Consider the following 144,012-nt stretch of genomic DNA (forward strand, 5'->3'; position numbering starts at 1 on the left):
TGTCGTTGATACTTGTTGTATGTAGTATAGGAGTGTCGTTGATACTTGTTGTATGTAGTATAGGAGTGTCGTTGATACTTGTTGTATGTAGTATAGGAGTGTCGTTGATACTTGTTGTATGTAGTATAGGAGTGTCATTGATACTTGTTGTATGTAGTATAGGAGTGTCATTGATACTTGTTGTATGTAGTATAGGAGTGTCGTTGATACTTGTTGTATGTAGTATAGGAGTGTCATTGATACTTGTTGTATGTAGTATAGGAGTGTCGTTGATACTTGTTGTATGTAGTATAGGAGTGTCATTGATACTTGTTGTATGTAGTATAGGAGTGTCATTGATACTTGTTGTATGTAGTATAGGAGTGTCATTGATACTTGTTGTATGTAGTATAGGAGTGTCATTGATACTTGTTGTATGTAGTATAGGAGTGTCATTGATACTTGTTGTATGTAGTATAGGAGTGTCGTTGATACTTGTTGTATGTAGTTAGGAGTGTCTTGATACTTGTTGTATGTAGTATAGGTCTTGATACTTGTTGTATGTAGTATAGGAGTGTCGTTGATACTTGTTGTATGTAGTATAGGAGTGTCGTTGATACTTGTTGTATGTAGTATAGGAGTGTCATTGATACTTGTTGTATGTAGTATAGGAGTGTCATTGATACTTGTTGTATGTAGTATAGGAGTGTCTTGATACTTGTTGTATGTAGTATAGGAGTGTCATTGATACTTGTTGTATGTAGTATAGGAGTGTCTTGATACTTGTTGTATGTAGTATAGGAGTGTCGTTGATACTTGTTGTATGTAGTATAGGAGTGTCATTGATACTTGTTGTATGTAGTATAGGAGTTGATACTTGTTGTATGTAGTATAGGAGTGTCTTGATACTTGTTGTATGTAGTATAGAGTGTCTTGATACTTGTTGTATGTAGTATAGGAGTGTCATTGATACTTGTTGTATTAGTATGGAGTGTCTTGATACTGTTGTATGTAGTATAGGAGTGTCATTGATACTTGTTTTATGTAGTATAGGAGTGTCGTTGATACTTGTTGTATGTAGTATAGGAGTGTCATTGATACTTGTTGTATGTAGTATAGGAGTGTCATTGATACTTGTTGTATGTAGTATAGGAGTGTCATTGATACTTGTTGTATGTGTATAGGAGTTCGTTGATACTTGTTGTATGTAGTATAGGAGTGTCTTGATACTTGTTGTATGTAGTATAGGAGTGTCATTGATACTTGTTGTATGTAGTATAGGAGTGTCTTGATACTTGTTGTATGTAGTATAGGAGTGTCGTTGATACTTGTTGTATGTAGTATAGGAGTGTCGTTGATACTTGTTGTATGTAGTATAGGAGTGTCATTGATACTTGTTGTATGTAGTATAGGAGTGTCATTGATACTTGTTGTATGTAGTATAGGAGTGTCATTGATACTTGTTGTATGTAGTATAGGAGTGTCATTGATACTTGTTGTATGTAGTATAGGAGTGTCATTGATACTTGTTGTATGTATGTATAGGGTGTCATGTAGTAGGAGTGATACTTGTTGATACTTGACTTGTGTATGTAGTATAGGAGTGTCATTGATACTTGTTGTATGTAGTATAGGAGTGTCTTGATACTTGTTGTATAGTGAGTGTTGATATTTGTTGTAGTTAGGAGTGTCATTGATACTTGTTGTATGTAGTATAGGAGTGTCGTTGATACTTGTTGTATGTAGTATAGGAGTGTCATTGATACTTGTTGTATGTAGTATAGGAGTGTCATTGATACTTGTTGTATGTAGTATAGGAGTGTCATTGATACTTGTTGTATGTAGTATAGGAGTGTCATTGATACTTGTTGTATGTAGTATAGGAGTGTCGTTGATACTTGTTGTATTGTATAGGAGTGTATTGTACTTGTTGTATGTAGTATAGGAGTGCTTGTCTGTTGTTGATACTTGATACTTGTGTATGTAGTATAGGAGTGTCGTTGATACTTGTTGTATGTAGTATAGGAGTGTCTTGATACTTGTTGTATGTAGATAGGAGTGTCTTGATACTTGTTGTATGTAGTATAGGAGTGTCGTTGATACTTGTTGTATGTAGTATAGGAGTGTCATTGATACTTGTTGTATGTAGTATAGGAGTGTCTTGATACTTGTTGTATGTAGTATAGGAGTGAGTGTCTTGTTGATATGTCGTTGTACTTGTTATGTAGTATAGGAGTGTCGTTGATACTTGTTGTATGTAGTATAGGAGTGTCATTGATACTTGTTGTATGTAGTATAGGAGTGTCTTGATACTTGTTGTATGTAGTATAGGAGTGTCTTGATACTTGTTGTATGTAGTATAGGAGTGTCGTTGATACTTGTTGTATGTAGTATAGGAGTGTCGTTGATACTTGTTGTATGTAGTATAGGAGTGTCATTGATACTTGTTGTATGTAGTATAGGAGTGTCGTTGATACTTGTTGTATGTAGTATAGGAGTGTCATTGATACTTGTTGTATGTAGTATAGGAGTGTCGTTGATACTTGTTGTATGTAGTATAGGAGTGTCATTGATACTTGTTGTATGTAGTATAGGAGTGTCGTTGATACTTGTTGTATGTAGTATAGGAGTGTCGTTGATACTTGTTGTATGTAGTATAGGAGTGTCATTGATACTTGTTGTATGTAGTATAGGAGTGTCATTGATACTTGTTGTATGTAGTATAGGAGTGTCGTTGATACTTGTTGTATGTGTATAGGAGTGTCGTTGATACTTGTTGTATGTAGTATAGGAGTGTCATTGATACTTTTTTGTATACTTGTTGTATGTAGTATAGGAGTGTCATTGATACTTGTTGTATGTAGTATAGGAGTGTCATTGATACTTGTTGTATGTAGTATAGGAGTGTCGTTGATACTTGTTGTATGTATGTAGTATAGGAGTGTCGTTGATACTTGTTGTATGTAGTATAGGAGTGTCATTGATACTTGTTGTATGTAGTATAGGAGTGTCGTTGATACTTGTTGTATGTAGTATAGGAGTGTCTTGATACTTGTTGTATTGAGAGTGCTTGATAGTTGTATGTAGTTATAGAGTGTCAGTTGATACTTGTTGTATGTAGTATAGGAGTGTCGTTGATACTTGTTGTATGTAGTATAGGAGTGTCATTGATACTTGTTGTATGTAGTATAGGAGTGTCGTTGATACTTGTTGTATGTAGTATAGGAGTGTCGTTGATACTTGTTGTATGTAGTATAGGAGTGTCATTGATACTTGTTGTATGTAGTATAGGAGTGTCATTGATACTTGTTGTATGTAGTATAGGAGTGTCGTTGATACTTGTTGTATGTAGTATAGGAGTGTCATTGATACTTGTTGTATGTAGTATAGGAGTGTCGTTGATACTTGTTGTATGTAGTATAGGAGTGTCTGATACTTGTTGTATGTAGTATAGGAGTGTCTTGATACTTGTTGTATGTAGTATAGGAGTGTCATTGATACTTGTTGTATGTAGTATAGGAGTGTCTGATACTGTTGTATGTAGTATAGGAGTGTTGATACTTGTTGTATGTAGTATAGGAGTGTCGTTAATACTTGTTGTATGTAGTATAGGAGTGTCGTTGATACTTGTTGTATGTAGTATAGGAGTATCGTTGATACTTGTTGTATGTAGTATAGGAGTGTCTTGATACTTGTTGTATGTAGTATAGGAGTGTCGTTGATACTTGTTGTATGTAGTATAGGAGTGTCGTTGATACTTGTTGTATGTAGTATAGGAGTGTCATTGATACTTGTGTTGTATGTAGTATAGGAGTGTCATTGATACTTGTTGTATGTAGTATAGGAGTGTCTTGATACTTGTTGTATGTAGTATAGGAGTGCTTGATACTTGTTGTATGTAGTATAGGAGTGTCTTGATACTTGTTGTATGTAGTATAGGAGTGTCATTGATACTTGTTGTATGTAGTATAGGGTGTCGTTGATACTTGTATTTGTAGTAGTAGTATAGGAGTGTCTTGATACTTGTTGTATGTAGTATAGGAGTGTCTGAACTTGTTGTATGATATAAGTGCTTGTATTTTGTAGTATAGGAGTGTCTTGATACTTGTTGTATGTAGTATAGGAGTGTCATTGATACTTGTTGTATGTAGTATAGGAGTATGTTACTTATATTTTATGTAGTATAGGAGTGTCATTGATACTTGAGCTTTTTAGCGTTATCAAAATCGTAATGTTTATTAACTTTAAAGTACATTTTACAACGATGTCGGTTATTATAAAAAGAAATGTGAATGTTATTGAACTACGGTGGCTGATTCGAGGCAAAAGACGAGAATTAAGGATTGGGACGAAAAAGCGAGATTTTAATTTCTTATTATCGTCGTCTTTTTGTGACGAAGACTTAAAAACGACAAAACGAAATTGCACAAATCAGCCACCGTATCGAACAGTTTAGAAGCACTCTAAGGCTATAACAACACATTGCAATATTTTGATTAAAATGCCATCACGAACTGATTTTAATGTGAAAAAGAATCCTGGACTTCCCGTGTGTTTTAGAAATGACATTTTTACAGATCCACTTGAATACTGATGAAAACGAATGGATTACTTGGACCAGTGGTATTATTCGATGTAGCCTCTTCTAGCGAGATGGATCGGACTGCAAGAATACCTGGGTCTTTGTAATGCTGGTGGCTACCCTATCAACACTGACGAATAGCTGCGGAATAATTAGCCGTAACAGATGATGGCACTCCGATACACTCATTTGTCAAATGAATAATTAAAATCACGTAATTGGAAATGTGATGAATCTTGTCCGTATTTCCGAAGTGCTCCAGATTTTAAAAAATCAAGGAATTTCTTCATAACTAAGACGCATGTTTTCATTGTACTTCAAATCGTTAGAGGGCGTAACAATCAAAGTGATGGGTTTTTAAAAATGCTTCATTTTTAGGTCTTGAACTTGAATATTAATCCCGATCTTGGCACATTTTGCAGTTAATGATCCTATCTTGTCTTCTGTCAATGCTATCACACTGTATGTGTTCAGCAATAGTCATACATTTACCTGTGAACTGCATACCTGACGTCAGTCCTGTGCACGTGCTCATGTATACCAACTACGGTATTCAGAAATGTTCAATTATAAATTATATACCCCATAGATCAATTCTATATTGTTTAATAATTAACTTGAATAGATACACTCAGATTTTTGTGTTATATCTCCATAACATAAAAATCTAGTCAAATTAAACCTTATAATTCAATTTACTAAAGAAAATCTCTTCAATATTCAAAATTCATTTTTGGACTCTTTTGTCTATGAAATCATTACGCCGTCATGTCAGCCAATCAGAAGCAACGTTACAAATGGCGACGCCATTTTTTCATTTATTGGCTGATAAAGTAAATTATCAAACAAATTAAAATGCTCGTTACAAGCAAAATTGAATTATATTTTTATAATGTAAATGAAAAGATACAAACTGTATTTGAGTGATACACTGTATTCTTTTTAGTAATAATACTTTGACAAGTTCGTATATCGTATTTTATCGAAAATATTGTAAAAAATGTGTAAAAGGACTTTATGTATCATTTATAGCCGTCTAAATCTATTTTTCCTAAGCAAGTACTAATTATGCCTTGTTTTAAGTAGGAATTCACTAATAAGTAAAATAATGACGTTTACAGTATGCAAATACTCTTTCAAAAAATAAAATAAAGTGAAATAATGCATAAAACTTACATATATCCCAGAATACTTTGAGTGCGAGTTAGTATTTCCCAAACACAGATGGTTACGTCCAACGGTGCCGCGTTTAGTTTTTCTATATCGAAGCAATATAAACAACTTGTATAGAGTTAGGCTGTTCAGATTAGCAAACCGACTTTTACGTAATTCAATACAAAGCGTTTGTTAGAGACAGGGCATGGATAATCCGAACGCTAAGAATTTAAATGGCATCAAAGGTGTATGTACCTAAATCTCAAACATAATGTCATAAAGGGGATTTACGTTGTTTTTAATGTTTATCAATGTTTATTTGTCGGGTTTCTACCATAGATTGGAAACTCACACCCATGTTACATTCCAATGAATAGAATTTTAGAACTCCTTTGTGTAGTGTATGGAAGTCGTGATTAAGTATAGATACCCATTATTGTCTAGTTTAACCTCCTGGCTTAAAAATGAATAAATCCACCATTATCATATGTTTATATCAAACAAATAAATTGCGACAGTGTGAATTTCTTAAGTACATTTTGTTCCTGTTTCCTGTCAGCACTATGGCACTTAGCTTCACTATTCCGTCATTTAGAATATATAACACATAGTTATAATCCGTAGTATAATGATAATATCTATTTTGTTGTTGTTATTATTATTCTATTTTGAAACTACATGTTATTTCATTCTAATAAAGCTGGATAACAGCATATTACTTATTCGTCATGGCTTTGGGTACGTTAGCTTTAAATTCAAAACATTTGCAAATTAATTGAAAACAATTTTCAATATTGTTTACCAGGATATTTTGAATTCATTCATGTACTCTTATTTGATGGTAAGTACAATAAAGAATACTTCTTAATCTAATAAAAATTGGTAATTTTGTGCACATCATGGGTTTATATATACAAATTAAGGCTTTATTATATTTATGGATGCAACCCAAAGCAGGTCTGTATTTAAAAAAGAAAGCATTCGAACATATTGGCCTGCCGCAAGAATTTAATTGGTTACTAATAATCGAGAGTTTCAATTAATAATATCCCAATATGAATACTTTGAGTAGGTTATTTCATGAGCTTTGTTAGTTTAGTGGACATATTGTCTCAGGAATCGGTTATAACTGGACTACTATTTTCATAAAGTGACTAACGGCTACCTTACCTAAAATACATGGTATATCTGTCGAATACCAACTTCTGAATTGTAAAAAAGCTGACTTGGAAAATATGATATCATTTTGTTGTCACAGACCAGATCGCTTACGGTTTTTAAGAGTTTAATGACAGGATTCGGCAGCAGGTAACGATTACTCTTCTGCAACACATGGGTTAGAGCATTAGTTCTTTGGGTGTTATGAGCGCGAGTGTCAGCGATCATATTTTACCTCATATATATTAGTATTTTTATTGACATAAAGATCTGTGTTTGTATTGCTATAATGGCCATCATGTTAATTTGTAGCCTAATTTCTGTAGGTTTTTTCTCGGATTTTCAAGCTATTGGTATTTTGTAAACGTTTTAATAGAAATTCTTTATTATTTGACTACATCTAACAATTTGTGAGTGTGATTTATATAACTTAGGAATGTATATTTTAATATCGATAACTTTGACATTACGGTAAAAAAACTTAACGTTTTTACTTTATTTTTAAGTAATCATAAGAAAAAGATATATTTTTCATATGTTGCAATTTAGTTTTTGAGCAAAAACCTCGGTAAAAAGTAAACAGTTTAATGATAACAAACACAAAACAACATATCCTTTTGTATACAAACGTTTATTACTGCGCTATATTTTACTATATTGTTCAAATAACAAATTTGGCAAATGTCAAATTTACGTATTGCTTTTTCTCCGCAGTATCATTCTACATTAGAAGCATTCACTGGGGTTCATACCTGTACCGACTCACGGTGCTTCATAATACATTCACACCTTCATATTGGTATAGATACTGTATAGTTGTTTGTATTCGTGGAGGATTTTATTTCGTTATATTTGCGGTCAATTGAAATTTCGACAACTTACAAAACCACGAATAAAATGGAAAGAATCAGAATATTAAGCAATATAACCTATATGGCTTATTCTGTAATTGAATATTACAGAGTTATCTACCCTTGCCCTAAATATTGATTATGACGTCATGTGTTCGCGAGCGTAACGTACCGTCATACTTTTTAGAGCAAACGATGCGATTTGTGCTAGCAATATAATGACGTAATAATCGATACCTACCCGCAAGGGAGCTAACTCTGAAATATGCACGGAAACGGGCGAACCCTTCTTTTCGCCAATTTCTATAAACTAGGAGATCACGAAATTTTCTCCCCTCAAAATTGAACAACTATACAGTAAATGTTTTGAATTATTACTTGACGTTTATGTAAAGGGAAAAGAAGGGTGAACTAGTACAACGTTAAAGCTCACATACAGTGACATATGTACTGTACAAAATATTTACAACATGCTTACGTCAGCGGTTATTTCAGGAACAACATCATAATATAACGTAGATTTATTTATAACATTAGCAAAAACCAAGGGCATTCAATGCACATAACATAAGTTATATAATATTAATAGCTTTTACATATACTCAGTATATGGATTTGAGTTAGATGTATACTCAATATAAGATTTTGAGTTTGTAGATCAGGATGCATAATTATAATTGAAACAGTGTGCAGTGTGAGGAATATGTGTACCATAACTGAACAGGAACGATAACTCTATGATAACTGTTTTAATCTTGCTAAATTATGTATATCTCAAATACTTGATTAATTGACATATGGGAGGCATGAAGAGTTTTCATATTATACAAAATGTACATACATGTTATAGTTCGGTAACAAATATAAAATAAGTATGCTTGTGCTTTAAATGTGTCGATAAATACAAAGTAATGGTCATATACAACTATGTAAACATTGAAACAAGTTAGACAGAACTGTTTTCAAGCGAAAAATGATGTGCACACATATTATCACATACAGTCTTGTAGATTTGTATACAGATATACACATACATACATACATACATACATACATACATACATACAATGCAGTCATTAAAATAGTAATTAATTAACAAGTGCATGCTAACAAGATTACCCCAGCTTTTATATATGGGAGTAACAAAACAAATGTAGCCTTGTTTTAGTTGTTTACAAGAATATGTGTGTGTACGTCCATTCGAACACACATGCAGTTATATATACAAGTATGCATATGTACAATCAGATATAGCTGTATTTTCTCAAATCGACACTCATACACATTAATGAAGAGTTGTAAGTGTATATAGATACATATACAACCCAGATACAAATTTTTACATACACAGGTACCGACACACATACCAAATCATAAACATACGTACGTCACCCAAATACACATGTAAATATCAACAAACAGAACTATTCACATATATAAACACGGTACACATACTGCGTCCTTATTTATATACAAGTTCACGTGCATGTGTACGTGCGCGTGTTTTTGACACTCTGATATCTATACTTTGAACAGACGTTTTGACATGGTATGAGTAAGGCACAATATGGGGATGTATGGAGAGGTTTCATATTGTCAGAATACTGGATAATAGCACATTTTCCTTCATTCAAAGTGATCTGTTGGTAGTTAATATGATACCTCCCCATAATCGCCCCCTACTAAAGGTCAGTACATACATCGATTTGATTGGTCGTCATAAACAGAATTGTTGTTAAGACTGATTTATAAATAAAACAAATTTTTCGAGTGAATTGCAATGCAATAATGCACAGACTAAATGCTAATATGGAATATTCTTTTAAAAAAGAAACGACAGAAAACCTTTGTGATAAGTATAAACCTTTCTTTAAGTACAAATATCAGTTATCTTAAAAATACACTGCATTTGTTTTTACTAGTTTTGCTTTGTTCTAATTTAAAAGAATAGAAAATTTAATTTATCTTACTGTAAACCAACTGATTTTTGTGGCGACATATTTTACGTGTTCATGCCTGACCACTTTTTCGCGATGGTTTGATTTCGCGATTCAGAGTCGTATCGTTCTACTGTATCTGTGTTTGGAACGCTTTCACGGAGATTTATTTTCGCAATTTCATTTTGCGCGCGAAATTTGAAATCGCACGCAAAAAAAATTTGAAGTTAGTGTACAGTGTTATTTTACACGAGAACAAAACAGATATTAACATAATATCACATTTGATCCAAAGTTGAATTTGAAGAGATGGTTCTAATGAAGTACAATCATTTCACAATATTTACATTGCTACTGCATAGCTAACGCGCACCAGTGGATTTGCTAGAACACCCAATGTATGTTACACACCAATGCATGTAAAAATATGACGACCAATGTTTAATTATACGTTATTTCATTCATGGTTCTTGAAACTCAAATATGTTCATTAACAGGACACAAAATTTAAAACTTAAAGCTACAAAGATACTAACAATAGAGATCAGTGGAACTGTGTTAAGAGTCGTGTATATACCGTTAACACCAATGGAACAGCGTTTAAATCATCAATATAACATTTTCTGCAATGGAACAACGTTATTTTAAGTCATGAATATAATGATTACGTCATGCACAACATCTCAAAGTAACTCTGTCATAATAACAGGATTTTAAATGAGTTTTTTTTTTAAATCTCATATAAAATGATCACAATTTTTAGATACTTTTTATCGCATAACTACAACAACCTACATGTCCGATATCTTCAACGCCATAATGTACTGCAAAAACCCAGTGGAAGATTCTGTAATGACCTCACGGTGGATTTAATTTCCAGCAAATGAAGATACCTCAAAATACTACATGGGCGAAATCACTGGCTACCAATCATATCATGTGATAAATGCGTATTTTGAGCGCTTCGATTCGAATCCCCAATTATTACATGCTATTATATCACTGTTGATGTCATTTGGTGAGAATAACGCCAAAGGCTAGGGTAATCATGAACTTTATGAATATCAAAGCATTGGTAACTATACATACAGTTATCATATCCAAATTAGTAGATCATTTGTTATAATATTTGTTTATCATGCATAGTCCAGGTCCATCGTTACTGAACAATTTACTATATGAGCAAACATTACATTATTTTCATAATGAAGTTATATTTTAGTATACACATCATTTTATCACTCTCTTTACTCTTTTAATTTATGTTTTATATAACAAATATATCTTGCAACTATTGCTTTAAGAAGTAATTATGTAAAATGAATCTGATAATTGTAAATAGTAGGAGTAAGATTACTATTCTGTTGCACAAATCATGTATTATCTTCATTCCACAAACTTTGGCTAATCATCCTAATTATAAAACGCTCCACCAATAATGCAATAACCATGTAAGCACCGGTATTTTGATTTTGACTATTAATAAACATAATGACAATAACCTATGATATCAAAAAATCGGTGACACAAAACACTAAAAGAACATTTACCCATAAGAAATTAAAATGGGATATTGTACGATCTACATTAAACTTCATTTGTATCAATGAAAATATTCGTTATTAGACATATTTTTTTTTTAATTTGATTAATAAATCAACTGATGCACAATAAAACTTGTCAACAAAATACATTTACATGCGTTCTCACATCCGTGTTATTTAATCGATTAAAATTCACTTATTGAATGTGGGTTATGTAATTAAGTTGTGTATGTAATACTGATTGTTATGGAAGGCTTGAAATAAACACTCTGAATATACATGTATCATCAATGTATCAGTAGACACATTCCGAAATCATATACAGAAAACATTATTCTCCATGAGTATGAATAATAAATCACGTTAAACATATTATTTATCAATAGAGCTATGGCATCAGATCACATGTTTAAACATGATACATTAAATATGTTACCGTGTCGACCTTATTTCTGTACATTCATTCCTCAAACGCGGGCTTGCAGGTGATCATCTTCACAGAAACTGGCGTTAACATTTTACGCATGACTCTCAAAACCTAACATATGCACACAGAACAAACAATTCTTGTTTTTCTGTTAAACGTTCTCACAGAAACCGTTATAAAAATATCACTATATAAAGTTTTGTGGAAGATGATGTAATTTCTGATATCCGCCTCCATCATACTTCCTCATTGTTCACTTTAGAGTAGTATTTACCATCACTAAGCTTGCGTTGTTTCAGACTACTTTGGTTTGGGTCCCGGACCACCGCCTCACTCTCAGCGTCTGTCGCTACAGCCTGATTATAACTAGGAGATCGACGCATGCTCCTATCGGGAGATCGTATATTATCATTCTCGTGGTCAGGTGACACGTTGTTTTGATCTTCACTATCATAAGGCACGTCAGTATCTTCGCCAGCTACGTCATCAAGTCGTGAAGGGTAGGAATCTTCCTTCAAAGATTCCTTCTCTCGTATAGCATCTTCTTCAGCTTCCCGCCTTTTTCGACCAATAGGATCACTACTCTCCTCATTCTTCGCCTTTATAGGGTCACCATTTTCTCCACTAGCTGTGATTGCTAAAGGCGTAGTGGTCTTTCCATTTCTGTATGCAAATGTAACGGAACACGCAATTAAATTCTTGGCCATGACTCATAGCGTTTTCCCTGTACATTTGAATTATAACATTCAGCTTACCGATAAAGAAATATAACATATAAACCGATCAAACTATTGTTCCTTCATTTACTTGCTCAAATTAAAGGATAATGAAACAAAATTAAAATTTTTTGTTTGATTTGTATTGAAACAAGTTGGATATTATGAATATTTTGGAATGCAGTAATCGTTCCTGTTTTAAGTCTTTTATAAAGACCACAGTAACTGACTTACTTTGCCTTCATATCTTTGTTGAGTTTGTCAATTTTCAGTAGAGCTATATCTAATTGATGTTTAACCTTCCAGATCTGAGTCTCACAGATCGGATCTTTACACCTATGTTTCTTCGTATAATCCAATGCCTCCATTACTGACTGTTCAAACGTCAACGACTTCCCCATACTCTGTGATAGAAATATACATGTATACCAAAATATGACCAACAGAAATACGTAAAATACATATTTATTAATATGGAATGTAAACATGTAAATCAAACTGAATACCGATAGAATGTAACAAAGTAAAATTATTTCCAATTACATGAATAAAGGCAAGAATTTAAGTGAAAATATGAAAAAAAATAAAAAAATAAAATAAAAAAAGGACCAATTTTGTTTGTTTGGTTAATTTTCGTCCTATTAACAGCTAAAAATGAGGTTCTCGGTGAAACATTCATCATTATATGACTTATCTGTCTGACATATCCTACTTCGCACTTCCAAAAATAAAAAAAAAACAAAAACAAAAACAAACAATTTGCCATATAAAAGGCAAAATAGTGTAGTTGTAAGCAAAATCAAATAAAAGCACTTTTCGTAAAACAATATTTTGATAAAATAGTATCATATATATATTGGATGTACTTACTAGACTAACTAAAGCACAACATCCACATTTATCATATTGTTTCAGAAACTTCCGGCCAAACCGGAAGTAGAGATGTTCCAGTATAAGTAGAATGCCCCCGACAACTATTCCGGATGCGAGGAGGATGAAAGCACTAGTAAAGTTGAGAATGCCTAACTCGTGGCTGTTCTGTTTTCTCTTCTGTTTGGAATGACAAGCGCCTGCCAACCAAAATTTCCGTAACCGATCCAGCTCTCCTGTTTAATGTAATGTCAACAATTTTAGAATTAAGTCAAGTTCCGTCATATATCCTCCCAGATACACCACATAGAATTACGTACATATATGTAGGACTTTCTTAATAGTGATAATCTGCATTGCACGCCAAAATACATTATTGTAGTTACTATCATTTTTAAAAAAGTTCTTAGATAACATTTAAGCATACCACACATTAATTACTCAATGACTCAATCACAAAACTTCTACAAAATATACCAGGTCACAAAAAAAATTGATATATAGACAATAACAATGAAAACTTTCATAACATAAATAAATGTGGTGCGCAAAATGACTATGCCAATCTTACTGTTCTTAGGTTTTGGCATGTTTTAATTCCTATTTTAATTTATAATGATCTTATTCTATAACTTCAAATTACTATCGCTGTGATATAAGGTGAGCATATATTACCGTATTCCTGTAGATCTAGTAGATAGGAGTTAACCTCCTCCACCAGCACCTCGGACCCCTGTGGGAAGCCAACACCGTATCCCGTCATGGCGTACCATTTACCCACGGAGATAAGATGGCAGTCCACATCTATACCGATCTGATACTCCAGTGGGGTGGCATCGTAAATAAACGCCTGGATCTCTCTGTAACACCAACAAAGGGTTCATCAGGGACATATGGGGGAAAACATTACAGATAGAAGCCAATATACAAAATCAAACAGGCATAAAATTGTTCTTTCGTTTTACCATGCTTATATAAAAGAGGAAGACGAATAGAGGATAAACGTATCAAACAGGCGGTGTCATAATATATATATATAGATATATCACAATGTTTATGAATCCATATACAAGTGGAAATGATTACATACGCATTACGTAAGATACTAGAAGCTTTGTCACATTTTATCACTTTAAAACATTATTATATATTGGGCGCTACAACGGTGAATCCTCGCCTGTACAAGACATTAAAGGTTTCTCTGGTAACCTGTCATAAGCTAATCGACACCACCTGCATCATGTGCTAGAGATGCATGTCTGAGGTAACCATTAACTAAGTCACTGACCCTTTCTTCAACGCTTTCACGGCTTCTCGTACTGACGGCTGGTTATATTTTTTCATGTAGCGGAACATTTCTGGATGGTTTTGTCTCAGATTTTCTTCTGTGCTTCCATTAGGGACGGTGGCAAACTTGAAGGGAGGTTTGTGACTGTGCGGGTTTGTTAACTGGAAGGAAAGCACCAGAAAGACTTCTTTTAACAGCCTTACGTTATATTTTAAGCTGACAAATTTTAAGAGTGCAAAACATTGGTAAATTTCTTTAATGCTGATTGCTTGATCGGTGTTTTTTGCCAGACATATAATTCATCTGATAACAAGTATGAAACATATTTTCTGTTTGAATTATTTATTATTTTAATTTATCAATATAACTCACCCTCCAGTCTTTGATTCCTGAAAGGTCGTAATAGACTTCTTTTGTAATCATAAAAGCAGCCAAGTTAGCAGTGTAACTTGCCAGGAAAACCAGAGCAAACAAAGCCCATACGTTGGCTAGGAAACGGCTAGCGCCCCCTCGTGGGTTGTCAGCTGAGACTGAGGCTCCAAACAGCATGGCCCATATCAACCAGAAGGACCGGAATAGAGAGAACGCATGCTCTGCGTAAAATAAAAAGAGTTCGTTACGTTCTTAGACATGAAATAAATATCGGTAGTCATATCGATCTGCTACTGTTTACGTGTTTAATCTCACTCAGAATGACAATGGGATGAAAGGACTTAATGGTTCCATTATTTCATCTTTTCAGCGTAATAAAGCTTCGTTACTGGAACCACAGCCAATACTAACGTTGGCGCTGGTTTGATTAGGTACTGACATGTACAGGCCCTGTCCGTTAGTGTGTTTAATCTGGCACCAACAAGGTCTTCCATTTGCCTTCCGTGACAGGGCTACTTCATATACGGACAGGCCTAAAAAGGTATGAGTTGGAACGCAGGATGGATGAGGCCAGATAATAGACACTAGACTATGTCGGGACCTTGGGGATAGCCCTGAACGGCAACCCTCCTGCAGTACTTTAATAGCCTGTATGTGGACTACTTGAGCAGTTTGGTATCACGGGGATAATAAACTGGGGCGGAATTACTTACAACATATTATCATCCCATATATTTGTCTAGGACTATTTTCTTCATCAGCTTTGCCATTTTTTCAGAGTTCTACGTAGCGTGTACTTAAGTAGCAGCGTTAACAGCAATTGAATGAACACAAAAGCAAGGGAACATGTTATAGTTCGAAACAGCGACACATGTCCAAATAAATGGATATGATAATACACAGAATCCATGAAAATGTCGGAATAATGATATATTTTTACATTATATTAGGTGATAATGAGGGTCAATTTAAAAGAATTTTATCGACAAATGTTACAGAGATTAGACAGCAACCATTGCCTTTATGAGTCTTCGAAATGATGGTATAATCAGTGGACACTTGTTCAACGGTACGGTTGTCATCACAGACTATCAAGACAAATTAAACTGAGCTTACTTTTGTTAATAAGAGATTCACAGAGATCCCAGTAACACAAAAGGATTAAACCAAGACTTTAGAGAACATATATTTAAAGCTGAAGAGCTAATGATTTAGGTTATGTCATATGCCTGTAGTTACCTCGTATAGGTGTGTTGCCCTGGTCCAGACCCCACGGACTCAACCACTCAAATATAAATATGGACGCTCCTATCGAGTGTACGCTGAATACCAGGATAAGACACCAAGACGGGTAGTCGTATGGCTCTGAAAACAATAGAAGGTCAAGGTCAAATTCCTTCATTAATTGCATTAGACACGTATCTTTAATTGAATCGATTGATAATTAGTTTGATTAACGAAGTTTAAGGACTAAAGTACACCAAACCTAGGTTAGCGGTGGAGCACTTTCGTTTTTTTACTGAGACTATCTGATGTCATGTTCCCAGAGGTAAAAAAACCTTCTAGACAGAAAAACAGGTAATTAAAAAAAGACAAAAAATGCCATTTGAATGTTGTTGTTTTTTCACAAGAGCAACCGAGTAGCCGAGACGGAGACAGCAGTATAGATTAACAGAACAAAGTCTAGAAATAAGGTTATATACACGTAAGGACAGAGAATGTAAGCGAACGACAGGTTTTATTAGTATAGGTGACCCAGTCTGTCACAAAGTCTTTCTTTACGGATATGATTGATAAGTTGATTGATTGATTAAGATTAAATACATTTTTAATTGAATTTTAATTACGGGTATCCACGTAATTCTCCGCACACATTTTTTTCTTTTTTATTAATAATATTTTCCCGGTGGTATAAGATTTGTGTTAAAAATATATCAAATATCTTTAAATATCATTGAAGTATATTGAAGTTATCTGAAGTATATTGAAGTTATCAAAACATTTATCTCATTTCTTTCAAATATTATTTAATATATTTATTACATGTATTAATATTATTTCAAATATAAATAGTTATAAAGTAAGTAATTGATAGTTAATTATTAATTTTGCAACTTTCTTAACGAATTTTGGTAATAAAACAAAAAAAATGTATGTACAACCAAGAACCAATTGAGAAAATGAAATAAGAACAAAAATTGTGCTTGAACCCATTATTTCTTGGTTGTACATTCAGGAGATGCATGGCATACTTACCGAGAACGGCTGTAGGGGAGATAACTCCCTTCCGGAGCGACACCACAATTGTTGTACCTGTCTCCAGATACGGCATGGAGAACTCGATCAGCTTGTTACGTTTAGGTGTGATCTGAAGAGCTGTCAGCACCATATCTGCCTGTCGGTCCTGGAGGGCCCTGATCAGTCCATTCCACTCCCCCGTTATCTATTGTCATATAAAGTAACACCTGTTAATACATTATTGTCTTAGTATGAAATGTTTCGCGTCGTCATTATATTCCCGATCAACGTTTTGTACAGGAAATATTTGAACTTGAGTTTTGACTTTCACGCAAAATTTTGTGTCTCACGAAAATATAGTGGTTCACAGTATAACTAATACATTGTCATTTACTATCCACGTTTTGTACAGGAAATATTTGAACTTGAGTTTTGACTTTCACGCAAAATTTTGTGTCTCACGAAAATATAGTGGTTCACAGTATAACTAATACATTGTCATTTACGATCCACGTTTTGTACAGGAAATATTTGAACTTGAGTTTTGACTGTCACGCAAAATTTTGTGTCTCACGAAAATATAGTGGTTCACAGTATAACTAATACATTGTCATTTACGATCCACGTTTTGTACAGGAAATATTTGAATTTGCGTTTTGACTTTCACGCAAAATTTTGTGTCTCACGAAAATATAGTGGTTTACAGTATAACTGATACAATGTCATTTAATACTTCTGATATTTATGATTATCGAAGGAAACCGGGGTGAAATGATTCGACTCCAAGCATTTCAAATTCGCCTAAAGGATGGAAAATGTATAATAAATACAATACGATAAGATAAGCATTTGATTCTATGAATTGCGGTCTATACACTAGTTAATTCGAATAATATTTCAATTTGGGACATCAAAATAATAGTGAATGAATTAGGATGAAACCTTCACAAGTTTCAACAGCGAGTGTTAATATATGTTATGCTTTTCAAGGTAAGTGAACAACTAGACTAGGTCATACAAGTCAGCATTTTATAGAACGAAGTCAACGAAGACAATGATAACGAAAGCCATTGGTTGTATTGTTTGTGTATAAAGAACTAAAGTTGTGGTAAGAAGTGTAATGTTATTCATCTACATGCTATCAAATACTTGGCAAGGACATTACGATGAGATAAACATAACTTTTACTGTTTTAATAATACTTTCTTAGATAGTGTTATTGTGTCGTATCTGTCTACAAAAACAACCACCAATAAATTTCATTCCGCCCAGGATATGTTTACAAACCGTCTGTAAACGGAAGAGTTCCGTTTGCCCAGTCTCTGACAGTTACGTTGCACATCCGGATCAAAGCACAGCAAAGATGGGACATTAACGGTAAATAAATGTTAACAAAGATAGATATATATAACCACCAGGATACAGTCGTTATGCCCTTTTTGCCTTTCGGTTTTAAAGCGAATAGTTTTGGAATATATTTTAAGAATCCGTTTCATTGTATTTGTTGTACACTTCGTGGATTTTCAAAATATGTTTCAACGTATCGTATACCCTGCTATTTTCACAGGGATGGTAATTTCGCGATTTCGCGGATCATTAAGAAATGGTTGAATCATATAAAACCCCGAACACCAAATTGTGAAAATGAAAATCGCTTAAATTTAAATTTGCTCATTTTCGTAAAATCGCAAAAAAAATGATTTGCAGAAATAGCCGGCTATATGGCACTGGAATGTAGACTGATTGTTTAGTCTAACAACACTGGGGCATTTGGCAGGTGTTTCCATTGCATTATTAAGATTGTAATGCTGAATGAGATATCGTTATTTTTATTGGTCGTTATACTCGTCAACCTGTCTCTATGTCAATGTACCTGATATTGCGTACCTAAACGTGTAGTCCAGAACCTTAACGTCGAGTATCAGTAAAACGTGCTGGAGTATTGATACAATGGATGTTGTTTATCATCAACAGATGTTATAGTGATTGTATTAGTGTGTGTGTATTGCTATCCAGCCAAGTCTCTCGGGTATATCAACTGGCAGAAAGACTATCCTTACGTATGGAGCAGAGATCCCCGTCAGTGGTCGACGCTGAAACAATAGGTCTTTATCGGGGGCTGGTGTTCGACCAAAGTCCATCGGCACGTACTGAATCGATGGTGTCATACCAGAATAAATCTTATCCGCAATTTGCATTGACTGCGCTTCAAAGGATGCAGTGCACTAGTCCACTCTGAGCGGTTACGCTACGCCAATCAGAAGATGGGAAGATTAGATACAGTGGTGGATATCGATAATCTTGACTGCTATAGGAAACAGTTGGAAGTGTTGAATAATAATGAGATAATTTCTGAGTGTCCAGTTCCGTTACATTGATTCTATCGACCAATTCGTCACGGAACGTCTATCGTACCGGACGGCGTTGCGGATCATTCAGTGAACTGATTTGTAAATAACTTGTTATGCTAACAATATCAAACGCTTTAACAATAGGCCGTTCGTCTGCCCCTAATAGCCTCATTGCAGCTCTGAAGGAGCTTCAGTCAGTCTGAATTCAATACATAAATAGGCTTTCATTATGACTTTTTATAATTAAGACAGAGTTATGACAATCATGATACAAACAGCTTCAAGTAAACCATTCCGTCGGCAAACAGCACAACAAAGCGTTTCTATCCACTAATAGAATTAAAACGCTAATCTACGAACAGACTATAATCGTCGAGAAGCGTTAGAAGTCGATCGTGAGCGTTGTTCGACGTTAATGTCCCTATTCACCACACTTGTCTTTTATAAAACGATTAGTGAATGTGAAGGGATGTTATTATTAGAGTAAAGTCGTTTTGACGGAGAACTAGTCCGTCCTAATCAATTTAGCGTTTGATGGATCATCAGTTATGATGATATCAGACTGCCAGGGCAGACCTATTAGATGTCTGAGCCAGTTGTTGAGCGATAAATGTACGAGAAATCTACAACTCAATAACATTCCCATCCAATTGAAATTTTACTTGTTATTTTCGATTCTCTAAGACACCTCTTCCATACAAGTGGCAAGTGTATTACAGGGGGATGGAAGAAAGTAATTATTACTCCTGCTCACTTACAAATGTATCAGAGACAATACATGTTCTGTTCAATTTGGTGGGAAGGATATTCGTCTTCCATAGAAAAGCATTAAAAAGGGAAAATAAGAGTCTTCTTTAAAATACTTTCCTGTGGATAATTTTTATGTTATGGAATTCCTTAAAGTTCAGGAATGTTCATGAAACTGAGCCATGGTTTGTCTGATGAGACCGACAGGAAAATCAAGGCAACGCATACTGTGTTCAGCTTACAGTAAATGTGACCTCTATAACCTTATAACTTTTTGCTATGGTACTGTAAATGTGGGTATTTTCGCGAGAGCTTAATTTCGCGATGTTTGCATGCATAAAGACTTTCATACTAACAACAAAGTGTATAAATTGTATCATTTCGCGATCAAGAGACTATCGCGTATTGAGCGAACATTTCTCGCGTAAATTACTCTTTCTCTTCACTTGCCCTTGTCTTGACAAAATCGACATCAAAATCATGATATATAAATCAAACGATTAATGAAGTGAAAAAGTGCCATTTCTGTATCAGGTATCTGAAGCCAATTTGTAGTAAAGAAATGGTTCTACATTACTAATATTATCACTTCCGATATATAAACTGCTACTAGTACAGGAATTGTAATTGAAACGGTTGGTTAATAAAAAGTACTCGTCACCATTGCTAATCTGTATACAATATGACTTCAGCAGACTGTGTGTGCACACTGCCACACTGCTAGGGGCAGCACGAGACAAAGACTTCCGGTGAATAATGGCGGTCTCAAATGGACATAGCTTTTTAAATGCGATTTCATCTCTATTAAGGGTCTGGATGTTTTACGGGGACGAAAAATGAAACGTTGACACGAAAAACGGTACTATTATGTATTCAATTTTAAAATGCAATATGTTTGACATTTTCAATGTTTTATTTAGCTATCTAAGATACATATAACCGCAGATGTGTTCAGATTATGTTACATTTGTTTAATAAATGTCGTTTTATTCATCGGTGACTTGTTGTATGATACAAATTAAGTTCACATTGCATAATCAGTTATGCTAAGGTTTGCTAAAGGTTTCAGACAACATGCTTTATTTTGATTCCCTATTCTAAATCCTAAATACCCAACTTTTTTATAATTTTATATTTCATATGGAAAGAACCTTACAATAAGTATACACGGGTTTTTGTTGACAATTTGTTACTCACTTCATTCTCCACACCAAAGCTGCGGTCCGCCACCTCAAACAGGTCAAAATCAAACGCCATCTTTTCACTGAGAATGTTTAGGAGGTCAATACTAAGTCCGGCACAACAACGGACCACAGTTCCGTTAAACAACGTGATGTCGTTCTTACCACTGTAACAACCAAATGGTTAATAGATCAACAAAGAATTCTTTAATTTCCGAATCACATGAAACATTCAGTGACGAAAACGAACCTTTCAGGCAACACATCAATTAAGGGTTTTCAAATGAAAACACTAATATGATATCTAATACCATTAAATAAAACTGTAAGAACTTTCGGATTCCTACAATACTAAGTCATGAACAAAAAATAAAAATGTATGCACATGAAATAAAATAGATGAAGTATACGACATTCTAAGACAAATATTGCACAGGTAAAAGAAAGGATATCAGACAAGGGCTACAAACTGAAATTGGATGAGTAAACGATTGAAGTAAATAAATGGGGTCAAATAAAGGCATGCTTTATTGATTTCTAAACCATTTTGAGACTGTCAATATTTCAAAATAGTCCTATCAATTCCTGGCTTTTGTCAGAAAATAAAGACCTACTGTATTGTTTCGTTGTAAACAAGGCGACAGGGGATGGAGGGCGGTCCACAATCCCCTGTAGAGTTTTCAGGATCTTTGTACATAACATAGGGCTGTTCCTCTAGTGTGGCGATCCTGAAGAAGCGTCTGTCCGGTCGTCCTTTGGGCGGAGAAGGCATCTTCCCTGGCCAGGTGATTCCTTGCATCTCCAGCTTCATCTCAATCTTCTTTGAATACCGGACCCTGGTGACCACTGGAGACCATCTACCGACCTGTTGATACATACACTTATCAGTTATAGGTAGATTAAAAGAATTATTCAGGCGGAGACAAAAACAGCAGCCATATCCTGAAACACATCAATTACTATAAAAAAACAAGTTTGGTACTTTCAAATTGGATAATGTCTGTATCAATGCAAAATTAGTACACATATAATATTAGATGTAAAATTTATTTGAAATTCAACACTTTTATAAGGTATACAATTAATTATGAATTTCAATAAATCAACAAAACACGTTTTCGGTCGTATCTAATGTTTTTAATGCGAAATATGTTACGTTTTAATCTCTTACAAAAAGTTGTTTTTTGTTATTTTGACAAGAAGAAGACTTTTGAATAAGTTAATAATGTTATCCCATAGGTGAAATCATCTCTATCATCAACGCCGTTTGACCTTGTGGTTTTGCTAATTTTGTTTCCGTTAACACTATTTGTCCCAGCCGTCTGTTTATGTGAATGCCTATGTGCAGACGCTCTGTTTAGCTTTCTCTGCAATAAGTAGATTTCTAGGAATGACACGCGAAACCCTCCTCACTTAACTCTGCTGCTATTCATGTACGCTAAATTAATTTCGAGCTGTAAAGTACAAATATATGCAACAACAAATGAATAGAAGATAGAAAATAGCGCTCTAGACACCATACGAGATCCCATTTCCAAATTATCGCGATTAAAAGTCTGTCGACTTCACGAACAACAGATTGTGGTTATATTGAAAACGTGATTCGTTTACGTTTCATTGTTGTAAGCCTAGCTTTGAACCACGAGGCACTGGCTCTCCGCCAGCCTACGTGTTTGTATGCCATTCATACAACCATTTCCAGAATTTTCCAAAGTAGGCATATCTAGAGCCAATTCTACCTCTACGATACCACACACACCTTTTAATAGTCCTCGAATATATAAATCAAAGTCAGCAAGGCTCTGTAGAAACAGGCAATTACCATTCTGTTTGTTAATAGGCCCCCCAGTAATAGAAACCGCTTTGCTTCGCGTTGGTTTTACAGGAAAAGACAATTAAGTCAAAGTCTAATTAACTAAAATTAGCCACGTACATAATATATTCATTTAGTAAATGCGAACCTCATCATCAAATTCTCATCATATCAAGCCTATATTAATGTGTGAACTAATATCGTTTTGATATTATTACTTCAATTATATGTAAGCGTGATTGACGTAAAGGACATTTACATATAGAACATAAGTAACCCCAAAACACCGAACAATTACACAAAGAATTAGTTTTTGGTCTATAAGGAATAAAATAATCATAATTCATTTACCAACACCATGTGTATAACTGATGTATATTACGTGAATTATTTAGCGCGAACAGTAAAGGTAGATTATAAATCATTATAAGGCATAATGAAAATGGTTTAAAACTAAATACACAAGTCACTAAATAATTCTTCCTCTCAGTTACTGTACTTATAAATATGCAAATTAGATATCTGCATGATACGATTATTCATGACAAATGACTTTGGTTTTAGATTTTATTTTAGTGCCTCGTCTGGTTTCTGTTATTTACGTCAGAATGTTTTGTCTTGACTACAGATAATCATCCTATCCTTGGTTGAAATAATTCCGGTTTACGATTTTGATGATATAGTACATATTCATATTCAGAGCTGCGCTTGATTTGGAATGGAAGATAGTTTATGACGTACAATCTCTATCACTTCTACATTTAATTGAATCCCGTTCCCAGACTTTGTAATCAACGTTATCCCTTCCCTTAACACAAATTAATATTATCTTTTCCAATGGAATTGTCTTGGATGGCATAAGACGATGACATGAAACGACAGCTATATGTTTAAAGACGCTTTAAAATAACTGCGGAATACACATCAATTCTTGGTAGCTTGTTACAGTACATTAGGTATAATGAACACTGAATAATTGTTTTCGTTCATACTAATATGCATGTATCTATCACCATTCCGTGCGTGTAATTTAAACCATCTTTTTTTAAGATTCAAATTTTATTCCACGAGGAAGAAATCGAATATTTTACGAATAATGGTATAGATATACAATGAGACAACGAATTGATGGATCTGCAAACTTGTTGAAAACACCAAAGACGGGAAATAGTGTATTCCGTCTTTGCATATTAGAGGGTTATCGATTATGACGTAATTTTATTCTTTAAGTGATAATTACATGGACGTCGTTTCCACCGAAACATATGACGTTTCACTCACAACCTTAGTACGGAGAGAGTTTATTGCGAGCATAAATCACTTTATCTTTTATATTTATATTTTCAAAATCAAAGAATGCGATATATGAATAAAATTGTGGGTCAAATTGAAAGTGCATTTAACAAAGGTCCCCTGTGACCGGGTGAGGTGTGCTGGTTATGTGTCTTTTGCAGCATAATTCGGTGAGATAACGCTATAAAAAAGATGGTAGCTTTACTATTACAAATAGTCAAAACACAAGCATACCGCAGTCTCCTACAACACGTACGCATTTTACACATACAACACCACATACACGAGAGGCCGTTCTAGATGACCCTAGCTTTTAATAGGACGTTACCATAATCAACAGTTGCTATTTTGTTTTACTTTAATCAGGTTTAATGTAAACCTTATTTATTTCTATCCAAATTATAACTGCAAACTTATTATTTCTGCAATATTTAGACACAATCCAAACACCTTCGAAAATGTTATAACTGAATTTGGGAATAGTGATGTCTCAACAGACTATGCTTTAAACTGAAATTTAATTTAGTTACGATTATTTGTACAATAAGACAATGCAGCAGCTATTTTGTTACAATATTCCTAGAATAGTATCTTAGGGCGATACAAATGCATGATGTGTTCTAAAAGCAGCTAACAACCCTGGATTGTACCAGTAACATAGCACGTTTCAATTTCTATTTTATCATTTAATGACTAAAGGACATTGACAAAGAAAGTTTCATTTCAACCAATGCTTCGTTAATGAAATTGTGGGATTTAAGCAGCTCATTCGAGGTTTGCACTAGAAGGGGCATTAAAGAATTCCTAGAAAAAATACTTTTTTTTCGAGAACGAAAGGACAGATATTGGTATTATGCAAATCTTAGAGCCCATTGGCAGTTATATTGAACAGTACTTTCGAACATTTTTACAAAAAACTATCTAACATGATAATCGTTTTAAAAAGTATCAAATGGTTATGGGTTGTTGTTTCTTCCAAAATGAAATGTGTTCCGTGTGATTACTATTAGTGTTACATCTAATGCCAGCTGGTTTTCTAACATGTGCCTATCATAATAATAATATTGTAATAGTTAAATATTCAATTGGTAGCAATTTCATTACATAACATTTATCAGACAGACGTTATATTCTGAACAAAAGCCTTCTGGCACATTTTAAATAAAAAAACAGGTACTCTACTATTAATCAATCTTCTCAGCCTCTTAACATTTGTAGATAAGTTTGATGAAAATAATCATAATGGAAGATTGCAGCATGAAATATATATAAATATTGAGTTTCGTGGAAGACTCGAGAGTAAATAAATACATTTTCATTCATCTGAACTAGTTTACTTTTGAAACACCCTCTTTATGATTGCCTATTTTACCTGAACTAGTTGACCTTTGAGACGGCCCCTGTACACGACTTCCTGTACGTTGAGAATCTGCAGGTGGACATATTTGTTGAGACCTACGTCATTAAACTCGATAGGATATTCCGTGTCCGCTCCGACAGCATCTCCTGTCAGGATCTCACTGTCATTTTAAAATAAAATTATTAGGTACTAAAGAAATTAAGAACACACCTGCCATATAATGTGTATACAGTTCGCCTAATATGTTTTAATAATAATATTTCTTTCACGTGGTAATACATAACTGATAATGAGATGAAGAATTTGATGATTCTTAAAAGGTAGGTACATGTAATATTTGAATATGCCTTATGCTATTTTCTCTAACACAGTTGTATTACAGTAAAGTTTTCCAAAATTCTACCGTTGTTTTCGACTCAGAATTTGATATAATTAAATGTCTAACCTGGATTTCTATATGTATTTTTAATTCTCTTGCATAATCCGACAATAATCTTCATCAACTTTTACAATGCCCTGACTAACTTCCGGTCACTACTCACTTGTACAACTCCTCGCCAACATCCCATGTACTAGGGGTCTGGGAAGTGTTACAAGACACACCCGGATGTTTTTCGTCGACGCTGTAACGTTTACTGTTCAGTTTCAACATGGCGTCTATCCAGGCTTCAACTGCATTCTTTGTTACGTTGGCTACCAGCTCTAACTCCAGATCCGAGCCGTACTCGCCTCTGAATGTTATAGCTGTCAAGATATGGTTTGAGTTTATTACCATGATTTATAATAAAAAATATATAATATTCTCCCATTGAACGTACTAATGTATTTGATATCTAAAGAACTTGTTTAACATGACAAACGCCTTTTGTTCTCAAGCTCGTCTTCTTGTATTCAGTTTTTATCAACCAATAAATACGTAATTGTTTTGTTAAGTTATGCATGTTTTCTTTCACAAACAAAGAAAATTACTAGTAATTAATCCACAAATTAAATGAAGAGACATAATGGATACAAGATCCCTTATTATCTTTTGCTGCGGAAGCAGTCTGTACCTTTACTAGTACTAAAGGCACTATCTAAGCAAAAACCAAATAAATCACCTGGTCCGGACGGAATTCATCCGAAACTTCTACTAGAAACAAAGGACATCATAGTAAAGCCTTTAACCTCACTTTTCAAAAAATCAATGGAAGAAAGTGTAGTGCCAAAACAATGGACCACAGCAAATGTTTGCCCAATACACAAGAAAGGATCAACAAAGGATCCAAATAACTATCGTCCTATTAGTCTGTCATCTGTACCCTGTAAAATCTTGCAGAGAATAATACGTGACAATATCATGGAACACCTAAAGATTAACAATTTACTGTCACCAGAACAACATGGATTTACGCCAGGCAAGTCTTGCACAACACAGCTCCTGGAGGTGTACTCGGGGCCCAAACTATTTCTAATTTATGTCAATGACATCCCATAGGTAGTGAATTGTGTTACCAAACTATTTACGGATGATACCAAATTGTATTAAAAAATCAACACATTACAGGACTGTGAAGAGCTACAGAGAAATATTGACAGGACCTCCGATTGGACTGACCTCTGGTTAATGAAACTAAATAAAGAAAAATGCAAGCATATGGAAATTGGAAATATCCCCATTAACAGACAATACACCATAAAGGACGGCGACAACAGAATACGACTTGGAAAAACCAACAGTGAAAAAGATCTGGGAGTCACAATAGATAATACCCTGAAGTTTACAAATCAAGTGAATAAAGCTTCAACAAAGGGAAACCAAATCATGGGTATCATTTTTAGAACATTCACGTATCTTGACAACCAAACTTTTAAAACACTGTATAAGACTCTGGTTAGACCTCATTTGGAATACTGTTCTGTCGTTTGGTCTCCCTGGATTAAAAAAGATATAAAAACCATCGAAAACGTCCAACGAAGAGGCACAAAAAGACTAGTAAACTTCAAAGATCTCTCCTATCCGGACCGATTGAAGACCCTGGGTATCCCAACACTTGAATATAGAAGACTGAGGGCCGATATGGTGGAGACCTTCAAAATTATCAACAAAATCAATATTGTTACCAGTGAGAACATGTGTACACCAATGAGACACACAAGTACAAGAGGTCATAATAAAAAACTCTACAAGAAACCCTTTCGTCTTAACTCGGCAAGAAATGTTTTCAGTAACAGGATAGTGGAGTCCTGGAATTCTCTCCCTGTTGATGTGGTCAATGCTGAAAACCTGAATATTTTCAAAAATAGGCTAAACAAGCACTGGAAAAACCACGCCACGAAATTTTCACCATCAACCTAGGAAAGACATTATATTATACATAAACCTAGGACATACTATTAAGGATTTAAGCAATCATTTTAAATATTTTACCATTATTGTAAATATCACTATACATCTTTACAAGCCGTTTGTGGCTTCCCAATAATGTTGGACTGATGAGAAACTGATGAGAAACTTTACCTAGCATGCTAGATATCTTGGCTTACCGTACAGCTAGCTTGTTCTTGTTAAAGAACCGTAAATGATTATATTTGGACAGATCGGGAGAATTTTTTTCTGAATATTGGAATTACCTCTACTCTAACCGATGTTATTATTAAACACCAAGAATGAGAATAATTGGTTTATTTTTACATATTTTACGAAGGTGTAAATAGGTTTCATGGCCCAGTTGTTTCAAAAAGGTGATTAGGCTATTCACAGTTTAACGGCACTCTTTCAAATCAAAATGAAATAATTCCTTGTAATAGTAAGCTAACACAATTTTATAACATTTGTTAGGATTTTTAAAAGCGGTTAACAGTCACAGCAATATACTCCGAATGGAATTGCATCATACATCAGTGGTAATCCATCCCATGTCTGTGACGTCCTGACACGCAGGAGATAATCCCGGTCACACAATGATAATAAGTAAACATTTAATGTATCCTATGGGTACCTCTGTTCTGTCTGTATTGTAATTGGCACTATTATATTGAGATTACAACTGGTAATAAAACACCTACCGCGGTAACAGGGGTATTACTTAAGACGCTATCAGACGTTCCCGAGTCAGATTTAGATATAAGTCTATTGCAAAAATGGTGTGTTTCAGACATCTATCAGAAATAACATGTACGTGGACATATAATATTGATAGGGAAATATGTCGCATTTGCGCAGCAAATTTTAATCTTTCCACTATGGGATATTCAAATCTATGAATTCTAGTCTTCAGCTATTATATTTACTCCCAATGCGGCAAAGCATTACTTGTTTTATTTGTAAGATCATGAGTGGTGATTTCACGATCTAGTTGGCTTTAAGAATGAGCGAAGAGAGTTGTTTGAACGCTAAGAGCCGCCAAGTGCCGTCTTGTCTCCAGTTATATTGGATTTTCGTTACATATAAACTCGGTAGTGGTGTATGTTGGAATGGGACTAGTAGTCTCCGAAATCATTCTGCCAGAATATCTTTCGACGGGTATTCTCTAGAGACGGGGTAGGCCAAATATAACTTTAGACATTAAGATTAAATGTCCAACCACAGAACGATTCGCTCACTAATACGTCTGTTATTCGTAAATGTGTCACTACAAAACATTCCGTAGTGTATGCATTTCTTCATAACTGCATAGCAAATTCATATTTTGATATTAAACTTTCTGACCCATTCTTCTCATTGCAGTCAATCAATAATCCATGCTTAAAAGACGTTCTTCAGAATTTCTGAATATCTAAGTTAAAGTGTATTAAACAAAAATACTGATATTGCTGTGAATGAAAAACATAGTTACAAAAATATCCTTGGTGGTGCGTCATTTTATTAAGGAGATTTCCTCCTTAAATAGAATGGCGCACCAAAGATGTTTTGAATACTCAAGATCTTACCAAATACGCCGATAGGTAGACTTGTAGTACGTGAGGGACTCCCTATACAAGTAGATGTTAGTATCCACATGTAGTCAGGTCCGGCTATACCTAAGTCCTGGGCCGCGTCCATTACACTGTAGGCATGTCCTCGACTGACAGCGAAAATGAAAGTAATTTTTATATTTTATTTCATTAATTTTCGAATTATCCTTTCTTCCCACTTTTTTCTTGTCTTATCTTAAGTAAGTGTTGACTAAAAGAAACTATTTTCTTATTTAAACACCAAAACACAGAAGAAAAATATGAAGATTACATTTGTTTATGCTTAAAATCTTTATTTTCCCGTTTTGATATTTACATTTCTGATTGTTAAGGAAACAATGACTTTCTATATTTGACAAAGCAAAATAAACACCTTTGTGTTTTGCCGATGAGTAAAGATGTCTTATCTATTTAGACTCTAAACGTTTGACAATCACATAAGTACTTTGATTTACCTAGTGTGTAGGAGATAAATTCTCGAGTCCTTGTGATTATTTTTTCCTAGGAATTCCTTGGTCTCCTCATCCACTGTGGTGATATCGTAACTTCCTGTGTATATCATTGTGGTTACTATCGTTAATCTAGAAAACAAAATTACAAATACCGACGTGATACAGTTCAAAGGTCAAGTCGATCAAAGACAAAACATTGTTAATCTAGAAAACAAACCTACAAATACCGACGTGATACAGTTCAAAGGTCAAGTCGATCAAAGACAAAACATCGCTAATCTAGAAAACAAAATTACAAATACCGACGTGATACAGTTCAAAGGTCAAGTCGATCAAAGACAAAACATTGTTAATCCGGAAAACAAAATTACAAATACCGACGTGATACAGTTCAAAGGTCAAGTCGATCAAAGACAAAACATCGTTAATCTAATAAACAAAATTACAAATACCGACGTAGTAAAGTTCAAAGGTCAAGTCGATCAAAGACAAAATATCGTTAATCTAGAAAACAAAATAACAAATACTGATGTGATACAGTTCAAAGGTCAAGTCGATCGATCAAAGACAAAACATCGTTAATCTAGAAAACAAAATTACAAATACCGACGTAGCCCAAAACTAATACTGGTATACACCATATTGGAATCCATCGTTTATGTTAATCAGTACCATCTTATCTTTACAAACCAAAACGTACGTCTATATACCGACTTTTGAATGACTTTTGCTTTCCTTTACTTAAAGGGTTATCTTTTCGGGAAGACAAGTTTACAGTTATGTTCCATATGCTCTTTACGAGTCGTGTTCAAGTAACAGATAAAACATCGTTGTAATCGTAATTTATATAATTAGCGATTCTCAAAATGAAAGCATTATGCTGAATTAAAAATTTGAAGTTAAGCATTACAATGCGCATCATAACAAAAATATTCCCATATATTTCTATAAACTAAAGAGGAACATACAAAATTGTCGTCTGTAATTATTACGATATAAAAATAAAAAGTAATTTAAACAATCAAGATTTTATTACATGTATTAAAATATGCTATTTGGGATGTCACAAAATACTGAGATACCATTTCAGTTGGCTAAAACATGCGGCATTCTATAAAATATGACATATGTCATTTGACATACATATTTTATGAGCTAAATTTTTTCGTAAAGCCATAATAGTGATAGGTTACCGTGGTTTTCTCGGATAGCCTTGGTAATCATTATTTTCCTTTACTAATGACGTCACAGCATTAATGAAATCGAAACTGTTGACTTCTGATGACGTAACAATGGTGATGTGTGTCCAGTTGTAGCGATAGAGCAGTTCCATGATCACCTGGGCCTCGTGGTAAATGGTAGGGGAGAGTTGTACAGTACGGGACTTCTTCTGGTTCTGTAAGGTAAAGAAACATAAATAATGTTATCAATTAATGGATTATATGGTATGAAAAGGGTGGAAAATAATCCACCAATAACTTTCTTCGCCTTTTAGAGCCAGGTCTATGAAGCATAAACATCTGTATGAATGCGTTGAAGTTTTTAGATCTAAGCATGGAAATTAACGTGTGTGGAAAGTTCATATACATCTTAATAGTGTGTTTATGTATCTATATAATAATTTTACTCAGCTTTTTATATTATTGGTTTCAGAGCAATCACATAAGTTCTACATCACAAAGGATTATCAAAGATTAATTTACAGGATAATACTATTATAGGATTTTTAATTGATAGGGGAGAGTGAAAGGAATTGATTAAGGGATTTTTATTATTTGAAACTGTTCTTTAAAATGTATAAGTTCCATTCATAAATTACAAAAGTACTGATGAAAAAAAAATGTTGTAAAAACTTTTTATTTCAATCACCAAGTCGTTGAATTAATTTTAAAACAATAACGAACATCAAAGTAATTGTGGAGTACATTTCTTACGTAACAGTGTAAATTTAAAACCATGAGAAATGACGAGAGTTACACATACGTTAGATGTGAGTTAGAATTGCTGATCTCTTTAGCACATTTGGTGGTTCCATGGTGATGTAATTTACGAAAGACAATACATCACTCGATTTGGCAAGAACAAAAGGCGAAAACATCAAATATTCCATAGGTCATAGAGCAAGTCCGACGCACGTAGAAGGATTCGTTACTACTGACATCTAACATGTTGTCCGTGGTAAGGCGTTATAACCAACCACAGAAACATTTGTCTTCTCGCGAGATTTGTCACGAGAATGACAGGAGAGGTGATGTCGTGAACAGATTAATAGCTGATAGTGCTGACATATTACATAAGCCTGCTACATTTAAATAGGTCACACGGTACATTCGCACAGTAAAATACAGGAGAAATGGTGAATGTGCATGTGGAATGGAAGAATTGAACTTGTTGGTCTGACTGTGTGAGATAGATCAGAATAAAAGGCAAAGTGGAGAAAGACCGTCTATAGATGGGACTTCATGATATTAGGAACGTTAAAATAAACAAAGGATGCAAAAATTCATTTTTTTTGAGAATTTCTTGACAGTCTTCAGAGAAAAATAATTTTGTTATTATTTTACTCTCAGACTTTATTGGGTATTAACTTTAAATTGTATCGTGACCTTCATGTATACATCCATTACAGTTACATGCACGGTAGACTATGGAATCCTCACATAATGTCATATGGTGTAGATGAATTAGTTCATGTGGATTGCTAATTGATGTTGAAGGCCTTTCAGAATGAGAGTTGTAGTAGGTGGCTATTGCATGGCTTGTTAGAATATGTTACACTAACGGAGCATAATACAGTTCAAAGGGGCAGAAAAATTGTACAGGAATATTATTTACTATGAAGAAATAATAAAAAGCGGCAAATTCATGTTCGAGAAGAAGGAGAACAATATCGACAGACCAATTGATGGGAACGGGTACAAATAATGTACCAATATTACCCCTCAGCTTCCGTCCCAGACGTTTGAAACTCTATACCATGAGGATTGTGTGTGTGTGAGCAGTCTACATCATTTTACACACATCGTGATTATGGGACCATTGCCATTTACATAATAGAATGGAATACAACCAGCTTTGTACCCAATAGCAAGGTGTAGATTTACATTACGTCAGGGCCACGTAGAAAGAATGGTCCAATTGTCACTATGGCAACCATCATACAAACACGTGTTTGTGTTTTATCAAATCATTTTCAATGAAGGTAAGCAGCGGGTTTTACTTTGTGATATATTTAGACAAAGTAAGAAGATACTTAAAAGTAATGTAGTCAGAATTAATAAGCTCATTGTATAAATACCTACAGTACTATACCAAACTATTGTACATCTGCTAAAATACTTAATGTCAAGTTTTTGCGTAAAGGTAATTAATTACAACATGCGTTTCCCACATATGTTTACCTCATAAATGCAGCAACCTTACTAAAGAAAACCTACCAATCTCTTCCCTGTCTCGCAAGTTTGTTTCAAAGTGTGGCTCGAGAATAATTTCGCGTTTATAAATACGAAGATCGATAAGATTTCCATGCACATTTTAAAAACATTTACATTTCATTGGTTGAAACTAACAAATGCCGACAAAACTACAAAACAAACTCAAAGTTTTTTTTTCAATGTTAATATAAAACAAATGAATAGCAATGTATGGAAACTCCTGAAAAGGTAAATTAGAATCAGAGGTTCCGGGAGATCAAGCACTCTTAGAAGATACCCTCAATGTAACTTTAGTTCAAAGCCCGCCCAGTTACTATCTCAGAAAAGGGTTTAACAAATAATTTTATAAATACCAAGAAAACCATGCTAAAGTTTTCCTTTTAATGTAATGGTGAGATAAAGAGTTGAAATATAACCACATAGATGTTCAAGGTATCTTTACAAATCCGTAAGGATTTATTTAGGTATTTTGGTATTCCATTGGTTTCGAGTGTTACCAGAGCTGAACATAAAATTTATTTCTCTGGAAAGCAATAAAACAAACTACGAGTCTTATGAGTATAAATATCCTTCTAAATGATACAAACAAAACACTTGCCAGTCCCAGTAGGGCATTATATAAACTTATTTACGACGAGGCACACTAATAAAACCTTAACACGTATAGATTGTTTACTTTTCTGATGCCTCGAACATCTTCACAAACGATGCTTTTTTTTTCGGTAAACTAAATGGTGATTTGAGTGACTCGAAATTGAAACAATGCTGCATGATATTTTAGAAAAACTTCTGGTTGAATTCTTTTCAAGATATGTCGAGTTTAAGCATCTCACTTAAATCTTAAACATAGTTCTCGATATGATTTTTGCAAAAATATAAATTAATAGTTCCAATTAATTAATATATCCCTATATAATATTCTAATTATTATGGATTGTGTAAAATGTATAAACATGCCCAATTAAACTAAAAATATATATTCAGCAAAACTGATCAAGCAATAGTAATGTAGTTTCAGTTTAATACTTTTTAACGAAAATCGCTGGAATTACGTAAAAACAATTGGTTGCCATATTGAATCATATAGAAAGAAAAAAGGGAAAGATCAAAATTACATTCTTCAACTAGAACTAGATAATATATAAGCTGCAATGGACTATATTGTTAAGCCCAAGCTGATTGACATTCTGTCAAGTCTGTTGTACTATGACTGCTATTTTGTTGGCCTTGAAAGCATTTGCTTGACATTTGAAAGTAATGTCATCGTGGTCATCAAAACGTTTGTATGTCAACTAACTCTAAATGGCTGTTAGAATTTACATGGTTATCGCGACGCTTTTATGATAACTGGATTATAAATACAAATGGGTCTCGACTATTAAATGAGCATATCTACTACTTAGTATGAAGGAATAGCTATAAAAACAACAGATCAGTGAGATAGAAATCCTTGGTGGCTACAGAACAATTACAGACAATGCCAATTTGTATTTCGTGTTATTTATCATCACCATACTAATGGTGGCGAGGGACCGCAGTGGCTAAATGATTAAGGTGTCTGACATACTTCCACTAGCCCTCCACCTCCTGGTCACGAGCTATTGTGGGACGATTGCCATGTACTTGGTGCAGATCAGTAACTCCGGACTTTCGTAACCTTTTAAAATGACATTCTAAAATTCTAAATAAGACATTACACAGTCAATTGATCAACCAGTAACAAGTAAGTTATTAAATTTGGACTACATAATATCCATACATATTCTTATTGGATGCATTACTAATATACATTTTATATATTAGTTGCGACTAAAGAGTCTTGCAATGAACATCCTTTTTTAAATTCTTAAAAATGATTTTGTATATCTGTATAAGAAATTCATCAATTTTGGAATAAAGTTAATGGACTGATGATCATTTCGCAATTATAGTCTTTCATAAAAATGATTCTCTTCAAAATGGTATTTATACAGTAATCGGGTGATCGGGTGATGTAGTGGTTAAGCCACTCGCCTTTCACCTAGCCGGCCGGGGTTCGATCCCCGGCACGGACGTGAAAAGGTTAGGGGTCACCTGCCCGATCACGTGGGTTTTCTCCGGGCACTCCGGTTTCCTCCCACACTAAGATCCCTCGCGCGCTTACATCCGGGCCATCGAGAGTGATTTGCATAAGTTGTATAACTTGTTTCGTAATCGATGTAAAATAAATAAAGTTCATATATTTATACAGTAGAGCTATTATTGTGTATGTTGGTACTTTCACGTCAAGGGTATATTGTATGGGGTTAATAAGGTACATAAATATGTAAATCCTAGCATAGGCGTATGACCAGTAATGGCGATCAATGCAGTAGTAAACATGCTATCTCTAACGGATTATGTCCTTGGATGAAAAGTCGTGTGGGTCAATATCCGAACATGGCCACCGCAACAAACATCCAGAGTTGAAAAATCTTCCTGCAAATCGTGTGTCTGGTCCGGACGCTTGCCGCTGACTTTGACCTCCCAACCAAGTTGACTATAACTGAACAAGACAAGGATAAGGCTCCAGAGACTGGGCAGTGGTGTTGCCATGTTTCCTTCAGTTCTCCGTTCCTGCCTCGCGGCCCCCTTGGGAGTTGACAGTCGATATACTGTCGTGTATCTGACAATGTATTTAGGGATCCGACTAGATACTTTTATCACTATGGCTGGACCTGTCAGACAAGAACTTAATAGGGCTAGCGTGGACAACACCACAAGGACATGTCTGGCAAGAAATGGTTTATTTGTGGTCGTTACCAACATTAAACTCATTAAGTCTCAGCAGCATCTGTCGTTCGGTGAATTAATTAATTGAGGTCGCTAATTGATAAAGTGGTAGTATTCATCCTTTAGGACACTTTAGACTAAATTAGCAAGGAAAGCATACGTTATACTTGACAGTATCATCTGAGGTTACTTAGAAACGCGTAATAGAATCATGGAGACCAGGAGAGGTGGGGGCCATTATTGACAAATTGACTTCATACGTTACGTCCTCTAGCCTTGTAATCGGTATTGGTTCTGTCATAAAACATTAGAAATCCCAAGATAATGAACTAGTTCTTAATATTGAAACAATAAGTCATGAATTGTTACACACTTCTTCTCTCCATATATCTTTGGAATTACGTATCTTTCAGTTGTTTCTTAAAAGCTATTTTGTGTAATATTGGTGAAACTCATGTTTGAAAACCTTTCGCCGGCGTCAGGTTTTCATTCTTCTCTGACGTCATTAAGGCGTGCGTGACTGATCACTTCCTGTCAAAATTAATTCATGAATGTCATACAAATTCAGTTGAAAACGACTGACATTGAATCAATACGTGTCAGCACTGTTGCTCACTTAGAGTAGTTAAGCTGAATTAAAGTAAATTATTGTCAGCAACGTAATAAAGTCAACGAGAGCAGTGAGAAGATAAATATTATGGAATGTCGCGGTAACACGTGACTGTAAGAAAACGTCAACAGAGAGTGATGGGTCGGAATGTTCCGGACAGACGCGACAACTATAAACACGGACCGTAATAAAAAGTCACGGAACCAAACTGAGCAGACGACCGATAGCCGCACGGGAAATTGAATAATCGTCTAGCTGTTTACTTTCGCAGACGTTTTCGAGACATCGACAGAGTCGGAGTTACAAAAATATAGATTCTATAATGCACTCGAACGTATGCATTATCATAGAAATAATCTAAATTTACATTTGCATATACACATGGAATTGCAGTTAAATCCATCTATATTCTTATCTTTATACACAGACAAGAAGATTTCTAAACTATATGTATCCGATTATGTCATGCGCAAACTTAAATGGTGATAGACGAGCAGACATCCTAGAGTACACTATAAAGACAAAGCTAACACAGATGACAATACAACAGCGAAGGATTTAAACACTGGCAGACGATTCAACCGAAAACAAAACTAGCGGAAGATTCAGGCGGAAGCAAATCTTGCGAATGCTTCAGCCGACAACTAAATCAGCGGAGCCTTGAACCGAAAACAAAGCTTCCATAGGTTTTAACAAAAAGGTAGTGAACTGGCGGCAAAAACTTCAACAAACCTGACGGAGAAAGGCTTTAATAAGAAATAGTAAAACTGACGGAGATTTTCATTGAAAACAAATCTATAACCGAAACAACGTATTACCTGAAATAATGACCAACATTACAATGGCTAATTACAGAAACGTTTCGAACAGAAAGATTTTGGGTTGAAAGTAAATGGCCTATATAGTCTTTATGGCTTAAGTTGTAAGAAAAGGTTTGACAATATGATCAGCAAACAGTTTTAGTAATAAAAAGGATCAGACATAATGTTTTGTAGTTTTCATGTTGGTTTCGAGAAAAGCAAATCTGATTGGGAAAGTATGAAGATATCAAAGAGAATGCCGAACATATCAAGGAACTAGTATGTTGGTCATGCATTGCTCCAGGCCTACAATGTATATAATGCTAATACCCATGTACTAAGTTGATGCCAGTCTGCATATTTATAGTTATTGGAAGGAAACTGTAGTAAAACAAAAGTGCGACATTAAAGAGATGCCTTCTATCGTCAAGCTGCCAAAGAAAACAATGGACTGTCCACATTATGAATGTTTTGTACACACCATAAGCTTTTATAAATATTCTGACTAAGTCGTCTTTGCAAGGAACACACATACATATGCATTAGTATTACAGAAACCGTTCTTTTACGTGTAATGTAATACCTTGGTAGTTCTGTTTCTGGATATGCGATGATCTTTTGTGCATAACAAACATTAGCGTTTACTCCAAAGTAGCATTTTATGTTTACTGTGCATCTGATATAATGCCCATGTCTGCCTCGCACGCAACTCAGCGGGTGATTCTGACAATTAAGTTGTAGGAAGAAGAGTAAACTAATCTTTATGTAATATTTCGTGTCCGTCATGCCACCACGACAATTCCTGTTATTTTTACCAAACATTAAAGCTGATAAGAGCAGCAGTAAAAATAAACGTGGTTATGCGTTCTAGTTTTACGATACAAAAATGCAAATAGTTTCTTCACATTTGTAACAATTGAATTGAGACAATTGTTATATCATACGATGTTTCCATTGTTCTCTTTATATCTTATATGATTCCTTATCAGCAGTAAAACCGGTACTGCAAGTAAACTGTAATAATACTTTTTCTTGGAGCCTTCATATTTTTTTTGTCTTCGACAGTTGTGTTACAGAATCATAAAATTATCAGTAGAATCTCTGGACAACTGTCTGTCTACAGGACAATTGACGGCATCTAATTCACGGCGATAAACTAGCAGTCCAATTCAATAAAATGTGCCAACTCGAACATTTCTGTATCCAATATTCAATGCACTATCAGTCTTATCTTATTGGGATTTGTTTGGTTTCTCAGCAACCCAGGATGGTAGCCACATTTACATTTTCTTTCCTCAATGTAAAGAATATCACGTTGTTACTGTATTTGTAAGAAAAATTTAAAATCTTTTATCCAAAACAACGACCCTTCTCTCACGAAAGAATGACCTAAGCATACAATTTAGATTTGCAAAAAGGATAGAAAGAAGTATATGTTTAGTTATCTAGGTTGGAATATAATTCATCACTTATCTTTCTTTGTCAATATACTCTAAGAAACTTAAGAAATAAATATGTATCTACATTAAAGATGCTCCACCGCCGACAGAGCATTAATGATATTCATTATTTGAACAATAATTGGTTATTATCGTGTATATATATATATAATTAACACAAAAAATATATAAAATAATTCATTTTGCCTTTGGTGCAAGCGCAATCAGTACTTCATTCCATATAGGATATAGTGCCAAGGAATTTTTCCGGAATGCAATTAATTGTTTTTCATTTCTTTAACTTGAAGTAAAATTAGGAGCTCAGACTTTTCAATGGTGGTAATGGTGTAAAGATTAAGTAACTTTTGTAACTGAAGAAAAATACTAAAACCTCTGTACAGAAACTGTTCTTTTACGTGTAATGTAATACCTTGGTAGTTCTGTTTCTGGATATGCGATGATCTTTTGTGCATAACAAACATTAGCGTTTACTCCAAAGTAGCATTTTATGTTTACTGTGCATCTGATATAATGCCCATGTCTGCCTCGCACGCAACTCAGCGGGTGATGCTGACAATTAAGTTTTAGGAAGAAGAGTAAACTAGAAACAAATCTTTATGTAATATTTCGTGTCCGTCATGCCACCACGACAATTCCTGTTATTTTTACCAAACATTAAAGCTGATAAGAGCAGCAGTAAAAATAAACGTGGTTATGCGTTCTAGTTTTACGATACAAAAATGCAAATAGTTTCTTCACATTTGTAACAATTGAATTGAGACAATTGTTATATCATACGATGTTTCCATTGTTCTCTTTATATCTTATATGATTCCTTATCAGCAGTAAAACCGGTACTGCAAGTAAACTGTAATAATACTTTTTCTTGGAGCCTTCATATTTTTTTTGTCTTCGACAGTTGTGTTACAGAATCATAAAATTATCAGTAGAATCTCTGGACAACTGTCTGTCTACAGGACAATTGACGGCATCTAATTCACGGCGATAAACTAGCAGTCCAATTCAATAAAATGCGCCAACTCGAACATTTCTGTATCCAATATTCAATGCACTATCAGTCTTATCTTATTGGGATTTGTTTGGTTTCTCAGCAACCCAGGATGGTAGCCACATTTACATTTTCTTTCCTCAATGTAAAGAATATCACGTTGTTACTGTATTTGTAAGAAAAATTTAAAATCTTTTATCCCAAACAACGATCTTTCTCTCACGAAAGAATGACCTAAGCATACAATCTAAATTTGCAAAAAGGATAGAAAGAAGTATATGTTTAGTTATCTAGGTTGGAATATAATTCATCACTTATCTTTCTTTGTCAATATACTCTAAGAAACTTAAGAAATAAATATGTATCTACATTAAAGATGCTCCACCGTCGACAGAGCATTAATGATATTCATTATTTGAACAATAATTGGTTATTATCGTGTATATATATGTATAATTAACACAAAAAATAATATAAAATAATTAATTTTGCCTTTGGTGCAAGCGCAATCAGTACTTCATTCCATATAGGATATAGTGCCAAGGAATTTTTCCGGAATGCAATTAATTGTTTTTCATATCTTTAACTTAAGTAAAATTAGGAGCTCAGACTTTTCAATGGTGGTAATGGTGTAAAGTAAGTAACTTTTGTAACTGAAGAAAAATACTAAAACCTCTGTTTCTGTTTTAGATAGTGAACAAAATACCATTTGTCAGCAGTGGAGCATCTTTGATATGTCCATCATTATATACCGTATAACGAGTCCGTAAAGAAAAATGTCTTTTGATTTGTGCTTGGTCAGCTGTCTAGACGCAACAAGATTGATCTTCCATAAACGCATTACATTTGGTGCGACATTTGTTCCCGACATATATCCAATCAATTTGATAGCGTACATGCAATTCATAATTAAGATATTTGTTAGATATTCAATATTAGAATATCAGAAAATATCACATGATCAGTGTACAACCAATCAGCATGTGTCCCCAAGGTGCTGCTATCACTGCTACAGACAACAACATTCCATTGTGCCTCACTGGGTACTACAGAACAATCAAATGCTCTAATCTAACAGTGCTCACAATAATGTGGTATGTTTCTTTATGCATCGTAAAATTCAAACAAATTAATCAGGATATTTCATTTAATAAAATCAAATACAACTGAAAGGTCGAGAAGCTGAGATAATCCATATGATACATCTTTATTATGATGCTCTTCGCAACGCTATTCGACTATAATCACGGGTTAGGGAAATAAAAGGTTATTTTGTCCATATTTTAGCAGGTTTTATTTACAAGTTTATGAGTATTTGATATCTTGATTTTAAGTGTTTAATATCTCTCGTTACAATTACTTCTTTGTTGTATATGAACACAACTTGTTATAAATCATGGCTAACTATGACGTCGATAAATTAGCTTGTTGTGTAGATTGTTGATTTTGACATGTACGACCAAATTACGATTCTAGAAGAAGATGTAGCGGGTTCGGAAGACATTTAGGTCTGCAAACAACCTTGACATTATGTCCATGGACGTTTGTTTGTCCGGCTTTTATTTTATACTAATATACAATGAGTCGTTTTTGACCATTTAGCTTTATTTACCATAATATATGCAAAATATATATGAACTTACGAATTGAAAAAACTCAATTGCGTATTAATAACAAATTGATTTCTATTTTTATAACATAATTGGCCACCTCAACTAACTCTGTATTGTATTAATGCATGGGTAAGACTATCGCCAAACGCAATAGCTTAATGGTTTTTTTTTCTATGGGAAACATCTAAACAAACAACCCATAGGCCTTGATGCGAATTTATTCCGTGATATAAATGATATCATATATCCTTTCAACATCTAAGCTAAAGTAATAGTTCTAGAGTATAATACTACGTAATTAGAGGTCTGATGGTAGTTAAATGGTCTATTTTTCTGGAAGACTAAGCAGACAATTGAGGTGTACTTTGGTCAAAGTTTACCGACCCCAATGTACGGTGCCAACAACGTTTATAAATACGTTTTTATTAAAGAAACATGGCGGCACTAGTCGAGTCAATGTGGTACTTTTATTGGGAACAAAGCGGCAGTAGAATAGGGATGGGAATGATGCCTGATGTTTGACTGATGTCAATAGGAAACTCTACTTGTATATAACAACATAGATGTTAGTTACATAGAGTAATACTCTACCATGTCCTAGTACAGATAAATCAGTAAGTGGTATGACAATAAAACAATGACAAAATTCAGGATATCACAGTATCAACTACACGAACATATGATATATATGCAGTTTCCTGTATATATATGTAGTTTGTTTCCTGTAAGAAGTTCAAAACCTTTTGCCCACCCGAACTGTTCCTTGAGGTACAACAGTGTGTAAGGTGTTGCGGTGTGTGAATGTCTGCATGTTTTAGTTGGAGGCCTGCGTTATGTTAGTGTTGTGTTGTGTATCCTTGCAACAGTGGATTTCTTGCTTTTTCTAGGGCTTTCTCACTGAAGCATGCCACCAACGACACCAAAGAAGCACCCAATCTGTCACAATATACTGACAATGGGCAAACCAGTCGTTCCACTCCCTTTATGCTGAACGCTAAGCAGGAGCAGAAACTACCACTTTTATAGACAATGAATCTCCAAAATTACGGAGTCTCTTCCTACGATATGTCTATGTCTTTTGGTGTGGGGTCTGATTGTGGATAAAATATATTCCAATAGTGGATTTTGACATTTGCGAAAAATTTTGAATGGATTATGACTGTCTTGATTGATAAATTCTTAGTTAAAAAGAGAGAAAGCATTTAACGAGGGATATCATTTCCCGGCAGAAGTAAGAGGCACAAGTTACAAGTGCAATGTTACCAATTATACCATTAAATTGGTGGTGTTTTTTCTCCGATCCCTTCTCCTTTTAGAAACTGCTCCGTCCTCCTTAAATGATGTTTATTTTGTTTGCTTAATTATTTTAACGTTCTTTCAACAGCCTATTAACAGCAAGGGTCATGTAAGGATGACCTCCCATGTATGCAGTGTGTAGCGTGTGTTAAGTGCAAGGTGTGTGTTTTGGGAGACTGCGGTATGTTCTTGTTCTGTCTTCTTGTATAGTGGAACTGTTGCCCTTTAAACTACCACTTTTATAGACTTTGGTGTGTCTCGGCCAGGGGACAGAACCCAGAGCCGTCCTCACATGGGGGAACGCTCAACTCAAGGCCAAAAGTCAGGCGGTGCCGAGTGAGGCATTAGGAAAGATAAAGTCGGTTAGGAAGAAGAGAAAAGATAAGATCCTAAATTTAGTCGCCTTTTTACGATTATGCAATAGGGGCAGCAGATACAATTCTAACGCCCTACCTGCAGGGCTGTCCTTATTGGAAGTTGAACAAAAGTAGACATAGACCTATAAACAAGTTGTGAATGTAAACGGTAGTGTTGTTTTAAAAGCTTGATTATATAGCTTAAAATAAATCATTTTGGCAGTATTTGGGCGCAAAAATAATATATCGCATTGCAGTATTAGGGCGCAAAAATAATATCGCATTGCAGTATTTGAGCGTAAAAATAATATCTAGATTGCAATGATGCTTACATACAAGCTCGTCCATATTGCATCAGTGAAACACTTCTACACAAATAAAACGTCTCTGCCCTGTCTTGTTGATCAAACGTTTGCTGTAGTTAAGGATAGGAATAAAACATCTTACTGAACCGGGGCGGAGCCGCCATGGCTCCTTCTTACTCTCTGATCACCTCACAAAGGTATAATAGACAGTGTCAATTACTAATTAGCAAGTACATTAGTCCAAATAAAGGGACGACCTACTAGATAGTGTTGTAAATATATATTTTACGAGGTATATCAGTACAGCTAACAAACGTCTCTATTACAATTGCAAAATTGTCTATTACAACTAGTAAACACACCAGAGCAATATGACGTGATTATCAACCGTATGTTAGGATTACACTATGTAAACTGAACTTTTCTTTAATAATGTAATCAAAATTATCACAATAGTATTACAAAAAGTTCTATGTAATTGCCATAGAAAATAACAAGTTCTATCGAAATCATTGCATCTGTAACCTTGTAACATTTTCAATAACAATGATAATTCAAAGATAAGTACAAAGTTTGTTACATTCATGAGGTTTTCTTATCGACTTTTGATTCGTAGCAAGACTTGATAGACCATTACACACGTATATTAGCCAAACAAATATATAACAATAAACTAGATTGTATTATGTAGAATCATTTTTGCTGCCCATAAAAGACGACTATTCAGGATCTTATTTTTCCTTTCTATTTGGGCCCAGTTTCATGAACATTTCTGAAATTTAAGGAAACCCTTAACTTTAGATTTACTATAGGAAATCAAATTTTAAGGAAGGCTCAAACTTAAGATTTTTTTCCTTAACATTTGTAATGCTTTTCTATGGGGAAATTTAAGTTATGGAATGTTCATGAAACTGGGCCCTGACTACCTTTCTTCTTCCAACGTCACTCTTTACATTGACCTTCAGTTGAGCGCTTGCCAATGTGACGAACGCTCTCTTTTCTGCATCCTGGCCCGACACACCGTTGTCTATGATAGTGGTATTTTCTGCTCCTTCTTATTGCTCAGTAAAAAAGGAGTGGAACGATTGGTTTGCCCGTTGTCAGTATAATGGGACCTGGTGAGATGAGCTTGTTCGTTGTTTTCGCGTTATGCTTCAGTGAGATAGCACTATGAAAAAGGCAACAATTCCCTTATGATAAAAAGATGAATATATCTCAGCCACCCAAACATAAAGAATGTCATATAATTATTGTATCATTGTGTATACTGTATAACATGGTGAATGTCATACAATTATTGTATCGCTTGTGTATACTATATAACATGGTGAATGTCATACAATTATTGTATCATTGTGTATACTGTATAACATGGTGAATGCCATACAATTATTGTATCGTTTGTTTATACTGTATATCATGGTGAATGTCATACAGTTATTTTATCGTTTGTTTATACTGTATAACATGGTGAATGTCATACAATTATTGTATCGTTGTTATACTGTATAACATGGTGAATGTCATACAATTATTGTATCATTGTGTATACTGTATAACATGGTGAATGTCATACAATTATTGTATCGTTTGTTTATACTGTATAACATGGTGAATGTCATACAATTATTGTATCGTTTGTTTATACTGTATAACATGGTGAATGTCATACAATTATATTTACATTGTATACTTTGTTATATACTGTATAACATGGTGAATGTCATACAATTATTGTATCGTTTGTGTTTATACTGTATAACATGGTGAATGTCATACAATTATTGTATCGTTTGTTTATACTGTATAACATGGTGAATGTCATACAATTATTGTATCGTTTGTTTATACTGTATATCATGGTGAATGTCATACAATTATTGTATCGTTTGTTTATACTGTATATCATGGTGAATGTCATACAATTATTGTATCGTTTGTTTATACTGTATATCATGGTGAATGTCATACAATTATTGTATCGTTTGTTTATACTGTATATCATGGTGAATGTCATACAATTATTGTATCGTTTGTTTATACTGTATATATCATGGTGAATGTAATACAATTATTGTATCGTTTGTTTATACTGTATATCATGGTGAATGTCATACAATTATTGTATCGTTTGTTTATACTGTATATCATGGTGAATGTCATACAAATATTGTATCGTTTGTTTATACTGTATATCATGGTGAATGTAATACAAATATTGTATCGTTTGTTTATACTGTATATCATGGTGAATGTAATACAAATATTGTATCGTTTGTTTATACTGTATATCATGGTGAATGTAATACAATATTGTATCGTTTGTTTATACTGTATATCATGGTGAATGTAATACAAATATTGTATCGTTTGTTTATACTGTATATCATGGTGAATGTAATACAAATATTGTATCGTTTGTTTATACTGTATATCATGGTGAATGTCATACAATTATTGTATCGTTTGTTTATACTGTATAACATGGTGAATGTCATACAATTATTGTATCGTTTGTTTATACTGTATAACATGGTGAATGTCATACAATTATTGTATCGTTTTGTTTATACTGTATAACATGGTGAATGTCATACAATTATTGTATCGTTTGTTTATACTGTATATCATGGTGAATGTCATACAATTATTGTATCGTTTGTTTATACTGTATATCATGGTGAATGTATACATAAATTATGTGAATGTATACGTATCGTTTGTTTATACTGTATATCATGGTGAATGTAATACAAATATTGTATCGTTTGTTTATACTGTATATCATGGTGAATGTAATACAAAATATTGTATCGTTTGTTTATACTGTATATCATGGTGAATGTAATACAAATATTCGTATCGTTTGTTTATACTGTATATCATGGTGAATGTAATACAAATATCGTATCGTTTGTTTATACTGTATATCATGGTGAATGTCATACAATTATTGTATCGTTTGTTTATACTGTATAACATGGTGAATGTCATACAATTATTGTATCGTTTGTTTATACTGTATAATCATGGTGAATGTCATACAAATATCGTATCGTTTGTTTATACTGTATATCATGGTGAATGTCATACAATGTTATGATATGGTGTATCGTTCGTTGTTTATACTGTATATCATGGTGAATGTCATACAAATATCGTATCGTTTGTTTATACTGTATATCATGGTGAATGTCATACAAATATTGTATCGTTTGTTTATACTGTATAACATGGTGAATGTCATACAAATATTGTATCGTTTGTTTATACTGTATATCATGGTGAATGTCATACAATTATTGTATCGTTTGTTTATACTGTATATCATGGTGAATGTCATACAATTATTGTATCGTTTGTTTATAATGTATAACATGGTGAATGTCATACAATTATTGTATCGTTTGTTTATACTGTATATCATGGTGAATGTAATACAAATATCGTATCGTTTGTTTATACTGTATATCATGGTGAATGTCATACAAATATTGTATCGTTTGTTTATACTGTATAACATGGTGAATGTAATACAAATTCGTATCGTTTGTTTATACTGTATATCATGGTGAATGTGTAATTTACAAATCATGTTGTATCGTTTGTTTATACTGTATATCATGGTGAATGTAATACAAATATTGTATCGTTTGTTTATACTGTATAACATGGTGAATGTCATACAAATATTGTATCGTTTGTTTATACTGTATAACATGGTGAATGTAATACAAATATCGTATCGTTTTGTTTATACTGTATATCATGGTGAATGTCATACAAATTATTGTATCGTTTGTTTTATACTGTATAACATGGTGAATGTAATACAAATATCGTATCGTTTGTTTATACTGTATATCATGGTGAATGTAATACAATTATTGTATCGTTTGTTTATACTGTATAACATGGTGAATGTCATACAATTATTGTATCGTTTGTTTATACTGTATATCATGGTGAATGTAATACAAATATTGTATCGTTTGTTTATACTGTATATCATGGTGAATGTAATACAAATATTGTATCGTTTGTTTATACTGTATATCATGGTGAATGTCATACAAATATTGTATCGTTTGTTTATACTGTATATCATGGTGAATGTAATACAAATATCGTATCGTTTGTTTATACTGTATATCATGGTGAATGTAATACAAATATTGTATCGTTTGTTTATACTGTATATCATGGTGAATGTAATACAAATATTGTATCGTTTGTTTATACTGTATATCATGGTGAATGTCATACAAATATTCGTATCGTTTGTTTATACTGTATATCATGGTGAATGTCATACAATTATTGTATCGTTTGTTTATACTGTATATCATGGATGAATGTCATACAATTATTGTATCGTTTGTTTATACTGTATATCATGGTGAATGTCATACAATTATTGTATCGTTTGTTTATAATGTATAACATGGTGAATGTCATACAATTATTGTATCGTTGTTTATACTGTATAACATGAAGTGAATGTCATACAATTATTGTATCGTTTGTTTATACTGTATAACATGGTGAATGTCATACAATTATTGTATCGTTTGTTTATACTGTATATCATGGTAAATGTCATACAATTATTGTATCGTTTGTTTATACTGTATATCATGGTGAATGTCATACAATTTATTGTATCGTTTGTTTATACTGTATAACATGGTGAATGTCATACAATTATTGTATCGTTTGTTTATACTGTATAACATGTGAATGTTTGTATACTGTATATCATGGTATACATTATTGTATCGTTTGTTTATACTGTATATCATGGTGAAATGTCATACAATTATTGTATCGTTTGTTTATACTGTATATCATGGTGAATGTCATACAAATATTGTATCGTTTGTTTATACTGTATATCATGGTGAATGTAATACAAATATCGTATCGTTTGTTTTATACTGTATATCATGGTGAATGTAATACAAATATTGTATCGTTTGTTTTATACTGTATATCATGGTGAATGTAATACAAATATCGTATCGTTTGTTTATACTGTATATCATGGTGAATGTAATACAAATATCGTATCGTTTGTTTATACTGTATATCATGGTGAATGTAATACAATTATTGTATCGTTTGTTTATACTGTATAACATGGTGAATGTCATACAATTATTGTATCGTTTGTTTATACTGTATATCATGGTGAATGTCATACAAATATCGTATCGTTTGTTTATACTGTATATCATGGTGAATGTCATACAATTATTGTATCGTTTGTTTATACTGTATATCATGGTGAATGTCATACAATTATTGTATCGTTTGTTTATACTGTATATCATGGTGAATGTAATACAATTATATCGTATCGTTTGTTTATACTGTATATCATGGTGAATGTCATACAATTATTGTATCGTTTGTTTATACTGTATATCATGGTGAATGTCATACAAATTGTATCGTTTGTTTATACTGTATATCATGGTGAATGTAATACAATATTGTATCGTTTGTTTATACTGTATATCATGGTGAATGTCATACAATATCGTATCGTTTGTTTATACTGTATATCATGGTGAATGTATACAATATCGTATCGTTTGTTTATACTGTATATCATGTGAATGTATCGTATCGTTTGTTTATACTGTATATCATGGTGAATGTCATACAAATATCGTATCGTTTGTTTATACTGTATATCATGGTGAATGTAATACAAATATCGTATCGTTTGTTTATACTGTAATATCATGGTGAATGTCAATACAAATATTGTATCGTTTGTTTATACTGTATATCATGGTGAATGTAATACAAATATTATCGTATCGTTTGTTTATACTGTATATCATGGTGAATGTCATACAAATATTGTATCGTTTGTTTATACTGTATATCATGGTGAATGTAATACAAATATCGTATCGTTTGTTTATACTGTATATCATGGTGAATGTAATACAAATATCGTATCGTTTGTTTATACTGTATATCATGGTGAATGTAATACAAATATCGTATCGTTTGTTTATACTGTATATCATGGTGAATGTCATACAAATATCGTATCGTTTGTTTATACTGTATATCATGGTGAATGTAATACAAATATCGTATCGTTTGTTTATACTGTATATCATGGTGAATGTCATACAAATATTGTATCGTTTGTTTATACTGTATAACATGGTGAATGTCATACAATTATCGTATCGTTTGTTTATACTGTATATCATGGTGAATGTCATACAATATGATGTATCTGTTTGTTATTATACTGTATATATCATGGTGAATGTCATACAATTATTGTATCGTTTGTTTATACTGTATATCATGTATGGTGAATGTCATACAATTATTGTATCGTTTGTTTATACTGTATATCATGGTGAATGTCATACAATTATTGTATCGTTTGTTTATACTGTATATCATGGTGAATGTCATACAATTATTGTATCGTTTGTTTATACTGTATATCATGGTGAATGTCATACAATTATTGTATCGTTTGTTTATACTGTATATCATGGTGAATGTCATACAATTATTGTATCGTTTGTTTATAATGTATAACATGGTGAATGTCATACAATTATTGTATCGTATTGTTTATACTGTATAACATGGTGAATGTCATACAAATTATTGTATCGTTTGTTTATACTGTATAACATGGTGAATGTCATACAATTATTGTATCGTTTGTTTATACTGTATAACATGGTGAATGTCATACAATTATTGTATCGTTTGTTTATACTGTATAACATGGTGAATGTCATACAATTATTGTATCGTTTGTTTATACTGTATAACATGGTGAATGTCATACAATTATTGTATCGTTTGTTTATACTGTATAACATGGTGAATGTCATACAATTATTGTATCGTTTGTTTTATACTGTATAAACATGGTGAATGTCATACAATTATTGTATCGTTTGTTTATACTGTATAACATGGTGAATGTCATACAATTATTGTATCGTTTGTTTATACTGTATAACATGGTGAATGTCATACAATTATTGTATCGTTTGTTTATACTGTATAACATGGTGAATGTCATACAATTATTGTATCGTTTGTTTATACTGTATAACATGGTGAATGTCATACAATTATTGTATCGTTTGTTTATACTGTATATCATGGTGAATGTCATACAATTATTGTATCGTTTTGTTATACTGTATAACATGGTGAATGTCATACAATTATTGTATCGTTTGTTTATACTGTATAACATGGTGAATGTCATACAATTATTGTATCGTTTGTTTATACTGTATAACATGGTGAATGTCATACAATTATTGTATCGTTTGTTTATACTGTATAACATGGTGAATGTCATACAATTATTGTATCGTTTGTTTATACTGTATAACATGGTGAATGTCATACAATTATTGTATCGTTTGTTTATACTGTATAACATGGTGAATGTCATACAATATGTATCGTTTGTTTATACTGTATAACAGGTGAATGTTACAATTATTGTATCGTTTGTATATACTGTATAACATGGTGAATGTCATACAATTATTGTATCGTTTTTGTTTATACTGTATAACATGGTGAATGTCATACAAATTATTGTATCGTTTGTTTATACTGTATAACATGGTGAATGTCATACAATTATTGTATCGTTTGTTTATACTGTATAACATGGTGAATGTCATACAATTATTGTATCGTTTGTTTATACTGTATAACATATCGTGTGAATGTCAATTACAATATTGTATCGTTTGTTTATACTGTATAACATGGTGAATGTCATACATTATTGTATCGTTTGTTTATACTGTATAACATGGTGAATGTCATACAATTATTGTATCGTTTGTTTATACTGTATAACATGGTGAATGTCATACAATTATTGTATCGTTTGTTTATACTGTATAACATGGTGAATGTCATACAATTATTGTATCGTTTGTTTATACTGTATAACATGGTGAATGTCATACAATTATTGTATCGTTTGTTTATACTGTATAACATGGTGAATGTCATACAATTATTGTATCGTTTGTTTATACTGTATAACATGGTGAATGTCTTCATACAATTATTGTATCGTTTGTTTATACTGTATAACATGGTGAATGTCATACAATTATTGTATCGTTTGTTTATACTGTATAACATGGTGAATGTCATACAATTATTGTATCGTTTGTTTATACTGTATAACATGGTGAATGTCATACAATTATTGTATCGTTTGTTTATACTGTATAACATGGTGAATGTCATACAATTATTGTATCGTTTGTTTATACTGTATAACATGGTGAATGTCATACAAATTATTGTATCGTTTGTTTATACTGTATAACATGGTGAATGTCATACAATTATTGTATCGTTTGTTTATACTGTATAACATGGTGAATGTCATACAATTATTGTATCGTTTGTTTATACTGTATAACATGGTGAATGTCATACAATTATGTATTGTTTTGTATACGTTTGTTTGTTTATACTGTATAACATGGTGAATGTCATACAATTATTGTATCGTTTGTTTATACTGTATAACATGGTGAATGTCATACAATTATTGTATCGTTTGTTTATACTGTATAACATGGTGAATGTCATACAATTATTGTATCGTTTGTTTATACTGTATAACATGGTGAATGTCATACAATTATTGTATCGTTTGTTTATACTGTATAACATGGTGAATGTCATACAATTATTGTATCGTTTGTTTATACTGTATAACATGGTGAATGTCATACAATTATTGTATCGTTTGTTTATACTGTATAACATGGTGAATGTCATACAATTATTGTATCGTTTGTTTATACTGTATAACATGGTGAATGTCATACAATTATTGTATCGTTTGTTTATACTGTATAACATGGTGAATGTCATACAATTATTGTATCGTTTGTTTATACTGTATAACATGGTGAATGTCATACAATTATTGTATCGTTTGTTTATACTGTATAACATGGTGAATGTCATACAATTATTGTATCGTTTGTTTATACTGTATAACATGGTGAATGTCATACAATTATTGTATCGTTTGTTTTATACTGTATAACATGGTGAATGTCATACAATTATTGTATCGTTGTTTATACTGTATAACATGGTGAATGTCATACAATTATTGTATCGTTTGTTTATACTGTATAACATGGTGAATGTCACACAATTATTGTATCGTTTGTTTATACTGTATAACATGGGGAATGTCATACAATTATTGTATCGTTTGTTTATACTGTATATAACATGGTGAATGTCATACAATTATTGTATCGTTTGTTTATACTGTATAACATGGTGAATGTCATACAATTATTGTATCGTTTTTTATACTGTATAACATGGTGAATGTCATACAATTATTGTATCGTTTGTTTATACTGTATAACATGGTGAATGTCATACAATTATTGTATCGTTTGTTTATACTGTATAACATGGTGAATGTCATACAATTATTGTATCGTTTGTTTATACTGTATAACATGGTGAATGTCATACAATTATTGTATCGTTTGTTTATACTGTATAACATGGTGAATGTCATACAATTATTGTATCGTTTGTTTATACTGTATAACATGGTGAATGTCATACAATTATTGTATCGTTTGTTTATACTGTATAACATGGTGAATGTCATACAATTATTGTATCGTTTGTTTATACTGTATAACATGGTGAATGTCATACAATTATTGTATCGTTTGTTTATACTGTATAACATGGTGAATGTCATACAATTATTGTATCGTTTGTTTATACTGTATAACATGGTGAATGTCATACAATTATTGTATCGTTTGTTTATACTGTATAACATGGTGAATGTCATACAATTATTGTATCGTTTGTTTATACTGTATAACATGGTGAATGTCATACAATTATTGTATCGTTTGTTTATACTGTATAACATGGTGAATGTCATACAATTATTGTATCGTTTGTTTATACTGTATAACATGGTGAATGTCATACAATTATTGTATCGTTTGTTTATACTGTATAACATGGTGAATGTCATACAATTATTGTATCGTTTGTTTATACTGTATAACATGGTGAATGTCATACAATTATTGTATCGTTTGTTTATACTGTATAACATGGTGAATGTAATACAATTATTGTATCTTGTTATGTATCATGTTTGTTAATTATACTTGTTATATGTAACATGGTGAATGTCATACAATTATTGTATCGTTTGTTTATACTGTATAACATGGTGAATGTCATACAATTATTGTATCGTTTGTTTATACTGTATAACATGGTGAATGTCATACAATTATTGTATCGTTTGTTTATACTGTATAACATGGTGAATGTCATACAATTATTGTATCGTTTGTTTATACTGTATAACATGGTAAATGTCATACAATTATTGTATCGTTTGTTTATACTGTATAACATGGTAAATGTCATACAATTATTGTATCGTTTGTTTATACTGTATAACATGGTGAATGTCATATAATTATTGTATCCATCATGTCTCCTGATGAACTGATACAAACCTCCAATACAAAGTGGTCCCGCGCACTTCGTGTTGAAGGTTATCATCATCGACGACGCAACAAAATCTGGGATATGCTATTTTGATGTTGGCAAAATGGAATGTTTTGATAGAGGAGTTATTATATAAGTAGAAAGTGACGCGGGAAATCGATGATTAATAAAAAATATTTTGTGAAAGCTGTAATAAAATTGAAATAATATTTATCGATATGCACTGTGCTGTGAGTCTGTAGTGCAATTTTCTCCTGAATTAAGATTCAATCTGTCAAAACAATTCTAGAATTGACGATGATATGTGAGATGATATGGGAGATGTATCAGAGCATGTTACAGTAGATCTCAGATCACTGTTAACGTATGATGAGACGGATTAAAAAATATGATTTCCGTCAGAGCTACACTGAACGTTTTACAATATGGAACTTGCTAGATTACTAGATTGTACTTTCGATTTAAGTACATGTTTTTTTTACTTGCTCTAATGTGTTTCCACGAATTCCGTGAACTATAGATGTACTGTACATATAAAATAGGAATCAATCCAGCTAATGTGATACAGCAAGTAAGTCAATTTTGTATTGACAAATAGTAAATCTATAAAAATGACGTTAGGGTATCTGGTTTAGAATTTACAAACGACTCTAATATTAATTTTAAAATACCATTAATCTTATTGCTACGTTAATGAAACTATTTCATTATAACGAAATAAGAAAACAATTGTAAGTTCTTTCCCAAAATAAACTATCTACTACTTACTCTGAACCGTATTCACTCCATTAACATGTGTGGAGGGGTTTGGAAGTGATATAGTTTTTAACAACCCCCATCCACGCTGTTCATAAGTACGTGAATTAGACTATAAACTACCCTGTCTTTACATGATAGTTAATACATTGAGTACATCATATCTATTGAAAACACGCTACATACTTCAACTCCTAATTAACTAAATCTGCGACTGAGATTATGTTGATGATCTGCAGTGTTCCGCTTTGTATGGCTCAGTCCTCACTGGTGTGTTTAGGGGCTCAATGAATACAGATGGCGCTGTAGTATAAACAAGGGCCTCCCGCCACGGTCAGCATCATTAGACAGGTATGGTATTCATTACTGACAGGTAAATATAGAACTAGGACTAGTCTCTGTAGCCTAGGGGTCTACATTCCTTTTTACTGTTAACGTAGAACGGGAACAAAATCTTGAAACCAACAACAAAAACCTCAAAATAGAAGATAGTTTTTCTAACATTGTAAACCTCTCCCGTTATTAACATTACATGTATATCAAGAAATAAAATGAAAACTTAATTTTTCCAATGTTGTATGTATTATAATATAGCGTATTCATGATTGCAACTTTGTTAATTTGAGTGTCTGGTTCAGTCTCCACATTACTGACGATGCGAGAAAAATGTGACGAAAATAGTTTTAAAGATGCTACGATATTGTCTGTGGCTTTCATTTAATGTTTGCTGTTAAATCTAACGCAGACATATAATGTACAATTGCAATAATAAACTTTAAAGTTAGATCTTAACTAGAAGGAAGAAGCGAAAAACTGCTTCTCATTTTAGGCTTTGAAGACTTAGGCTATTGCACAGCACAGACTATGCACAAGTCTAAAGTCAGATTGATGTCCGGGGATATTCTAGATTTATCTTATAAGGTCACACTTGTTGGGTACTTTTTGATATACATGGTGACTGTCGCGACCTAGGTCTCCTTTTATTGATCAGTGAAAAATAGAATAATTATTATGGAACATATGGGTCTTGATTTTTTCTCCTTTTACATTATTCGGTTTTTTAAGCTCTTGATTTGTTTCAATGTCAGTGTTAATTTTCCAAACAATAAATATACAATAAATATACATCATTAAATACATATTCATTATTTACACAACAAAAGTCCTTTTACGTATGTTGAAAATGAAAACATTAATACACACAATTTGCATTCATAGTAAAATTATTTTTATGGGATAGCTCGATCTATATTTCAAATTCGAATGAATAGAGCCAAAACTGTCTCATTAGCAAGCTATCTACATGTATTATGACAAGCTGTCACATGTCAGAATACGAACCGACACACGAGCATATGCCCTGGAAATTCGTCCTGACAGCGTAGTGCGTTACTCTGAATACGGCCCGTCTCAGAAGGGAAAAGTGAAGATCCGGTCGTCACTCGACTTACACGCACCAATGACTGGTGTGTCCCTAAAGATTCGACACATTGTGCAGTATATATAGCCACATAACAATTTCTGTTTATGAAGTATGCGGCCTGCTTACAAGATTCAGGAATTAAGGACATATCGGGCTTTTTATGAATATCGACCAAGCTGTTTTGCAGTCAAGTTTGTTGCCAGAAAAGCGTCCGTCTATCAGAATGTAATCCCACGAGGGGTTTCCTGTCAGACGTTAAACAGCGCCGCCTGGTGGATCACAACATCTCGTCCTCTACGGGACGTGACTTACATAAGCGAGATCTTGTAAATCTCTGCAAAAAATCTACTAAGATTATTTTGCCATCAACTTATTATTATCCTGGGGTTTTGTGGGGAGTTGTATGATGTCTGTAGTCCAGTATGACCATCAAAGTTATTACTTCAAGTCAGATCCAGATACCGAAAGGTCCCGCCAATATAAACGTGTTGGGTGTTAAACTACTCAATATTTACCTAGGGATGACTGTTTACCTCGACATAGGCACAAGTACACGTAAACTATTTAGACATCTGTTAGTCATTGCACTGTGTGTTTAAGATGTATTGATATATTTTTGTTGAATAGTATTTATTACAGGGATGTTTTATCCACATCATTGATTGAAATAACAAAGACTATACAAAGCGATATTCCATTGTATTCCACAGTGGTTTCATCAACAATTGTAACATGAAGACAGAGAAATCTTTTAACGTTGATTAAGATTCCAAATTACTTTTCTCAATTGCTCTAGTGGCCACTCTGACGTGACAGTAGTCATCGCTTCAAGGCCACAAACAAAGAGTTGAAGCCTTGTTAATATATCTTAAGCGATTGTATACGATACAGAGGATGGGTATTAAGCTTAAAGATGAGGACACATGTCCATAATTTTTTAAATGACATGTGTATCGATTGGAATATTGTACGACATAAAATTTTCGTTATTTAAACACTTCCATGGTATTCGCTGTGGCAACAAAACCAAGCAATTGAAAAACCAAACGACGATCCTTGCTAAATATCACTGCAATTATTACAATGGATAACCATGGAAATGTCTACTCCCGAAAGGATTTGAAATTTCAAACTATAAAAGTACGTACCAACGAATGTTTCATGTTATAAAGTAGACAGTGAATAACTATTTCGACATGACAATTATGTGATTTTAATAAATAGGTGTACTTACCTGTAGAGATCCCGTCAGGTAGGGGTTGTAAGACATCAAAGGCATTTGCACATCATGTATAATTTTATTCATATAATCCGTGAGCCGTAGAAATGTAGAATCGTCCTTCAACGTCAAATAGAGCACAGTGTTGATATTATTTGGAAAAATTTCAGAGCAAAACAATTCAAAGATTTCCGCCGGATTGTCACCTATTTCAGCTTTTCGAATGTCAAGTCTGAGGGATCGAATCTGTCGTCTGCGCAAGGAGTTGGTTCGAACAATGTGGATAGCTGATTTCACTGTATTTTCCATTCTTAGTGATCCCGGCATTAGAATTTGTAGTCCTACAGTTTGTCTTTGAGCAATGACTTGCGAAATTGGAGCAGAACCTAGCATCCATATCATGCTTAAGAATAGGAAGCTGAGAACGCTTCCAGAACCTGCGTAACCCATGTTTTGTTGACTTTTGTATTAAACAGAAAGAAAAGGGATAAAGCTAAAATAATAATACACTTATCCTGTAACACTGGGCTCAAACCTAACCACCGAAGGAGATACACAGGCGATGAGTACAATTCTGACACTTTCACCTTTCAATCTAGATCAATCTTGATACACATTTCAATTGCTATATTTCTAGGAAATATATTGCGCCAGTATATAATTACATATCGATTAGGTGTGTTCCTTTTTCACTTTTAGTGATAACCCGTAACACCGCATCGTGATGTTAATCTCACTTCCGGAACGAGCAGTCACGCTAAACGTAGTGGGGAAGAATTCTTGCGATTCATGAACCTATGAACAACTTGTCAAACACGTACTTTAAACCGCCAACTGTTGATTACTTTTAAAGTTCATCTGGATATGAACCTCGACAAAGTCGAGATGGGTGTCATACAAACTACTAGCGTAGAACAGACGATATATCACAGTGCATAATTCTACTTGATGTCACGTGTCCACATCTTGGCCAACTGATCTGTCGCCTTCCTCCTTATATGCACGTCCGCCGTCGTTCACTACAAAGTTGTTACTGAGACTGACATTGTTGACATTTCACGTTGACCCTTTACAAATCTTCGCCGTGGTTCAGTTTTCCGTGTGACTGACTTCATTTCCGCCACCGATCTGGTTCATTCCCGGCCATAGGATAACGGTAATACTGAAAAGTAACAAAGACAACAATGAATAAACATTATAGTGACAAAGTCATTGATATGCGTGTCCCTATGATGTCGCGTGCAGTTTAAATAGTCGTTAGCGACAGCGACATTTATTACGTATGGACAATATACACATCACCAACCCAGTAATTCCACTTAAAATTCATAGGTGCCGATGTTGTTTCTATTTTCATTAGACAGGTTCATTGGGAAGGCGTATAGAATGTAGTTTATTGGGTGTCAGTGTTTGTATGATATTCAGTAGATCAGCTATGTGCCACAGAGTATATAACGATTTGCTATGCATTGAGTAAATCTGCGGTAGGCGCCTTTCACTAGCGGGTGTTCCATTGGGATAAACTGTCTTTTTCAGTCGGACAAGAAATAACTCGCGTTATTTATTTCATTATTTTGTTATTTTGTTTATTTAAATCTCATATTACATAAGGTTGTTATTTCTCTATGCATTTTGATAAATATTTTACAGCCTTCGTTTTTCTACAACACCACTTCATTTTGTTGAATTAACATGCATAACACAGCATTAGGTATAAAGGATTTTCGTTGACCAACATTGATTGAGCCCGATTTAAAAAGGGTGATAAAATATTACCAGTTCAAAAAAGAACAAAACCCATTTAATCGTAAAATTCATTGAAAAGTGTTATACATGGGCAATAACAAAAATAGTCATTTTATAATACATGTATCCAATGTTATAAAATTCACATTGTGCTCAACACGGGATAACCTTGGTGAACATATTTCCTTTGTCTTGTTGGTTGCTATAGAAACATATTCAAAAACACTGTATGAAAATATTCAAATTTGTTATTTTTTTTAAATATACCAGTATAATAATTGTTCATTGTTTCAATTGATAGACAATTAGGAAACTCACTATTATTGAAACTGTTAAAAACCTTCAAACCTCTGAAAGAGAGCATCCATGCATATCTATGAATAATAAAACCAATGGTAAGTCATTATCGAAAAAAAAATATTTTGGACCTATGTGGCAAACGAGAATTTTAAATATTTTTGTCGTATAAAAATCTATGGTGAGATATTCTTTCCAGTGTGAAGTGATTGAGTAGTTGTATATGTAGGGGCTTAACCCTTACCTTAGTGCAACGCAACATATCAAGATTGAGTTATTTGATTTTAATGCCTTAAGAATTGTCCATTTTATCATATTATTAAAATTACTAGTGTCTTCTAATCAGTGTGATATGAAACAAGCATTAACTTTCCTTAATTTTATTCATAATCCGACTAAAGAAATACTAAGATGTTATTATTGCTCTCGACATAGGTACAATTGACAGCTTGAGAGGGAAAAAATCTGTGCTTTTTATTGTATCGATATGTGACTAAGTTCATGTCATAAGTTTAACATGTTGACAGTTAACCGACTGTGAAGTGAAGATTCGAATGTATCTTATAATACCTATTCTCATGGGACGGAACACAGAGGTTTTATCGCTTAAAGTCGTTAACACTATCATAGCAAGCAGACATGATTCTCGGTAATGGCAATGACAGCAGGCTTGTTGCCAGTACTGTCAAAACACTTGCCAAGAAATATTGACAATATCTTTTGTGTTAAAATATTCATCAAACTTTTGCTATGAACCACTTACTGTTTTCTGTAATACTAGTATTTGACTACCAATATCACAAGATTAAATTGATACAAACGCCACATTTTGTGATGTCATGATACTAATCGATGCCAAAAATGTTTCGGAAAGTTAAAGAACAAGAACTGTCCATCAGAAAGGATTCAATAAACTATGCATTTAATGCATAAATTTAATACATGAATTAAATCTTACATAAAGAAAAAACATCAGTACTAACGCGTCCTTATCATTTGACGCGACAAAGCATTTATCATGGGTGTATTTTGCATGAAGAAAATCTAAATACAACGATTATAAATTGGTATGGTACGTCAACATGATCAATTTTCAATTGCTCCTCGGCAGTTTTTTTTCTTTGATTCAATTTATATATTCGAAGGTTCTATTGATTTTCTGTTGGATATCTTTGAGGAGTACCAGGGAGATTTTGTTTTAGCAGAATGAAGGTTGCGTTGTATAACAGTCGATTTATTGTCTGGCACTCATTTCATTTCCATTCATCCTAAATTAGACTATCAGATTTCTTTTATATATGTCTAGATAATAATAAAATATCGAATCAAAGAATTTTAAATAGTTAAGTGTCATCTAATCAAATATTTCGTCTCATTAGTGTACAGGGACTGATTCAATAAAGGAATAAACCTCTAGAGTCTTAAGATAACTTTATTACAGAGTTTTAATCAGACACAACATGTCAGAAACATTTTGTGTTTAACAACAACAAATATTTATAATTCTATATAGGTATTTACTCTGAAGTTGAGGGTGGAGGGCTTGTGGTAATATATCGAGACATCTCAACCACTCGGCCACCGCGGCCTCCATTTACTATGAAAGCTGCAGGGACAGGTAGGTTCTTTGGTAATAACGAAATTAATTTCAACTCTTAAGTTAAAATTATAACTAAAACGTTGTAATATGCAGACGATAACTACAGCAGGTACTATTCTTTATACGAGGTCAAAAATTTTAATTCGCCGTATAACTAATAAGTTTACCAAGCCGTATTACTAGCAAGGAAACCAAGTCGTACCAGGAAGTTTACGAAGTCGCACCACTTACTGATGGGATCACTGTAAAGACGAAGGGTGTTTACGACGCCATACCCTGTTTCTTGTCTCCTTTCAGGAAGAGGAGATTATGTCATGCACTTTCGCTATGACAGCGAAATGACATACACACACATAAAATGTCTCATATATATAAAAGAACTTGTAATGCTATTAAAAGCTAAATGATCGCCGTCTGTCTACAAAGAGTCACAACTAAACGTTTTCTAACATGGATATGTTGCCGGTTTTATTGCTAGTCCTTGAGATTTGAGATAGTCTGTCTCTATTCTCATCCCCTACTATGAGTTCTTGGCCTTATGTTTTATCGATACGTATAATGCACAGCGGAAACCTTGTTAACTTACGGACGCATTTGCTCTATAAGCTGGAACGATGCAATTAAAAGGCGAAAGTGCCATCAATGTTTGTGACTCGGCGGTTATCGACGAGCAAGGAAAATCCGCGAGGTTACGTAGCAGGTCACATGATACACCGGAGAGAGTTAAACACCGATAACGAGGCTACAAAGCCATTTTAATTGATGAGCCAGTGCGGGAGATCGTCAGACATGTAATGGATATGTAAAATACCATGTTCCATAGATTCACGGTTTGGTATGTCCATATTGAGACAACACTAGGTTAACATCTGTCGGGGCACAAAACAACTTACTACCAACTGATACATTCAGCTATTATAAGAGGAGTTTTTCCATTTATTTACTACCAACTGATACATCCAGCAATTATAAAGAGGAGTTAATGTATCTCTTGGCGACTTAATTTCGCGTATTTGCAACAAGCTTTTTTGGCGATTTTTGCGATTCAGAATTAAACGAACTTCCTATGACTTGTAGTTCAAATGCTTTCGTGGCGAGGTACTTTTCGAATTGTCTTCTACCGCGAATTACGTGCAATTTGAGAACAAATAAGTTGATTTGCTGTAGTCAATATATATAAACATCCTTTTGACCCGTGTTTCCCGATTGGTATTGTATACACCTTTCGTGCATATTAGTATTTTATGAACTGGTATTGATTTGTTTATTTTTAGACTTTAACATAAAATGATTTTCACAAAAGTGCATGAACGGTAACAGCTGGTTAAACATAAATATTCATGTGCAGATAAATCTAATTACAAAGGGAGTAATCAAAGTACACAGGTGGTTATACAGTAAAACGTGCTGTTAATTTTAACTCAAAACTAGAACTCGATATACATCAATACCAAGAAAAATTCTTATTAGAAGTCGATGATGACACCCCGAAACATCAAGTGCAAAATTGAAGCGCCAGTCAGGAAACAAACAAATTACATCACGAGATAATTCAATGGTGACATTGCAAAACAGTGGCAACGCCATGAAACAAATCGGTTGCGCCTTGCGAAACACTGATACTTGGCAATGATAATGCATTGAGTCAATGCAACGACTTAAATCATGTAAATTTGTATTACATGGTAACATCGAATGATGTAAATAGATGAAATACCGGAACCTTGGCTGAACCACGTTAATTACTGTCTGGTAACAATGTAGCGTGGCGGAATGGCCATGAAATGGAAGCTGATTGAATGAAGCTCGCCGATCACACACTCTCAGCTACACCATCGTATTAGTCATTTACACCAGGTTATTCGTTATCAACATGAATTAAGACATTGAGATGACGATGATTCAATTTTATGCCGATTCAATAGAGGGGGCATCGTTTATACACTATTAAGGTGTCGTCTGCCAGTAGTGGTGTAAAAGGCGGGAACTCTACAGCAACAATGATATCGACCGATCTGTAAGAGGCACAAGCCATGGTCTCCTTAGTTGCTGTCCCACCAATACGATCTCCTAAAGATGTTCATTCGAGGTGAAATTTCACTTTGTTTGCTCAGATTCCACGTTTTATTGATAATAAATAAACTATTGGGGAATATGAAATGTAACATATTTCCTGCATCGTTAAAAGCATTCATTTCAATACAAGCATTAAGATAGAACAAACATAGCATTAAACGTTTTATGCGCAGTTTCGTAAAATATAAAAAAGGCAAACATTCTAGACATATAAGATGTTAAATATGATGAACAATGTGTATTATGCATTTATTACTTTGCTAAACGCATTTACTTCTTGTTAAACTCGTATCCATTCATTGGTGGCAAGACAGCAAAAGTAGTTATATGTTTTACTGTCAATGCGAATGTAAATCGATTTAGAGAGAGGGTCTGTCGTAATTTTGTCGCCTTCTGACTGTAAGGCATATAAAGGCCAAGGAGAATAAATATGAGCCTTAATATACCAATTATCCTGTTTTAGTGCTGACCAGAAACATATATCTTAATTGGTGGTTGATTGATAAATTCCAAAAATTAAAAAGACCGCAATATGTACAAAAAACTTACATACTATGGAAATCAACAAAAATAGTCTATGATTCAAAAATGTATTTCAGTAACGCTTCAATGATATGGTAGAAAGGATATAGGAAAATTCGACGGACCACTTGTTTATGGTTTAAAATAATATGGAGGGAACCGTTCCCTTAACAACTCCGTGTTCGCATAGAATGACATGTTACACTGGCTTGTACCAGGGACATTCGATAGGCATGGATTGGTATTATATACTAGAGATATGTTGTGTTAGATAGTGACATAAAATACATCCGAGTATTGATTAGGTTTCAATAAGACTACAGATTGTATCCAGGCGGAAATCCCGCCGTGTCTCATTGGAAGTTTGGGGGACAACATCCCATAATAGTCAGTCCGCTAGGTGGCGGAAAAATAATGAACTGTTTGGTCCTACAAATCAGTCCCGTAGACAGTTCACGTGTGCACAAAGATTGCAGTGTGTGATCTATACTGGCCTATAACTCGTCTGAATGATGCCTCCTCGAACTGGTAGTTTGTGACACAGTGTCAACACCTCCATGAGTTATTTTGATTATTTAAACTACAATAAACACGTAAACTTTTGAGTACGCTTTAGCTGGAGTCTCTGTGGCACACTCGTGATCCCGCCCTACTCCCATGGCGATGGTACGGGGACAGCGCCTAGACAAGCTATTATAAATACGTGTCAGAATGGCAATGTAATTGATTGTTCAATATAATTGAATCATAAATCCGAGAAAACATATACATATACATTGCTGTTTTTGGCGGCATTGAACCCCTGCTATTTCAGAGCAGCACAGATACATGTACATCCATCACTGCTGAAGGGCGGTCCGTTTATGTGAAAAATAATGTCTATTTAGGCCAACCGAAGACAGTAGTTGTCAGGAAATTACACAGACAATTCTAAAGCGTGTCTGAGATGCAGATCAAACAAACATTTCAACATGGTAACTTTAAATCGTATTATTGACGAATTATACATCATTGTGTACTGATATTTGACGCGTTTATTTCATTGGCAGTTTTTACATTTGATCCCTAGACCCTGCAGTCTCGTACTTGACTCGAGACAGAAAGTGACCACTCACGAATATTAACTCGTGCCTCGTATTGGCTATGAGGGTACCATTTCAGTATGGAATCACCAGTGATGGTACTAAGGGAAATGCCGTCCTTCTCCGGCATCGTTTGAAAACATATTAATATCGGTCTCTGATTTGAACAAGGGAGCATAAAGATAAAGTTCTATTTTCAGAATTTGGAAAATATTTTATATACATAACTATAGTGCGTCACATTTTCGGTTTCTACTTGCTTTCAATGTTTTATGCATTTGTTTTGTTCAGGTCTTCAAACAATATGTTTTTTTATTTGATAAAGTTTCCTTCATATGCGACCATAGATGTTTTCTGAGGAGGGTGAGAGCAATGTTGTTGTTTTGACTCACATGCATTAGAGGCACATACAAAAAGTAAGGTAACGTGAAAGAAAAAATTATTTAAGAAATTGCCATTTTCAGTTGGTTGTCACGAAATATGGTAATAAATACGTATAACATTCCACAATGATTGTCAGTTCCAAATAAAACTTTCTGATTAAGGTTAACATCGACGTATGGAAGTATAATTCTTAACATAATCTTACAAAAATTCCAAATATTGAGGAACTATATCTATGAAATCATTACGCCGTTGTATCAGCGAATCAGAAACGACGTTACAAACGGCAACGTCATTTTTCCTTTATGGCCAAATAAAGTAACTTTTAGGCCAATAAAAATGCATTTTACACGCAAGATTGAAATATTTTATTCTAAAGGTTTCAAATGACAAATGCGAAGGTCCTATGTGGAAAGGCATTTTACCTAGTAAACAGTATTGATTGATAATAATAATTCATTAAGGTTGGTAATTAAACTGGATTGCCTCAAATACCATCGCACGGCACCTAATAGGTAGCTTTGGAAAATATGTTTTAGTCGAAAATATTGATTTCATTCCATTCATGACTCCACGTTCATTTATTAAATTCAAAATTCATCAAAAAATAATTGATGACTCTATACTTAACGTTAAAAAAGAGCTAAACAATTTTGTAAATTGCATTTTCAATATGGGTATAGCATGTCATAAACAATAACTCCGTTGTGTCTACTTTAAAGATTTTGCTACTTTTGTTATGGTTTCCAACATAGCATCAGAACGAAATATTGTATTTAACTGCGAGATAAGCCTTGCATTGTCTCATTGACAATGAACGATGTTTCGTATTGTTTTACAAAAACACGAATGATAAAATGTATTAATGTTTTCAGAAATGTTAAAACTTTGCTTACAAGACAACAGACTATTGTATTGATGAAAAAAGGGAATGTGTTTGGATTTAATAATATCTTTATATCACACGCAATCATTACGCCGATGATTCTAATATTTCGCTTGACTAAGATAGTTAGTCCATGCTATGTTATATTGTGTTGTTTGCTCAAAGTGTAGTTAACCACGTTACCTTGTGATATCTTACGTAACGTTGATAAAATGGGTCATTTAACAGCTCGATACTACCATACACACACTACCATCAAGTGAATTAGCGCGACTGTTAAAAATGATATATAAAAAGGAAATTCGACATTTACATAATGATGCTTGTCTTTCGGGCTCAAACGTTAATGCTCGACATTTGCTAAACCGATCGTGAGCATGGTTGGGGGTCGTACACGGTATATTCGTGCGCGTAGGTAGAAATGATAACAGGATTAGAGAGGGGAGGAGAGTAGCGTAATTTACACGTGTAAAACATCTTCTATGTAAACTGGAATGACGATCCAGGGCTTCACAACCAGCAGGGAGTATCTGTTGATAATCACCGAGGCAAACCTCCCCAAACCCAGCGTTATAATGGTGCTGTTGCATTCCGTCAAAGTGTGCAGCGGTTGATGATCGCCTTCTCCCCGGTAAATTGTTCTACACCTGTTTGTGATAATAAAACCCCATTAAAACAGCAATTTCTTGGTCCGTCAGGTCCAGTGTTCAGGATGGCACGAAGCCTGAAAGTCGTTTGTTTGATCATTGACGTAAACCGGACTGACAAGACGACAGTTATGGCCAAACGACAGCTAAGAGAACACAACAACACATAAACTAGAACTATTAAGGTCCAACAGGACTATGGGGAGCTTTTCACTATAGTCAGCTATTTAATAGCGTCCTCAAATTCTCGAAATATGTTTATTTTTGTAGAATTTGATCATAAATCATGATTTAGATTTATCAACTGTAAGCGGAAGGTTTTTATTTCAGATGTTACATTTAAACAATTGCATCACGAACCGATATACATCGAAGACTAATAGTAGCCAAATGATCAATATGAATGAGGTATCCCTTTCAAAATATTAATTCGAACAAAGTTAGAACACCAGATATTTTTTACATTTTTTTCACCATGACAACCTTTTTCAACCTAAGAAAATCACAGCCTGTTAACATATAAGGAAAACTGACTAAGATTATCAATGACATCATCAAGGGAAAAAAAACCTTCGAGGAAGATATTATAGCTTTCATAGCCATCAAGAATGAACGTTATGATCCCTAGCAACGAGAATAAAAATGGTCACAGACAAACGACATAAAGAAGTCGACTTACAGCTCGTGACACATTATATAGAAAAACTGTACCACAAGTGGTAGTTTAAATGGCTTTTTGAACATCATCGACGGTATTTAAACTTGCATCTTTACATTTTTCGGTGTTTTAGACAAACCCATTGAAGTTTTTACTGTCAGATTCCAATTAAAAGAAATGGTACCTATTATATGGGCCTTTGTAGCGTTTGTTGATGCTATCTGTGGGTCGGAGAGTACCGCCGTGTGATGTTTATACGTACAACCGCGATCACTATCAAAACATATATCTGCTCCTGAAAACCGCCTTTGTTATATGCGTAATACTAAGAGCGGGCATTGTCTAAATTAATAGGCCTAATTGATATTACGACATTTCGATGCACTTTCCAGCTAAGTTCGAGATGCCTATCAAGCTGAGATCATACTGTTCGCTTCCTGTCTCTTCTCAAATTAGCTTGAAATGTCAGAAATTACAGCAATATTTACAGTGCAGTCGTGTGACAGGAAGTTAAACGCAGAGTCATAAAAGGTCATGGTCAGGACCACAATTCAATGAATATCAATATTCATCAAGTATATAGTCAAAATGATGTATTCAGCAATTCAGCAGTGGGCAGCATAGCCTTTGGGCATATAGGGGGGGGCAATATCATGGCAACATCGATGACACAAAAACTAAAGACTAAGATGTTATATTAAGGTAAAAGAATATTTAATTATCTCGTCAATGTTAGTATCATTTTATTTTAAATATAACAATTTTAGTGCTATTACATTTAAAAATAGCATTCGGGTACTGTTTAACAAGAATCCTCAAATGCATTATTCATTTCAATTGACTCGACAGCGACAAAATCATCTCAATTAATATACCAATATGTTTTAGGACATGTACATGGTATTGTTTTCATCAAATTGGCTAATTATCTTTGTGACATGAATGCTGAGCCGAGCAGCTTGTCAAGGGACGTTTCTAAGGTAATTAGCCGGTAACTAATGGTTTTTGACCGAGATTCAATAAAATAAATTGTTTTATGATGCTAGTTTAGCTACGACTAGTCAGACCCGTGTATCGGTAGGGCGATACAACAGCTTGCTTGTGGTAATACTTCTCTACTGGCGCCCGACCAACGTATTGATTTGCTATAGTATTTAGAACAATTTGCACTATCCAGTTTTTCCCAGGCGGTACACTTGAGACATAACATAAATAAACAAAACAGATTAAAAAAAACTAGGAAACCGAACAAACCTTCGTAAATAAAACAGAAAAAATAACTCTTTTGATTTATTTAGACTAAAGAAATGTTTCCTTGTGAGAATTAGAAACATCATATTTCACGGAGGTTACGGTAGCATCCGCAGTCGATGTCATTGCGATGATTTTTTGGAAGATTGGTTTGCGTTGAAGGTTAAAAGAGTCGCCGTTCAAGGATTTTTAAAAAAAAGTCATTCTTTAAGCTGAATAATACAAATATTATGGGATCTTTATGAAAGAAATAGCCAAATATCTGGGTTTTTTGTTAGACCCGTTGATGTCTTAAATGTGGTATAGTCACTGGTTTATATTGGCATCATACTGGTTCAGGTCCGAGGATGATTATGAGACAATGTTTTGATTCTGTTCACAATAGAATGTTTGATAATAATTTTCTTCAAATGAATTTAGTAATCACCTTATCTAAAGATTTGGTATCTTAAATAACATAGTTAGCATTACATAATAGATAAGAATGGAGTTACAGGAACGGACAGGCTCAAGTGAATCTATGCAGATTTTCAAATCCACACAAAGCACCATATCTACAATCCAAAGATATGAAAACAAAGACGAAATTGTGTCCAGGATTTTGCATACTATGATTCGAGAGCAAATGAGAAAAAAATGAAAAAAGCTTGCAATCATAAAAACAAAATTCAAAATCTTCTGTCCCCCCTTTTTATCAAAAAACCAAAAGGATTTATCCATACTTCTATTGCTTATCTCAATACTTTTGCCAATTCATAAACAGAAAATTAAATGAAACAAAGGAGATTACTAAATTACTAAATAATAACAAATATTCAGTTGTAAGTTTTAATACATTACACTACTAATTATTACTGCATGTTCATTCAGCTCTGGGCTTAAAGCATTTGTTTTATTTGCATATTGCAATCTTATCATTTTTAAAGAATATGAATATATGTATCTCAATTATCATTTATATAATTCTCCATCCTTTTGGAATTTCTGCCTATCTTATCTCTTCAATTCAGCAATCTTTTTCTGTCGATAACATTTAGGAACTGACCTCTTTCACCTTCGAAAAAGTCAAGTGCAGTAATGAGCCTTAACAGTTTCCGATCATGTCGACTCATATAACATTACAGTATATCACCGGTGTTATACAAACAACGAAATGCCAATGACAAGACCAATGGACGCTGAACATTTGTAAGAGAAAGCAATAGGCTTTATATCTAATTACTTGATTATTTACTTCAACTTATAAACAGTTAAACTAACTCAAGGATGGCTTTGATTGCACACATTAGTCGTTCGTTAAGGATGTGTAAAATATGTGCTTTTATCATTTAGGAAACTGTTTACTAGTGTGTGTCTTCTTGTAGTAGCGGATACCATTGTCAGTTTTATAGTGCAATGGTAATAAGCCTTATAACCAAAGACGACTGACCGTTTTGTTGTTCATTGTTAATGAATCTTGCTACTGAAGACAACTTGCCGCTTTATAGTTTAATGTTAATGAATCTGAAGACAGCTTGCCGCTTTATAGTGCAATGGCATTAAGCCTTATTACTGAAGACAACTTGCCGTTTTTTAGTGCAATAGTCTCAATTCTTGTTACCGAAGCTACTTGCCGTTTTATAGAGCAATACGAATATGTCTAACATCCGAAGACAACTTCCTGTTTTATAATGCAATGGTAATAAGTATAACATCCAATGATAAGGTGCCGTGTGTTGTAGAATGGTAATGAAGACAACTTTGCGTTATATAGTTAAGTTCAATGGTATAAGTCTTACAACCGAAAACAACAATAAGGAATAGGTGTATGATGAAGAAGAGGAAAATCTAGGCTCGAGAAAGTGTCTGTAAAATGAGTTTTAGTGTTGTGTTAATGACGCCTAACCGACATGTGTCGACCGTGCATTAACACGTCCAAGCATGCGTTACTGTGTCACTCAGTTGACAGATTGGGTCTTTTGTAATTTCACACGCGAACGACTCCTACTGTCTATTACGTTATTAACACATGTGCAGTCTAATCATAGCTTCTCTCTGCTAAATCTGGACGAATTATCGTAATGAGAGTTTACCTGTTGGTCAGGTTGCGATTTCCTTAGGCCTATTGAGGTGCCAAAGAATTTCCTGAACATTCCGCTATAAACGTGGCATTTATGGAACCAAGGAAAATGTCAATATGAAAAACGGGGTAATCTTCCCGCAGGCTTCCCACGTGTTTGATTGATTAAAGATCGTGGAAACTAAAGGAAAATTGAGATGGATACTTCTGCATGTTTTTTCAACATTAGACTTTCCAGCATTTTGGACATTCTTAGTCCGCATATCGTTTATTTCCCCTGTGAACCAAAATGGATAGTGATGGCTTATTATTGGTATTGATGCATGAGATCGTACTGACGCATACGGGGCAGGATCAAACAAAAGCAGCATAAGCATATATAGGAAAAAAAATTTGTAACACTAATAAAACTTTAAAAGTTCAACGGCAGAAAAACGACGGAAAACAAACGATTCCTGTCGAGTACCTTCGAAACGAGTTTTATAAAGTTTATAATTACATAATAGAGGGGGCAAAATCAACCAGAGGAAACATTTTATAGTTTACAACACGCTCGGCCAACTAAGGCCAATGAAGATCTCCCTACAATGCCATGTGAAAAATTTCTAAAACCAACATGAATACAATTGTTACAGCAACTTCACTGAATGAACGCGATATAAATAATTATAACAATGACTAGAAGAAGACTTTTAGTCTAACTTCCTACCTTTAGATATGAAACATAATGTGTTCCGTCGAAAATTTCACAACAAATTGATCTGATTTTCGGATTAATTTTTCAGAGATTTTATGAAACATTTCAACATAATTTGAAATCTGATCATGTAATTTTATTCTACAGATTCAAAGTTATCATGTTATGATTTGCCAATATCACAATTGTCTTGACCGCTTGAACAACGGTTAATTGTTGGATATTCGAAACCTTAAGAATTCACACAAATACAAATTGGAGAGATGTAGCGCAGGTAAATTGAAATGTGACCCGAGATCTGTCAAAATTAATAGGTATTTTTTACAATCATTGCATCTAATGACAGGAATTGAACATGATATTTTCTGGGCTTGGATGCTATGCATACTGTAAGTGAGATATTTAATTTGCATCAACAAATCGTAATAAATTCGTTCAAAGAGATTTCATGTTACAAACGTTATTCAGTTCAATAACTGATCTGCCCGAAATCTAATCCAATTTATCGAAAAGGAACTAAAATAATGCTGATTGGATGGTTTGAAACTAACTTGCCTGAATTACTGCCATGTGTTGGTATTTATATTAAATTTTAATGTATAACTTGTACTTCCTCTCTGGATCCCTTTTTGGAAGGGACCTGCCATCACCGGTCGATGTTTTTTCTTCGTAACCTTTGACTTCCAACAGCTATCCTGCCCTAAATGTACCACGTGAGGTAATGAGAGAAGAAATAAATATCTTCTACTTTATAACGAGACACTTCCATTGTACACTATTCTGTTGATTTCAATAATGCTAGAATGGACCACAGCAGCTCGACTGCATGTTAACGCGAGACATTCGTATATTGCGTCGTGCTGATTTAGAAATTGTTACGGCAGTACACGACCTCATTCAAAAAAGGAATTGCATTCAAATTGCTTAATTTTGCGTGACATTTGGATGTATATTGGTGTGGCCGCTGTTGTTTGTGCGACAAGCACAGTTTGGTCAAATTTCGGCGCTGTGATAATTCTAACCCACACATGCTACAACTGTGAATTGTTGAATCTCCACCGCCCAAAATTGAACCAATTAAGAATTTACTATTTTCGCCATTGTACACTACATAGAAAATTATTCTTACCCTACCTTGATTTTAAATTCACTGAGGCAATAATAAGCGATGCTATGTTCGGGCTGTAAATACAACAGTCGGCACTGGTCTAAGTCATTTAAGTCAGATGTCATGGTGTTAAATCATTTTCCGAAAGACTCGAAAACGCCATGTACGTGGGCCTTCTTTTTTGTTTGTTTGTTTGTTTTATTTATTTATTTATTTATTTTTTTTTGCATGTGCAACAAAGATGCAAATTGAGGCAACAAAATCAAACAGCATTAGAAATAGTTGAAAAAATTCTTTAGTATCATCAAAGAGCTCGAGTTGTATACCGCTAATAAAATCATTTAAATAAGAATAATTTAACCTATAATGCTAGAAAAGGTCTTGCGGTAAAGGTTTTATTAATGGCGAAGATTTATGAATAATAAAAGAATGAAACATTTTGAAACATAACTAAAGTAAAGTAAGGTTTGCTTGTAAATCGTTCCTTTATTTGGTAAAAAAAACCATGCTGTATAATGTTGACTAATGCCACAGTAGAAATTAATTTGCTTTTAAACTCTATCTGAAGGAAGCAGTATGTATATTTTGATTATATGGTATTTGGCATAATTCCTCTAAGGACATACGCTCTTACAGCATATATCTTACTGATAGTACATGTACATCACACATAATCTATATAATAATATATATCTCAATTTTAGTGACTGAAATCTAAAAGGAGTATCCAAACGTTTTTGATAACAAGCAATGCATTACAGAGATAGCAGTACAGTATATGAATAATACCGCGGATGTAGTGACGATACAATAAGATATGTCCAGACCTGGATGTGCATGGTTAATAACCTGTTTAGATATCCTTTGCTCCCAGACAAAGAAAACCGTTGCTAGGATGATGTTGGATTCCTGTTTTTACCGATGCTTTCAATTAGGGGCTGTGTTACATGACGGATGACGGAGAAGGCGTATACTGACGGCCGCTCTGCATGTTAGTGTACCAGATTTCGTGTCGGTGTACAGGCGGGTAATTAGCACTACTATACGAACCACATCTGTAATTCAACTATGCACATTCTTCACGTGATTTACACGGGAGCGCGCATTCGTGGTATGGGTAAACTGTCCGCCTAGGTAAATCTATATTAACGGAGAAAAATGATTCTCTAAAACTGCCAACATTTATGGTTACCTTTGTACGTAAGTGCTTCCTGTAAACGAAAGAAATATGTCGAAATATATAATTTATCCTGTTTCGCGAACTGGTATTGCAAACATTGCCAACATGTGAGAACAAGTATTTGCACTTGTAACATGATCAATGGGTAAATCTTTTTAACAATGAGCTATTGAAGCTACCCATTTTAAAGTTATATGAGCCATATTTTTCATGCTCACGAATCAAGATAAGCTTTCAATGTTATTCATCACCAAAAGTTACCAATATTTTGAGAATTACAGTGCTTTCAATGCAAGGGTTTTAATTTTACATGTACAAATAAGAACTGAAAATGATGTCTGGCGATACTGCCACAATCATTGCACAAACATTTATAGTGAAATGAAATGAATACCTACGGTCAGACCATGAAACCAAATCATAGTCTACAATTTCATTTCACATTTTTACAGTATTATTAACAATCGTAAAGTGATTTCTGACGATGTGTTTCCATCTTAACATATATGAGGCACAAAAACCAACAATTTGACAGTACATAATTTCTGTGTTATAACTGAAATTTATAAGATATCTGAAGACGTTTCAATGAATTCCATGGATTTCTTCATCAAACCTTGTGATTTTCAATAGATTAATGAAGTAAAAAATGCATGTCAAAATTTTCGGCCAGTTACGTTACATATAACTTTATCAAATCTTTATTTTGTCATGAATCATATAATCAATTGTAAGCCATTTTAAATTGGTGGTATAGGACTCAAATATCACTGTTTAAATCTTTACACATATTATTATTGCCAGATAAATATTTTGAATGTAATGTGACTATGAATTTGACGTGGAAACAACTCTCACTATCTCTTCCTTTAAACAGACAAATATAAGATAAAACAAATAAGAATGGTAACTTTTCGAAATGTATATCAAGGATGGTATGATGTGTAAAACTCACGTATAACTGTTTCAATAACTTGTATATCTAGTTTCAGTTGTTCAAATGGTGATAAGGCTAATCATAGGTTAACGACAATTTCCAAATCAACATGAATTAATTACTGATAATACGAATTTAAAAAAAATAAGATTCTTAATAACTTCATTCTTTACTTCCTTGATTTTAGTGAATTTCACTAATCATGTGATTAAGCCCATTGTGTTTTGCACAACCGATCCCTTAAAGTGAATAGTCGGGCAAGGATGGCTAAAGTCGGTAAAAATAATGTATCCAGTATAATTTCTTTTGAAATAGAAAAATAAAATATCTCGCCAAAATCTGTCTGCGTACGCAGAAATTAATTTAAAGTATAGGAATCCTAAAACGTCCTCCCGGCTGACTATGTCCGTGGTTACATTTCCACGCAGTCTCGCTTTCAATGCTTTCAACTTTCCTTTACTTTAATGGTCAGAACTGGGAAACGTAAGCAGAACTTGGCCGTCGTATTAATGTGTGAGAACTTTTGGAAGGCCAATGAACGCATTACGACTGGTTTTCTTTGCCCGACTATTCACTTTAATGTTAATGTATTCAAGTTATTAATTATACTTTTTTCAAACATTATAACGACATCAAGCTAATAAAATGAGACCCGCACATCACTTTAAGGATATCACACTTTCAACAAATCTGTTGGCAAATATATACAAACTGTAATGGTCAATCTGTTAATAACCTTGGTTAGATTTGACGAATTGAAGATAATACAAATAAGGAGGAATGTTCTAGTTGTTCGAAGTCAAAAACATTATTTATGCATATATGTACGAAACAAGAACATTTGAATTGAATATCGTTAGTGAATCGTGTACTTAAGTCGATTAGTTTAGTAAATCGTGTACATTAAGTCGAATGTCGTTTAGTAAATTGTGTACATTAAGTAACTTCTATCTAAACTCGGTTTGACAGTAGGAATATCCGATATGCCTGAATCTAAAGTTTGGATTTAATCTTTTATTGGCAAATATCTAGTACATTTTGTGAAGCGGGATATACAAGTCATTTCTCTGGAAGACAAAATCGTATTAGATGAGCACTCTGCGGTGTCCCAGAACCTTTACTATACATGACTGTGCGTTATGTAATAGCTAACAAATTCGTCCTACTGCAGATTTGGCACGATGTTATCAAATGCCTGTTGAATGTTGTTACAACTCTACCATCGATCGTGCGTACCATTCCCTATACGTTAATCACAAGATTTCACTGGGCTTTATCCTACGATAAATGTTGGTTGAAAATACACAACAGAAAGACCGCCAGTTTTTTTTTTTTTTGTCAGCATCAGTGAATATGACACTAAGAATATGGCGCATTCTAATGGTGTCCTGAGGGAGAATAAGATAAACGAGAGACACGATGGTGTAACATGTCATATTGTTATTTGTAACACGACCAGAGATAATGAGATAAGCGGGCAAAATCCGATAATTAGAGTTAAAGGCATTTGATTACAGAACATTCACGTTTCATTACAAATCAAACAAATATTTTTTTTACAAACAGCGACTCTTCAATAGGGAAATTTCAACCTGTTTGCTGTGAGTCGGAGTTTGTTAGGGATATGTTTTTATCAACCGCAAATTTGATCCCGTCACTTACAGATGAATTATAATGTTGAATAAGTCAAGCTTTTCCAACATAAATTTCATACTAGTTTTTTATGACTCAAAAGGAAGCTGGTATATTGGCTTGCATCTAACCTGGTTATCGCCGTCCTTTGAGACAACGAATCATTAGCCACCGGCTCATCCATAGGTTTTCAAAAACCATTTGTTTTAACGTAATATAAAGGACGTTATCGATAATGCAGAAAGAACTTTGGTTTATATATATTTTATTTGAGTGATGACCGTTTTGTGTTCATTTGAAAATAATACTGCCTGATGTTGGGATTGGAATGTACTTTACGATCCGAGAGATTGATATGCTGAGTTTTTCCTTATTATTGTATTTTATTTTCATATTCCTTCAAATACTAGCCATTGAGAGCAGGAAACGAAAATGAAAAATTGAGTCGGGATAGACGGAAATAATCAAATAAAAATGAAATGTATCATGACATAACGTGAGGTGACGTCAACAGAGGAAATGTGATAAACCTGTTTATTGCGTTTAAGTCAACAGAGACATTCTACACACCATCAATTCTATATAAAAAAGTATTACAATTATTGCTATGACTTATTGCTAGAATTTCTTTGCTCCCATACGGCTTTTAATAAAGACAAAACTGTCATTTTGATCATTATTGCATTCTTTTGGTATCAAACTATTTTATAGGATAAAAGTACAAATAAAGAATAGTTAAAGTCATACCATTATGGCGCAGATTGCTCACTAAGATAATTCTACGAATATGACGTTGACGTTATGATTCACATTACATGTATGTTCCTATTTGTTAGAAAATTATGTTTAAGTTTTATTTCCTGGGAATGTTAATTGATATTGAATATATTGTCAAGTCTAATGTGCAACAGTAAACAATTATATGTTTCTACATTGTACAGTTTTCTCTTGGGTGATATCAAATCAGAGAGAGTTACAGAGAAGGCTTCAAGCTCCTGCTGTTTTTTAACAACCATTTGGACTTCAAAGACGAAATGAATATAACGCGTCTTGACGTGGGACTACGAGATATATTCCAACGTAACACAAGAAAAAACGGGCAATTTTGACATATTACAGCTTCAATCATTATTCTATTGTGCGTAACCATATTCTATGTAGAATAAAGATTCGATGTGTGCTCAATTATATTTATTTATTATATCTTTATTTCCCCATTTCGAAGAATACATAACTAGAAGAACAGGATACAATATCAAGCATGGTTTAAAATTTGCAAGGATTAATATAAGTGATGATTCAAGCATGATGCAAGTTATTCTTAACTTAGCTGTATTCTATGTAGAATTCGGTTTTGAATTGTTCTTAAGTATGTGATATTGTAGATTCACGTTATGTGTAACTATTAATTCGTGCCCTTTTACATTGCTATCTCATTAAAACTAAACACACCGAACAGTACACCCCGACCGGTCAGATTATACTGACAATAGGCAAACCAGTCGTCCCACTCCATTTAAGCTGAGTACAAAGAAGGAACTTTTAAACGAAAATAACGATTAGATCAGAACCATTATCTGTACTGTTACATATAAAACGCCCGTGTTTAACCTGAGCTACCTGGATCAAACTGCAATAAAACATTGGACATTTCACGCCTTATTTAACTCCTATCTTTTACTCCTACACGGTACGGTATACTTCACAATCAGGCAATCGAATCGTAATCGTTACAATATAAATTACCTTTTATAATCCAACATCTACTTTAATTGATATTTGATACGAACCATCGACATGTTAGTGTAATCCAACAGGAAAACTTATCAACAGAAGGCAAGTACGTAAGAATGACGTCGAGAACCATGAACCATGGACCATGTTTATGGTAATTATTATCTAAATTAAACATAAAATTTCAAATCATACACTTTGTTACAAATCAATAGACATCTGTTTTGTAACAAATGAGATTACTCAACTTTAGTAAATACATTGGAGATTTACAGAGATTTTGGCGCCAGAATGCTCGTTATCTGCATCACACCACGTGCGTCTGGCGCTCTTTCTCACGTGCAGAATGGACACAGCCGAGTGATTTCAGTCGGTAATAAACCAGGTGTTACGTCAAATTTAGATCTATCAATGCCCTACTGCGTAATATCACCTTATTTATCAATCGAAGATCAATCCAACAGATCAAATAATTAGAGTTTCATAACCAACTCGTGTTATTCTCTAATGAATGAAACGGCGAGGGTAAAATCACGGCATTACTGGTGACGTTTGACCTTGAGAGAAGGTCACCGTTCCTTAGATACTGTCCTAGATAACCATAGCCATGGACTGAAGTATGTCTTACTGTAGTTTGTAACAAGCAACAAGACATAGTGTCCCGTGAGAACATATTGACATCAATCACAGGACACCTTGTAAAATCGAACGTGTGTACTGCACGGCCAGTGTGGCGAGAACCACTGTATTAACATACATGTTTTATATATGCATAACTGCTCCGTAAAATCTAGTTCAATTTTGTCTATTCGCTGGTTCCGTTAATCATACCATATGAAGTTATACACATGAGAGATGATGTATAATGAGGGAAGGAAGAGGACTCCCCAGATATTTGAAATTTCTCAATGTTTTGGCACAGATTCTGGTCGTACATCTCAGATACGTTCTACGGCATGTACATAAAGATGTCATCTCTCGACTTATGTTTCTATGCATTTGTGATTTGCGTAATAGCTATACGTGTTAAAGAATGCATCACAATGTACAATATACACTTCAACATTTCATAGCATTAAAGCCATTGTCTATATTTTGACAATGTAGCCTATTTTTACAAATACCTTGACAATAGAAAACGTTCGGTGTACATTGCAGACATTCTCATGCATAAATAACTGTTGAATCACGTTGACATTTATAAATATTTCCAAAGTTTATTTTTGTATCATGTGCATACTACTATGTCTACTATTGATGTTAAAAACTCCGGAAAAAGTTATTTAACGTTGATTTGCATAATTTATTTGATGTTGAAAACTTCATATGCAATAAAACGTATGCTATTGCAAGTGACCTGCTATTTTATTAGTACAATATGCATAGTATCGTTAAGTGGTAGTCACGTTGAACGTTTTAAAGTATACTTTCGCTCAGTGTGAGCATTAAAGTGAAAAAAGACCCATTGTTTTAATCAAAGATCTGGTATGTTACTTTAGGGGACAGAAGTGAGGCAAGATGCCATATCAAGCAAGGTATCATGTGTGTATAATGCATACATATTGTTCCTTGCGTTTACTCCTAAAAATGTTTACATGCATCAACATGATTCTGGGACCATTCCAAGACAGCAAATCAAGTCTAGGTTTTGCAATTTGCAGGAAAATGTGTTCAACAATACTAGAATGAAGCCAGCGATAATAGTTATTATCAAAAGCAATGTTTTCTATTAGCAAAGCCACGATAAAATTTACATAGAGTTTGTTGTTACATGCCAATTCTTTAAAAACATCTAATAGCTGTTTTCTGAAACTATTATTGTATGCATATCATTTTCACCTCCAACGACGGAACATTAAGGAAATTTGTATCGACTATTTAATTACAAGCAAACACGTTCGATCACGACTACAAATTAACAAAACAAATCTTTGGAATTGTTCTCAACAGACTGGTATGATTCGTAAATTACAACACAACTATTAGATCAACGCACCAGTTAGGATAAACAAATCTAACGACGAGATGCTAGCGGATAAAAATTGGCCAATTCAGCAAAATCTAATCAATTGTCATCATTAAATTCTCCCCTACACTCACTAATCATTATTGTCGAGCTAATAAAGACTTTTTTTTATTTTACGAAAAAAGCCCAGATAATAAAAAAAATATTTAAGATACATAAAATTGAAAATGATTTAGATAAAATGTTATTATAGTTTTATCCTACCTGGTGTAATGTCGTTGAAGGCTTTGTTTAATCTGTTGACAATTGTCCGTCCAGTACGCACATTCTTGACCAGAAATGAATTGTTACGTAATCCAAGGACTTTTACACAACTGTTGATCGACTAATTTCTTTAAAGCCTCGAGATCGATACATTGGTTGTGAGGCTCAGTAAGACACAGGGTACCGTCTTGGTCACACGCGCTGTGTGGCGAACAGAGAGCTTATAGCCCTTCGCTAGGATGAGATCCGCACGCGCTGAACGCTGTTACCGGTTGTCGACTCGGCGGTTAGTCTGTCCCTACGCTGTACTTACACACGGTAATAAACACTACTGTACTGTATTATAGGTATCATAACATCGACGTTGCCAAACTACGATTTATAGGAAACATAGTTCGCATAGTGATATATCTTATTTTGTATAAACAGAACGTCCAGGGAAAATAATTAACAGAAAGTATGTTTTCACAGTCAAGAGTTTTATTCAATGTTTCTTCATTTTATAAGACACAAAAATCAACATTTATTGATTTTTTTACCGTGTCATGTATTTTTCCATTGCAGTATATTGTAATACATCGTTTAAAGATAGTGTAGGCGGTTTCAATTGTTTCTTTTTTAAATTTTAAATGTTGTTAAAATTCAACAGCTGACACATTATGATTTATCATCAATGTCCTTTAAGGAAACATCATGCTTTGAGTAATTGAACGGTATCCTGAGCAGGAAAATATCACACTTCACACATCATTCATAACGATTACCATAAGGATGCTTGTAAAAACAGGTATAAACATTATGCAAAATATCGACGACAGCTTGCATTAATAGAATACAAAATACATTGATCGAAAAATCAACATTTCCATATGAATGCTTAAATGTACATAAATCTAACCAATTAAAGTTTGCCATAGTTTTTGATATTTTGTGATTGAGAGAATGTTATGAAATATTTGTGTCGTCTTGATTTGTAGAACTGAAATATATGTTTACATATTATGGAATTCATTGTCTGAACAAACTTAAACAAAACACAACGGAAAAAATCCTACTCATGAAACAACAATTTGCCGCAATTGCATCGACATTACGTAATATTTTTGGTCAAAGTCATTCCTTATTTATGCATTGGAATTTTTAAAAAACCAAACAAAATCATTGATTGTTTCAAAATATTAACCTTGTGGCATTGTTCGAGTACGCAAATATCTAAGTATCATAAAAGATTTAAAACGTATGATCATGGTAAAAGTTTAACAAAGTAAACAGTAATTTCATCAACGCACATAATATCAATAATGTAAGCGTAATTTCCTATCATAGTCACTTGATTCCTTTATGTACATTATAACGGAGACCTTCCAAATTCCTTTTGTGTCCCGTTTGGTGATTATGGTGAAGTAGACAAAGCACAGTTGTTGTAGCTTCATTCTTACTCTATACTTTTAGTCTGAAAATTATTCATGATCTGGATTTTCAAAAATTCCTTGATTTGAAGTGCCGTTATAACGTTTTGTTTGTAGTTGCAATCTTTCCTAAGACAGCGAAATATTTAAAAGGGGCTTTGTTGTATGATTTTAATAACATTACTCTTTCATATTTGACATACTATTTTTATCTGAAATGCAAAATAATAAAATTGGATAATATCTACACATTTTTGCTTAGTTTACTTACACTAACTCAAAACAAGTTATGTTCACCATACACGAATTCTTATTCCGTATTACGTCTAGAATAGAATTATCCCTTAAATAAGATTACCTCTAAAATACAGAAGTTGTCATTAATCAAGTAAGTATGATAATCATATGATATAGTCACTTCTGTTGTATTTTCTTTAATGTTAAGTTTCAGTGTAAACTCAATCAACCATAGAAGACCTCCCATCTGTTTTGTGTTATGAGATAGACAATCTGTATTTGTTCTTATAATCGTGTTTATCTTCAAATGAAATGGATAGTGTTTCAAGTATTTTTGCACTGAAGATATTACAAAAATAGATAATATTATGCTTTTTTTTCATCTAATTTTGCTTTACCCCAATGTTGTTCATTTTTGTAATCAGAAACCAGTTTTCACTAACACACGCAAGAAAAAAAGAATTAGTGACTTTCTAGAATTCTCTTTGAAGGAGTAAATCATGTTATATTTATAAAGTTAGCACATTTCATCAGCGGATGAGTACAGAGAGCGAAACATAACACCAAACTGTTAATTCCGGGGCGTTGATTACTATTAAGAGTCTGTCAGGCTGTCTCTAATTCTCCGGTATAGGACACGACAGTACGTAATTGTCTCCTCTGTTTACACCTATACCACAAATTCATTGTCTAATTTCCAAATTCGATTTTTAGATGGATGGAAGCAAAGAGCAGATATATATTTATAAATTAACAGTAAAACATCGCAATGGTTTCATGTTCATGTATATCGTATGGTTGGATAGCTACCAGACGATGCTAGTATTCCAGTCTGCTACCACTCGAACGGAGCAGCAACGATGAGTTAGCATAGGTCGGCTGTAAGTAATAACTACATAGCTATTATATAGAGATTGATATCAAATTATTTGCTGTTTGAGGATTAAAGGTAGCGATAAATATTCACCGAGTATCAAAAACCGACCATAATGGTACACAGAATTAACTACAAATACAACTCGCTCACTGATCTATCTCAAACCGCTTTGTAGTATGTACTTATCAACTTCTGTATTATTCATAAGGTTTGGAAATGTAGAGATCGCACTTTTTATACTTAACGAATCGAATGATCCAAAACCAAATACAATATTGCGTGTACATAAGTCACAATTAGCCTAGATTAGAATCCTTTCTATCTGAAGTATGATGTATGATATTCGGTGTACGTCAGAACTGTGAAGTTTATATGCATTGACCTAGCATGAACTCAAATATACTCTAAGCATACAAACTATGTATTGTGTACACAAAAATGGTCTTAAGAAACAAAATGATATTAAGTTAATTCAAAATAATTTTGTTTACCACCACAAAGAGCCTTTCTTAAATAAAAAAATAACAATTTAACAAATTAACCAAATTAACAGGCTATTAATTCCATCGGTTAGGCTTCACAAATGATTGCTCGCTGTATTTGACAGGGACTTCAGTGAGATAGCACTATAAAAAGGGCAAGAGTCGCTCTATCACAAAGAGACACAGCAAGATGAATTATTCTGCAGTCTCCAACACGCAACCCATCACATACTTGATGGACGTCCTTAAACGACCTTAGCTTTTAATAGGACGTTAGTCTAAACAATCAGGCCACAATCACACATAGACAACCTCGGGGATAGGATATGTTGGGTAAATAAATCAATAGAGCAATCGAAGTGGGAAAACAGTGTTCAAAATATGGTGTTTCCACAACAGTTAAAAGACTAGTGTTATTTCAAGATAATTAACCACGTGTTTTTGGAGCCTCTGGTGTACAGTAATGACTACTGAAATAAGTAAGGTATCAAGTTGACGTAATTACACTGACAATATAGTAACCAGGGTAGATAAATAACGAGAGGCTTCTAGACATTGTAATGATCTCTCAGGGCGATGACCTCATGTTGCCCAGGAGGTTCCTGAAAAAGATTTTTTTTTTCAATTTCGTCTTCTTATTTAGTTGAAAAGGAAACAGGTACAATGGTATTTCTCTCGACTATTTAATTACCCAACGAACTGCTTATAGTAGGTTTTAAACTACAAGCACATTCAAACATTTGTTTGAGCCGTTTGTTATCCAACTAGCATCATACCGTTCTATTTATGTAATGCATCTATATAAGAAAAGATGTTATAATTCGCAAGCATTACACAAATTAACTAATATATAAACAACATTCTTCAGACACAGTATGTTGGTATTCGCCAGTAGACTTCACGACTTGATACAAGCTAAAAGAGAAGTGATTCGGTGTAATATTCCAAGCCGAGTAAAATATAGCTTGGCTTCAACGAACAAAATAAATATCCCATGAGGAAAAAAATAATTTACATAAAGCTGGCAGTGGTAAAACTTGGCAGAAATGGACAACATTCCAAGGTTGCATAAATCGGAAGAAAAGTTCAATATTTTGTTTAGAAAGACAAAACCTGTAATTCACACAAATCTACATCTTTAAAGTTTAGGCTTTACATAAAGCATGCCTTCAAGAATAAAGAACAAACTCGATAACTATTCACAGTCAACAATGAAATGATTACGCAATATAGATTGTAATTTCAAGACATAAAAGCGGAATGATGTTTGTGTTTATCAATGCTAGTTTAATTAGGGAAATGATTTCAGGTCACGGAAATTAAAAAAAAATGTACGATATAATTACATATATTGTATAGGATTTCAAGATGAAAATAACGTATCGGTTTAGAAAAGGTACTTTTATAACAAATTAAAAAGTTATATTACAAACAACTCATAGAAATTTTGACGCAGAATGAAAAGGATTACGTTATAACCACCGATTTGCGGAGAAAACGACGTGAATTGCGCTCACAAAACAATGACGTAACAATCGATACCTACCCGCAAGGGAGCTAACTCTGTCATATGCAAAGACGGAATACTTAGAGAGTTGATTTATTCTCATCCTTTACAATTGATATGGACCTTATATCGCATGGCAATTGTTATCGAAGGACGCTTCCACTTCCGGAGCACATGGTATTATTATTTGGGTTATGGTTTTGAACTGTACATATTTTAGTTTTATCGAGATTTATGAAAAAAAGACACTCAAAATAGGAGTCAACGTATAAATGACATGATGATAATTGAACCAGAGTAGATTGTTTGTAGATACTATCAAGTTCTATCTGGTAGGGAATGCAATAGCAATTTACGTACACGTTGTTTCAAGTCATTTTGTAACACAAAAACTTGATGGTGTTCAGTAGTTACAATGATAGTAAGTATTCTTGAAGTGTTCCCTGATGACGGAAGTAAATTTAAAATCTATAATGATATTTATAACTTATTTATAACTGGGTTAAACTTGATGTGGGTGATCATATCAAAACGCATATATCTGGCTTCTTTGAAGTGGCAATGACGACAAAATATCAATAAACTTAAAATTATCTATTATAGAGCGAACATTGTTCCATTGATTCACGAACAAGGATGATATCAAAGCATGAAAAGTATTGGATCTCTTCCAACAGTTTTGATCATCTCTGTTATTTACACTAGGAGATTGGTAGATAGGGGTGTCATATCAGCCCCATTTGGGAACATTGTTCTTTTGTATAATCTAAAAGTATAAAAATCAGGAAGCCCTCACGTTGGTAGAGGTTAATGCTATATTTCATGATAAACTATACGTGATATATATCTACGTTATACAAATAAAAACCACCTGTGTACATCTTTGAGATTGTGAAACCAGTGCTCATGTATTTATTTTTTTTTCAATTTAATCCAGGATCATTTATTTTTAAACTAGTATTTCTGAATTTTTAAACATATGTCCTCCATGAATTTATCATTTTCTTATTTTGTATTAATCCGTCATACCCACTATATATACTGTACAAATGGCAAAGGATGCTCTCACAGTTAAAATGTAATCATCCATCTTAAACAGTTGTAAAATTTATGATACCGTTATGCTATTTGTTACAGTGTCTGGTTCTTGTTCTTTTCAAGACAAAATGATCTTCGTTTTGTACTTTATGACAGCGTGGATTTGATAATATCACAAAACATTTAACGCATGAAGAAAAGTTTTGTCAAATTGTTGAAAATGAAACAAAATGTATAAAACAGAAAATATTTTTAAAACAATTCGTTACCGCATATTGATGATCAAGGTTCAGTTTCACAAACATAAGGACAACTTTTAACTCTTAACTTACTATTCCCCATAGGAAAGCATTACATAAGTTAAGAAAAGTTCCTTAACTAACGACGTTTTCCTCATTGCCTGTAATGTTTTTTCTATAGAAAATGTTAATATAAGGAGCTTAAGGAATGTTTGTGGGCCCAGCTATAGTGTATAGTACTATTAGACACATTCAAAATAAATATTGGTTAAAAGTACTTGTTATAGAATTGGTCACTGATAATTATCCGTTACAACCCGTACATATATGTAAATGTCATTCAAAATTCATAGAAAAACATCAAACTCTATCATAGTAAATGTGATTTGTAGTTACCTCTCCATACTGCAATAATGGTTACTAGCATACAATTTGTAGGTTTATGATATCTTTCAATTAGTGTCACTCATGTATACCCACTGGTAATTTATTTAAAAGCATTTCTCGCGAACAGGTATCGAAAATTCACGTCGTTTTCACACATTTTCATGACGTTTCTCACAAGAAAATGACGTTATAACCAATTCTTGCTTCTACAAAGCATCTTAATTACGAAAATACGGAAACGATTACACCCTTCATATGTCAATAATTACGATAATCCATTGCTCCCCAATAGATATATAACAAAGCTTTCCCACATTACTCTGAAGGTAGCGGAGCCTGTCCAGGGTTTGTTAAGTAAGGATATTACTTATTGAACTCACTAGACGTGATGTTTGCTCGGCGGTGGTCCCAAATGACCCTTGATGGACGACGTGACGTCATCTTCTAGACAAGGCCGTATTTCTTGTTAGTGTGTTGGTAAAATTAATAACTGGATAAGTACAGGATCAGCGGTTTTGCTGCGAAAGGCGACGGGCCATGGACAACGCTATATACATTGTTTCAACACTTCCATAGACTATACATGTCACTCCAACACCACGTTGATAAAACATTATAAAACGAATTAGCTGGACACACGCGCGCGCGTGGTCGTATCAATAATGACCTATATCATTCAACAGTCTATGACATCTAGTGTTGAATACAATCAAACAAGTCAAATTTTGAGTACGTACAATAAATTTGTAACTGCTCTGTATAAAATAGATATTTTTTAAACACGTGCTTGCCCATATATAGCAGTGTTACTGGTGTCGAGTATTGAATTTCATGATATCGATAAATCATGAAATTGGCAGAGAAGTTGTTTCAATATTGAAAATTTCCATCAAACCCAGTAATTGGGTGCTACATATATGTATGTGTGTATGATATATGACATGAATTGTGATCTTTATGATTTCAGATACCTGTAGCAGGACTGCTGACGTAAAAAGTTTTATCTTGAATAATGCTACGAAAAAATATAACGTAAACAATTATTTTCTGGGAGTACCACTTTGCCATTCCAGATTTGACAGCATGATTGTTATCACATCTTCAACAAGTTAGAAACGTCAAACTTAAACTTATTACTTTGTATTACGCCTTATTCTTTACAAACCGTCGCTTCGTGCGTAAATCCACGTCTAAAAAAAGTGATCAATGTATGTAGATTGACATCAAAAATCATCTGTTACCCTACGTCCTAGTACAGCAGCTGCGGAGAATATAATTTTGACGCAATCGCTACCTCATGATATCATTACCTAGAATATAATGAAAATTTTACCTGCTGTCCCATTTGCATGCTCTTAATAGGCGACTAAATTTATGATACAAACTTTTCTCTTCTTATTAACTGACTTGTTACTTCCTAAGGGGCGTTCGGTCTTGCTATGTGATGAAGTCTCTGAGTTATGTCCCCTCGCAGAGACACATCGTAGTCTATAAAAGGTGTAAATTCCTCTCCTTCTTAGCGCCTATCATAAAGGGAGTATTGTTGTTGTTTTACAGACTTTGTTTCACATCAATAACATCGTACGTCCTTACATGACCATGTCTATTAACGGAACCTTTAAACATAAAAAGAACTTACCAAGCAAATTATTCTAGTTGTCACACTTTCCTGCCACAAAGAAATTTGATATGTCACTATTGGTACAGTATAAGTGGTTATCAAACATTAAAAAAAATAACAGATTGGGCGTCTCATTTTTGCCTTGTCAATCGTCTGGTTGTGTGTACCTTTGCTCAAGCCTTCTGGATATTCCGCTTTTTGTCTTCTTCCAATCTGAAGATTAGCATGCATCTTAAAGACGTATAAGTCATTTTCCCATACAAAAAGAAATATTCTCTGGTTCGTTTGCTTAATTGAATTCCATAATTACAAAGTCATGTGTCGTCTTCATCATCATCCCCGCCTATAACAACTATATAAGGAATATCTACATCAGTAATCAGTGGCGAACACATTATACTGGTAACAGAGGGTGCAATCAGAGGAAACTTACACATGTATGTTAATTACTGATTTAAATATAGAAAATTTTGATTTTAGCAGGTGGTAATTATTACCTAGCTACAAATGAAACACATTTAAGATGTATACTAGATGTAAATAATCATTTTAAATGGCGTTTTGTTGCCTTCAAAAAGGTTAAGGTACAAACAAAAAAGATAAACATATTTGAAACCGGATAAGAAAGTTTTTAATTCGAACTTTTCAAGAAGGCATGGAATGACGCACAACTAATACTATTTGCATCCGACTCTATCTTGGACGTCTTCTGGGTCGACTGTAATATAGTATTGTGATCTAAATAATGACATATACATGTCTAGACAAGTATGTTTTATACCTAGTTTTATCGCCTTTACATAGAAATATCAGGTTTATCTATCGCTACTGTAAAACACATGCGTATAGAACCTGTCATTTGGATGATCCATCTATTTTATAAGCTAATGTATCCATATCATGACGTTTAACATAAAGAAAAATGGTAACTGGTTACAACTCCCCCGCCTGGTGCTTAAGTACAGAACAGTATCTCGACACCACCTCGTCAATGTATGCGTTATTTACGACATTGCGATGCAGTTTCGGAGTTGCATGATTCGACTCACTATTATTGGGACGTTAAGTAACGGGTCGGACTATTGTATTTCGATCCTGATTAAATGTGAACTCGCCTCAAGTTGAACCACCATGTTGTTTATTGTGTTTATTGGCCGATAAACATTAAAGCCGAGAATAACATAATTTATAAATAGATTGATATGTGAGAAAAAAATATATGAATGGATTTTAGGCTTACCCTGGGGGCATTATCTTCATTTATTCCAAGGAAAATTAAACTGATAGCTTGTTATCACTGTCGAATAAAAATCAATCAAAAGGTTAAGGAGTAGTGTTAGAGATAACTGCATGCCCCGATTGCGAGTCAGTCTCTTATGATTATAGATGTTATTTACTTGACCAACAGAGTCGAGATTACTGTTTATAAAATCACTACTGAATATTAATTTTTATTTTAAAGTTATTTTGTCCATTTAACTATAATTTGTGATAACTTTTTATACTTCATTAATCCATATAGTTTTGGTAACTTAGAAAGAATCCTAGCGTATCTAACCACACAGGAGTATAGCTGTAGTGAGCATGGTAGCATTGTATATCTCATGAGCTATTGGTCAATAAGATAGGAATGGTAGTTAATTTATCATTTCCTAAGTGTGAAAAGGTTATAGTATGTCAATCATCTCTTTCCACGAGATAATCACCCACAGCAATAGTACCCAACTTCTGTTTACATCTACCAATGGGGCATATATCTAGAACCTGGTTAATGTCCGGCTCGATCCCATGGTAACAAACTGATGATATATAACCTTAATGGAAGACGATCTCTTATTTACACCAACAGAACTAGTGATTGACGGAGTCATGTTGCTTAATTTGTCATATATTATTAGGACGTCAGATTACGGATTACATGATATCAATTTAGGAATAATAGGAAGTTCCAAATTCATTAATCATAAAATGTGCTAAAAGCGGCAAGATAGACTTTACACAAGAAATAAAATAATGGCTCTGTTACCAGAAATACACAGATGTTACACTAAAATATTTATAGAAATTTCTTCCTTTGTATACTGTGTAATCGCTTATCAACGCGGATACAAATTTTCGCGATTTTAACCCAAAGCGATTTGGCTTTCAGGGTATATATAATTCAATCATTTCTCAAAATGACGAGGAATAACTTTTCATGAACATCGCAATTTCCCACGAAATTGCTGAAATAACCTTTTTATACGGTACTAAACTATGACAAGCCACCAGCCTTGCAGCATGGACTTTTATTCCAGGTTTGCCAGAAAGCAAGCTACTTTGTTAACTCTATGCCATACCGTTATGAATTAATATAGTGACGTCATACTTAAATCACAAAAATGTATTTCACTGCAAGCCACGGTATATTGCATGCAACAAACACTACACACATAGTTTTAAGAACTTATAATTTACTGGATACCAGGACAGTGCAATGTAACAGATGTGCGCGTTCAGCACATGATATGCCGTGAAATAATTTACTCCCGCTTTTACAGAGCAGATAGCGATCCTCTTCGTCAATTAGTGCCATACTTATAGCATTGCCTTCTCCTATAATCCATAGTAATGCTGCTAACAGTCTTCAAATCATATCATCGTCAATCATAGTAATAATTATCCCTGCATCAATATGATAATTATTTGTTTAATTCTCGTTGCATGATTGATGGCTTGCATAATTATGCTATTTTAGGTTTTCTTATGAAATACAGAACCAACAAATGCATGCGAGTACGGTCGAAGACACCGTATATCCCCTGTAACATAACAGATTTTTTTTACTAATTAGGTCAGTCATTCAGAAGTAAAGCTCAGGTTACGTTTCAGCTATAGTCATAGATAATCCAGCCCGGGACAATACTGTATTTAGTTAAAGTCATCAATACTAGAAAATAGTTCCTCTTTTTGTAGATGGACTGGCTGACAACTCTTCACTCTATCTAACATTTGTAACGATGACAGATGTCGAGATGCGCGTCATGTAATCCGCCATTCTAGGTAAAAACCCGACATGTAACACAATAGAATTATATGTTATCTTAGGAGTAAGTCTTCGATCTATTTATCTCGCTGATATCACCGTGTAGTAATGAGAAGCCATCAGCTGAAGTAAATATAACATATCTTGAGAACCATATAATAGCATTTTTTACAATATATTCTCAATAATTGGGTTGTGGCTTCATATTTATAAGAAGACTGTATTTGATTAGGTGATTTAATGCAGCCTTTTCGTTGTATTGTAATGAGATTGATCAAATGAAAACAAAATTCCTCAAACAGTAATATTCACTTTTCTGATCACTGAATATATGTTTTAATCATGGCATCTGGAACCCAAGATCAACATACACGCAACGAACCACATACATGGGAGGCCGTCCTTACATGATCATAGCTGCTAATAGGACGTTAAAGGGACAGTTCAGTCTAAGAGAACATTAAAATTTGTACACATATCGGAAAAAACAGTTCTTATGGAAATTAGATCAGTCGGTTTTACTGTGTTATGCCTGAAAAGCCCATGGTTGTGACATGTGTGTAGATGTTCAAACTCGCTCGCTGTCCGCCATTACACATTGTGGTCAAACTTCTTGTATGCCGAACCCTGTCCCTTGCTCGTAGAGTAATGCAACTTTTGTCTAGAACTGCTCAAATCGTTATGACAGTAGTTTGTTTACCTTATTAGATGAATTATCTTGCCTAAAAATCATTTTATCACCTTGTCAGTGGTTATGTAGTTTATTTGTTTAACGTGCGTGACTTTGGCTCGGGTATGGGTACAGCGTCTGTATTGTACCTGCTTAATCGTATTGATCAACGATTTGATATTTCAACGATATTAATTAAAATACTTAACAATGTCGTGGAATTTGTCAATGTTTTACGTTATATGTTTCATAAGAAATGTAGAACAATACATTTATGCTATATTTTGCTTCTTAGTTATATAAAAGAATTAGCCTGAGTGAATTGTCCCTTTAATAAATCATACAAACAAACAAAAAAAACCCAAGATCAAATAATTAGTATAACGTCCTATTAACAGCCAGTATCATTTAAAGACGTCCTAGGTTTCAATGGTGGATAAAAGCCGGAGTACCAAGAGAAAAAACTACCGACCAGCGGTCTGTACCTGTCAACTGCATCAAATGGTATTCGAACAACTCAGACGTTGAGGGTTTGTAGTAATATGTCAGGACATCGTAATCGTACCCCGGGAGCAAACATCAACGTTCTAGAACTAAGATGGTTTAAAAGATGTATTTTTATTTCCATAATTATGAGAGTATTAATTATTCAGCAGGATCTGGTTTTCTCGTAACACGTTCAGTGTTGAAAGTCTCCTATTCTGAGCATTATCATACGACATTAATGATCTCTCAAAGTAAATATGCAGCATGGTAAAATGTGGATTCGTGTCAGGCCTATTGTTACCGATAGTGCCTCAACGAATATTAAATTCTCATTGAATGTAATCAAGGTCACCAGTATAATTAGCAGGGGTTTTTATAGTAACAATAACAATTAGGAGGTCCATCTATAGAACAATTTAAGTAATCTAAATGTATTGCAGTTTGCTGTCCAGGTATAGGTTTCTTTTTAATATTTAACTTTATGTCATATAGCTTGGATTTATTTACTTTGTTGAAGGTCATATTTACAGCGAAGATCTATAAAGGCAGTACCACGTGGTATATGAAAGCCGTAGTACCGAAGAAAAGACGTCGGCCTGAGGTCAATAACTGCCAACCTTCCCAAGTGGAATCAAAGACGCAACCATGAGTTAGAGGCTAACGATACAATACTGGACATTGTGATTATATAACCATCGCGCCCCAGCAAGATGCAATTTAGAGGTGGAGGGCTGGAGATAAAATATTTGGCACTATATGCATTTCGCAACTCCTATTGAATTTCGTCGATGTATCAAATAAAAGAAATCAAAGCATTATTGTTTCTGACTTCGACACTTAGTAATATGGTATATAAAACACGAGTAAACACTTGGCTTGTGTAGATTTAGTGTTTGCTATTGATTAATGTCAGGCTTTATACTTGAAAGTAGAAACCAGGGAATTGAAGAAAATACACAAAATATCATCTACAAGGAACATGCTGTGAAATTACTGCTTTTAATTTAGAATTGAATGGAACCATCGTGACTATAGGTTTTGGAGGATATTAATTATTCAGTAGGATCTGGTTTTCTCGTAACACGTTCAGTGTTAAAAATGTCTTATTCTAAGCATTACCATACGACATTGATGATCTCTCAAAGTAAATATACAGCATGGTAAAATGTGGATTTGTGTCAGGCCTATTGTTACCGATAGTGCCTCAACGAATCTTAAATTCTCCTTGAATGTAATCAAGGTCACCAGTATGTAGCAGTTTTTTTGGTTTTTTTTTTCAGAAACAATAAATTTAAAGTGAATAGTCGGGCAAAGGAAACCAGTCTAAATGCGTTCTTTGGCCTTCCAAAAGTCATTGTATATACCATAATGATGGTCAAGTTCTGCTTACGGTGTCCAGTTTTGACCATTGAAATTTTGGGGAAGCCCCGTGTAAATTTAGCACAGTTCTAAATATAAATTCGCCAAACTCTTTGAAAACGAGGCTGCGTGGAAATGTCAACATGGACATGTGTTTCTCAGTCGTGTCGGTTTCGTTTCGTGTGATAAACCACTAATGCGGTATGCAAATTGTTGTTTTGAGATGATACATTTGATGCAAATGAAGTATTCTTACATTAATGACAATGCTTTGTAATAATTTTTCGACAAAAGCATCTTGTACATGGAAATCGACACAAATATTAGGCCGATGCAGAGATGGGGCCCCGGCAAGGGGCAATTATTACATCAACCGAATCATGAAGGTTAAGTACAAATAATCGTAACATAATTTCCCATTTAAAACCACACGAAAACGTTTCATAGAACGTCCATGCATGTAGCTGTCAAAGATGTGAAAATAAATTAGCTCATACATAGATATTTTACAAGTACAATATATGTGTTCAATTATTCGTGTAGTTTTTTGCAGAGATTTAATTAAATTATCTATGTCTCTGTTTGTTTTTTTTTGTAAACAATATTTGAGTTCTGGAGAGAGATGACATGAATGTCCAGCTGGAAGGAAAGAAACTTTTATGATGTATATGTATCGTACAATGTATATATGTAAACGTACATTCCATGTAGCTGCTATAGAATTACAACTAGGAAATTCTCTCAAACATTGATAATATTTAATTCTTCACATTCATGTAGGCCTATGCTGTGAGAATTAACACATCATATATATTTCCAGAAAACATATAGGCCTACATGTATGTTACTTTCCTTTTCTGTTGTTTCCTGTTCTTTTTTGTGCTCTGGAGAAAAAGATGATTGAGTTGAAGAAAAGTAATTAATTAAGAGAAATGTGTACCACAGTACTTTGTCTGTAGCCGAGGGGTTCTATACTGTTTTAATAGTCCAGTAATTAATAATTAAATTGAAAATTTCAAAATTAAGATGAAATTGTAAATTTCATTTTTGAATGAAGTGGTTCCCCTCCTTTGAGAGTACACAGTGTGTATACCCTTTTTGGTTTTTAGGAATAATACCTGAATAGGAACCTGAAATAACATGACAATCAATCAGGTATGTGTGTGTTGGGGGATGGGGGTGGGGGGGGGGGGGGCTAAAAGACAGAAGAATCATGAGGTTGGGAAGTTGTAACTTGAGTGGGGGGTTGAAATATAGAAGAAATAGCTACAGATAACTGGAAGTGGAAGGGTGCTTTATCATTGATCTGGTCATTGCATATTTGGGGTTTACATGGCTTTTTTTTTGGTTATTTAGTCTCATTGATTTTGGAGCAACTTTGAATCCATATGGTACTGTATATCTTTCTTTTTTCCATGTGTAGCTATTTCTTCTGTATTTCACCCTCCGCCCAAGTCACAACTTCCCAATAGGTACCACTTTTTTGTTTAGAACTCAAATCAAAGACAGATGTACATATGTAAGTACTACATACTACATTTTAGTCTATGTGTTTGTAATCACTGTTACTACAGTATTAATACATAAATGGTCTATGTACAAGTTACACATAGACAATATATGTGAAATTTGGTTCAGACAAAAAGATTTTTAACATTTCAGATAACTTGCTAGTTTTATGGTTTTATTTATATGTTGAGTCTACTCTCTTGTAAAGTAGAATTTAGAAATGCTAAGACAATGGTATCTATATTGCTATATGTAAAAAAAATCCTTATATTTTAAAAGTAATTGAAAAGCTATCTCACAAGCCCTGACAAACAAATGGGCCGGCATATGGATGCAAGAATTATAATCACTGGAACTAGAGGACTAATATAAACAAATATTTCTACAAAGTTAAACAATGAAAAAGTATTGCATCATAATTTTATTTAATGATTACAGTTGAAAGTAACATTTAATAAATTAATACTGTTTAAATGTTCTGTTCATGATCTTCTAGGTCCATATTGAAAAAGTTTACTTTCAAGAGCACTCATATCAACATTCTTCAGTCTTCATATGATGCTAATTGTATGTATATGTATACATACACTTGTATACAGGTCCAAGGGATGAACTTTCTGTATTCATGTCACTATGCATGCATGGTGCCTGAAAAAAAGAACCAACAATTTTTTATATCTGTTGAATATGACAAAAATTGAAATGATCAATTTCAAATATATATAAATGAATAAATGTAGGTTCATTCTACAGGTTTTTTTTATTTTAGAGAAAACATTTTATAAGTTGTGAATGTGTCACTGATGCATTTGATAGAATCAAATATTGTTTCAAAAAAAGATACAAAATTCATTATCTATAGTTCCAACAAAAATTCAGAATAATTATAAATGATACATGGCTGCAGTACATTTCAACTCTGTAAATTTTGTCATATACACATGAACCAGGTACAGTTGTAATAAATATACAAACACTATTTATTATTATGACCAGAAATAATACTGTATGTGTCCTCCAAATATATCTAAAGAACAAGCTAAAACCTACATGTACATATGTATATGTGTATATCAGAACATATACAATACAATTTTACCAATTAACCTACAATGTAAATCCTATATACAATGTATGTGTATAACACTACCAGAACATGTACAGAACAAAAATTTACAAATTAAAAATCTATAAATATATACATCAGAACTGTATTAATTGACCGGTAGTATAATATTATAGATTAATTGAAACAAATCTTAGCTTGATAATGCACTAGCGGTTACATTCTAACTGTACAATATACAGGGCATTCATTACCCCTAAAGAGGCCCCACGAAAGAACCGCTATTTACCCCAGGGTTACGTTTTACGCGATTGGGGAACAGGTATGAAACATGTGACCATATGTGACCACTCATTTATGAAAACATACTGCTAGGGACTATTTACATAATGATCAAAATACGAAGACTCACTCACTATCAGCTGAGCAGGGAGTACCGGGTAGTAGGCGTAGGTACGTACAGTAGCGGTCCGGAGCCGCGCGCTCGTTTGAACTGTTCTCTTCACTATAACAAGTTGTATTAACACTCTCCATGCGTCGTAATGTTTACCGAGTCAGTTGTTGGGATTGTCGCTGCTCCATTGCCTTTCCTTTCGCATTTTAGGTGAGTCAGTTGGTTGTTTTGGCGGAAACCTTTTGGTTCAAAACTACGGTAGCCATGTTTTGTTTACTACGGAGAGTGGTGGATGTTGCGCATGCGTTAAGATTGACCTGCACTCATAGCCGGTCGGGAGGACTTTTAGGATTCCCATAGATATTATTATTTTCTTCGCATGTACAGCGATTTTGACGGAAAGTTTTATTTTTCTAATTCATAAGAAATTATACCGGATATATTAATACCATTTTTACCGATTTTACAGTCACTTGCCCGACTATTCGCTTTAAACAATAAATTTAAACAGGCTAACATTTAGGAGGTCCATTTAAAGTAATTGGTTAGTTTCAATTTGAACATTTAGTCTCCCATTGAAGTTGGAATGTGACCGTTAACTTCTAATTTGTTTTTAACAGAAATTGAATTGACGTTTGTCTATAGGACATTTATGGCGGCTTCATTGCTGTAGAACACTATATTCGGGAGATACATGTTAATGTGTAATTTCGAGAGAGAATTCGAACGCGATATCAAATATTTTGCAAATAATTCTACAAATCTTAAAGAGAATGCACGGTCATCAGTGAGAGCCTTTGAACGCAGTACGAATAAAACTATTTTGCTTCTCTTTATTCAGTGCCTAAATTTGATATCTACATACATCTATCACTTTAATGGTAAGTAGAATTAATCTGGTCAGATATTATTCAAGTATATATAAAATATGATATTTCTACGAAAGCAAAAGTTACCAAGAATTTACAATATCACGGTCACCAAAGCGAGATGAAAAAATAGAAAAAAAAAACTGCGAAATGAATTCTAAATAATACTAACAGTGATATATCGATTGCTTTTAAAGAAATGCACGTTTATTAATTGACACAAATTTTCTCATTATGAATCCTACTATACTTACGTTCAAATCAAACATATTGATAATCAAAGGCGCTTAAAATAAGAATTTACAAATTGGTTAGAAAAAAACAACAGTATGGATGTAAAGATGTAAAGACGCAGAAAGGGAAAAAAACTTGTTATAACATTGTGATAGTTTGCTTTATAAGACGGGCTGGGCTGTTGACTATGTTTTGGTTTACCTGTTACGTCATTTAGATTACCAGGTGTATATAGTTCTTTTTTGTTTGGTTTATTGTTGACATTTTATATATAATAACATTATAAGAGCAAAAACAAATTACTTTATAGGTTACAGATATACCCAACAACACAACAAGATACAACTAGAAAAGAACGAGAAATCTATAGTCTGAACGTAAAGCATCGTCGGAACTAAAATACAGCCATTATTTGAAATAAGAATGGTAAATTTCAGATGACGATCCCACTAGACAACATCACAATGTTTGATAAATATCAGGTTATAGGATTGCAGACGTTTGCAAATGTTTAAACTACTGCATGACTGTCCACCTGAAAACAATACCTTATCTAACCCCAGACATCGCCTTGTGTACATTCTATCAAACGAATGCCCAAAGCCCAACCACCAGCTAAAATGTCCAAAATAGAAAAGTAATCTTTCTATCTCAACGACCAGCTATGTAAGTAATCCTTATCATTGAGATAATTCAAGAGTCTTTTTTTTTTTATTAAATGTCATAAACCGGTGGGGAGAATTATGAGTGGGGTATAATAGGAGGTGGAGCGACACGGGCTAGACAGGGAGGACAGACACACTAGGGATTTATCAACCTGTTATAAATCGTGTCTCTCTGACAGTAAAACAAGACATCAGCTCCGTCTCACCTCCAGGAGCAACTAACAAAGGTGTCTCAAAGGGTCAAGGGTCATAAAACCCGCGGTGTCCACATGATTCATTGCATTGTAGGGAATTCAAACCTTTTATACCAAATAATCTTTTTCCGACTAATGTGTTATGGTTAAAGATTTTCACCTAGACGACGTTTCAGCAGAAAAAAAACAAAGCTATTTCACACACGCGAGCAATAAAATTATTGCGAGATTGAGTTTGGTTTATCGTGTATTAGTTTACCATTTATCGACACCCAAGGATTGATAATGATGGGTGTTCGGTGAAAAACTCAAATAATAGACTACGAACTTATCAAGTTCTCATAGGCTTTTTTAAGTCAATGTCCTCTAAGAAACTTGTTCTACAGAAATCTTTAGATGTCAACACACAGCAGACTTCCACAATGAGGGCAACGCAAACCTTTAATATTTGGACATACCATAATTGCTTTGTCCCTTTAAGACTTTTCAGCAACGGCCAACGACAAATGCAATTATGATGGGACTTTGGTTTGGCTTGGCTTATTATGTTTACGTCCTATTAACAGCCTATCAGTTTCTGCTCCTGCTTAGCAATAAGGAAGTGGGACGACTGGTTCGCCCGTTGTCAGTATAATGTGACCGGGTGGGGTGTATTGCTTGGTGTCTTCAGCGGCATGCTACAGTGATATAGCAAAAATGCAAAATGCAAAAGTTCATTATGATGGGATTGAAAGTAAGTAAAAATTGAACAACAGCAATTCCAAACGTTGAAGCTGAGTCATTTTTCGATCAATTTAATAATTTCGGTGGGTTAAATTTCGCGATTTACTTTCTTATATGCCTTCGAACAAGTGTTTAAATCTTTTCGTGGGGAAAGGGATTTAATATTTTTAAATCGTCCATAAACCTACGAATATCAATTGCACGCGAAAATTATTTGGTTTCCAGTTACCGTAAGTGAGGGAAATATAATGGTAAAATTATATTCGAAAGATAAGTAATTTCATTCAAGATTTCGTTTGATTAAATTGACGTCCTATTAAAAGCCAGGGACATGTAAAGACGACTTTCCATGTATGCGGTGTGTTGCAGGTATGAAGTGCGGATGTGTGTTTTGGGGGACTGTGGTATATTCGTGTCTTATTCGTCTTTTTATAGTGCTATATCACTGAAGCATGCCACCGCAAACACCAAGCAACACATTCCAACCGGTCACATTATACTGACAACGGGCGAACCAGTCGTCCCACTCCCTTTATGTTGAAAGCTAAGCATGAGTATAAACTACAACTTTTAAAGACTATGATGTGTCTCGGCCAGGGGACAGTACCCAGGACCTTCCCCACAGTGGCATGCGCTCAACCAAAGACCAAAAGTGAGATGGTATCAAGGAAGACGTTAGGAAGAAGAAGGTAAGGTAATAAAAAACAAAAGATCCTATTTGGTCGCGTTTTACGATCATGCAATAGGGGCAACAGGTGCAATTCGTATGCAGGGCCAAGATATTACATCGTTTTGTTATATGCTATAAAGAGATAACTCATAATTCAAGAGAAATATTAATGTTAAAGTTCTGGTTTGTTGCAATGCAATTTAAGAGAGCGCGTCGTAATAACTATATGCTATAGAGATATGTGCTCCTTTTTCACAGAGAAAAATGAATGCTAAACGTTTTGTTATGTGACGATGCAATTGAAGAGCGCACTTATTTATTGCTATATGCTATAGAGATACATGCCTCCTAATTCAAGAGAGAAATCCATTGTATGCTAAACTTTGTTTAAATCGATTACGACTAGAAGTGTACTCTATCTGATCCTCGGCTTTTATTGATTGAAATGTTAAAGATAACGGCACGGCTGTGTGGTACTGTAGAGCGCCAGTCCCACCGGAGACTGGCGGGTCATACCCAACTCGTTAGTATCTATCCATATAGAGCAACAGTCCATTTGTACGCCAATCACACTGGTATAGATACGTATCAGCGCCAGGCCGAAATGTTTCTGGCTAAATTAACCTCAACTCAATACTTTATTTGACTTTTATGGTCATTGAAGTTTAGCAAACAATGATCGGGCGGACGATTATGGTTTTGTTTTACTTGTTGAATGTGGCTATTGAGGAAAGGAAGTAAGGTTTCATTTAAGTTAAATTGAATAATTATATAATGACATGTCCAGGTTATTTTCGCATAGTCTTTATCTTTTATAAGCTATGCTTTATATTGTACTTTTCACACAGGATGAAAGCATGATTAGAGAACTCGCTGACGATGAAGTATGGGAGTTTGGATTTTTATTCACACTATGCCCTCATCAAAGAATGTATCAAACTACAATGTCAACAGCAAATGTCGCAAACATACAAAATGTCACAGTGGTACAAACAATCAACCACCACCACTTATTTAGACTAAACACAAACACAAACGGTTGGGCCGTCTATAATAAATGACATAAATGGTGATGTGATAGGACGTTAAACAATTTAGAATCAAACTTGCAATGCCACACAAAATAAAACAAGCTTTCTTAAAACCGTCATCACCAGGTTGAAATTAGTACGTCTAAACGTCAGCACGATATGTCAAATAATAACCCTGTGTGTCATAATGATTAAAATCATAGCAGTCAAATGAAGACAACGCATGAGGACTTAGTAAGCATTTATGGGATCATGAAGTTATGTTTTGAAGACGATGAAAAAGCCGTCCATTATCTTAAAGATATATTTATCATACACATACACTGTAACATACCATTATATGCGTACGTCAATTCATTGAATTTGAAATCTTTAATTACTTTATCTACATAAAACTTATCTTTACCGTGTCATCTGCGTAACATATTTTATATGAGCAGGTGAGGAGTTGTCGCCCCTCCGAGAACTCTCCAGGTGTTCAGCGTTCAATCATTCCTATCAGGACACATTCACCACCACTAATTACATTCGTTAGCCAAATAGCAGAAAAGAAACTCCATGAAAACCTTTAAATTGTCTAGAAATTGTCGGGAGATATAAAACGTTATTGGAGAAGTAAGATAAGACAGATAAAGTGAAGAAATCAGTAAAATAGTTTACATTTTGATTGAGTAGTAATCTTTGTGATGGGAGGTACCGGAAGTTGTCAATGGTAACGTAAATGTAGCAGTAATTGACCGGCATCACGTGCTTCCTGCATGTAGATACCTATCGTGTTGTAACCCGAGTCACCATCTCAGCCGCTGTGATGTAAATTTTGATTTTTTGATTTGATAAAATCCAATATTTAGATCACACTAACTGCAATGGTGGAAGATGAGTTAACAAATACGTATACCTCAGGGAATGGCGTGAGCCAAATTAAACATGCCGCTACGTTCGGGAACAAATCGCTTCGTGTCATTTTCAATAGCATTCTGAATTATTCCTATCAAAATTCCCTGGTCATAAATGCATTGGTGGTAAATTTGGAATGTAGTTAAGATTTTGCGCAAAATCAATGACGTCATCTAACTGTCCATTATGGGTGGGTATTATATTCAATTGGCGAAATACGAACGGGCACCTGTTTGAATATGGTACTGTTTTATACGGTCTTATGACAAACACAAAATGTATGTTTAATCAGACAACTACATCAATATCCCTCTTTGATCCGAAACAATTTGATGGGATTTTGACAAACTAAATGGCAAAACATCCGGTAAAACCAACATTGTTAATGGTTTTTTTAATGAACCCGACAATATGCCTAATGAAATCTTCAGCTTTTGCCTAAGGTCGGCTGACCTTGATTACGAGCCGATGAAAGTCTTTTGTTCTGTTGTCAGTGATGAGTGAGTCGGTATATACACGGTCCAGCACATCCGTGTACAGCTGCCAGCCGATACCATATAGTTCCTCAACACTTAATTCAACGATTTCTCTTTACTCGTTTTCAATTACACAATTGAATCACAAACGTTTGTCTTTTCTGATAAAGCTCGCGATACATGACTCGGTAAATAAGATCAATACAATAGGATTTCCCGGTGTAACGAAGGAGGGGAATCGGTATCCTGGGACGGTACCAGGCCGTCCTAACATTATACAGATGAAGAAAACTCGGCCGGTGCCAGTCATTCCTCATACTGTACTGTACTCTATACTCAGATGGTATCAGTCACACCCGGTACTATACATCTCAGTATCCGGGGACTCGGCCCTACTTCTGTTTCTCTGATTGATGACCAATTGGCCCTGATACTCTATGACATACTATCCTGCTATGGTACTAATTTGACCTGATATTGTATACCATGTTGCCCTTGGCCAGTTGTTCTTTTTGACCCCGATAGAATCGTGAAATGGTTCTTCATATGGGAGAAGATCTGAATACCCGGGTAAATGCACAGTTTCGAACCCCAGCCATCTTAGTGAAAAGCAAGTATACGTTACGTGTACGCCATCCAACGATCATCGGGCGATACTTTTTGGCATGCGCACTTATAGTATGAAGTACGCTGCGTATTGACGGTGTCATTCGGTCCTGATATCATAATGATTTGCCTTAACTTGTCGGAAGGTACCGGTCGGTCATGATATTACATGACGAACTATCTCGGTATGGTGTCAGTTGACACCGATAATGTATAACAAACTGTCCCGGTATGGTGTCATAATCAGTTGACCCCGATAATGTATCACAAACTGTTCCAGGACGGAACCATTTGTCCCTGAAACTGTATAATGCAATATCTTGGGACAGTAGCCGTCAGTCCTGGTACTGCATTACACTTTGTCCTGAATCGGTACCGGTTAGCCCTGATACTGTATTACACATTGTCCTGGAATAGTAGAAGCCGGCCTCGAATCCTGGACGCCAGTAAGACCTAACGATATAAACCGTCGATAAAGTTAGGACATCCCTTACGGTGTATAAACGGCCTAATTCAAGCTAGTTATTCAGATGATGACAAATGACTCGTCTGGGTTGTAGTGAATGATATCATGTTTTCCATACCACCCAATGAGAAATTTCCTTTCAGTGGAGCAGAGACCAATACAAGTAACATAATACACGTATAGACACTGGGACATATATGTGATCAAATATGCGTTTGACGTTATGTTTCTTCCATCAAAATCAACATTTACACCATCATATATGTCAATACAAACTGATACGCTACATTTTCTAGTACTTTTATTACCGTATCATTTCAACAAGTCGGTAGATAACGAAAAACATTGTGTGGTCAGGAACAATAGCTTTTTAGTACTATTAGATAACGCACAAAAGACAACTTTAATGACAAAAAGATGGCTTTGCTATTAAAGGCGTATGCAGAACGTGGTGTTCCTGAAGAGCTATCGTCAATTAATTTAACAGGGGAATATGGCAATTAGAATATATGTCGAACGCAAAACTTCATCAACACCTGTCTCATAAAATATGTGTTAATGGTTTCCACGTCAATTTTGTTTGTTTGATTATTTTAACGTCCTATCAACAGCTATGGTCATGTTAGGACGGCCTCCCATGTATGCGGTATGTTGCGTGTATGTTCTGCGAGGTGCGTGTTTTGGGAGACTGTGGTATATTCATGTTGTGTCTTCTTGTATAATGGAACTGTTGCCATTTTATAGTGCTATATCACTGAAGCATGCCACCGAAGACACCAAGCAACACACCCCACCCGGTCAAATTATACTGACTACAGGCGAACCAGTCGTCCCACTCCCTGTATGCTGAGCGCTAAGCAGGAGCAGAAACTACCACTATTATAGACTTTATCACCAGGAAAGAAAGAAAGACGTGATATAAGAATTATGCATAGACGCAGCGGGAAATCAGTTTTAAAAGAATGGAAAATGAAACATAATAACCTACACGGATAAAGTATTATCTATCGATGAATACCACATCATAATTAAGATACAAATAACGTTTTGATTTATTTCAATATCTACATTTATCCGTAGGAACTAAACTAAACTAGATGAAGTTTATCGGGGTTAAATTATTCACTTTAGTATTTACCTAACCATGAAGTCAACTACGAATTCAAAGTAACAAGTTTTGTCTACAGCATCATTGAATTATAGTATGATACGAATAATAAGTCGGAACTAGAAAAAAATATATCAGCATTAAATAAGACATCGGAACAGCAGGAGTCAATAATCGCACCTAACCAGCAGGGAAAGAAAACGTCATTAGTGTGAGTAAAACGAGAAATAACAGGATACTCCGGAACACTGCGCCCCGCATGTTACATGTACTCTAGTAATGATGACTACATTATAATCAAGGACATAACAGGCCAACAGCTTAACAAAAACTTCATTATATACACAGGTCGAAAAACGTCTAGAGGCTGTGGATCTGAAAATCCTGTTCGTGTTTCTCAAATACACTACAACATCTTAAGATTGGAAGTATATATTTTTTACACTTTTCCCTGATAAATAGGATACATGTATCAGATTTGATATTTAGCAAAGGAAGAAGTGATCAAACGATCCGTCTTATTCGTGCATTTAACAATTAACCAAACAGAGCTTAAAAGCAACGAAAGTGGCTGGACACTTGTAAACCACATGGTTGTGGTTAACTAACGCATATATAGACGTGGGGTGGAAAGTTCTAAAAGTTCTAGGTATCATCTCAAGCAAGTTAGTGATCGTCAGAAATAGCAAGATATATATGTACCATAGAAAGTACAACCAGTATATCCAAATTATCCATATATTTGTATAACCAATGAAAAGAATGAAACCCGTTGCGTTGAACTATGGTTTTTTTCAGTGCTGGTTGCAAGACCTGTTTCAATGAGATTAAAGATAAGCTGTAGACCGTTCTATTGTGTTGGAACTCAACAATCACCAAATTTTCATTTTCCCTCCAAATAATTGAATTAAAAAACACTTTAACTCATATTTATATTTACTAACCTTTAATTTCTTAATTTGCTCCTTCAATTTAAAGATCTAGATTTTCGCGCTTGAAAACCATAATAATCTCTGACGAATCATAGGACAGGATAGGAGTATGGCGTTTGATTTTGTTACGAATACACATTTCCACGGACAGATGTAGGAACTGTTACAGCCTACAAACCGTACTGTATCTATGCACTAAATTATTATCTAGTTGTCCATACCAGGCATTTACATTCGCTAAAGAAGTTTTATATCTACGTGCATTGCAAACAAAATGCGTTAACGCTCAATGTTATTAAAACACTTGTAAATGCAATAAGACGAACTGAGGGCGTCCGGAAGTCAGGGTTTGCCTAGAAAAACCTTGAAATTTAGGTGCAAAGGAGCGATTCACCTTGAGTAAAAGTTGGCATTAAGTATTCTATTGAGAAAATACAATGCTTGTTGCTTACAACGAATGTATAAGCAATACTCGACGAATATCCCCTTATATCTTTGGATATTGCAAAGTGTGAAAACAAATATGGATCGGAAGGGTATTCATTACAGCGTCTACGAGATGCCAGACACAATACGTGAATATGAAGGAGAAATCGTTTATTGGCAATACAGCGGTGCCACTTGACCGTTTAAGACAATGTCAGAGGGTTTTTTGCTAATATATGACGCAATAGCCTTTTCTGTTACAAAATCGCCCGACCATTCCTATTTATTTACATATGCAGTTTTGCGCTGACATTAATGAAAAACATTTATACTAGGATGAACTCGTTAAAGTAAACACGTAAAATAAGGGGGGAATCATTCTGATGTAATATAAAAGTATTAGACTGGGTAGCTTACAATGTTTTTCTAAAGGTCTAGGAATAACACATATACGTGGTCACATCTCTGATGTCGAAAAGCAAACCTCTAAGTCATTTCTCAAATGAACCTTCCATATACATGAACGTTGAGATTACATAACGATTTTTACATAATCACATTTACTTTGCTTCTGTCGGCTATTGTTCTCAACAAGTATTCTATTACTTTTATTTCATAACGTCTGGTAGCCGTATTTATCAGGGATTGTATTGCATTTGTCGTTTAGATTTTCATTATTATTTTTTTTGCGTAAAACAATAGTTTCTGACTACGTAGGCGCATTCAGCTGCAATGAGAACTCTTATCAGACTGAGTTAAAAAAAACGAGATTAAACGTTGACATTTCTCAAGTAAGAGCAGGGTTATTGAGATCGAAAATCATGCTTGTTCACATAATTATAATTTTCAATAAGCATCCTTCTGACGCTTTCAAAGTTACAAAAATAAAATTGAAATACATGTGAAGAAGTGTTTCGTAAACTGAGGGTTTGGGTGAGGCAACGTCGCAATGAAGGCAAAATTCGTCATCTGTGAATGGATGAACTTAAGTTACGTCGCAAACGATACTTTTCTTTTAAATTGTAACAGCGCCACCTATCGGTTTTTTCGAAACAATTGAGGATGATGTTAATTTCTGTTGAAATACAGATAATGACCTCCTTTTCGGGTGTCGAATACTTGTTATGAAAAAATGCCTTCTGTAGATGTCCACCCCGTATAATTACTATGCATGACACGTCACAAACTAAATAGTGCGGAACAGTGTAATCAACCGTAACGGTTATGCTTCAGTGCTACTGAGATAAGCAAACTATGGTTTTTGCTACTCGCTCACTAGGCATTTTCACATAAAGTGTTCAAAAGTGTAAAACTAGCAGTATATTTCTGAGGTGTGTATGACGTGAAATAGGAAATATGTGTACCTCTTCCTATAAACAACGTTAATGAGGCGGGGACTTGTAAACGCTTGCTTTTCTCGGTATTTACAGTAATTAGGGACGAGCTTGTCGGCTTGTTAAACAGATAACTAGGGACTAAATTTGTGATGTATGAACATGTGCAGGGAAATTGTCGGGCGATCAATTTCTCCTCCGTTATAATTAATGTACATCCCTTATTTAATGTTCTTAAATTAAGCTCGTTGACAGTATCCATTGCAGACAATACTACAGTTTTGTATGCACCACTGCAACGTGTATAGTGTAGACCTACAGAGAAAATACACATATGATTCCTGTCCAGTGCCCCGACCAGGAATCAAACCCAGGTCTCCTGTGTGAGAAACTACGGCTCTACCGACTGAGCCAAAGAAGCATGCTAGAGGGCGTATTTAACAAATTGTATTGTGTTGTACAAAACACACCGACCCATTCCTTTTACATTAGTACACTTTTCTCTAAATCTGTCACATATTTTTGTGTCTGGTATGGTCTTAACCGATATTGCATTTGCTTCGTGCATAAATTTATTTAGAACATTTTTGCTTTGTCAGTTCCACTGAAGTACTTCCTACACCAACCAGATGTTAATACTATAACTAAGATCATCGTGCTATTTTCTGGCGTACTTTACATCTGTGAAACCATTTCTCCTAGTTGTGAAACTAAAGATTTTCATCATGTTTATTTATACTCGGTTAGTTTGGCGATTGTACAATTCCTGGTACATTTATTACCTTAATACCGAGTCCTATCACCGACCCTATCAGTTCCGTAACCTATTCGTAAGCAAGAACAATGCTAACAAAGATATTACCCATTCTTTACATTACCATTGATCCCTATCTTGTCAGACAATGCCAAGTATGATTACAATGGACTTGGAGCACCTCTAACGTTAAGTGCCAACCTTAGTATACCCAATGTCTTACATACACTTACGTACACTCAGCGCAGAAGCCAGGAGCCCCCAATTACTAGCAACATGCTCCCGGAGAGAGGAACAACAACTGCAATTACTTCAGTAAGAGGGTTCAGAAGTAAATATCAGAAACACTTCACGATTGAACATATAATATGTTGTGTGATATTCGACTTAAGAAAAGAAATGAAGATTCTTTATGAAAACGTAGCGTTTGATAAATTAAGCATGAATATTGCCTGTTTCTCCTCGACCGAAGTGTACCGGTTTGACTACCCCTTTCACTGATATTCTGCAGAACTCGTTACATCGGAAAATAATCTTGATATAAGAAAATAAGTCATCTGAAATATCGTGTTTTATTTCGAGACCAAGAACATTGAGGAGACAGGATATAGAGATTTACTGGGTAAACGTCACTTTTGATTGACGGCCGTCTCGGAGTATAAAATATCTCAAATTGACAGTACATCATAACCCATGTTATTTCTAAGAATATATTATCGATACATGGCCGGAGATAACGGAACGGTCTGACGCGAACGTGTAATATTGGAGATGACAGCTACAAGAAACGGTCTACTTTCGTTTCCTATACACATTATATTGTGGATCTGATAAAATTACGACGTGCAAGCACGTTATGGTGTAATTCGATGCATTACTCTTAGTTCCATACAAAGGCACGATCTATTACCGTATGACTTTTTCATCTTCTCAGTACCCAAGTGCACGGTTAATTATGACAATGCTTTAGACTTATTAATAAATAAAATACCAAACTAATATAAACCGATATGTGAATCATGTCTGATTCCCGTGGGCATTGCATAATGTTTTCCAGTATTTTAATTATCGGAGTTATTGCAAGTCAAATTCGTCTCGGATTGATATGAATTGGTGTGAAAAGTCTTAGTGTAGAGACTGGCAATTTTGCATAGTCGATACCTTGTATGGATTGTGTGCAAACCTTGTCTAAAGATGCTGTGCCAAAAAGTGGTGTGGCCGCTATTTATAAATCGTTGTAGATGTCACAAGTTATTTACAAAGCTCCACTCACGTCAATTTCATATAAACTTATACATTTTATTATTTAAAGCCCATCAAAGCGCCATGACGGCTAATATCAACGTGCTGAAATATTCCGCGTGAAGATTGACAGCGTCGACAGATTCATTCATTTCCCGATATCCTGGGCCATTTTAGGGGTAGCCATGTTGTCAAATCTTAAGTGGAATCGTGAAGGTCATTTTCTATCGCAGTGTATTAATAAATATAATAGTACCAGTTACCCAGTATATCTAGAGTCGTTGGTGTAATGTTAACGTATTCATAATATCTATTCCAAAGTGTAAATACGCCATGAGATTTGTAATGGTTTGGTTAGAGAGAGAGAGAGAGAGAGAGAGAGAGAGAGAGAGAGAGAGAGAGAGAGAGAGAGAGAGAGATAAGATAAACATGATTCAATTACACTTTTGGTTATCTTACTCATGACTTTTAACCAAAATAGTATACAGAATATTATCTAACATATATGTTCACGCTTTAATTTATACGAAGGAAAGGCATGCCTGGATTCTGCTAACGATAAATCGGAGGGAGCATAATGTCCACAGGGAGTCCTCAATCTATTGTTGATGTATACGCAATTTATTTGTCATCGTACATGCTTTGAAAGACCTGGAACTGAATACAAGTAGGAAATCAAAAATCAATTGTTTTCTCACTTACAATATTAGACAATGGTAGAAAAGACGGCCACACATTGCATAGTCAATGTATATAAAATTCGAATCAGCCTTCTTGCCGACTCGGAAATGGTCAATGGATTGTACAAAGAGACACGAGGCATACAGCAGCTCAAAAGACAGACATGTAGCTGTTTCGACATTGGGATATTGGGAAGAGGCTTGGACCAAAACGTAATGTAGGTACAAAAAAACGAATATCAAGGTTCCGAAGGCATTTAATTATTTCATAATTATTGAAAATCTCCGGGAATACCGAAATACCTACAGAATAACTCCAAATCGATATTGTAGGGCATATTTAATACTTTTAACCAGGAGTGCAAGGTCATTAACAATCCTCGCCTCCGAGATCTTTGCTAAACCAGATAAATATTTTGTTCTACACAAATGTTTCTCGTTAATTGCTAGTATTTGTTTCCAACATTGCAATCTTATGTTAGGCATATTTGGTGTGTAAACATATCATCTAATACTGGTATAATATCCCATATCTATTTGTCGTAGGCGTGTACGGATTGTTCTCTCTTTGAAGAGTACAGCTGATTTGCGCTCATAATGATACTATTGTCCATAACCCCGACCAACATACAAATCCCCATATATCACAATTTCTTAATATATTGCTGAAACTTCACCACATGCGTTTTATATCAATTCCCAAATCCGTACGGGTTCATAGGTCTCTGTAGGTTCACTATTCTCGCTAATATGCATTTCATTGGGCATAACAAATACGACTTCTGAGGTAGTTCTCGCAACATGGTACTACCGTTAACTACGAATATTGGGTCATGGATACATCATCCACATGACCAGTCGTGCGATATGACCTTGGATATTAACAGGAAATCAATTTCATAGTTGATGCTCTGTATTGGTATCTTATGAATGTGTATTGATCAGTATATTTTATTTTATCTTAATACAGAGTTAGGACTGACCAAATCATTGCGAGGGTCACCGCCTAATCAACGCTACCATATGTACCAAAAGATGTGCGCTTTAATGAAATATTTGCTTGAAACCACTTTACAGTTACAAAATTTACATTCATTTTGTAAAATATGGTTCTGATTGACATTGAATTGAAGGAAATAAAACAAGTGGTGCCAAATTATTCCCAAACATTTGAACGGTGTTTTTTTTTGGTTTTTTTTTGTTAAAAAAAATACAAAATTATTTATTGCATTAACGTTTTCCAATTTTGAAAATATATGACAAAATAGAGTGCTAAGAAACCTTAGTGTTAACGAAATAATAGCAAGTCTCTGTTTCGTGTTATGAAGTTTACCACGAAAGTCAGGAAATTGGAGGCTATTCCCTCCTGATTGTGGAAACTGATTATGGTTGACAATTTCAGAGTTTTTCCAAGACGGTTGTTAAAATTTAAAATGACCATCTGCCAGGCCCCTTTCTTTTAACGTTCATCACCTGTTGTACTTCATATTGTTTAAGTTACCAATCACTCTAACCTTAATTCACTCCAAACCATTCAGCCCAATCCACAGCCTATCTTAGTACATTTACCTGTACAAACCTATTTGTGTAGTTTTCGCTACGACACCTCCCATCAATTACAATAACAATTAACTTGAGCTGATAAAGATAATTTATTTGGCATTTCCCTGATGAGGTAGGCTTTTCGTGTATCCCTTACACTTGATAGTTGTCTATAAGTCAGGTACTAGATGGAATTCCGTATGGCGTGACAGGGGCCTTTATCTTTCGGTGCATTGTGCATGATGATCCAAATAACTGCATGGTGCACACCATTCTGTGGGGCGTCCTAACTTCAAATATGTTACTCACAGAATTTTGATCTGATACAGTTCTTTCGAGCATAACAAGTACACTCTTTCTGCATTAAACCACACATAATTGTATACACAGACTAAAGTGTTCGCCTTTTTATCTTTTTTATATCATGCAATTTCTTCGTACAATCTTTTAATCTCATGTTACATGTCAGAAAGGGAAAGTTTTTCTCTTTATTTGTGTCGACGTTGCACATTAGGAAAAATAATTTAGATAACCTTCATTATCTGATTTAGGGCACATCAGAATAACGTAATTGCACATGTTAAATGCTAGCATGACTTTGGTTTTAAGATGCATTGAGTGAGAGAGCTGTTATCGGAAACAGAGATTCTATATTGCATTTGGCTTGGAAATAAATTGATACCCTCACGTGCTAAATTTACATACGTTTATTTCCCAAGATGTGTCAAGACGGCCATTTTGCGGAGGTTTTTGTTTTCGCCAGAATTAAACGTAATACCTCATTATCGAAATACGAGGTTCGGTATTGACAATACTAGCAACGATACCATGTGTTTTTATGTTAGCATTGGCTGTATGTTACTACCGGTATCTAAGAGATACTCATAGCTACAAACTGTTGGCTAATGTTGACCCATATAGGGACAGGCATTCACCAAGATATAGCACAGAATCATTTATATTTATCTATTTAAAGGTATGGTGGGTTTTTTAATCTTTATTTAAAGTTCACGATGCTCAAAGCTTGAAATTTTGACCAAAATCCCCATGTCAGTTAGCGACATGGTTACGATGTATAAGTAATGATCATATGGATATACTCAGAAGATTCATGACGTTTTTTTTATTCAACTTTTTTATTCTTATTTTACATCTGAATTTTTATCTTTACTTTGAATGTGAACAAAATCAAATTATCGTAAGGGCAATTACACGAATTGAAAAGAAACTACGATGTTTTCTACAGCGGTGCCATTATTGGTGGTTTTCTGTAGTCATCATTACTCTAATGCTGTGTTCCGTTTGGCGGAAAGTTCCTGTTATTCCGGTTCGAAACATACGTGCTAAACGTAACACCAACATAATTCCAAACTCTGATAAAGATGGAGGACAACATGCTACATAGTATCCTGGCTATTTCATTAAATAGCGGAACATCGTCGGGTTCGTCACGGAGAAACCGGAACGTTCCGCTAAATGAAACACGCTGGTGTTCCTTTTACAGAAACTGAATATGGTCATTGCAATTGTTTTGCAAGGTTTAAAAACCTAAAAACGAAATCAACGTTGGTGCAATCATGTTAAGATTGTGCATACAATACATGCTTAGAACCTTTGTTTGTTTGTTTGTTTGATTTATTAACAGCTATGGTCATGTAAGGACGGCCTCCCATGTATGCGGTGTGTTGCGTGTATGTTGTGCGAGGTGAGTGGACTGGGAGACTGCGGTATGTTCGTGTTGTGTCTTCTTGTATAGTGGAACTGTTGCCCTTTTTATAGTGCTATATCACTGAAGCATGCCGCCGAAGACACCAAGCAACACACCCCACCCGGTCACATTATACTGACAACGGGCGAACCAGTCGTCCCACTCCCTGTATGCTGAACGCTAAGCAGGAGCAGAAACTATCACTTTTATAGACTTTGGTGTGTCTCGGCCAGGGGACAGAACCCAGAGCCTTCCTCACAGGGGCGAACGCTCAACTCAAGGCCAAAAGTGAGGCGGTGCCAAGGTAGGCATTAGGAAAGATAAAGTCAGTTAGGAAGAAGAGAAAAGATAAGATCCTAAATTTAGTCGCCTTTTACGATCATGCAATAGGGGCAGCAGGTACAATTCTAACGCCCTACCTGCAGGGCCTCATTGTTCCGTCATGTTTTGTTCCATTTAGAGATCCTATTCAGGAGGGCACAGTCAGAACGTTCCGCTAAATGGAATACGTTGCGAGAAATTCCTTTTTATTTTCGATGTATTTCTTGACTCGGAAAATATATATAAAAAAACAAAAGATAAACAAAGATATATAACCAAATAGTGTATACATTTCGAGTAATGAGTCCTTCGTGTGAGATAATATTACATATTGTAGGATAAAAACACTAATACTTAGTGTCAATGTGAGTGTATCAGACTTAATCCACTGAATGTAGAAACACAAAAAAGGTCTACTTTCTAGATAATACGAACATATGTCAAAGTATTTTGACTGGTAATTGACAAGTTTCTTCCGGAACTCTGTAATCACAGGAACCTAATGATTCCCTTTCCACCGAACAAGTCTTTTTTATGCTTGGCACTCCCTGTAGTTGTACATATATACCAGATCTTTTTAAAGTTTTAATGTTTATCTAAAAAAAACCAAAAAAACCCACAAGGTTATGGATTCATCACTCTGTTTTCGAATTTTTATTTTCTGTCTCACTAGTATTATATCAGCAGATTTTGTTGATAATGGATCGCGGCTCATAAAGGGAATATGTTAGTATATTACACCTATGCAACATCTCAGTTAGAAGGACGGGTCTTAATCTCATATCAGCGACGAAAACATAAAACTGATTTAGTGAAAATTTTGTCAAAGATCATCTTTATAAACTGACCCAATCACATTTTGAATAATAAAACCAAATATATCACGTCGGCAACATTTTTCAATTATGTATTTGTCAATGGAAATAGTCAATCATATCTAGATCTAGGGCATTCACGTGGAGGTTACGCATCCATCACTCTGACGTCACTTCCTGGTCACTTAGGTCAATACAAATAGGATTGATAATATAGCATTATTACTGTATTAGGTCGCACAGAATTACATACTTGTATAGATACGAATTTCGTTATAGATGTGGTGTATGCTAGTGAACAACAATGAATTAAAGAACTGTATTATACAGCTGTTTGGGCCACAGATAAGTGATGATGTGGGTTGATTGGGTCTATCGAATCAATTTATGTCCTTTTATCGTTTTACTGACTCCTTTTTATCATTCGAGTTGTGCAACATTGCCTACCGAAGATGAATGAAATGCGCCGTGTCCCTTTGTGACGTGTATCTACATTTGTACGTCAAAACGTCTCCGTTACAAACAAATGGTTGTGCCTAAACGACGATAAGAAACTCCATATTAAAGTCAATGAATATTAATTTACCCTTAATCAGTTTCTTAATTTGTATCAAGGCTAAAGGCTACATAAACCACTAGATCTTTTCCGTTCACATCACGTTATGGTGACTCTCCATTTTGAATAAAAACGGGAGACAACCGTACACACAGTCTAAACATTATCCTTTCGCAGATTCGACGGACGATTTTGCAATCATTTCTAAATCTATTGTAAATGTTTTAGGTATCACCTGGATTACATTGATAATATAATTATTTCTAAATACATGTATGACAAATTGTAATATTTGCGCTATTTATTCTAATTAGATGCATTTTAATGACGCACTATTTGATTATGTCTCTCGATGTAGACTTGCACCAGCCAAGAGACTCGCAAAACTTTCTAATAAAAAATAACAAAAATTTGATACGATTGAATTGCAATATAAGGATTGAATCTTGTTTTGGTCGATTTCATGGGGTGATGAACAAATTCAACATGAACTGCTTTTGTTTCAAGAGCAACTTAATTCATCACCCCATGAAATCGACAAAAGCAAGATTCAACCCTTAAATGCACCAATCAATCTATATGACTCTATGGAATTGTCCATACCTCATTACATTTTTAAAAAATTCATTTCTGCTGTATCAATGTCTAATTTCATATTCATTGCTCAGTCATTTCATTTATTTAATTCCATGACTTAACAGAATGTACAATCACATTAGACATGAAATCAAAAGCTATGATGATATTCAGAATCGACCATGTACTATCCAATTACATTTTTATGAAGGCCATTCTTCTCGGTCCAAAAATAGGTTGCAATACTTTTTTTAAAATACAAAGCATAGAATTACAATTGCTCCGGGATTTCAAGTTTTGACGCTAACGAAAATTGCGCTAGCATAGGTCTCTTAGACAATGACGACAGATGGTAGAGTTTGTGGAAAATAACCCTTTCCTGCCTATACAGATCCTCAAACTAAAACTGCCAAAGACAAACAAGTCTAATATTATAAAATAAATTTTCCTAATGTACATCAATTAAATCAATTCGAAAATAATTAAGTTCAATTCGTTGTATTCTTTTTCTTGCATTAGTCAAAACAGAAAATTAGATTAAGTATTCCCGCATACCATAGTTATTTCTCTATCCGGGCGGTTTGGTCGAGGTGGATCGCGGGCAAGACAAATCGTAAGGATACAAGTATACAAACTACTTCGTACGAAATTAGTACGCGCTAAGTACACTTACTGAAAATTAATGCAATGATATATTTAAAGATGCGTTTCAATTAGATGATATATGCATTACATTTTTACCGTTAATTAATGTACAGGCTGGTAGTTAGTTAATATTGTAAAAGCTGGAATTTCATTACATTAAATATATGCCAAACGAACTTGGAATATTTCAGATCTGTATCTATTTGCCTATAATCAGAATAAATGCAATCAACATTCTCAAAAAAATCTATTGATTACCAAGCCCTGCAGGTTGTGCGTTAGAATTGTACCTGCTGCCCCTATTGCATGAATTTAATCTTATCTTTTCTTTCTTCTTAACTTGCTTCCTTCTTCCTAATGTCTCTTGACGCCACCTCACTTTTGGCCTTCTGTTGAGCGCTCGCCACTGTAAGAACGGATCTGGGATCTGTCCCCTGGCCGAGACACACCCAAAGTCTATTAAAGTTGTAGTTTCTGCTCTTCTTGCTTAGCATACAGGAGTAGAACGATTGGTCGCCAGTATAATGTAACGGTGTGTACAGCGACAGGCTTCGTTGAGATATAAAAAAAACCCGGCACTAGGTAGACCACTAGTTCAAGTATGACTGGTTTGCCAGTACAATGTGACCAGGTGGGGTGAACAGTTCAACAGTTCAAGGAGACAAAAGAAAAAAAGATAAAATCCTAAATTTAGTCGCCTTTACCTATCATACGATGAGGACAGCAGGCACAATACCTGCACAGTAAGCAGAAAAAACCCGAATAGTACAAGACTCACAACATTGCTATTGATTGAACGGTGCCTTCTGCTTACATTATTGTACTTAAATATCATACGCAGGGCCTGCACAGTAAGCAGAAAAAACCCGAATAGTACAAGACTCACAACATTGCTATTGAAAGGTGCCTTCTGCTTTACATTATTGAACTTAAATATCATATCATACTCATATATATTCCTATTTGTCTATGGCGATTGGTGACATTGTACATTGACAAATCTATAAAACTCTATACGATAATGGCCGCGACGGAAATATGTGACGTGTATTTCTAATCTCTCAGTGGGAAGTATAAGAGACAGTCATAGTTATCGTTATGTACGCCATCTTCAATAATCTTCCGATTCATACCATATATCATTTTGATATCAGGCAGATTACACATTTGTTTATAAAATGAAAAAGTAGACTTTCAGTCAGAGACAGCCAAAACCACGAGGGTTTTAGACAGATCTAAAGATAACTAGAATAGTTACGTATGATATATATATTTTGTTACACTTTCCCAATATATCACGGTTATATTTCGGTACTAATATATCTTTGCTCCGACCTGTCAGGCAGCAAGGATGTCAGTTGGTGCACAAACGACCATTCAGAGCATGACAGACGCTTCAGAGGATTCGAATATCTTTGGGGTTCCGTCGAATAAAGTGGACGGAACATCATAGACCAGGGTCCATTTTCACGAAAATTCCGTAAATTTAAGGAATCCCTTAACTTTAAATTCTCTATAGGAAAGCATTACATTTTTCAAGACAGGCTCCTTAAACTTAAGATTTTTCCTTAACTTTTGTAATGCTTTTCTAAGGGGAAATTTAAGTTAAGGAATTTCTTAAAAGTAATGAATATTCATGAAACTGGGCCCAGGAAACGTCAAGACGATATATTTAGACACTGATCATCTTGATGCTATATAGCGCGTTACATTCGCGGAATCAATTTTTCGAGGTTTACTATATTCCGTCTGCATGTTACAGAGTTAGCTACCTTGTGGGTAGGAATTGATTGTAACGTCATTATTTTGTGAGCTCAATTTACGTCGTTTTCTCCGAAAAGTATGACGTTACGCTCGAAAACACATGACGTCACAATTAATACCTACCCGCAAGTGCAGATAGCTGTTTATTATGCAAATACAGAATAAATGCTCATTCGCATATGTTATGAAATTCGCGGGTCACTTATTCCTATTATTCTTCTGGTCTTAAGCACGTCATAGAATTTCTAAATATATCGCGGGTGGATTTCATTGAAAGCGCTGATATAGTGAAAGTAAACCAACCGCCAAAAAATGCTATACAGTAATTATTGTTTATAGTGCATGGCGACTGTTTTCAAGTTCCGGTAAGGTTGACCGAATTTACATTAATAGTTTCTAAACTGTAAACTATCAACATTGTCATCTAAACTACAAATGCCAAACATTACGTTCTTCGTTCTACACAATAAAAAATAATGCTCTAACGCGTGTGAAGAAACAAATACAAAAGAAGATAAATTGTGTTAACACCAAAGCCCTTACACATCATAACAAACACATCAGTGATGTACCGACGACACTGGCACCAAATTATGGTCCAAATCAATACATCAAGCGAGCAGCATATGACAAACCAAAAGATTTACAGGGATAGCACTGACCTCGGAAAATATTGAATATTATCGTTAGGAATCTGTTTGAACTTAAATCTAATAACTTTTATTAATGTGGGTATATGGTTTTCGTCAAAATGGTGGGTACGTAACCAAGATAGAGAGCATCTCCCATTAGCCGGGGTCCGACAAGCACTTGCCACCTCGAGGGTGCCCAGATCTGGAAGATGTGAGATGAGGACCAAATCTTACTTTTATATTTTCCCTATCTGTCACAAGAGAGCTATAACACTTTGAACTCGTAACAGCTTATCATAACATCATATGCTTTCTGACTCCATTTGTCGGTTATGATTACAAACCAACTTCGCCAATTGTTATAAAATCCCTGACAGAAGGTGAAGAAAAAAGATAAGAAAATATGTTTAAAAGGGAAAGTATGTTCAATATTACGCAATAGTCATTAAAAGGATCTTGGATACATCTCTTAACAATTTAATAATTTATAAAAGAAGTAAATCATTTTTGCACAGTCAGGCAATAAGAGATTATAGAATAACTATATAACATGGTGCCATACAATCACCGCCTAACATCTCCAAAACTACTGGAGTCACAAGCTTTGTTAACCTCTGTCCGTACTTCATATTTTTGTAAATAACACTCTGCCTAAGGTTGATAGGTTAGACTCCAAACTGTTAAAACTTGAAAAATCTATTAACGCATAAAAAAGGAAAACACTGTAGTTATATATGTGCTCTGGAAGAGTAAGCGCATCGAGGATAAAATTCTTCTTGGATTCTTAAGTCCGCTGCACGGCTGACGGAGGCGCTAAAGGATAATTTGACTCCTTCAGCATCACCTGAGGATGGCACACAATACTAGTCGCCTCCTTTGACATTCATCCGAGGATGGCTCCGAAAGCTAGTAGCCTTCTTTGACATTCATCCGAGGATGGTTCCCAAAGCTAGTCGCCTCCTTTGACATTCACCCGAGGATGGCTCCCAAAGCTATTCGCCTCCTTTGACATTCACCCGAGGATGGCCCCCAAGCCATTCGCCTCCTTTGACATTCACCCGAGGATGGCCCCCAAAGCTAGTCGCCTTCTACATACACCTGAGGATGGCTGCAAATGCTAGTGACCTTCATTGATATCCATCTAACGATTGCTACCCTATATATAAGAGGCATTTTTTGAAATTTACCATTTGATGACTCACAAAGTTAGTTGCCTCCACCCGCGATTAACTTCCAAAATTAATCGCCTTTTTTGCAGTGCACCGAGAATGCCTCCCAAAGTTAGCCGCCTCGTTTGGGATGCAGCCTAGAATGGCCTCCATGTTTTTGGTAGGCTGTAGTATATTAGTCTTGTGTATCGTTGTCATAGTGGAACTTTGACTTTTATACAGTGCTCTCTCCCTAAAGCATGACACCGAAGACAGAACTGTTCACATTATAGTAGCAAACCAGTCGTCCCATTCCCTTCATGCTTAGCACTAAGAAGGAGCAAGAAACAATATCTCTTTAAAAGAACCCAGAACCTTCTTCACAGAGGCAAGCGCTTAATTCAAAGCCAAAAGTGAGGCGGTGCAAGGGGGGACGTTAGGGAGGATAAAGTCAGTTAGAAAGAAGAGAAAACATAAGAACCCATATGACATTAGTCACCTTTTCATGTAATGAGGAAAAAGCAGTTTCAGTTGGAGGATAGACTTAATAAAACGATAAAAAGAGTATACTAATCAAATAGTTGTTATAAACCAAACATTTTATTACCATAACGTGTTTACCATAAATACATGTAACGCTCAGCTGTCATAATGCTAGTGAAATGCATGCAAATCATCCTCGATATTTATGATGAAAAGGGAAACCTATCAGAATAAATTACCAGCCATCGTATACACATTAAGTAACTGTATATAAAATGTAATACATTTGTCATCTTCAATGAAAAACAAAACTTCTCTATTACAGCGAAAATTTAAATGTGGTATTGATATCACTGTTTTACATTACAACAAAGTTATAAATATGTATATATGCATTAATAAGGATAGCATCACCAACCATATACTAGACTAGTAGATAAACAAAGATGACTGTCGTGTTCATATAAATATTATTTTGTAATTGTTTTATTTTTCAAGGGTTTTAATACATATAGTAAGATGAGACACGCACAAGGACACACACACCCTCTTATATTCATCATGTACAAATATTGGCTTGAGATTAACATTTTCAAAGTTGGTATATGATTAACGAAGATTAAAATATTTAAGATGTTAGGTCGTATTATAGTTCAGATAGAAATATATTGTGAAGTAATTGATTTGGATATATTGATATTTTAGTAGAAAATGTTATATTGTGATAAAAGTTTAGGCTACATATGTGCATGTAAACGATTAATTGTGAAAAGTGTTCCATATACAACATGTACTGACATAGACATAATTTTTTTTTTTATAAAAATCTAAAGGTAGAGTAAAACCTCTGAACTCGATGGCTGTTGGACCAAGGTAAAACTTGAGTTATCCAAGTCAGTTTATTTGAATAATGTTAAACATTTGATCTGAGCATCATTAACAATATGTGTGTTCAAGTTACACGATATCGAAATAACGAGACACTATTGTTTTTGTATGCTGACTTTCTCATAATTGTGTTTAAACAAAGTACAAAGTATTGTTATATTTGATATGTAGTATACAGTTAACTGTAGCGTAATGGATCTGGTAACTCCACTCCGAAAACATCAACCATCAAATTATAACCGAGAAGGAATTGTTAATCGGACTACTTACGGTCACTCCGGGACTTGACACTCTGGTCCAGCTTCACACTTAGGCACCTTGTTATTTATCCGTAGAAAGCATGACGTCTGCAGTGCTTCACAGAGAACTCCTTTCACTCACCGAGCCGCCAAGGCGTGTTAAAAGGCCAGAACATGTAAGCAACAGATCTGTTTCGGGGACAATGATGAGCAGACGGACATTTTGATTTGTTGGCGGGTTTTACTTATCGTCTGCTCCCGTCCTAAATTCGTGACAGATTCCGGGACGACGTGAACAGCACACATCTACCAATACTATCTGGTAGTGCCGATGGGGGCTTTAGTTTGGTATGAACGACGCGATCATTAGGGCTGTATAATCTAAATAACAGTCGGTCGTAACGGGTACAACTGATTGGCTCGTTAATGGTCACGCGCATGCATTTCACGTGCTGGTCGCCTTTTTGTCACTGTCTTTGACGGTCTGAATTTGGCAGTCGTAAGATAGATGTTCCGCTAGTCTGATGCATAAAGATATTCAAGCCATCCTCGTGTTGTTATGTTAGGGTGAGAAAGTGACTTATTTCCTCTGCGATTGTGTCAGTATAGCTTACATCCGATTCCCTAAAGACAAAAAACCTTTATAGGTAAATAGACGAGAGTGGAAACGGAGAAAAACACCTTTGAATTGATTAGCTCGATTTGGATTAAAATCGATTGAAGACGGAGATTTTTATCATGATTGTATACCGATTACACACACACACACCCTCACCCTCCCTCACACACACACACGTTTGTAACATAGACAAAATGACGACCAGCACGTGAAATACATGCGCGTGATCAGTTGTACCCAAATAATATAATGTCTATATGAAAACACGAATACGTGATACTCTGTTACGGTGCCTGACACTCAAAGTTTTCAATATATATAATTCTTTTTAAATCATTCATAAATAAAATGCTCGTGATCTGTACAAATATAGCAATGTTGTGTCCAACTGGTATATGACGTTCAATGGAAATTAAACCATAATCATTATAAGTAGTTAAACAAAAACCTTGATTTCAATGGAGACTGCTGAAATAGTACCATATAACCATCTTCTTTAACAAAGACATCCTCCCTTCAATATTATATCTTACTTAAAACATACGAATAAATCACCCATACAACGTCTCATTTCTAAGACTGGCTTTAAAGAACAGTGTGCAGTATTTTGTTATTTTACCCCAGGCAAGCCGACCACGTTGGTGTCCCACCAAAGCTAAACAAACGTTATATTTTTCCTTATGATATGCCCCAAATATAAAAATACTAAGTATAAAGAACGTGTTATTTATCTATTTTTACAAAATGCCTCAGCGAAAAAGCATTATAAAAACCTATCCGTTGTGCTGAACATAAACTGCAACTTCGCTTGACATTCCGACTTGGAGATGGAATTGTACTTTTAAATGTATTAATTGTAAACCGTTAACTACCGCGTTCCACTTAGTCCCATTATCACTACGATCATCACCTGTTATACCCCGTGATTTAATGAGTTGCATTACCTGTTATTGCCCGTGATTTAACGAGTTGTATTTCAACTATTCTGTCACTCCTTGTGCCCATCAACTCATACCCGGCCCTATTAACAGTATTCACGATACATCACTTTAAAATATTCATGATCAAAACACATTCTAAAATCATCTCCCCTGTAGAATATTTTTAAATTGCGATATCAAATAGCTTTTCAATTGTTTTTGTGCTTTTCTTGTTACGCATTGGAATGGCTTTAATGCATTTAAATTGGGACTAAAAGTCAGAGTTAACATATCGTAAAGTAGCGGGCTGATTTGTTAAGGAGTCTCGTGCGGTCGATATCACAACATCTTCAGGTGGAGCGTCGACACTGCTCGGCTTAAATGTTCACTGTAACATAGCAAAAATATTGGCCTTACCCTGTAGTTAACAAAACATCGGGTTTACTTATTGCCATTGTACATCTGAGTCGTTTATCATTTCAATTTTCAAGGTGAAAAGTTACGTTGATTCATAAATTGCAACTGCTTTTTTTGTCTTATTGTCACTTTTAGTAACACTGCAACACTGAGTCAGAAAATATGCTGTCAGCCACGATCTGTTACAAGATACATTGTCATACTCAGATATAATGAAATTAAACTTGGTTACAAGGAGCTTAAGTTTGGCTAAATTGGACAAGGTTAGACATTGTTACAAAAACATTGTTAGACTTGGTTACTATTTGTTAGTTTGTTTTATTAATTAACGTCCTATTAACAGGGTCATGTAAGGTCGGCCTCCCATGTATGCGATGTGTAGTGTGTGTGAAGTGCGAGGTGCGTGTTTCAGGAAACTGCGGTATGTTCGTGTTGTGTCTTCTTGTATAGTAGAATCCTTGTCCTTTTTTATAGTGCTATATCACTGAAGCATGCCACCGAAGACATCAAGCTAGACTTGGTTACAAAGACCGTTGTAAAACTTAATCAAAATAAACATTTGTGGACTTCTTTACCAGAGATATAGTTAGAATAGGTCACCAGAAAATTGGCAGATTAGATTACATTGTATACAAGGACATTGTTAGACTTGATTATAAGAACTTGGTTTACAGAAATTAGACTTGGTTACATTGTTGGACTTGATTACCTGACACATTGTTGGACTTGATTACCTGACACACTGTTGGACTTGATTACCTGACACACTGTTGGACTTGATTACCTGACACATTGTTGGACTTGATTACCTGACACACTGTTGGACTTGATTACCCGACACACTGTTGGACTTGATTACCTGACACATTGTTGGACTTGATTACCTGACACACTGTTGGACTTGATTACCTGACACACTGTTGGACTTGATTACCTAACACATTGTTGGACTTGATTACCTGACACACTGTTGGACTTGATTACCTGACACACTGTTGGACTTGATTACCTGACATACTGTTGGACTTGATTACCTGACACACTGTTGGACTTGATTACCTGACACACTGTTGGACTTGATTACCTGACACATTGTTGGACTTGATTACCTAACACATTGTTAGATTCGGTTAATAGGAATTGTTTAACTTGGTTATAAGTCAGTGTCTGGCGGGGGAAATGCAAGGAACATTGCTAGACTGAGAACCAGGAAGCATGTTTGTTAAAGTGACAAGGATTGGTATGTAACTTACTTACATGGAGCATTATTCTCTCTAGAAATCAAGGAACACTTCAGCGATCATAACGGTGGACAACCTATAGATAAGGGTGTTAATTTTATATACAGATCTATTCCTATATACGCCAATACCTAGACGCCACGGCTCCCCACTGCTGCTGAACAATTTAACTTGATGCGTCCAATGTCTATACCTAAGATGACTTTTGGAATATGATTGAAATAAATCCGACTGGCGATGATACTGGCAAGCTTCTGGCTTTTGTATAAATCAAACAAGGCAGCGTTTTCTTCATCTCGAAACATCACACATGCGGGCCGATTTTGAAGGCATTGTAATGCTGTTATGGCTTAGAATAAATTGGATAGGCTTCTAAAAGATCAAAGGGCTATAAATCAGTTATTATGCAAGCTTTACCTTGAAATATTTATCTAAGAGGCGAAGAGGCGCATTCCAATGCGTTTTATTTCTGAAGAGCTGCGTATGTATACGTAACAGTGGTTCGGGGGTACAGCGAATTATCCCATTAACTTTGTACAGAAATATCAACCCTGATCATATAAACATTCACATATTTTTACATTTCTAAGTTTCGATAAAAACGATGCAAATATGAACTAAATGATCACCGAGACATGTTATATTAACTGTCCTGTAGGTTTAGCATTATAATTTTACCTGTAGTATCGTTGCATGATCGCAAAACGCGATTAAATTTGGAATTTTATCGTTTCTCTTCTTCCTAACTCGTTTTCTTCCTTCAGACGTCATCTTTGCCCTCGTGTTGAGCTTGCCATTATGAGGAAGAGTTTGGGTTCTATTTGTTGATGCACGCCACAGTCTTTAGAAGTGGTAGTTTCCTACTTAGCGCTTAGTAGACTAGGAGAGGGACGATTGGTTTGTTCGTTGACAGTGTGATGTTACCGAATGGTGTTTGCTGTTGGGTATCTTAAACGGCATGCTTCGTAAGATAGTTACTCGGCCCTATCTGGTGCAGCGAAAAACGCTGTCTTTTTCCGAGAGTCTAGTTCAATTTTGTTGGTATTTTGTTCCAACATATTGAATTATCTTATTCATGTTTGAATTTTGATTACGATTTTGTTATTACAATGGTGCCCGCCATTATTTTTTATTAATTTTTGTATGGTGTCCAAAGATATCTGTCTAATTATTTTGCATTGCCATGGATACTAATCTAAAACAATAATCTAACACATTAAATGTTAGAAACGATAGTCGTGTGAGAAAATGTATGACCGTTCCTATGAACAAGATGCGGCATAGGGGAGTTGTATTACATTTAACATGAAATATTAGTCTGATTGGGTTTTCCTTATACAAAAACTCTTTAATCGTTACGATATATACTTGAAACAAAGGTACATAACGATTTCAAATATACTTTAAAGTCTGATGCTGTGATTTATTAAAACATTTCTGTATAACATACTAACCCTCCAATTTACCTTGTATACGTAAACAGTACTCAGGACGTTTTGATATAACGGACGAGTTTTAGGCCAGTAATTTATTGTAATGAAAGACAAGCGACGTTAAACAGTGAAAGGTTCTCGTCGATTGCATAAGAAAAATTTCAAGCTTACGGATGTTCATGGGATGTATCCCACCGCAATTACACGGTACCTCTTTGTATGTATCATGACATCCAGATTGTTATGTTTGACATATCATAGTCATATCGTTCGTTTTCTACTACTTGTGTGAGATTTAATGCAGACGAGAACATTGGTTTGTCTCTTTGAGAATCCATCAAGTCAGAAAAAGGCGGCATCGCATGCCTTGTGATAAGGAGACTGGAAAGTCCAGACTAGTAAATCCTAATGATGAATAAAATCATGTTTGAAAACTAGACTTTGGTCTTACATAACGAGGAACCACAAAACGTAAAACGAAACAATGCATAAATCATTCTGTTAAAACAAACGTCACGTTTAGATGTATCAAATCATTTTAGGCCGGCCAAGCGCCTCAAGGCGTTTAGGGAAATGCTGCAGAATGATAAATAGAGAAGCTCTTTAGCTTTGCGTTGCGGATGTTCGTATTTCATACTAACAAATGATAAACTTATACAAGTCCACCACAACAGAACATATATTCCCATCAGCTTGACTCTCTTGTATTATTCTGTCTCCTGATTGTCGCCCATGTCTGACAGTTCAGAGCATTTAAAGTAATATTCCCGCCCACAGGAGGCAGACGATGCTTCGATGGAAACAGACTTGTGCTGGCAAGGGACACAAATCGTCTTCGGTGAGCGCCGTCGGTCGTCCATCTGATTGGCGAACTATATTAGCCAATGCAGACTGACAGCAGACAAGAAACAAAATGGTATACAAGCGCCCTGTGGCAGAAAAGGGTCTCGGATTCGCATGTAGCTGTTTAGGCTTGACAAACTTAATCAAATTGACGACCAACCGATATGTGCACATTGCGAATGATTCAAACGGTTAATAAAGGGACATCAAAATTATAATGTAAAGGCTGGTACAGAAGCAAAGAAGCCTGACCTAAGATGAAAGACAATGATAAAACCTATATACTTATTATTCTATTTTTTCCATGGACGACCATAGATGTATGTACCTTCCCTGCAAGTGACTTTCTTCCTCTTCAGACAACACGTGCCAGCATAGTGTTACTGTCAAATCTTGTTGAAAGTTTGATGGGAAACCAACAAATGTGGTTTGTTGATGGTTAGAATAACAAAGAAAAACTATCGATAATGTTTTCCGAAAAATAATCAATTACATGAATCTAAATTTGAAGAGGATGCACTATGGAAGCTCAAAACTGTTATCAGACAGATATGATTGTGGTTGTGGCCATATTGTTATAGCGGTATTGTCGATGAAAAAGAAGACGCATCTCTTCAGGCTCACCTGGTTTATTTCCTTAAGTTTGTTCTTTTCCATTGTTTCTGTAGATAACTGGTATAGAAATCCTGGCAATCTACGTTGGTTTATAACCTTAAACCCGAACAGTGGCTTCATTAACAGTCGATAGTCTCCCCAATTGATGCATTGTTTGTTTGTTTGATTCATTAACGTCCTATTAACAGCTATGGTCATGTAAGGACGGCCTCCAATGTATGCGATGTGTTGCATGGATGTTGTGCGAGGTGCGTGACCATATGGGTAGTGATAAACTTCTTCTTGGACACCATCTAAGAGCATTTAGAAATCAAAGACACGATACCAACAATCTGGACTCGATCTCTTTTTGAATCGCTGTTCATAAATAACATGGATATTTCAAGTGTACATTCCAAACCAATACTGCTGGTGGCGTCTGGACGCTGGGTGTCGGTGTGATTGAGTTGTATGCAGATTAACTACTTATACAAACATCTCTGTAGTCCCTATCGACCACAATATTCCCCGGATACTCGGGTTTGTATTACGTTTCAGTGACCGATGATACAGTCACGATATGCCCACACTTCTTACTATACAAGAATATAGAGGTGTTTTCTCGGACAAGTCGGCAAACACTCTGCCACCGGAGAAACGCTTAAATCATGACACCGTCAATAACAAGGCTAGTATACTGTAAACCGGTTATTTTTGTGGTGATTTCATTTCGCGTGTCTAACAACGTTTTCTCGTGTTTTACATGTACGGATGACTTTTTCGCGGTGGTTAACCCAACTATGCAATTTATGGCGCTAGAATTGCACGTGCTGCCCCTATTGCATGATCGTCAAAGGCGACTAAATTTAGTATCTACTCTTTTCTCTTCTTCTTCTTGACACCGCCTCACTTTTGGCCTTCTGCTGAGCGCTTGCTCCTGTGAGGAAGGCTAGATATCCCCTGGTCGAGACACACCATGGTATATATATGGTCACAATTTCTTATTGTCAATATAGTGTGACCGGGTGTGCTTGTTTGGTTTCTTCGACGGCATGCTTCAGTGGGATAGCACTATAAAAAGGGCAAGAGTTCCTATATCATAAGAAGACACAAGAAGAATACACGTATGCTGCATTCTTCCAAAACACACAACACACAACACACAAACAACACACTGCATACAAGGGAGTCCGTTTTTAAAGTGACCCTGGCTATGAATATGACGTTCACTTAATAAACTAGACAAAACCAAATTACTCGCGAAATACGCAAAATTAAGTCGCATGGAAATATTCATTGGTTATAAACTATGGAGAATATACATTGGTCGTACACTATGAAGAATATACATTGGTTATTCACTATGAAGAATATACACATTGGTTATACACTATGAAGAATATCCGTTCGTTTGTTTGTTTGGTTCAATTAACGTCCTATTAACAGCTAGGGTCATGCAAGGACGGCTTCCCATGTATGCGGTGTATTACGTGTATGTAGTGCGAGGTGCGTGTTTCGGAGACTGCGGTATATTCGTGTTGTGTCTTCTTGTATAGTGGAACTTTAGTCCTTTTATAGTATTATATCACTGAAGCATGCAGCCGAAGACACCAAACAACACACCCCATCCGGTCACATTATACTGACAACGGGCGAACTAGTTGTTCCACTCCCGGTATGCTGAGCGCTAAGCAGAAGCAGAAACTACCACTTCAATAGACTTTGGTGTGTCTCGGCCTTGGAATAGAACCCAGAACCTACCTCACAGGGGCGAGCGCTCAACAAAAGGCCTAAAGTGAGGGGTTGTCAAGGGAGATGTTAGGAAGAATAAAGTCAGTTAGGAAGAAGAGAAAAGATAAGATCCTAAATTTAGTCGCCTTTTACGATCATGCAATAGGGGCAGCAGGTACAATTCTAACGCCCTACCTGTGGGGCAGATGCAGAATATATACTACTCAAAATTTGCTAAGGATCACTTTTATATTTCATTATATCAAATTCATGTAATTGTACAATATTCATAAAAATGATTTAATGATGTCTTTAAGATGTCTAAACACAGGTTCCAACAGGATCTCCCCGCGTTTACCATCAAAGGTCACTGCAAAAACATGGAACAGGCCCTGCAAGAGGAATGGGCATCCACCCTATGAAGAATAAACATTGGTGATACACTATGAAGAATACACATTGGTTATACACTATGAAGAATAAACATTGGTTATACACTATGAAGAATACACATTGGTTATACACTATGAAGAATACACATTGGTTATACACTATGAAGAATATACATTGGTTATACACTATGAAGAATACACATTGGTTATACACTATGAAGAATACACATTGATTATACACTATGAAGAATAAACATTGATTATACACTATGAAGAATATACATTGGTTATACATTATGAAAAATACACATTGATTATACACTATGAAGAATATACATTGTACATTGGTTATACACCATGAAGAATATACATTGTACATTGGTTATACACTATGAAGAATACACATTGGTTATACACTGTGAAGAATATACATTGGTTATACACTGTGAAGAATATACATTGGTTATACACCATGAAGAATATACATTGTACATTGGTTATACACTATGAAGAATACACATTGGTTATACACTATGAAGAATATACATTGGTTATACACTATGAAGAATATACATTGGTTATACACTATGAAGAATATACATTGTACATTGGTTATACACTATGAAGAATATACATTGGTTATACACTATGAAGAATATACATTGGTTATACACTATGAAGAATACACATTGATTATACACTATGAAGAATAAACATTGGTTATATACTATGAAGAATACACATTGATTATACACTATGAAGAATAACATTGGTTATACACTATGAAGAATACACATTGATTATACTCTATGAAAATAAACATTGGTGATACACTATGAAGAATATACATTGTACATTGGTTATACACTATGAAGAATATACATTGGTTATACACTATGAAGAATATACATTGGTTATACACTATGAAGAATACACATTGATTATACACTATGAAGAATAAACATTGGTTATACACTATGAAGAATACACATTGATTATACACTATGAAGAATAAACATTGGTTATACACTATGAAGAATACACATTGATTATACACTATGAAGAATAAACATTGGTTATACACTATGAAGAATACACATTGGTTATACACTATGAAGAATACACATTGGTTATACACTATGAAGAATATACATTGTACATTGGTTATACACTATGAAGAATATACATTGGTTATACACTATGAAGAATATACATTGGTTATACACTATGAAGAATACACATTGATTATACACTATGAAGAATAAACATTGGTTATATACTATGAAGAATACACATTGATTATACACTATGAAGAATAACATTGGTTATACACTATGGAGAATACACATTGATTATACACTATGAAGAATAAACATTGGTTATATATGGAATACACATTGATTATACACTATGAAGAATACACATTGGTTATACACTATGAAGAATAAACATTGGTTATACACTATGAAGAATACACATTGATTATACACTATGAAGAATAAACATTGGTGATACACTGTGAAGAATACACATTGGTTATACATTATGAAGAGCTATCACTAAATAGAACGAAAATCGTGAATAAACATCCTAACCTAGAAGACTAATGAAAATCAAGATGGCTTGAAATTCAGTTACAAATAGGATATCCCTTTTCAATGCCGTATATATCTAGTTTAAGACTATCTAATTCTCATGAATTCGTATCAGTTAAATTGTGTTAAAGATACCAATTACCTACTAATACTTCCCTCGTGTAGTTCCAAAGCTGACTCAAATAGAAGACAATATTAGGTAAACATCATGCAAATATCTAACAAAGGCAGCACCTTTGTCATAGACTGTTATATGGGAAATCTGGCACAGTTATGTTGTAAAGTTAATGATTGAGTATAGTTAATGACAATGCAACGCATATGTTTTAAAGATCAACCAATTACATGTGGTTTTCCAAATGTTTTGCATAAGGCAGGTTTTAGGGTATGTTAGGGTGTTCAATATGCAACAATGCCTTACAAAAATCATTAGACTTTGTTTGCTCTTGATTACCAAAGTCACCAAGGAAACCTATGAATACTAGCGCATGTCTTTCTAGTGAAAGACTATCAAAATAGACTACTATTCATCTATTGAAATGCCTAAAGGCGATGCTAGTTTAAATGTCTTAAGTTAACTTAAACTTATTTTCAGAAGTATCTCGTTTTCGCTCTATATCATGCAAATGATACCCAATGTTTTTCTTGAAAATTACATCGGAAAAGATTAGTAGTAATCAGCTCAATAATGTATTTTTTCAGAAAATCACCTTTAAACCGTTTGCATTAATCGGTCGTGTATAATATTTGCTATTAATTAAATGGTTCATTGCTCAGATAATCCCGAGAATTGAACGTCATCGATCGGGGTTGTCGTGTAGCATTTGATTGGTGAAAACATGTCAGATAATGCACGTGGTGCAATTCTGTTGACTTGGTAACGGCGATAACCACCCCCTCAGAGTCCACTAGCATGTAATCACTGTCTGTGCGCTGATTTTATGCTTAAACTAGAACACATCGCCTGTTCTAATTAATTAAGACTTAAACCTGCATTTCCTCCGTATAATTCAGTTTTGTTCTGTATGTAGTAACACAATCTGTGAACGATCCATTTTATCGGTAAATTAGCGCTCAGAATAGAACAAAAGAATCGTTCTTCCTGTTGATCCATCAAGCCAATTTTAGACTTCTATCATGTAATGCTAAGATGGCGGGCAGATTTAACAAGTGTCGTGCTTATCATCAATCAAACACTTTTATCTGCATTCGTACCAACGGAGTCTTTTCAACGCTATTGGTCAATTTGTTACGATTCTTTTTTCACCATTTTCGTGCACGTAAGCATCTATGGAGGAAACCACTGTCACTTTTTTGGGGAAAAATCTGTTCGAAAGCACTAGACCTAAATGTTGGCTTTCTGAGAAGTTAGGTATCAACACGATTGAATCCATTGAAATCCGAAGATTTATAGATGCAATTTTCAAAGAGACAGCCATACACAGGTTTTAAGAGACAGAAAATTATAAAGGGAAACTTAATTTAATAACGAAATCAAAATGGACGTCCCTATCACCTCAGATAACATGACAAATGGCGTCGCCAAAATCTTATATGACGTAACATCCTAACAATGGCGACTTCATTAATGAAACTCTAGGTAAGATTTGGTCAGCCATTTGTCAATAAACGTGCGGCAAATTGAATCATTTAGGACCGGGATTGTATCCGTTTCTTGTCCCTATATTTGAGACTACCCAGACCATTTCCCGCCACTATTCGTCTCCATAACAACAGCCATGGGGAACAGAAAATGTCTAGAGGGAAGACATGGTCTACACCGGTGTTTCTACACATTGTATAGCATGGGTTTCTTTTTTATTTCGGTCATTGACTTTCCAGAAATACTTCACTTCTCAACTAAAAATGTTGACCATACTATGGCTGCAATATGGTATTGTTCACTATATAATACTGCAATATGGTATTGTTCACTATACTGCATTCAACACTGTGGTACTGATTCCCACATTTTTAGACCCAGTGCCCAATCTTTTTGAAGTATGTTCTACCACACACACTTAAACAGCAGCCAGTGATGTCTAACGGGAATAAAACTAACTATTATATTGCCATGTTAATCATTGGTTTTTTTCCTTTTATTTTTATCATAAATGGAGTTTTTCATTTCCGTGATTAGTATGTAAAATCAAAACAAAAGTTACGTTTGTAATGATTTTTGATTTGGTGGAATCGAACGTTTGTCATTGTCATCAATTTTCTCTTTTTATTTGTCCATATGCTGCCATAAGTGGATACAAACAAACATCTTAATCCGCGAATTAATACGGAATGGTAACATCCATGATTGTGAACAAAGCTCTTGTTCAATAGACAGACACAAAAATATATCTCGGAATCTTTAAGGTTTTGATACAAGAAATTCGTCAGAAAACATCAGATGATGACCACTAGTTTGGGGTTGGAGATTTTCATATCACTGGCGGAGTATATTTTTATCAATAAAGAATATTGAACTGCTGGTGTGCACATTTGTCTTATTATCATTTAGATGTCGTAACTAAACAGAAATTCTATAGAAGTCGATCACTCTGGTTACCTCTGTTTCTCAAAATTACTTTTTTTAACAGAGAGCCTTCTGTTATCACTTTGCTTTATCATCTATAAAGTTTATCTGTGAAATACTTTACAGCACATACATTGTAGCTATACCATCAAGATACTATAATGTAACACTTTTTGTGTCTAGCGCAGGATTTCCAATAGTGGTAAGGGAGGTAACTCAATTTTCAGTTGCATAAAATAAGCTTTTATTCAATAAGATAAATAACCACCTTGCACAATAACCCTTTGTTGACATATCAATATGAAGTATTTATTATAGTTTGTATGGAAAACTTCAAACTTCAAAAGAAATGATAAAATATAAATCAGTTTTAAATAAGTACACATAAAAAAAAAACTAAAAAAAAAAATGAACACATCCGCCTGTGTTCATTAATTATGCAATTTAATTTTTCTTGTGTAAATTCTTCAAAATAAAATTATACTATTTGGTTGGTGTGAACTATTTCTCATCATTACTGAACCAAATACTCATAAAAATAATTGCAATAAAAATGTTTAAACTCATTCACCCTCAAGTCACATTTAGGCTCTTCTAAATCAAAGACTTGACAAGTCCATTATGAATTTTCTAGGGGAGATGAGTAAATAATTGTAACTATTGGAACTGATAATAAGAAAATTAAAATATTATTAATCTACATTAAAACAAATTGATTGCTTAATATCACAGCATGCTAAAGTATCATTATTATGACTTAATTGGCAACTGTAGACAATTAAAAAAGAAAAATTGTTCAAATTTGTACATATCTGACACAGGTTACCATGGAAATAAGTCAAGGTTATTTCTTCAACAATCTTCATTACCTCTTCAGCTTAGAGGAAACCTAATTTCATTTAAAATTGTCAGTAACTCACTTGAATATACCGGGTAATATCAATTGATGCAACTTCAATAACATTTACTTGTACATAACAATTAATTAGTGATACCATTTAAAATGACACGATAGTTTCCTTCAAGGTTATTTTGAAGAACTTGCTTAAAGGATTAACAAAATTAGCACCAAATCAAATATTTAAATTCCTAAACATGGTTTGTATTCAATATGTTTTTGCAGCTCCGCCAAACATGGCAAAAATATTACTTTAATGAATCAATTCTCTATTTATCATTTGTAATTGCCTCAAAACAGTTCCATAAAAAAACCATTTGATCCCAAGACTTCAATTTTTTTTTTCTATGGTTGAATTCACCTTCTCAGACTTTTATATATACAAAATTATAAAGTTCTGCAGGAGGTTAACTTCAGCAAAATCTCGTCTAGGTATTTTACAAATAGCCCTCATTCAAAAATACATTGTACATGAATATATGAATATATATTAAAACATGTAAATACACCACATTGGCACAAACTTCATTGAATTATGGATATAACATGAAAATTGAGATTAATGAGTGTAAAACAATATAACAATCATAAGACATATTGTAAATGAGATTTTGGAGATTTTCTGAATAAAACATGTAAACAAACTGTAGTATATGACATTTCACCTGTATTTATTTGTGATATCTCTCCTCCTTAACTGAGGACTTAATTGACCATCCTCTGTCCAAGGTATAAATTGGGAAGAAGTTTATTTTCTCCTGGGTACCTAGTATAGGTCTCATTTCCTGTAGTAATCATTAAAAAATTCATCACCCAAAATCTTCCTTATTTGTTTGGTTCCTCTAAATGTAGAGGTGGAAATCATGTCCATTTAACAAGACTGTTGGAAGAGACATCACATTTTTTTATGAATATTTATTAGAACTGCATGAAAATATGACCTATGTACCCAGGAGCAAATAAATTTCTGTGCAATTTAGAACTGGATGATGGAGTGGGGGGGGGGGGGGATTAACATTATGTCAAACACTTTTTATGAAAAACAGAACTTCATTTCTGGCATTAACATTATGTCAAAAAAATTTTTTTATAAAGAACAGAAATTCATTTCATTAATAGGTAATGTTAATGAAATATATGATTAAAGTCGTTATGAAATGGAAATCTAATGGATCTAAATTAAGTTTGTCTCAATCAGATCTTTCATTCCACTGTTGTTCAATATATGCATTATGATAACTTATCTTTCATGGATAAAACAAATCACAATTGTGATTAAATAAAGTAAATTATGTGATATTGAGCAAATTGAAAAAATTTGCAATGGAAATACACTGTATAAGAATGCATATGATTTATTAAGTAGTTGTTATTTTGTGCATTAAATTTCATGACCACAATTTGTCCTGCCAATTCATGAAAATATCACCCTGCAAAAGTAATTGGCTTTCCATAAAGTTTAAATCATATATTCCATGCATCGGGATAAATAAGGTATTGCTTTGATGAGAATTCTTGAAGGCAGTGAAGCACTGAAAAAAATATGACAAAAAATATTGCATCAAATATGCATGATTTTAGACATTCCATGTACATTTCTAGACTCTTTAAAATATCAAATTATTGACTGGCCATGGTAGTGACAATTCTTTAATAACAAATACAAAATCTGTTATAAACCTAAGCATATAACTAATATTTAAGACTATAAGACTCTTTCATATGTGGATACGACATTTAGTTTTCCCCATCCTTCATATCCACATACGAAAAATTAATTTTCTCTCATACCTTTATGTTATTATTACAATATTCCCAAAAAGATATCTCGCCATTTTGAAAATTTTGCAGTACTAATTAAGTTCTAAGAAATCTTGACAGGAAATCAATTCTATAAACATAAAAATTGTGGGATGTTTTTAACATGAATCCTACCGTATCCTTTACCATTATACCAACAGGTTTTCTGAAAATTCCTTTTTTTATTAGTACACTGTCAACACTATCTTACCTGAAATTGACCAGGAATTCATGTAAAATTCTGAACAAATGTTCAGCCTGAAATTAATTTCAGGCTTAAAATCAGACCAAAAATTGACAAGAAACTCTTGCCATTTTTTCTGAATTTCTGGTCAATTTTATATACGGATTTCTTGAAGGAGTAATATATATTTAAAAATTAGGGAAAATTGCATGTACATGTATACCCAACTCTAAAATATGACAACTTACATTGAAATTCCAATAAGATTTTGTGTCTCAACATCAATATATAACAAAAGATCCCAGAGGGATCTTGGCACCCACCAAAGATTACTCTATGTCTGACAATTGAAAGAGTGATTTTTTCTCTGCTTTTCAAACTTTAATAATCAAAATCCAAGATGGCAGCCTATCAGCCATCTAGTACACAGATTGGTCTCAAAATGAAATAGGCACAACTGGGGTCCTCAGAACCCAGATATGAAATTTGAGAACAATCCCATCAGTACTTTCTGAGAAATAGCTGTAACAAACTTTTAACTATCAAAATCCAAGATGGCTGCCTGACGGCCATCTTGTTGACTGATTGTGTGCAATATACACAACTTGGGCCCCAGGGTAACCTACATGTGAAATTTGAGAACAATCCATTTAGCACTTTCTGAGAAACAATAGTAACAAACTTTAACTATCAAAATCCAAGATGGTTAATAGACTGAGAAATAACAAGAAATGCTAACGGATAAACAGACGGACGGACAGGCAGATGGACCACAGACCACGGGTGAAAAGCAAAATTGAATAGCCCACTATCTGATGTTAGTGGGCTTAAAAATGTGTACTAACGGGACTACAGTTTAATTGGGACAAAAGTAGGGTATATATATGGTAAGTTAAACCTTGTGTATGTACAGTGCAAGAATATCTATATGTACTTCCAAAATAACCCACAAAAGTAAAATTAATATACACTTACCAGCACATGTACATATGTAGTTCTAAGCTGAGCTATAAATCTATCACTTTATGTAATATTTCAGCAACATTAAAAGATATTATATCATTTTTTATAAGAAAACTACAATGCATTTGGAATTATATTATTTTGACATTTCATAAAAGCATGCATAGAAATATTTAAAGTAATCTCTTTACACAATATTTGACCTTGTGCTGATCATTAGAGGTTAGGATAAAAAAAAAGAAACAAAAGAAAAATAGAAACGAAGCAACTATTAAAGCTAACAGCAAATGGTTTTCTATCAATATTGGGATATTTTTAAAACAACTAACACATGCTTGGATAGAAGGATATATAAAGAAACAGATAAAATCAGAAATTAAATATTACATCACAATTAAAGTTTACAAGCTGAATTCCCCAGAAATATTTTTCATAAAAATTACACAAGTAAAAAAAAAACCAAAACCACATAGAGAGTCTAAATGAATGGCTAGATGATATGGAATACACTAAACAAGTTAGATATCCCATTGGCAAACAGAGACATATTGAAATATTTTCATTAATTTCATATTAAAGTGGAACTATTCAAAACTGGCCCTTGTATAATATGGATACCTGTATATTCTACCATAATTGTATGGCATTTTCTGTCATAATTTATAGTAATTAAAACCTGTATTATCTGGAGACCTGGCTATACTGGTCAAATATGCTTAGTCCCCTTGACATCTGGTTTAATTAAACAAGTTACACTGACATACATGTAGCAACAATTTCATAAAATTTTTAACTAGTGTTCATATGGAAGCATAAACTTTTAAACTTGGCTTCAGAGTTGACATTTCCATCTACCAAGAGAATCAGACATTGTCATTGTGTCAATCATGGATATCATAGAGTATTTGTGATGTAACCATAGTATTACACATGTATCATATATGATACTGTATTTTTGACATAGACATAGAAGGACATTACGTCATAATTTTGTGAGCGCAATTCATGTTGTTTTCTCTGTAAACTTTGTAACAGTAACACCAACCTACCAACAACTACATATTCCGTCTTTGCGGGAAGGTATTGATTGTGATGTCATGTGTTTGTGTAGCGGGATTGGACTGGGTCGATCATCGGTGACCAGGTAGCTCAGTCGGTAGAGCACTCGGCTAGTATTCTGAGGATCCCGGGTTCGAATCCCCATCTGGCCGCTACATTTTCTCCTCTCCTGTTACATTTGCAAGCGTAATTTGTCTTACTTTTCGTAGAAAATGACGTGAATTGCGCTCACAAAATAGTGATGTAACAATCGATACCTACCCACAAAGGAGCTAACTCTGTAATACGCAAAGACGGAATAGCTTTGCTCTTGATCTCCACAGACAGCTTTTCACACTCGTACATGTAAATATTCTCCCTAGTATATCTCTGAACACAATGTTGGGTTTTTATTGTAATACACAATGATAATATCCATACCTGGAAGATGCATGTATTATATACAGTATCCAAGTAGATAATGGTTTAACTTTCAGCTTTGATAAATGACAGAAATATTCTTAACTTGAAAAGATATTCAGGTATATGATGGTTAATTATACATAAACACTTTCTGTCAGTAAAACTTTTAGTTTCAATAAACGACGGAAATATTGTTACCTTGAAAATATTCAGGTAAATAATATGTTTTAGCATTTGTACAACACACACTCTGTCTCTCTTTCTCATTGTCTGAAAACAAATATTTCAGTTTCAATAAAGGCCGAAAATATTCTTACCTTGAAAATATATTCTCTGACAGGTAAATAATGGTTTTAAATATTTGTAAACACAATCTGTCCCAACACAAAACATTCAGTATCAATATACTGATGGAAACATCACTACCTAGAAAACATATCCAGGTAAGTAATTTTGATGTTAATTACAGGTAACACATTTCAATGTAAAAATCAATCGAAAAAAAGAAAATAAGTTGTTTTAAAGTAACTAATGCAACCCAAAAATGGGATAAACATGACAAAATTTCAGAAGAAAATTTCTGATTTAAAAAATGTTAGGATAAGATTATCTCTAAAAGAATGTACAGTTACAGTGAATTATACAGTAACAGTCTTACAGTATGTCTGTCTATCAGCTAACACCTACCCTTATGTCTCTGTCTATCAGCTAACACCTACCCTATGTCTCTGTCTATCAGCTAACACCTACCCTATGTCTCTGTCTATCAGCTAATGTCTGTCACACCTAACACCTACCTATGTCTCTGTCTATCAGCTAACACCTACCCTATGTCTCTGTCTATCAGCTAACACCTACCCTATGTCTCTGTTCTATCAGCTAACACCTACCCTATGTCTCTGTCTATCAGCTAACACCTACCCTATGTCTCTGTCTATCAGCTAACACCTACCCTATGTCTCTGTCTATCAGCTAACACCTACCCTATGTCTCTGTCTATCAGCTAACACCTACCCTATGTCTGTCTATCAGCTAACACCTACCCTATGTCTGTCTATCAGCTAACACCTACCCTATGTCTCTGTCTATCAGCTAACACCTACCCTATGTCTCTGTCTATCAGCTAACACCTACCCTATGTCTCTGTCTATCAGCTAACACCTACCCTATGTATCTGTCTATCACTAACACCTACCCTATGTCTATCAGCTAACACCTACCCTATGTCTCTGTCTATCAGCTAACACCTACCCTATGTCTGTCTATCAGCTAACACCTACCCTATGTCTCTGTCTATCAGCTAACACCTACCCTATGTCTCCTGTCTATCAGCTAACACCTACCCTATGTCTCTGTCTATCAGCTAACACCTACCCTATGTCTGTCTATCAGCTAACACCTACCCTATGTCTCTGTCTATCAGCTAACACCTACCCTATGTCTCTGTCTATCAGCTAACACCTACCCTATGTCTCTGTCTATCAGCTAACACCTACCCTATGTCTGTCTATCAGCTAAACACCTACCCTATGTCTCTGTCTATCAGCTAACACCTACCCTATGTCTCTGTCTATCAGCTAACACCTACCCTATGTCTCTGTCTATCAGTTAACACCTACCCTATGTCTCTGTCTATCAGCTAAACACCTACCCTATGTCTCTGTCTATCAGCTAACACCTACCCTATGTCTCTGTCTATCAGCTAACACCTACCCTATGTCTGTCTATCAGCTAACACCTACCCTATGTCTGTCTATCAGCTAACACCTACCCTATGTCTCTGTCTATCAGCTAACACCTACCCTATGCTCTGTCTATCAGCTAACACCTACCCTATGTCTGTCTATCAGCTAACACCTACCCTATGTCTGTCTATCAGCTAACACCTACCCTATGTCTCTGTCTATCAGCTAACACCTACCCTATATCTCTGTCTATCAGCTAACACCTACCCTATGTCTGTCTATCAGCTAACACCTACCCTATGTCTGTCTATCAGCTAACACCTACCCTATGTCTCTGTCTATCAGCTAACACCTACCCTATGTCTCTGTCTATCAGCTAACACCTACCCTATGTCTTCTGTCTATCAGCTAACACCTACCCTATGTCTCTGTCTATCAGCTAACACCTACCCTATGTCTCTGTCTATCAGCTAACACCTACCCTATGTCTGTCTATCAGCTAACACCTACCCTATGTCTCTGTCTATCAGCTAACACCTACCCTATGTCTCTGTCTATCAGCTAACACCTACCCTATGTCTGTCTATCAGCTAACACCTACCCTATGTCTCTGTCTATCAGCTAACACCTACCTATGTCTCTGTCTATCAGCTAACACCTACCCTATGTCTGTCTATCAGCTAACACCTACCCTATGCTCTGTCTATCAGCTAACACCTACCCTATGTTGTCTATCAGCTAACACCTACCCTATGTCTCTGTCTATCAGCTAACACCTACCCTATGTCTCTGTCTATCAGCTAACACCTACCCTATGCTCTGTCTATCAGCTAACACCTACCCTATGTCTCTGTCTATCAGCTAACACCTACCCTATGTCTGTCTATCAGCTAACACCTACCCTATGTCTGTCTATCAGCTAACACCTACCCTATGTCTGTCTATCAGCTAACACCTACCCTATGTCTCGGTCTATCAGCTAACACCTACCCTATGTCTGTCTATCAGCTAACACCTACCCTATGTGTCTGTCTATCAGCTAACACCTACCATGTCTCTGTCTACAGCTAACACCTACCCTATGTCTATGTCTATCAGCTAACACCTACCCTATGTCTGTCTATCAGCTAACACCTACCCTATGTCTCTGTCTATCAGCTAACACCTACCCTATGTCGCTGTCTATCAGCTAACACCTACCCTATGTCTGTCTATCAGCTAACACCTACCCTATGTCTCTGTCTATCAGCTAACACCTACCCTATGTCTCTGTCTATCAGCTAACACCTACCCTATGTCTGTCTATCAGCTAACACCTACCCTATGTCTCTGTCTATCAGCTAACACCTACCCTATGTCTGTCTATCAGCTAACACCTACCCTATGTCTGTCTATCAGCTAACACCTACCCTATCTCTGTCTATCAGCTAACACCTACCCTATGTCTCTGTCTATCAGCTAACACCTACCCTATGTCTCTGTCTATCAGCTAACACCTACCCTATGTCTCTGTCTATCAGCTAACACCTACCCTATCAGTCTCTGTCTATCAGCTAACACCTACCCTATGTCTCTGTCTATCAGCTAACACCTACCCTATGTCTCTGTCTATCAGCTAACACCTACCCTATGTCTGTCTATCAGCTAACACCTACCCTATGTCTGTCTATCAGCTAACACCTACCCTATGTCTCTGTCTATCAGCTAACACCTACCCTATGTCTGTCTATCAGCTAACACCTACCCTATGTCTGTCTATCAGCTAACACCTACCCTATGTCTGTCTATCAGCTAACACCTACCCTATGTCTCTGTCTATCAGCTAACACCTACCCTATGTCTGTCTATCAGCTAACACCTACCCTATGTCTGTCTATCAGCTAACACCTACCCTATGTCTCTGTCTATCAGCTAACACCTACCCTATGTCTGTCTATCAGCTAACACCTACCCTATGTCTGTCTATCAGCTAACACCTACCCTATGTCTGTCTATCAGCTAACACCTACCCTATGTCTGTCTATCAGCTAACACCTACCCTATGTCTGTCTATCAGCTAACACCTACCCTATGTCTGTCTATCAGCTAACACCTACCCTATGTCTCTGTCTATCAGCTAACACCTACCCTATGTCTGTCTATCAGCTAACACCTACCCTATGTCTCTGTCTATCAGCTAACACCTACCCTATGTCTCTGTCTATCAGCTAACACCTACCCTATGTCTCTGTCTATCAGCTAACACCTACCCTATGTCTGTCTATCAGCTAACACCTACCCTATGTCTCTGTCTATCAGCTAACACCTACCCTATGTCTCTGTCTATCAGTTAACACCTACCCTATGTCTGTCTATCAGCTAACACCTACCCTATGTCTGTCTATCAGCTAACACCTACCCTATGTCTGTCTATCAGTTAACACCTACCCTATGTCTCTGTCTATCAGTTAACACCTACCCTATGTCTGTCTATCAGTTAACACCTACCCTATGTCTGTCTATCAGCTAACACCTACCCTATGTCTCTGTCTATCAGCTAACACCTACCCTATGTCTCTGTCTATCAGCTAACACCTACCCTATGTCTCTGTCTATCAGCTAACACCTACCCTATGTCTCCTGTCTATCAGCTAACACCTACACTATGTCTGTCTATCAGCTAACACCTACCCTATGTCTGTCTATCAGCTAACACCTACCCTATGTCTCTGTCTATCAGCTAACACCTACCCTATGTCTCTGTCTATCAGCTAACACCTACCCTATGTCTGTCTATCAGCTAACACCTACCCTATGTCTCCTGTCTATCAGCTAACACCTACCCTATGTCTCTGTCTATCAGCTAACACCTACCCTATGTCTCTGTCTATCAGCTAACACCTACCCTATGTCTGTCTATCAGCTAACACCTACCCTATGTCTGTCTATCAGCTAACACCTACCCTATGTCTCTGTCTATCAGCTAACACCTACCCTATGTCTGTCTATCAGCTAACACCTACCCTATGTCTCTGTCTATCAGCTAACACCTACCCTATGTCTGTCTATCAGCTAACACCTACCCTATGTCTCTGTCTATCAGCTAACACCTACCCTATTGTCTGTCTATCAGCTAACACCTACCCTATGTCTGTCTATCAGCTAACACCTACCCTATGTCTCTGTCTATCAGCTAACACCTACCCTATCTGTGTCTGTCTATCAGCTAACACCTACCCTATGTCTG

At 34.7% G+C, this 144,012-nt stretch overlaps 1 protein-coding gene across 1 annotated transcript; it reads right to left on the minus strand.

Annotated features, from left to right (window-relative positions):
- Positions 1–9,585: 9,585 nt before the first annotated feature.
- On the minus strand, positions 9,586–80,830 carry LOC138323806 (glutamate receptor ionotropic, NMDA 2A-like). The gene is made up of 17 exons (XM_069268658.1): positions 80,554–80,830; positions 57,843–58,989; positions 31,444–31,646; positions 30,254–30,379; positions 29,775–29,908; positions 26,405–26,606; positions 25,875–26,022; positions 22,011–22,261; positions 21,413–21,563; positions 17,136–17,322; positions 16,119–16,244; positions 14,880–15,100; positions 14,508–14,668; positions 13,895–14,079; positions 13,220–13,455; positions 12,584–12,753; positions 9,586–12,296 (listed from the first exon to the last, which is right to left on the minus strand). Exons 2-17 carry the CDS (start codon positions 58,275–58,277, stop codon positions 11,870–11,872), a joined length of 3,363 nt encoding a protein of 1,120 aa, XP_069124759.1. The 5' UTR covers positions 58,278–58,989; positions 80,554–80,830; the 3' UTR covers positions 9,586–11,869.
- Positions 80,831–144,012: the final 63,182 nt, after the last annotated feature.

This window comes from Argopecten irradians, chromosome 5 (assembly GCF_041381155.1).
Source record: "Argopecten irradians isolate NY chromosome 5, Ai_NY, whole genome shotgun sequence".
NCBI lineage: Eukaryota > Metazoa > Mollusca > Bivalvia > Pectinida > Pectinidae > Argopecten > Argopecten irradians.

Bases quoted from the DNA above. Each gene is read 5' to 3' on its own strand.
- LOC138323806 (XM_069268658.1), bottom strand. From the start codon at position 58,277: ATGGGTTACGCAGGTTCTGGAAGCGTTCTCAGCTTCCTATTCTTAAGC. The intron at 29,909-30,253 runs GTAAATCAAAGT...TTTCGCTGTCAG, and splicing joins ATTTATCTCCTACACACTAG to TCGAGGACATGCCTACAGTG. The intron at 14,669-14,879 runs GTGAGTTATATT...CTTTCCTTCCAG, and splicing joins CAGGAATCAAAGACTGGAGG to TTAACAAACCCGCACAGTCA.